Source organism: Sturnira hondurensis, unplaced genomic scaffold (genome assembly GCF_014824575.4).
Source record: "Sturnira hondurensis isolate 20B ecotype Veracruz unplaced genomic scaffold, ASM1482457v3 Scaffold0018493, whole genome shotgun sequence".
NCBI classification, from domain to species: Eukaryota; Metazoa; Chordata; class Mammalia; order Chiroptera; family Phyllostomidae; genus Sturnira; species Sturnira hondurensis.
The window spans coordinates 3,329,053-3,469,578 of record NW_028091124.1 but is presented as its reverse complement, the minus strand read 5'-3'; the positions used below and the strand labels follow the sequence as shown (position 1 = coordinate 3,469,578).

General features: G+C 56.2%; 1 protein-coding gene across 4 annotated transcripts; it reads left to right on the top strand.

Moving 5' to 3' along the window:
- The first annotated feature begins 64,901 nt into the window (after positions 1-64,901).
- Positions 64,902-133,242, top strand: SH3BP4 (SH3 domain binding protein 4). Of its 4 annotated transcripts, none has more exons than XM_037069309.1 (6): positions 64,902-65,126; positions 98,776-98,853; positions 120,009-120,262; positions 124,775-127,134; positions 130,452-130,640; positions 131,321-133,242. In XM_037069309.1, the coding sequence occupies exons 3-6, from the start codon at positions 120,145-120,147 to the stop codon at positions 131,543-131,545; spliced, it is 2,892 nt and encodes a 963-aa protein (XP_036925204.1). In that variant the 5' UTR covers positions 64,902-65,126; positions 98,776-98,853; positions 120,009-120,144; the 3' UTR covers positions 131,546-133,242. The 4 variants fall into 4 exon arrangements, with proteins under 4 accessions (XP_036925204.1, XP_036925207.1, XP_036925205.1 ...); XM_037069310.1 differs by lacking the exon at positions 64,902-65,126 and adding an exon at positions 91,954-92,121; XM_037069312.1 differs by lacking the exon at positions 98,776-98,853.
- Positions 133,243-140,526: the final 7,284 nt, after the last annotated feature.

Genomic DNA, 140,526 nt, shown 5'->3' with positions numbered 1-140,526 from the left:
AAAGGAGGCGGACACAAAAGCCTACCTACTGCACAACCCCGTTCACATGAAACTTCCGGAAGAAGCCAGCCCGCGGAGGCGGACGCGGTGAGTGGTCGCCAGGCCTGGAGGGGCGGGGAAACACACAGTGACTGCTGGTGGGGACAGAGGGACACAGACATTCTAGAATGAAATAGAGGTGACGATCGCGCAACACTGTGATTGTTCTAAATGCCACTGACCTGTGCCCTTGCGAGTGGCTCAGATGATGAATTTTGGGTTATGTGCGTTGTATTGTAGGGGGGAGAGAGGGAGAGAGAAGGAGAGAGCGAGAGGGAGCCGGAAAGGAGCAGGTGTCTTCTCCGACTCTGCACGGCAGGGAGGGACAGTCATGCTGCAGCTGTCCTGTGACCCGGGGGACAGGCTGGGCTTTCACCCAGCAGCCCAGGAGGGCCAGGAGCAGAGGCGCAGCGAGATGGGGACTGGGCACTTGCTGCGCCCTCCACATCACTTCCAGCACACCCCGACCTCCGGGTTCCTTATTGGGGAAGATCTTTTGGGGGCGCCATGTGGCAGCAGGACTCTTTGGAACAATCCTAGTCACCTTCCATTTCCTTCTCTGCTCACTGCTGACCTTGGAAAATGCAGAGTGCCAAAAAACGTTCCCTTGAATTCCCAGAGGGCAAGACACTGCTTTCCTGTCCTCTTGAGAAAGTCCCAACAGCAGAACTGAAGAGCCAGTCTGGTCGCAGCCCCATCCCAGGGCTGGTTGAACTCATTTTGATGGGGGCGGGGCAGGGACACAGGAGCCCCACGCCCCTGGCTGAATTGGGGTGGCTTTTGTTTGTTTCCTGTGGCGTTGGAACTTTTTGGAGGCACAGCGTATAAACACACCCAGCAAGAATCATGGAGTAAACGGCATCCTTTTGGGCCGGAAAGAGTTCGGTGTGGCCGCTCTGCCACCGGGGTGAGGGGTAAATACGGGGGGACCCCTTCTCCCCCAGGCCCAATGCCTGCTGCTCAGAATTGAGCTATTTGCCCACATCTTACATCTGTCTCTTCAACCAGCCCCCGAGTCACCAACCCCAAACTCATACAGTTAGGTGCATGACATTTACATTCAGAAATCAAAACTAAGTTTGCGACTTAGGGTGAGAAACCCCTACAGGGGTGCAGAAAAGATCCGGTGCCATGGGAATTCGCAGGAAATGGTTTGGGGACTATGATCTGGAGGACCAGCAGCGAGGGGGAAACGAAAGGGTGCAGGGTCTGCAGGGGATGGGAAGAGCCCAGCGGGGTCCTGCTTTGCCGATGAATCTGCCCATGGGCAGGTCCCCCGGAAGGGCCTAGAAATCAGCCACACAAGGAAACATAAATTCTCATGGGGCTCTGAGATTTCTCCTGACTTCTTCTTCTTTCTTACAACTTTATTCTGATCTGCGGCTCCTTCCTTCAATAGACACGGATTACCGTATTCTGCCAAGTATAATGCGCCCTCACATTTTCGTGTGCATAATATTACGCCCACAGTATGTAATCATTGTACCCATGTATAATGCACACCCTTATTTTTGCCGCAGAAATTTGGCCTAAAATGTATACATTATACACTGCAAAAGACGTTCTGTTCAAAATGTTTAAAAAATCTTGCTTTCAAACACAGTTTTCATTTACACAATGCACGAGGCAAAGCAGACATGTTCCAACGAGCCTCTGTAAGAGAGGGCCATTTCTTTTATGTCTTCAAGCATTTTCAGCACCTTTTCAGCACGTTTTAAGGCCTGTCAGTCATGGGAACGTTTTTCTGGCTCCAGGCAAGGTCCTGACATCACTCTCCACGTCATTCTCTTCTCTCGGGACAGTGACCTGTCCACCCAGGTAGCTCTGTCCTTAGCACAGTCCCTAGAGCTTTACTGAAGTGGCTATAAAACATTCGCTTCATCCACAGTCACCGTTCCCAGTCCATTCAACCAAATTCAGGGACACACCTGTCTTGGAAATTGGAGTTTAAATACGACCTTAAAGGCATGGGGCGGAGAAGGGGGATGTTGCCCTTTGTTTTCCACTCAGAAGTACCCCTAAACTCTGGGGTACTTCCTGCGACGAATAACGTCACAGCCCTTTTGGGTGGGCAGGTAACCCCCAGGGCCGTTAGAATCCCTTCGTCCATCACGAGGCTGAGGGGAGAGCCGCAGAACAACTCACCTCTCCCACGCAGATGGTTATTTGCGGAGTCTTTCTCTGCCAGAGGAGGCGGGCCCCTCTCCAGTTTACTGTAAACAAAACGCCAGCCACGCCCGCAGCCAGACCCCCCCAGCCTGCCTGCTTCCGCGCTCTGCATTGAGAAAAGAGGCCCCTCTCTCTGCCAAGTCCGTAAGGTTTGCTCTGATCCTTGGAAACACGCAGATTTTCACAGATGTCCACAGCGTCGTGTGAACAAAGCACTTTGCACCTGGGAAGGCGAACCGCATCGATAACGGCGATGACGGTCATCCTAAAGCTTAAATGTGAGACGAAGGGCGAGACGAGCCTTGCTCAGCTTCTCTGCTCCCAGGATGGCCTCACGGGGTCCTGGCAGGACCCGGCTGCCCCCTAGTCAACCTCAGCAACCTTGATTAGCAGAGTAGGATGCGCGCGTGTGTGTGTGTGTGTGTGTGTAAAATCTTAAAGTGGTCGATTTTAATTTAAGGGTCTTGCACTCCCCCCGCCACCGTTAACTCCCACCATGTGCTGCATCTGCCCGGTTTCTGAAGCAGGGGAAGGAGGCATGTGGTCCCTGCCAGGCACCTCGGAGGGGGGTCTTCCTGCCAGGAGTGTGCTCGCCTGTCGGCCACACCGGGTGGAGGGAAGTGTGAAGTCCATCACCCTGTCTAGCGGACCGAACTATGTCCCTGAAAAGCTATGTCCAAGCCCTTACTCCCAATGCCCGTGAATGTGACCTCACTGGGAAATAGCGTCTCTGTCGATGGGATCGAGTTAAGGACGTGAAAATGGGCCCTAGCCCCCGCGGCTGGGGTCCTCCTGAGACAAAGGACAGGACTGGCGCTGCAGACACAGGGGAGAAGCACAGGGAGCGACAGTGGAGACAGAGGCAGAGATGGGAGCGACGGTCTGCAAGCCGAGGAAGGCCAAGGACGGCTGGCAACACCAGAAGGGAGGACGGGAGACGGAGCGGATTCTCCCCAGCCTCGCCCAGACCCCAGACCCCAGACCCCGGTCCACACCACCCGTCAGGCCTCTTGGGCGCGGCTCCTCCCACCCACAGTTCTGAGCCCCGGCTGCATCAGCACCACGGGGAGAGTTTCCAACCTGGGCAGAGACCAGCACCCCCACCGAAGTTCAAAGACCAACTGAGTAAGACTGCGCTGTGTGGGGGTGGGGAGTAGGCCTGAAAACACAAATTTTTTTAACACCCTGCAGAGAAGGTAACCTGTGGCCCAAGTGCAGGGACCATGGGGCCTCCAGCTGGCAGGTCCTCGGTGCCCATCCCACACACCGCCACCCAGGTCTCCCCCACGGCCACACAGATGCGACCCCCCCTACCCGTCATCGGCCTCAGCTCTGAGGCTGCCTGAGAATCTCTCGGGCAGTCTGTCGAAGGGCAAGTTTCCGGGACCCGCAACTCAACTCAACCCAACTCAACCCGCAGGGATGAGTCTGCAAACCTGGGGTAGGTCCAGGAATACGAGTATTTAACAATCTTGAACTTTGTGGTGCATTAGAATCTCCCAGGGAACTTTAGAAAAACCCAAAGTCCAGACCACGCCCAACCAATTGAATCAGAAACGCTGGGGGAAGCACACAGGCGTTAGAATTTTTTAAAAAGTTTCCAGCTGATTCCAACATTCAACCACGCTTGAGATTCACGGTTTAAAGAGCAGCTACAATGGCTGGTAACATGGAGGGTCCCTGCCCCCCTGATGCCCAGCCTGGCAGAAGCGCCGGAAGGTACCAATTCTCTAAGTGCACAAGCAGATACAGAAATCTAAGCTGCGGCGGGCGCTGCGATGCAAAGGCACGAAGCACCGGAACAGAGAGCGATGGGAGCAAAGACTGCCTCTCCCAGCAGGAGCTGGAGGGAAGGGAAGTGTGAGGACCAGAGCCTCCCAGGGAGAGGGAACGGCACATGCAAAGGCCCTGGGGTTGGGGGAGGGGCCCGCTTGAGCAACCAGAAATAAGCCTGTGGTTGATGGGCATTAACAAAGGAAAGGAACAGGTGCCTCCTACTGGGAAGGGAGAAAACTAGAGCAGGAAGAGGTCTGGGGTGTGGGAGGGCTGTGCTGGGTTTCGGATGTGAGCTGCCCACAGTGAGGCGTGTGTTACCCACACTGAGAGGATAAGCCCGCAGTTAAGTCCACGCCCCTGCCCCAGGGTGGAGACCCGGGTCTAGCCATCCCTGCCCTCTAGCAGGCCCTGCAGGCTTGGGCTACATCTGCCCGCTTAAAAATCTTAGACACCCCCTTCTTCCTCCCTGTGTTCCCTTTACCTCCCAGCGCCACCCGCTTCCCCCTCAATCAGCAGGGAGCCCTCCACCCTGCTGTCGGACATGTGACCCAGTCCCTGCCCTTTCTGGTCCATCCTTCACACCTGTCCACAGCCAGGGGACCCGATCACGTCCCTCCCTCGCTCACCACTTTCCCACCATTCAGAGTCACCAGTAGAACAAAAATGGTGTCCCTGGCGTAACGGCTGAAGGCCTTTGTTGTCTGGCCTCTGCGTGCCCGCCCAGCCCCGTCCACACTGCCCCAGGCCCTCACCACCCTGCTCCCCAACCTCACGGACTTAGCGGTTGTCACTGGCTGCCCTGCTGAGTCCCCAGGACAGCGGCCCTTTGCAGAGGCAGCCCCTTGTCTGTAAAGACGCCAACACACCTGGAGCTCCACCGGCCAGCGCCTGTCCTCCCCTCCTGGGTGACGCTCTTCCAAGAACCTCCAATAGGTGACACAGGTAGGAGCCATCATCCTCTCACAGGCCTGGCCCCTCCAGCCACAGGGTGGCCCCAAGGCCCCACTGTGAGGACGGCACTTCCACAGGACTTTGGGACTTGCCGTCAGAGGAGACGGTGGCCAGTGGCTTCCTGGTGCCGAGATGAGCAGGGTGTGACCGCTGCCTCTGTCAGTGGCCTCAGGCCCCACCAGGGGAAGGCCTGAGGCCGACGTGCCCCCTGAGAAGCGGAGTGTCCGGGCAGCGGCGCTCCCCGAGGCCAGGCCAGGTGTGTGTGGCCCTCTGACCTTCTCCATTTAGACCGAAGCTGGTTGGCATGATCTGTCCCCCGCAGCTTCCACGTGAGGATCGAACAGTGCTGGTGACAGAAAAGTTGTGGCCAGGAGGGTTGGGGACAGCTGAGAATCAGTCCAGCCCCTACCAATGACAGAACCCAAGCCAAGGCAGCCACAGAGCCTGGAGAAATTCTGGGGTGGCCCCTGAACCTCTGGGGTGCTGGGACTTCTGAAGCCTTCATCCCCTGAAGCCAAGCTGGTGGGTCTGTCTGCTGCACAAGGTCAGTGTCGCTGCGGCCCGGGCAGTCTGGTGACAGAGGTGGTCCAGGGACAAGGCCTGTCCTTTCGACCCGTTCCCTGCCACCTGGGGGAACATCCGTTCCGGTTTCCCTGACACTAAGGAGGTTTCCAGGATGCGGGACCTTCAGTGCCTAAAAACAGCGAAGGCCAAGGCAGGGACTGGCTGCTTTCCTCTCCAGAAATGCTGGTGCGCCTGTGGCTCTGTTGCGGGCTGCATGCCTGCACCCCCAAACCCTAACCCTGTTGCCGCGGGATTGGGAGGTGAGGCCTTTGGGAGGGGGTTAGGTTTGGGTGAAGACAGGAGCGGGGGGGCTCCCGGGGTGGAATGGGTGCCCGAGCCAGAGAAGGGAGGCAGAGCTCTCTCTGTCTCTTATTTCCTCCCTCCCTCCTTCTCTCTGTCCTTCTCCGTGAGCACGCACCAAGGCACCGTGAGCGCATGCGGGGAAGGTGGCTTCCTGCAAGCCAGGAAGTGGACTCTCACCAGGATCTACTATGGGGCTGAACTGGGATGGTGTGGGGGTGGGGGTGGGGCCGGGGTGGGGACAGTGGGGAGGGTGCTGGTGACGATGATGCTGCTGGTGGTGTGATGGTGAGGATGCTGGGTGGTGAGTGCACGGAGAGAGATGTCGGGCGGCCACGGCGGGGCTCCGAGCCCTGCCTGTAAGGACAGTGTCCAGTACGTGTTTCCCCGACTGAGTCGACGGAACAAATGGCTGGGGAGCTCCTTCGTTCAACCACGTTTTGTCACCGCATTAAACTCCGCAGGCTCAGTGATGCGCAGTCATAGCAGAGTCCACGTTAAAACAAACATGAAGCAAAGACTCACTTTCCGGGGCCTGATTTTCCTGCCAGACAACCATGCCTTCGACTAAAACCTGATTTCCGGTGGGGTGTTGGAGACGTGGGATATCCCGCCCTTTGCCTGAGCGTGGCCTCGCCTGGTGGCACCATTCAGAGCACTTTCTGCGGGGACGCAGTGAAGGTGACCCCACCTGCTCCGCGATGTGACCGGAGAGCTGATCACGAAGAACCTTTCTTGTCCCTGGAGCAGGGCCCGGAAGACAGATACAAGCGCAGTTCCAAAATTAGAATTCACTGTGTTTAATTACGTCTAGGTTGTGGCGAAGGAGTCATCTGCACTCATAGTTAAACTCTGAGACTGAACCGGAGGCACGTGACGCTCCTCGGCCAGACCGGAGGGGTTGCCACCCGCGGCTGTGAATCAGAGGTAGTCCCATTGCCCCGCCAGCTGGGTCTTCCCAACTAACACCCACAGCCCGGCTCGTCATCGGCCATCATCCGTCTCGTCCTCCCCTCGGGCCAGCCCTCTTCAGCGCTGTCCACACTCATTCCACAGATGCCTCTGTGACAGCAAAGCCACATTAGCTCCAGATGAGGAAACGCACCCTGGAAGAGAAGGAAATGAGTCGGCGCAACTTGAAGACTGGAACACATACGTGCCCCCAAATCCAACTATACCCACAACACTCACATGGGGATTGTGCCAAGCAGGTCACGCGGCTGGAGCGTGGGACCGTGGGACAGTGTCACAGCATGGACTCTGCCCCCAGTGCACAGTAAATGGGCCTGTAGGGCATTTATACATCAGGGTTTATTAATAATGGGGTCTCGATACATACCTACGGGGGTTACATGTTAACGGACTTGCACAAACGTGCGTGGTGTGGGCGTTGTTTAAATCAAGACCGTAGAACTGGGCGGCGGGAAGAGCCTGCGCTCTGAGGAAGACGGCCGTCTCCAGGGAGAACCAAGATGTCACAGCCACGGTCACTGAATTAAAAGTGCCTCCTTGGTTTGAGAAGCGACTCGATTTTTGGTTACGTCTGTCGTTCACTCATTCACTCACTATTTCCTGAGCACCAGTCCATCCCCCGAGGGGGCTGAGAGCTTCACGCCTGGGGCTGTGAATTCACAACACTGTGGTGCAGACCTCAGCCTGTTCATCTTCTCCGGCCGAGCGAACTCTCGACTCCCTGACCCCTTCAGCACCGCAAGGGCGCACCTCCGCGGCCCCCCTGGAACCCAGCTTTTCCTCGGCTCCTCGGCCAGCGTGCCCCTCCCTTCATTGGCTGGGACGTGTCCGCGGAAAACGGGCTGGGCAGAGCTAATTCAGGGTAAGTGGGAGCAGAGCTTGTGCGGCACCTCAAGATTCTGTTCCCCTGAGAGTTTGGTAGGTTAAGACAGGCAGTTGCTTGTTCCAATGGGTGCAGTGTGGAGACGAGTTGGGGGCCGGATTAGCCAATTCTCTTGTCGAGTGTCAACCAAGGCGGACACCCTCCTAGGTCAAGTGAAAACACTGTTTCAGGTGGACAATGGACTTTCATAAAGACCACGAAAGTTATTCATACAACACCAAGGCCATGACCGTCCTGGAATTGGGGCCTTCATCCTCGAATCAGTCATGGGGACAATAAAAGGCTAAAAGTACCCAAGACAAGGGCGTGGCCACTGTCCAGGCCGTGCTGTGCACAGTGCCCCGCCCCAGAGCTCCGGAGAAGCCGCCGAGAAGGGGACCCGCTGGGCGCAAAGACGAGGTGAGGCTGTTCCGTGGAGCCAACTCAAGAACATCAGCGAAAGGCCTTCGTCTGGGTAAATGCTGGAGGCGGAGGGTCCGTCGAAGGACATGAGATGCAGAGACAAAGGTGGGGAGGGGACAGACCTCGAGTGACCTTGGACTCGAAGCTAAGGGTTTGGACTTACTTGGGGTGAGGTTCGCTGGAGACCTTGGGGCTGGGTCTAACCTGTGAGCCCGCCTCTCCCAGCTCCCTCTGCGCTTCCTCTCACAGGCGTGTCCCTTCACAAATCCACGTACATGTCACTTGGTCTTGGTATCTGACACATTAAAAACTATTTCACTTCTATTTGGACATTACAAATGCCCAGGCAATATTAACACATTATCAAAAATGTCAACACTAAGCAAGTACCGACCACGTAGTTGTGATCGGAGCCAGGCGTCCCTGAGTACACAGCTGGGACCACCTCCAAGTGATTTCCTACGCAAACCTGTTCAGAACTCCCAGGCTGCTCAGAGGTGGGTGCTCCTGGAAGCCCCCGTTTACCAAGGGGGAAACTGAGGCAGGCAGCGGCTGGGAGATTCACCCAGAGTCCCACAGCAGGTTATGGGGAAGTCAGGACTTGAACCCGAGGAGGCTTCCCCAGCCCCCACACAGGACCTGGCTCTGCACCCCCATTCACCCGTTTCCTTCCGGCCTTCCGGTGATCTGCATGTTTGGGGCTCAGCCACCCGATTTGCACGTTGCTGAGGCCTTCTGTGCGTTGTCATGACCTATGTATCTTTTGGGCCAATTATTTAGGATTTCCCATCATTTCTCTTTGTGCTCCAGGAGACCCCCATTCTCAAAGAGAACAAGGACCTCTGTGCTGGGAGCCAGGCCCATCCTCCGCTGTGTGGCCCATGCCCAGTAAAACGTGGCTCTGTGCTGTTCATCACCATCCGACCTCGTGAGCCCCCAAGCCCTGCCTTCCATTCGGAGGAGACTCGGGCCCCGTCCCCGTGGCTCTGTACCCTTCACCTCTGTCGGCTTTATGACTGCGGAACAGGCCATGACTCCCGAGCGCTGACGGGTGACTCGGCATTCCAGCGCCGCTGGACATCCAGAGCACCCAACGTTTTGCCACCATGAGTGGTGACATGGGGAGGGGGGCGTGCCCCTGCGCGCAGCCTCTGCCATGGGGATCAGATTCGAAATGACCTGTGAGCACAGAGTCAAGGGAAGCCCCTGAGTGCGCTTCCCCCACATCAGCCAGCCCACGCCCCCACCTGCCCCTGCTGCTCCCAAACAGGACCCGGCCTGCCGTCCTGCCCAGTCTGCTTCCGTCTACGGTGCAGCTCCTCTCCCTCGTCCCCCAAAGCACCAAACGCAAGGCCATCATCGGCCCCCCGAGGCGGCAAACAGCCTCATGTTCCGTGCCAGGCCCCCAGCCTAGAAACCGCGTCCCCAGACCCTTGCTTAGGGCCCAGCTTGCGGCCACTGTTTTCCGTTAAGTCCCTGCCTCTGCCAAGTGCCCCTGTGCCTCAGTCTCTCTCTCCCTGTCCCCTCCCTCTGCCCCCACCCCGGGTCGGCCCCCCACCCTTTAGATTTCTGTTGGCACAGTTTAACCACACGAGCACTTGAGTGTGCACACACACAAACACACCCCTCAAATCACTTTACACACCTACCTTTGCATCTTCCAAAGCACCTTAGGATGTGGTGGAGTGCCTACCAGCCTCAGAGCCGTGAGCTCGGAAACCAGAGTTGTCCGCACCGGGAGCTCGCTGAGGGATGTGCCTCCCTGACCCTCGCCAGTCCCCGGCCTGGCACCTCGTTTGGGTATGTCCGAGGTGGTACTCGAGCAGCGCAGGCCAGGGAGCGCGTTTGGGGAAGGGAGGGCAGCTGGGCGCTCGGCGGCACTTGGTGGCACTGGGGCCCAGCGTCACACGTGGTCCCAACACCAGGCTCCTGTAGAGCTTTTATAGGCAGGTAGTTGCCAGCTCTTTGTTTAGGTAACGATTCCCTGGGGAGCCTTTCCCTGGGAAAGTCTTCACAGCGGAGTCACGGGGGCCTGGGAAAGCCCCGGGGGGGGGGGGGATGTTGGTTCACCTCTCCCCTTTTTTCATAATCTGAGAGATCAAAACCCAGGATTTGTTAAATGTTCTCGAGGTCCCCAGTGCTGTGCCTGGCACTTCCCCACACTAGTTCCCTGAGCCGTGGACAGTGCCCGGTGTGGAATCGTTTGCTGAGTGAGCAGGTGAAAGAATTCTCAGAGCGGGAGGTAAGGCCCCGGGACTGTCGGCTCCATACAGAGGCCAAGGTCACAGAGCTGGTGACCCGGGGGGCAGGGACTCAGGAGGAGGACCCAGGCCCTGGCCTCCCACCATCCCGCCGTGATCCTTGCTACCCCAGTAGAAGCAGGTAGGGTACCTTCTGCCCCCAATACTGTACCTCATATTGATTTTAGGCAAACTTTTATAAGGAGATTCACCTGTCAACTGCAGTAGAAAATCATGTATCCAGCAGAGGGATTTATATTTAAGTTAATTCCAAGCCAAATAATTAAAGGTGAGTCGTTATGATATATCCCCCAGACATGCTCTTCTTTGATTAATACACACACACACACGCACACACACACTCACTCTGAACACTGCTGACGGAAGGAAGGAGGGCCTGCGAGTTCTGCCCATCAACACCACGTCTCTGGAGTCTGACATCTGGAATGTTAAACAGTGATTTAAATAATGCATTCTAGGGTTTGACTTTATGCTTATTTCCGAGAATCCACTAGGATTACAAATGCACGTGGGTTCTGACTCTACAGGCTCCTTGGTGAGCTGTGTTTAAATTTGCTTTGGGATTACATTCATCAAAACCACCTTGGGAAGATGACTTCCCAGGACTGTGGAAGGAGAGACAGCTATACAGCCTTCCTGCAACGTGACTCACAGTGGCTGACCCTCACCCGGACGGCTGCTGTGGAACACACAGGGCAGGGCTCGTCTCCTGCCATGCCCAGCCCCCTCCGAGAAGAAAACCCCACGAGAGGGTCAGAGCCGGGCAGGGCCGGGACCTTAGATAGCAGGTGGCTGTTTGTGGTAAAGAACCAAAGCCAGCTTCCCATGCACTGAGGAGGTCGTCTGACCCCTGACGTCGGTAAACATTTCCCTGAAACACACACTGAAACTGCCTGTGCCACATGGTCCCTGTTTCTGTAACGAGGCCAATATTCCGCCACTAACTCCGTCTGGCAGAGTCCAGGCTGACACAGCACCGGGCTGTGCAGTGGAGTGTCTCCGTCTTGAAGGGTCGAAGTGGTAGATGGTGTTGTGATCGAACGAGACACTGTGCCCTGAGGGATGCTGGGTCCCTGCCCATTCTGACCTGCTCCTCGGGCAGGGCAAGCAGGGGCCCAGGTGGGACAGCACAGCTCGGGGTAAACAACCCTCTCTCGGGGTTCCCCAGCCCCCCAGTGGGTGGCGGGTGGCGGGTGCTGAGAGGCCTCGAGCAGATAGATATGTGCCTTATTCACCAGCTGCATGATCTGCATAGAAACCAACAAGCATGCTTTGCAGAAGGACATTTTCTGTTTCTGCGGAGCACAGTTGGTAGGTGAGCTTCCCCCGATTCTCTCCGTTCCTCAGAACAAGCTCACAGGGCTACTACTCGGTCACAGGCGGCCCCTCCCGCAGAGCAAACTCTCCCAGGCAAAGACCTGCAGGGAGGAAACCCACTCCACAGCTTCCTCCATTCAGTCCTGGGACTTCGGGGGCTGTTGAACTCGGGCGGCCAGGCCACCCAAGATGGAAGACTCAGGTGGGGAAACCCAGGAGCCCCGGGCCTTCATTCCTGCTCCACCGCAATCGGCAGTGGCTGTGACATCATAGGGTTTTCTGGCCTTACAAGCTGTCGGCGGATTGGCGGCCAACACTCAAGAGCCCGTGTGATTCCATGAGAGAAATCGCTTGGCAAAGCGAAGGAGCCTTTGGTAGTGTACGTATCCGCTTCTTAAGTGACAGATTTGCTCTAAAACCAAATGGCAGGGTTGCTGCCTGGTGGCCACAACGCACAGTCACTGGCTCACAACTCAGGAAGACGGTGATGGGCCCTCGAAATGCGCACTTTGTACCGACGGGGAGTTTTTGCCAGAATGTTCTCATTTCCCCTTTGGAGGTCGTGTTTCTGGAACCTCTGGCCTAACCTGCGGGGAGAAGGGCAGGGGTCACCCCAACTGTGTCCCTGCATCCAGCGCCCTGTGATGGACACGACCCCCGGGACCCCTGAGGAAAGCCCAGGAGCAGATGCCCCCCTCCTCCCCCAGGCCTCCTGCCGGCCCTGGGCCCTGCATGGCTGCTTCTGCACGTGGTGCCCTGTCTGTCAGCCTGACTTTGGAGACACTCACTCCTGTGGAAGGATGGGCAGGGGCTGGGGAAGAGGGGCGGTGAGCCAGGGGTCTGGCCTTTCTCACCCTTTTTGTCTTCTCCTGGGGGTCCTGGCCCTGGACTGCCCGGGAGTCAAGACAGCTGACTTGTGCTCCAGGAATTCTTCCCTTGACCCAGAGGACCACCACTGAAGAAGGGAGCCCCACGTCCACCCAGCATCCTCCTGGGGAGGCGGGGGGCTGCGGCGCCGTTCGCTGGGCTGGGAAGGGGAGGAGCGCCTCTCTTTCTCACAGCGCAGATATGGCTGCTTCCCAAGGTGGCTGTTTCTTCTTCTGGAGGCTGAAAACCTGGGGTGAGGATCAAGTTTCATTTCACCCAGAAACACGGCCAATGTGGATTCTCGGAACAATAGTTAGCAGGAAATGGTCCTCAGTGTTCAGTTCCAAACACCAAGCTTTTTTCAAAGAAATAAACAAAATTTCAATTGGTCGATGGCGGGACACAGAGAGAAGCCTCCAAAAGAAGAATGTGTGAGGCCCACAAGTACCAACGAATGCCAAGAGCCGCGATTCCCTCTTGTCCATCCAGGAAATCAATAGGTAAAAACACCATGGTCCTAGAGAGCCGGCCCTGGTGTCCTCTTGCTGCCCCAGACCAGAGCTCTCAGGCCCAGTGCAGGGAGGGCCCTTACCGGTGTGGGAGAAGAACAGTAGCCTGCTAGATGGCAGCGACACCGAGGAGAGAAATCCTCACGCAAAACTGCACACGTCCTTCTGAAACCCAGGCCAAGGGGGTCGCCGCAGAAACTCTGCATTGTCACGTGAGCTCATTTCTGGCTGTTTTCTTGCTTACCCAGATCATGCCCAGAACCGAAGTGGCTTTGAGACACACCGCATGGGCCTGTGCCCGGTGGTGTGTCTATAAGAGCAGATGATCAAATGCACGCAAATCTTACAAACTTGTTGACTTGTCGGTGCCCTGAAATAGACCACGGTGGGAGTGTTTACACCGCAGCAATTGGCAAAGGCCACAAACTACTTCCCACGGAGTGTAACATAGTTTAATCCCCCCCAGTGGTATTTGAATTGGGCTCCAGACTGTTCATATTCTAGGTTAAATAGATGCTTGTGGGCTGGAAAGAGCAAAGCTTAGTCCCAATGGTACAAACCTGGCAACTCACTTCTCCACCAGGAACCTTGGTTCCCATAGCCAGAGAAAGACAATACCTCCACCCAGGCAGACTGTGCAGCGCCAGGCCTCACCCACCCCGGAACGTTCAGCACTGGGAACCAACCGGAAGGCCCCTGGGTGCGCCTGCTCGGGGCCTGCAGGAGGTCTGTCCTCTTCCCCACATGAGGCTCTGCTCTGAGAGGTGATGGAGACCTGAGCACCCCGAGAAGCAGAGAAGGGGCACGAGTAGGATCTGAAAGGCTCCGTGGACATCCCACGAGAATACAGGCCGGAAAGGGTCCAGCCCCGGCCCAGCAGACCGGCGTGTCCTCCCTGAAACCCAGACATGCCCAGGAAAACTAGAAGACACACTTTGTGGAAACACCGGAACGAACAAGAATCCCAAGTACTTGTTCCTGCGCTGTGGGTGGGCAGGAACCCGAGCGGCCCCACCCCAGGAGGCCTCGCCCCCCCAGGGGTTCATATCCGGCTCCCACCGTCCCCACCATCACCCCCCTCGCAGCGACTCTGTTCTCTCCTGCCAGCTCTCCCAGGTGCCGTCAGGCCCACCACCGTAAACACCCCTTGGTCTCACACTCACCTTCTCTGGGGCGTCCCCATTGCAGAGCTGGGTGAACTGAGGCCAAGCTAGCTGAGGGACCCCACTGTCCAGGCCGAATTCGGCCCTGTGCCCCCAAATTTCCAGTTTGGTGTCGACCTTCCCCTCTCCCAGTCACAGCAGGCCCCCAGGGGCCCCCTCTTCACCACGCAACTTGGAACCGTGCCCTTTAATTCCGTCCTGGCTCTCTGGTGGCGACAGGAGAGGGGTTCCTTTCTCTGAACAACACAGAATGCTGGCCAGGGCGGCCGGGTCTGGGTCCAAGAGGGCCACCCCCAGCCATGCCTGTCCTGAGGAAGGACGCCATCTGGAGCGGTCTCCCTGACTCGACCAGACAGCGGGAGTGACAGGGTGAGACAGCCACTGGTGACCTCTATTTGCCCTCTCCTTCCTCTCATAGTTACAAAGAAGCTGAGTCCCGTCCCTCCTCCGCATAGCTGGGTCACCATTCTCACCCGGGCCCACACATGTGTGGCCTGCAGGAAATGAGCGCGTGCTCTATAAATAACTCGGCCACACCCACGCGGCAGCCAGACCGGCAGAGCCTGGGAGCCCTGGGGCCCGACGGGAAGACCGAAGTGAGCCAGGCGGGCTGTGTGAACTGCAGGGGACAAGCCCGTCCCAAGGAAGCGGCCGGCTGGCCGACGGCTCCCTGGGGGCCCACCGTGACCCAACGGTCCAGCTTCCCAGGACCAGCAGACACAGCAGGAACTCGGTCCTTATGTGAAAGGCACCGTTTTAAACATAGTTAAAATCTTTAATGAGAAGCCACAGGGGTGTCGCCCCCCTTGCGGCCCTGAGGAGGATGCCAAGGAGCACGGGAGGGCCAAGGAGTGCGCCCATGGCCAGGACACACCAGCTCTGCCGTCGTGGCCGCTGACACCTGTCCTTCTCAGGCTGTCATAGCAGGAGAGGCAGAGGGAAGCACCCTCAGCACGGTGTGGGAGGAAGGAACGCTGAGCGAGGGGCGGCAGGGGTTGGGGTCCTTCCACCCTAAAGAATAAAGAGGACAGTGCACCTGGCACAGCGGGTGAGCAGGTGAGCGCTTCTAGCTGCCGTCTTCCCTCACCTTCTGGTCCAGAGCAGGCCCCCCCCCCCCACCCGCCGCAGGCAGGCCTGGGCCACGATGGGGGTGGGCGGGGCTGGGTGGGGCCACTGCTGCGTCCTGGAGGTGAGGAAACCCAGGGCTTTCTTGGAGGTTGAACGGCATCTTCACTGTTCTTCAGCAAGCTCCGGGACTCTGGAAGGACTTTTGCTGTGTGTTTGAACAGAATATGACCTCGTCAGGCCTGGCTGGCGGGTGGGGCTGGGCCTTAGTCCACTTCCCACAGAGAAATGCTTTCTGCTCCAGGGATGGGGGCGAGGCGTGCCCACCATGGTCTGCAGGTTTGGGGGCACGTTTTACAGCATTTAAGCCTCTGGGACTTGCCCAATGGTTCCTTCTGGTGACTGTCTTATAAATGGCAGTGTCATTCGGGATCACGGAGGCCATGTGGGGGTCAGGTTTGAGTGAAGGAGCCTGGTGTAGGAGAGGGGAGGGGCCAGGCATGGGGGTGGTCAGGGCTGTCTGCAGAACTGGTGGGAGCCCCGGCAGAAGCCCATTCTGTGAAGAGGTGGACAGAGGAGCTTCTTGGGAGAATTTTTCCAGCAGAGAGCCAGGAGGCGACATCAGACGAGCGACGGCTTGGTCATCCTCACCCTGGTCCAGCCCATAGATGGTATAGAAATCGAGGGAGGCAAGCTTGAAGCCAGAACAGAAGGGGAGGTCCTCACCGCTGGCCAGCCAGGCCTAGGGGCACCAGCGGAGGAGAGCGCCTCATCCACTCTTGTACCCAGATCAGCCCCAGCTGGGCACCCAGAGGGGCAGGCCACTGGGACGGAGCTGTGCCGGGTCAGCTGAAGGGACTGGCAGAATGGTTGCGGCTGAGGAAGCAGCTGGGTCCCCGAGGAGGAGCCAGAGCCGCATGTTCTTGGCACAAACGGGACAGGCGGATGTTCCCAAAGTCGCCGGTGGGAGGGGTCGCCGTGCCATTAGAGAATGTCCAGGGCCGAGAAAGTTCAGGTCTGAGCGTGAACTTCGTACACATCTCCACTGCAGTCCTGGGACCAAGCCAGTACCAGATGCAGGGGCACAGATGCCCCCGGCGACGGTTTGGGACCGAACACTGGGCTTCGCCAAGGCTGCCAGTCTTTGAGGGCAGGCACACGTGTCTCCTGTTTTAGCCCCCCGTCCAGTGACTAGAGAAGCATCTGGCCATCGCCACGTCAGTCCTTCCTGAGCAAGTCCCCTGCCAAGCCTCCACACCGTGGACCCTGACCTCCACCGACCCCCAGTCTCTGCGGCAGCAGACCAGTGCCCTGGACTGGAACCTCACGTGGAAGCAAGAACACCCTGCAGACCGGCGTGGAGTGGCTCTGATTGGAGGGGAGATGGCATGAGGGGTCCGTGCCCAGCCCGACCCAGACAACACAGTTTGAAACACAGGTAGGTTGTGGTGTAAACAGGGAGGCAGATGAGGATGCCAAGGTGACCTGTCCCTCCCGTAGCACCGACAGCCTCGGGGTGTGGGTGAAGCCCCGGGCCCCTCCCAGGACGAGAGGATGGAAAAGCTGCGGTGTATACAAGGGACGGCCTGTCGCCGGCCCGTAGAAGGAATGAGCTCTAACCCCTGGGAACAGCGGGGACAGACAGACTCGGACGGCGTGAAGCTCAGTGAGGTGGGGCAGCCAGAGGAAGACAAGTACCGCAGGATGTCAGCTCTGCGTGGAATCTAAAGAGCAAAATGTGCTAACATGCAACACAGAAACCGGACTGGGAGTTGCCAGAGGGGAGGGGGGTGGGGGGCTGGGTGAAAAGGGGGAGGGGATTGGGCAGCACTGATCAGAGGTTACAGGGTGGTCCCGGGATGTAGAGTTCAGCATGGGAAACATGGTCCATAATACGGCAACAACTGTGCGCAGTGCCAGGCGGGTACCTGGATCATCGGAGGGGTCACTTGAACTTATACGAACGTCTATCTGCTGGGCTGTGCACCCGAAAGTAGTACAAACTAGCAATCAAAGAATAAAAATATTTTAAAATAAAAGAATGAGCAAAGTCTGAAGAAAAGAAAAGCTAAGCCTCAGGAGAGGAGCGGAGACGCCCTGGGAAGGTGTGAACGGCAGCTCGGCAGATGGCTGATGGAGGCGGCCAAGTCGGGGCGACCGACCTTCAGTTGGCGCCGTGACCTTCAGGAGCCAGAGCCGCCCAGACCTGAGCATCACACAACCTCCCGCCAACCAGGGTGCACGCCTCTGACACCTCATGAATATTAATGGCCATTGGGTTCTGCAGTTTTTGAATATTCCTCACTCCCAATTCTGCCTCCCGGCTTCCTGGGACGAGGCGTCAGGTTGAATCAAGATGCAGCCCTTGCAGTTTCAGGAAACGCTGAGTTTAATTCTATTATTATTCTCCGCTTCCCACCAAACCCTCACATTTTGCATTTGTATTGAGTTACTCCTGACGAGGTCTAGTGGCGATGTCACGGTGTCCCTGTCAGGACATGGCCCACGCAGCTGCAGCGACCCTCTCTCTCCCTCACCTCGATGTCTCTAACACTCACCAAACCAACGCCAGAGAGTCCTTACTCTCTCACCTGCGGCCCTGCGGGAGAGCCAGCTCCCCACGGCCGGGCAGCGCCGACTCTGCCGTCCACGGACCTGGGACCGAATTTCAGCGGTCATCTTTGCCTGCGAATGTTGCTGATTTGGAAGAGTCCCTGGTTTCCCTGAGTCTCAGTTCAGCATCTCTAATGTGCGGGGCATAACACCTGACTCCGTCTCCTGTCCCCACTGTAACAAATGACCACAGATGTGGGCACTCAAACAAAGTTAGTATCTGCCACCTCCAGAGGCCAGAAGTCTGACATGAGTCTCGCGGAGTCAAAATCAGTGTATCAGCAGGGCTGGTGTTTTGGGGAGGCGCGAGAGAAGAAGGGGTTCCTAGCCTTTTCCAGCTTCTAGAAGCTGCTCAGTCTTAGACTTCTGGCTCCTTCCCCCATCCGCGAAGCCGGCAGTGGCTGGGTAAGTCCTTCTCACGCTGCCTCACTGGCTTCTGCTTGTCACACCCATTTATAAGGACCCTGGTGGCGACACTGAGCCCGTCTGGATTGTGTAGGTACCGGGTGTCCAACCTGCAGCCCAAGGACCTCCTGTGGTCCAGGATGGCTATGAATGTAGGCCAACCCAATCGTAAAATTACTTAAAACATTACGAGATTTTTTTTTGTTTTCGTTAGCGTTTGTGTATTTAATGTGTGGCCCAGGACAACGCCTCTTCTTCCAGTGTGGCCCAGAGACGCCAGAAGGTTGGACACCCCTGGTAGGATAAACTCCCAATTTTAGGGTTGGCTCCTTTCATTCCCTTTGCCATGGAAGGCAGTCACAAACTCACAAGTTCTGGGGCGCAAGACGTGGACACCCTGGGGGCCGTGACTCTGGGTTGCAGAGTGGCACTGAGGTTCCCCTGAGGGCAGGCAGCACGGTGCTTGGCATGGAGCTGGGAGTCTTTCCCAGGGGCTGAATGCCCTGGGCACATCGACGCCTGGAATCTGGAAGACATGCGCCATCTTGCCTTGTCCCCGAGGACCTGCCCATCCTGAAAAGGTGGCCACCCAACTTTGCCCGCCGAGCCTGCCAACCTTAGGACAAAGCAATGACCCGTCACAGTTCAGCCAGCCGCCCTGGTGCCTGGGTTTGCCTGGAGCAGAATGGCAAATGCACTCTCATGTTCCATGCTGCCACCAGCGGCCATGGCCCTGAGCAGGGTCCCCCACTGGGACTCCAGGACACACTGAATGACATAGCCAGGAACCTCCCCTTTCCACACTGGGAGCCAAACCCCAAGATCCGTCCTAGAACTGACACCCACCCCATCCACCCCCACCCTTATAGCTCTCAAAGTAACTCACCCTCCCTCTCAGGAGACAAGTGCTTGGCCATTCCCTCCCTCCACGCGGTGGGGATGCTGGAAGCCCTCCCGTGGACCGGAGTCAGCCGGGAGGAACCAGGATTCCCAGCGCAGCCTCTCTGGGTCCTTCCTCAGGACGGCTGCTCCCCACGGTCCTCGGGCTTCCCCCCAAGCAATCCCTGCCCAGCTCGCAGGGCCCTCTTTTCCAGGTGACCAGCCTGCTCCGCGTTGGCATTGCTCACCACACTCAGACCTGGTGCCACCCGCACGTCACTGGAGGTTCCGATGAGACTCTCTCTCCTTTGAAAGGTCCGTGGGAAAGGGCTGGCTCTGCGGAATTCCTAATGCCCGTGGTTCCATGGCGTGGAAGACACAAAAGGTCAGAAGAGGCCTACGCAGCACCGCACAACTGACCGAGTCAGAAGTGGCTGGCTGTGTGGGGGCAGAGGGGAGGCGTGACGAGGTCAGTGCTGGTTGGAGTCACTGTGCCACCATTTTGGGACTGTGTGACCTGGAATGGGTTATGCCTGAATCGTCGTTTCCTCACCTGTAAATCGCTGCCCATGGCCCACTCTGCGGTGTCACGGTCAGAAAGGAAAGAGAGACAACCTGCCAAAGCCCGCACACCCGGTGCCTAACTCTGTTGTGAGGACCTGCACTGTGTCTCCAAGTCCCACAGCAGCTGTCTGACCGCATCTCACAGATCTGTGTGCCGGGAATCGGGCGGGGCGTGGCCAGGGGACCCCTCCGCTCCTCTGGCGGGATGAGGATGTGCCTGCTGGGCCACTTGGATTTTCCTGCCACTCCGCCCACACCCACGGGTGACCGCAAAGACAGTACAAACCTTGACTTTGGAGTGGCGGATAAATGTCTGTGCGCAGGAGAACGCGCACAGTCAGTGTGTGTGAGGAGAGAGGGTCGACCCCAGCTGGCATTTTTGCAGGAGGGCTGGAGGGCTGGACTGCTGGACTTGGCCCCGACCATGCACAGGGGCGTGCACGTGTGACCTCTTCAGCACAGTGGCCTTGAGGCAGCTGGACCTCCTAACTGCTTCCCCCAGAGTAGAGCCCCTAAGAGAACAAGCAGGAGGCTGCCTGACCTTTCCTGACCCAGCTTTGGAAGTGACACAGCCACTTCTGCCACCTTCTGCGGGTGACAAGTGGGACTGAGGGTTAGTCTTCTCAGTTTGGCAGGGGAGATTAGGGGCATCTTTGGAAAACACAGCTGGCCAGAGCGCTGGAAGAAATGGGCGCTTTCGTTTGCTCGATACGACAAAAGCTGCTTCCACCAAACGCCCACAAGTGCAGAAGTGGTTACTAACTGAGATCGCCTCTGCACTGTGACTCCTGGACCCTGACGGCGGGCGCTGGTCTCCCCAACAGCCCCAGAATCCAGGATTTCAGTCCAGTTGGGACATAGTCTGGTCCCCACCGATTGTCAGGAATTCGCATCTGGACCATGGTAATCAAGCACCTGGAGAGCCTATTTAAGACAGATACTAACACAAGATTCATCAGACCCGGCCTTAAACGTGTACCTGGAGGTCCACAGTGTTTCTGACAAATGCTCCAAGTCACCCTGGTGCAGCCATTAGAACGGGTGTCCTTCTGCAACCCAGGAATGGCAGACACCACGGCCCAACATCGCCTCCATCTCAACGCCTTCGGGAGTCCCGAGAGATCGGGTCGAGGTGCTTCTAGACCCATCTGCACTCCCAGGACCTATTGAAGAGGCTTTGAGCGATGGGCAATGCCTGCCACCCGGCCATGGTGGAGGTCCCGGGTCTCCTGGACTCAGGGACAGAAGGCCAGGAGGAAAGGGACACGGCCCCCATGGGGCTTTGTAAACCCACCTTTAAAAGCACCATGGGATCAGCAGGCGTCGTGGTCAGGAGAGCGATGCTGCTTCCAGAAGACGTCCACACCCTACTCCCTGGACCTGGTGGACAGGTCACCTGACGCAGCAAGGGGGCACTGAGGTCACAGATGAAATTAAAATCAGCCCTGTATTTTATTATCATTAATTGCTCTTGCCGAAAAAAAGACAATGCAATGCCCGGCACATCGTTGGGGGTCAGTAAAGGGCATAGTAAACGGCTGGAGTGCTTCTCCACTTGCTTTGCTCTCATCTTCCAGGACCTTTAAATGCACGCTCCGTTTTACTTTTCTCAAGGAGTCGTTAACACAAGAGGACTTCGGGGGGAGCCCAGAGTGAGGAAATTAAGAGAGGCTTTGAGGATCCGCGTGGCGCCGTGGAGTAAACAGTGGACCAACCACCTGCATGGAGTTCCTCCAGTTCTGTAATTGCCTCCAATTTTTACAATCAAAGGAATGGAAATTTATTCAAATGCACAACAGATATTTACAAGTCAAATCATGGGCAAAGGCCCAACCTCCCTAGTCTGTAGAGAGCTCCTGGGAAGTGTTAAAATAAGACTTAAACCCCCCCAGAAACAAGGACACCTGACACAAAGGATATGAACAGACACTGGGCGGAAGAGAAAACGCAAAGGGCTGTGGGTGTGATGGAGACACACCGAGCTCCACCTGTAACGAGGGAAAAGCCGACCACAGCTACGCAGGAAGTGAAACGCGTCCTAACAGACTCTTGGCAGGTTTCTCGAGGAACAAATGCTCTTCGTCCACCGCTGGTGGGAGTGGAAGTCTGCACGGCTCTGTCGGAGAGTAAGTTGACAGTATCTATCAAAATAACAAGTCGGCCGCCTTCGCCCACCCATGCCACTTGGGGAATCCACCTGACAGACCCGCCCACAGAGCAATGGAAGGTACATTGCAGCTTCGTTTGTGATAGCAGAATATCGGAAAGAGCCCCAGCATACACCCGCAGGGGCTGGCTGCCTCATCTGTTTGGGGAGCCGTGCACAACTGTAGCAAGAGAACCACAACTCTCCGGGTGTGGCATGCCGACATCTCCAAGACGTGCTGCTGAGGGAGAAAGATCGAGAAGGAGGACGATGTGCAGAGCATGCCACCGTTTGGGCAAAAAAGAGGGGCAAATTCAACTCGAAGCTTGCTTGTGTGTGTGGGTGGAGTCCCCAGAAAGGTGCGCAGGCGTGAAAGTGAGCTGGGAGACGGGCCCCACGCCTGGCAGGAGCTGGAGGCGCTGTTCCCGGACCGCAGTGTCTGGGAGTGCCCTGTGCTTGCTGCACTTTCATTAAATAAAAAGTATCATGTCGTCATGAAAGTGTTTGATGTCCCACACTGCGAACCATGGCTGTGTCCTTGGCAGGACACGGAGCACGGTGGGGAGGAAGCAGAGCAGTGGCCCCCTCCCCGGGCACAGTGTCAGCCCTGGAAACTCACTGCCGGAGGGGGGCTGACTGGGGGCGTGGTTTTAATCTTGTTAGTCTAACCTCTGTTTTGAGTGAAATATACGACAGTCATGGGGTGGAGACATCACCCAGATGTGTTGTTGTTGGTTTCCTGTTTGTTTTGTCTGGTTTTCTTCCGACCAATCAGAGGGAGAGTCAGAATCTCAATGCCCGAGGAAATGCACTCTGTTACTGTGTGTTCATCACTCTGGTGTGTGAAGGACCAAAGTCTGGGGCATGTTGGGTGGAAAAAGCCAGAGGACTAATTTCATGTGAAATATGCCTTTTCCCAAGTGCTTCTAACTGTGCTATGTTTTAAGCATAAGCAATCGGATACAACAAAAACCCTACATAAATGTTATTAAAATTGGGTCAAAAGACATTGGTGATGGCAGTTCTTGGATGCAACTATTCTTGATGGGTCCCTTAAAAATTACCAGATTTGATAAATTTAGAGCATAAATCTATCACCAAATTGTAGTTACAGAAATCTCTTTTAGTTATACTTTCCACTCATTTAGAAACAGTCTTTCCTGCTTCATTAATTAAAAACCCACATCATTTATCATCCCCCTGGGACTCTTTTCAGAACTAACAAGACATTCTCGGTAATTACTCAGGGACAGAGGCCTCGGCCAGGCCGCCCGGCTGCCGCGACCAATGGACACTCTTTCCTGCTGTGGAAGTTAAAACCAAACATAAGCCATGGTGCATCTGCAAGGTTGGTCTGGATGTAATGGAAGGAAAGACTGGAAGGATTCCTTCCAGTCACAACACAAACTGCTTCCAGAGGGCGCAGGTGGGGCTCTTCTCCGTAAAGGCACACGGAATAGAGAGCTGAGTCATTCCCTGAGCCTTCCGCACTGTCGGAGAGATCCGCCCGTCACCGCCTGGCTCTCTCAAAACCGCTGTGTCCACGGTGATTAACGACTCTCTGAGGACACATTCTAAGCACCAGTCTCGCTGCAGTTTTATCTCAATTGTCTGCACCTAACTCTCTGCCCAATCTAAAATGCACAAGTGCGTTTTTTTATTATTGTACTGTGCTTTCTTGGAGGATAGCTTCCAATTCTGATTTTTCTCCATTCACACACCACAGGCCTCCCGAGGTGCGTCACCATGGCCGAGGTTCAGAAGCTGCGCCCCAGAACCATGTCTCCCAAAGCCAGGTCGGCAAAGCCCCGGGAGACTTCGCCCAGCCTGTGGCGCGCACACTGACGCCAGAGTTTTCGTTGTCCTGTGGGTTTTGTCGATTCGCCTCTTCATGCAGACACATCCCAAATCTTTCTGACCTGTTTGCCACGTGGTGACGCTCCTGTCATCATACTGCTGTCAGTCACCTTCGCACAGAGTGTTGGAATCGCTTGAGGGCCCACGGAGATCCCCCGAAGTGGTCGGAGGCCAGTATTGTGTTTTGGGTGCATATTTGTGTCTCATGAGATGTTGTTCCCAGCACCCGTCACATTCTCAGAGGGGTTGCCTGAGGCCTCAGGTGAGGTTCAATCAAACACATCTGAGTCAGGGGGCGGCTTTGCTCCAGGAGTTTATTCTGCAGACAGATGTGCCCCCCTGGTCTCCTCACCACTTTTCACATAATCAGAAGCAGCCTGTGGCCACACGACTTCCACGTGGCCAGGCCCCCAGACGACAGTGTGGGTGGTCCCTCCTGGGTGGTCCCTCCTGGGTGGCCTCTCCTGAGTGGCCACCGTCTTCAGATCTTTTATCAAATACACCGCTCCTTCCCTATCAACCCAGGCCTTTGCATACGGACCAGGTGGCCCCCGTGCTCCTGATTGGACTGGTGAGAGTAAAAGGTCAAACTTTTCTGGCGACCTTCTGCCATTTTCACATCCGGTGCCAGAAACAAGTTCCCCCTGCCCACACCCCACCCACGCATGGCCCATGGATAAAATCAACGTATTCTGTATTGTAGCAAATGTAAGTGTTGCCTTTGTCCACCTGTTTTGACAGAGACAGGCATTTGGTAAGGAGAGAAAAAACTGGCCATTTTTCACAAGTGAGATGAAAACAAAATTTTCTAGAAATGACTCGGATTCTATGGAATTTGAATCTCCCTATGAACTGAAGTAGAACAAATCTGTATGAGAGCACCTGAGGCAGCCCGATAGGCCCGGTACCGAGGACAGTCTGGGGTAGTGGCTGCTCTCAGCAGAACACCCCCGGGACCCTGCGGAGCGTCCCCTGCTTGTGGAGCGGCTCGGGGACCGTCCGCTGCCATCGCGGTCCTGGCCCTTCTCCGTGGAGTGTCTGTGTCTGCGGGTCCCTGTCTCCGTTCACTGTGAAGGTCAGACTGTATCCCCTGCCCGGGGAGAGGCTGCGTGGGCCCCAGGTCCCGTGCACGGAGATGGTGTGGACTTGGGCCTTCGAGAGCAGCCTGAGCTCCCCATGTCATGGCCCTGTCCAGCATGGGCCCAGGAAAACAGGATGGCCGCCTGTCCCAATGACGTGTCGCCGCACAGAACACTGTTTTCTCTGCCCATAAACAAAGTGTCTGTGCATGAAACGGTGTGACCTTCACTTCTGCCTTGGAGTTGGGTGGGCTAGAGAATCGAAGACCAGCAATGGACGGCCCTTGTGGGCGCTGCCTTAAACACACAAGAATTCGCTTCATTTTAGGTCAGCAGCTTTGCTTTCGCTGGCGTTACCTAGCCTTCTTTTTTAAAAAAAAGGAAGGAAGGAAGGAGGCCGACTAGAACCACAACAGGGCTGCCTTGCCCCAGGGCAGAGGAGGCTGGTTGGAACCTAACCTGAACCCTCCCCCAAGCCTCGGTCAAGCACCAGCACCGTCTCTGAAGGAGCCGAGCCGATGCCCAAGGGCCTGGCTTCGCTCTGAGAACCATCAGCAGGGTTGGAGAGTTGGTGCCTGATTAGTAGTCTATGCAGACCTGTCTCCTGGAGTCCCGATGAAGCCGTTCCCTTCATTTCCAGTCCACGTGGGGCGTCCTCGGGCTGCTGGGGGCCCAGAGGCCAGCGTCCAGTCGCATTTGCCTGCCTGCTTCTCATGTACGCGGTCACGTGTCTCCTCTTTGGGAAATTTCACACACACTCTGGTTCCCCGCCTCACAACAGCCCTCCGTGTGTCGTCCCACTAAATATATCCGATTTCTGTATCTTCCTTAACTACAGAACGCTTCTGAGCCGGTAAACCTCACAACATCCTATGTTAAGTGGTAGAACAGGCCACAGCAGCGTTTGCTGGCTTTCTGAATCCAGTTACATAAAATTCCTGATGAGGCAATTTTCAGTTTGGGATTACCCTCGATGGCACCTGTGGTATGTTTCAGGAAACGCAGAAGTAATAATATTGGCCAAACACACGACTATTCCTACCTGACACATAACCATATCTGACAAACAGAAAGCAGCTTCACACCCAAGCTCATCTGCCTGTGTCTCCCAGGCAGGGCCGACATCCCCAGCCACTGTCTGAGGAGCCAGATGCAGGGTCCCGGCCCGCGGCGGGAGGAGAAAGAGCGGCGAGATTTCCTGAGCCCCTCCCGTCTTCGTGCCCATTTTGTTCGCACCAATAGCAGCCCCAGAAGTCAGTATGGCCAGTTTCCTGACACAAACGATGACGCCAAGACTCAGAACACTTCCCAGGTCATTCTAGCTGCCGGAGACTAGATTCGAACCCAGACTGGGCTCCCTGTGAGTCTGTGTCCCCAACAGAGGAAGGAAGAGTCGTCCCCAGGACCCAAAACCTGGAGCAGTGCACCCACTTCCTGCTGAACAGTCATGCATGTGGCCTAGAAATGGAGTATTGAGTGGTCAGAGGGGCAAAGAACCATCCAGAAAGCAGAGGCGAAGAATTATCTTCAGGTATTACTTAACTTGGTCCTCAGAGGACAGCTGAGCGGGCTTTGGTGACGCTATAGGACAGACAGGGGGCACGGGGGCTTGAAGACATGTCCAGGGTGGGAGACAGAGTTGCACTGGATTGGGGAGCTGACTTCTCCATGGGCTGATCTGAACTCAGCTGTGGGGTGTGGTGGGGTCACACTGTGGTCACACTGGACCCAGGGACCAAGCCCAGCAGGAGGCCTCTCTGGGAGGGTACAGAGAAGGGGGGTCAGATGAGGGTCCTAGACTCAGGGGAGAGCCAACGGCAGTGGGAAAATCAGGGGTGGCCTGATTTTGCTGGGCTGAAGTGGGAGGATGGGTGGGGGCGCGTGGCGGCAAGCCTCAGTCCTGGGTCCCCCGGCACAGCCTGCATCAACTGGAACCTTAGCAGGACAACGCCCTCAGGTTCTGAGGACCCAGACTGACAGAGCCCTCCAGGCAGAGGCAGAAAGCCCTGGAAGCCAGCTCAAAATGCCTCCACCGTCCACGGGATGGGAGAGCCGGAAAGAAGCAACTAAGAAGCAACCAGAAGCCCGAGGAGAGAAGCTGAGGCTCTTCCTCCCGAAAAGATGTCCCAGCGCCGGCCGGGTTTCGTGAGCAGCAGTTAGCAGAAGGCTGGGGAGGACGCAGCTTCCAGTGGGGGTCCGTCTAGCACACAACACACAGTAGGTATCTGAAGCGTGGGTAGAATCGTGATACCGCAAACTGAGAGGATGGAGTGGAGCAGTTTCTGGGTGTGGAAAGAAAATGAACAGAAGTGGAAAGGTCAGAAAACACAGTGGGTATTCCAGTAACGTGGAGCCAAGCAGCTTTTCAGATGCAGGCTGCGTGTCCAGAGGGTGGGAGGCGGGTGGGTGCACAGAGAGGGCCCGAGAGCGGGGCTGGACGAGGTGCTTTCATCTGCAGCACCGCAGGGCAGACTCCTCGGCAAGGTGAGCCGACAGGCTCTTTCACTCTCTGTGGCAAGGAGACAGCCGCTTCCCAATTAAGCAACGCGTCTGCTGAGTCTGCGGCTCCGCTTCTCTCCCAGCAAAAGTGCAGCCGCTGCCCCAGCAACACCTAGTGCCCGGGAACTTCGGGAAGGGGGGTGGAGGCAGTGCACTGGGTGCTTCCAGAGACTGTTTCTAGACAGGATGCAAAGCCAGCACGCCAACATCTGTCGTTGCTTCAGTGACTGGGCGAGCATGCTTCTGGGATGTCTCGGAAGAAAGAGGTCTTCCCTGAGTTGCCTTGTAGAAAAATTATTGACTTCTCTCTCTGCTGTCTGAAACACAAACACTATTTCCCCTCATTTCATCTTATTTTTCTCTCTTTTGGTACTTAAGACAAAGACAAGCCTTTTACAGGCCTGGGAAGTGACTCCCCACGTTGACCCGCCTGGTTAGAAATGCGCAATCAGATGGTCCTGTGAGCTTACTCCCCGCAGATTTGTTACAGAGCCCCTTTTCATCCACAGCATCAGCAGACTAAACAAGAAAATCACATGATCATGTCAGCAGATGCAGAATTTAAGGCATTTGACAAATTCCAATACATAGTCATGATTTAAAAAAAAAAAACTCTCAGTGCCCTAGAAACAGGGGAATTTTCTCAACTTGATAAAAACTATCTACAAAAAACCTGCAGCTAACAGCATACTGAATGGTTCGAAAATTTGAACTTTTCCAGCTAAGATTCCAACCAGGCTGGTATGTTCTCCCTCTCCACTTCTCTCCAACGCCATACTGGAAGTCCTTGCTAATGCAATAGGGCAAGAAAAGTAAATAAGAGGTACCCAGATGAGAAGAAATAAACCTGTCTTTGTTTATAGGCAATGTGATTATTTGTGCAGGAAATCTAAAAGATAGACCAAAAAACTCTCAGAACTAATAATCGATCATAGTGAGTTTTCAGGATAGGAGATTAAGTAATAAAATAGTGCACAATACTGTATTATTGCACTGAAAAAGGATAAACTGTTACTGTTATTTTATAACTTGTTTTTTTTTTTTCACTCAATGGCATACCTTAGATGTCTTTTAAATTCAGTACAGGTGGGTGCCCTTCATCCTTCTTCACGCCCACACAGCATTCCATCAGATGATGTCACAGTCACCGTGTAGTCATACTGAGGGGTTTGGTAGCTTCAGGAGTCATTGGTTAGTTTGGCTGGTTGGTGTTTGCTTGCAGTATGATTTCTCGGATCCCCTCTTTGTTTTGGCATTCCCTTAAATCTTTTCAAAATGCAAGTTAGGGCTTTTACAAAAATGTCTCCAATATATTCATTTATGTAAAAAATTTTAGGATAACACTGTTAGCAGTGGCTGCCTCTGAGCCAATCAGAGAAGGTCATGCGGCAGGAATGTACTAACATATGTCACTCCATATCTTCTTCCACTACCAGAGTTTTCACAACTACAGGCAATGCTTTCCTAGTTTTAATGAAAACATTTAAATATGTGACGCTGCAACACTGTCACACACACTGGTTCTCTTCTTTAGGACTATGCCTCAGGGGATGTAGGTGGGAGCAAGAGAACGGGCTAATTAAATGTGTGCTCTCAACATCGACGTCATGGTCTGGAGCGATCATCAGAGAGGTGGCATTCTGTAGATGGCCCCCAGCATTGGGGACAATAAAAAGAACTAGAGGTTCCACTCACAGCTGGTGTGGAGGACTCACGGGGAGGAAGGGCTGGGAGAGGTCCTGCACGATGCATCCGCCCTCTGACCTGGTGGGAGTTCTGGATAGAACCCCCTCGGCGAGCGCCGATGGCTTCCTCTTCCTACGGAAGCGCAGCGAGGGAGTTGGTGCATGGAAGGGTGGCAGAACAGTAAGCCCACTTGGGCTTTATGGAACCGGATTCCTCCTGTTCCCCCTTTTTCTGTCCCTGGCTCTGTCCCCCAGCTGGCTTCTTCTGGCAAGGTCACAAGGTGGCTCCCACGGCCACTAGGGCTTCAACTGCTTTGCCCACATTCAGAAGCTGATTGGGCCACCCTTGAACAAATCCCCAAGACCAGGCGACTGGCACATGCTGCTTGGCTTTAAGTCACCATCTTCAGAGCCAATCACACTGAAAGGAGGAGGAATGGGTAACTGTGATTGGCTGAGGTCAGTCAAGCCACGCCCCCAGAGCCCTAGAAGAGTGGATCTCAACCAAGCCTGGCTGCTGCCCGTGGGAGAGATGGCCAGGCCTGGCCTCGGGAACCGTTCCCGTGTGCCACAGCAGAATTCTCCGAGGTGCGGAAGGAGGAAAAGGCCACCGAGTCTGGAGCCAGATTGTGTCCTGGAGTCTTTAATATTTATTTTAATCCTCACAACAGTATTTAAACTGGGCGCTGCCATCCTGAAGGAGACTCCAACCCAGAGAGTCTGAGTCATTTGCATTGCGTGCATCCAAGCTCAGCTCGTCAGCTGTGCACGCTTCTCGGTGCGGCCGGCTAATGACCCTGAAGTTCTCCTAGGTTCAGCACCACAGTTATAGCTTAGGTGCTGGTCCCCTGAGGGTCTGGGAGGGGCTGTTTCTGTTTGGCCTTCTCGTTGGTGTTGTTATTGTGGTTTAAAAGCCATGTGGAGTATTTAGAATATATGTGTGTGTGTGCATGTATGTGTGTGTGTGGTTAAGCAAGCAAACCTTGGGATTCCGGGAAAGTCACCCAGTCTCCCCCTCCCCCTTCTCCACCTCCCCCTCCAAAGCTGCTGGTGGAAATGCTCTGGGAACCTGGTGAAGAAAATCATGAGTCCAGGCTTTCACTTCTCTGCCAAGAGAGATAAGAGGGTGTCAACGGCCATGGAGCCTGTAGGGTAGTGAATCTTCCAGAAACTCTGCACCAGAGGGCTTCATGGAGGAGGAAACCCCACATTCCCAACAAGCACTGGGCCTTCCATCGGCTACAAGCCTTTGAGGCTGGACCAGCTGTCCCTGACTGTTCTCGGTGGGGCGAAGGGCGAGGGGCGTGGAGCGTGGGGGACAGTGAGCACCTGAACAAAGGCACAGCCTTACGTGGCCCAACGTGTTGGCCGCGCTGGCTCAGGCGGGAGCCACACTGTGCGGCAGCCCCTGGAAAACAGTCGGAGAGGGAAGGCGGGAGCCTCCTGGACGCTTTGTGCTCAGAAGGGCCTCACATTAGAACCTGCTGGCCGCCAAAGAGGCGTTACTGCACAGTGAGGCACAACTAAATGATCAGAGATGTGAAAAGGACTCGAAGTCCTAATACTTCGTTACATTTTATTTTCCTTGGAGACTACGTGGAAGTTCTGTTGTTGGAATAATTGAGTAGATTTTTACCCGGAGTGTTTAAATATTGTCAAACTGTTCCATGTTCTGCCTTGACTCAAAATAATCACTTATTTTCTAATTAATGTGAACCCTAGTATGTGACAGGTGCAGTTTAGGCCAATAATAAGGGAGGTGACACCTAATTAACAGTTTCTCAGGATCAATTAAAAAAGGACATTCCCGTGTGTAATTGGCTGAGGACACGGGGTGCCCCAAACTTGTCACAATATTGTTTAAAACAGAGCAGTGCACCCATGGGTGAAGACAGGGGGAGAAAATGCCAAAATCATACTTCTTCCTGAGGAAAACCGCCCCTAAAAGTTGCCCTTGGCTCCTGCGGAGACAGCCATGTTGCTGTCATGTGACTCTTCAGGCCACAGCTGATTGGACCAGAGGTGGCTGCACACCCCCCCATAAACTGATGAGAAATCTGTGATGTGAAAGGGTTATACAATTTTCATTTAAAATAAAAATGTGGATTTCCATAAAAATGGCCATTCAGTGGAACAGAACTGAAAGCTTTTTTTTTTTCCTTCCAGTCTCTGGAGGTGTTTTATTTGCCACTTAATGTCATTTTTAAATAAAATTTAAAATTTTTGCATGCATATTCTTCTTCTTCTTTATATGGTGTAATTCAGGTTTAAATGCAAATGCGAGAGCATTTGACTCAGGTTGAATAGCCGAAATCACGCGATTTATACTGTGCAGCTCACGCACGCGGGTGTTCTACTTCCTTCTCGCCCACAACGTCCCCAGTGCCGCGTATCCCTCGCTCAGCTGCTTCCAGGGCACCTCGTGATGCGCACGTTTTCTGAGAACACTCTCTCCTCGAGGCTTGCTGATGAGTAAGGAGGGACTGAATAAAAGAAAAGCCTTCCATCTTGTGTTCTTTCCCTCTGTGCCATCCTCAGAGCACACGTGGTTGGCTAATACGGGAAAGGAACGTGGCCATTGGTAAAAACCAGGCTCTTCCATGGGATTGCAAGGAAAGCCCTCCAAGGACCCACACACGGGAGACTGTGGTGTGGTGAGATGGTTTATTCAGTGGAAACCTGCCCCTGGGTCTCCAGGGTCCCCTCTCCCTCCATCCCGCCACGGCAAAAGTCCAGCGGTGTCCTCAGCAAGGCCGAGACAAAATCCAGAGTCTGGAGTTTCCGGTTCATATCACAGCCCAGCCCTTCGGAGCCTGCACCATCTGCTGTTGCCCTGGTAGCTGTGAGACGGACGTGCTCACGTGTTCCTGGGTGAGAAAGAGGGTGTGAGCGCACGGGGTGAGTGTGTTACCAGGTGCAGGAGGCGGGGGCCAAGGGAGAGAGAGAGCCAGAGCTTCCCTGTTCTCCTGGGGTTATATTAGCTTGAGCTCGGGAAGGACCAGGTGCTTGTTCTAAATAGCCAATCAACTTCCTCACCTTTTCCAGGCTTTTTGATAGGCACCCCCCCCCCTTATTAGACTGACAGGCCTCTATGGTCAAGCACCTTCCCCCATACCCCCAACAACCCAGCACCAGAGGTGGGGGGAGGAGCGTTAATCCCCTGGAGAAGCGGTGCTGTGGTCCCTGGGGTGCAAAGCTGATCTTCCTGGTGAGGCCGACGGGCTCCCGCTCCCCAGTTCATTAAACTCACTGTCTCATTCCCTTTGCTCTCTTTCCTATTACTAACTAGTTAACTACCTACAGTAACATTCCCTCCCACCCCACAAAGACCTTTCTTTAATCTTGTAATCTTACAAGGGTACATGGACGAAGGTCCCAGCCTCTGCAGCTGCTTCCTGCTGTCACAGAGGCGCAGTCCTGCCTGTCCCCAGGCCCAGCGGCTCTTCCCATCTGCCGAGGAAGAAAGGGGCCTAAAGGAAGGGAGGCATCAGGCAGAAGAGGGCCCTGCAAAGTCCAGTCGGTTGGCTGTGCCTGGGGGACAGTGTATGGGACGTCCAGAAGATGTCATTGCTGGACAAGATGGCATCCTCAGTGTGTTCTAGAGGTGGCAAGGTGACAAGAAGGTTAAGAGGCATCAGCCAAAACTGAGGCGAATTACAGCAACTGAAGGTTTTGTGAGAGGTAAAGCCCAGGAGACAGAGGACCAACTCTACAGTGTCTGGGGTTACGTTGGAGGAGCGGCCTCTGGGAGGAAGGTGTGTCACACTGCCTGACGCCCCCTTGTCCACCATCCCTAACTCCAACTGTGCCGAGGAGAACAGTCTAGACTCCAACCCCTCCCCAAAGAACTGCGGGCCTTTTCTGCCTGAACCCTGAAGGGTGAAGAGGGCAAGCCGTTCCCAGTGCAGCCCACAGACCGCCCGTACTGCACCAGCGCCGCCATCCAGTCCTGACAGCAAATCGGCCCAGCCAGACCGCCGAGCCTCATTGTAGGAGGCGGCGATGCAGACGGGCTCCTAAGGTGAGGCAAATGCCTTGTGAACAAGCAGCCAGGTGGATGAGGCCACAGGCCTGCACCTGTGCAAACAGAGGGACGAGCACGCCGGTCAGCACACACGGCAACTCACAACCAGTCTCTGAGCCTGTGAGACCATCAGGAGGCGAGGTCCAAGGGCGAGGCTTTTGCTGGGATGACATCGGACAGTGCCAGTGGGACAGAGCCTCCTCGTCTGCGGAGCGAACACCTCTGGAGATGGCACCAGGTGCCGAGGGAAACTCTGTTTGGCATGCGCTACATGAGCAAGGGAGGGTACGATCAGGTTCCCTGGCCATTTGTGTTTGTCACAAAGCCGTGCAAGATCTGGATCGGACGGAAAGTTTGGCTGGTGGGGTCACCTCGGCCTCCCTCCTCTCTAAGGGTCTCCCTGACCAAATGCAGTGGGATGACCACTCCCCTCTACCTCAAAGTTTCGTGGGACTTTCACGTGGTACAAGTCCACAGAATTCTGTGCTCGGTGTCACAGATCTCTTCTCTCCAAATCCCACCTCTTTTTCCAAGTACATAAGCACTGTTGTTGATGCCTTCGCATTTTCCTTGAGGTTTTTAAACACATATCTATAGTGGCCCCCAAGAAACATCCCAGTCCTACGCACCCCACAGTACCTGCAAATGTGACCTTATTGGAAAAGGGGGGTCTTTGAGATGTAGTCAAGCTAAGCATCTCAAGATGAGACTTTCCGGGATTTAGGGAAGCCCCGGTCCGAAGACAGATGACCTTTTAAGAGATGAAAAAGGTGGAGGGAGATTTGGAACAGGGAGACACAAAGAAGACGGTCACGTGACTAACAGGCGGGGACTGTAGCCTCGCAGCTGCCCACCTGCCAGGGACACCTAGAGCCACCAGGAGGGGGCGAGGCAGGAAGGGTCTCCCCAGACCCCTGCCAGCACATGATCATGGTCTTCCGACCCGCCCCCTGCCCAGACTGTGAAGCCACGGATTTCTGCTGTTTACGAGCCACCGACTTGTTGGTCGTTTGTTGCAGCGACCCTGGGAAACTAAGGACGACATACGAGCAAAGGAAGACTAATCGCTGACTTGCGTTCACTATTTTACAGATGTTCTTAGAGTTTTGATGGGTTATCTACACTACTGTCCGAAGTCAAAACCCCGGAGAGGTTTTAAACCGCAGGAAAGTTGGAAGGAAAGTATTTTTGATTCTTTGATAATACCAGGGCTTAATTATAGTTTCCTGAGTCACAGCCTCGGGGAATTCCAGAACACGTAATTTGGCTTTCCTCTGCCACGAAAATGTTCTGTTGGCGCAAACAAAGCCAGTGCCCTTATATTCCCTTCACCTCCCCCTGAAGGTAGAAGCAGTAATTCGTCCTCTCAGAGAGGGGGAGAGAGAATGTGCCTAAGTAGCCAATTTTAATTTCTGCGTTTTCTAATTTTCAATACTAGGGCTACGGTCTAGTTAAGGCTGAAAATAAATGGATATTGCTTGAAGCCAAAGGCAGAAAGAAACCCGGGAGTCTCATGACTGGGGCCAGGCATTGACTCTTTCCTTGCTGGATAGTGGAATTGGGTAAGGAAGGGGACAAGGGAGGTTGGGGCAGTCAGAGCACGGTGGGGGGGGGGACTCGGGAGGGGGTCTCTTCACACTCTGGTGCCCAAGTCCTTCCCCACTTTGACAACCCGCAGGGCCTCTGGGTGCAAGTGAGCGGGGACACAGCCCTGGCGACATCAGCATAAACAAGGCGCCTTGCAGAATATATCCCTATTCACCATCCTGTCCAACTCCACCCCAAAACTGAGGTAACTGCCATCCCATTTCACAGATGCCACCACTGAGGGCTCTGGAGTCGAACGGACTCCACCAGGGTCCTGCAGTGGCCTTGAACCCAGAGTCACTCTTCCCATCATACTGCCGCTACTCTGGAGGCCACGGTGAATCCCCACAGCGCGGGCACATGACCATGCTGGCTCCATTTTGGAGGAAAGAATAAACAAAGTCATCCCAGTGCTGAGAACTGGAAGGACTGGGGGCCTTCGAGGCTGCGTGGAGCTGGTGCAGAGCTGGTGTGAGAGCCAGCTTCTCAAAGGAAGAACCATGCAGGCTGTGTTCTGGCCGAGACTGGAAAATCTGGGCGGGTGCTGATGAGGCCAGCCTGCAGCACTCCCGGGCGACTTTGCCGGACGGAGGAAAGGACACCTGCCTCCTCTACTCAGCACACGCAGGAGGCTACAACCCAAAGTGTCAAAGAATTTCCAAGGGGGAATGTCCTAACGCGGGAGTGACGCCCGTCAGAGCTGTTTTACAGAGAACGGTGTTGAGAGGGCACGTTCTTGCACTGGAAACCGACCTCAAAGAACAGCTTCCTCTTTCGGGGGCACCTCCAGGTTGGGCTGACCCCAGGCGTCTCGGGGGGCAGCTCTGTGACCTGAGGCTAAGTGCTGGGGAGGGAGGGCATCTGCTGGTCACGGCCACCATGAGCCCTCTGGTCTGCGCTCTTGTCAGAGCACCCCCCCACCCAGGCAGAGGCTCCATCTCTCTCTGTTTATTCACAGGAAGAGGAAATGAAGCATCTCCCTCTGAAAGTCCCAGGGGCCTGGCAGTTGTGGGAACTGAAGTCTGACTTGGGCCCTTCTGTGCATATTTCTTTCCTCTTTCTTTTCATGTTTCACTTTTTAATTAAATGTATTAGGGTGACATTGGTTGATACAATTATATAGGGTTCGAGTGTACAATTCTATAACACATCCGCTGTATACTGTGTTGTGTGTGCTCAGCACCCCAGGTCAAGTCCCCTCCCATCACCACTTACCCCCGTACCCTCTTCTACCTGCCCCCCCCTTTCCCTCTGCTCATCACCATACTGCCGTCTGTGTCTCAGAGTCTGGGGTTTTGTTGTTGGCGGGGTTTTTTGGCTCAATCCCTTTGCCTTTTTCACCCAGCCCCTCAACCCCCTCCCGTCTGACAGTTCTCAGTCTGCTCTGTGTCTAGGAGGCTGTTTCTACTGTATGTTGGCTCAGTTTGTTCCTTAGATTCCACGCACGAGTGAAGTCACAAGGTACTAGTGTTTCTCTGACTGGCTCATTCCACGCAGCACGGTGTTGGCCAGGCCCATCCATGCTGTCGCAAAGGGGAAGGTTCCCTTCTGTTCTACGGCCGAGCAGTGGCCCGCCGTGTGGATGTGCTACGGCTTTTCGGTCCACTCATTCACCAATGGGCACTCGGGACACCTCCAAATCTTGGCAATTGTAAATAACACTGCAACGAACATGGGGGCGCTTGTGTCCTTTCGAATCAGCATTTGGGGTTTCTTCCTTTGTGTTTCCAGAAGTGGAATCCCTGGGTCTGACGGCAGTTCCTTTTTTTCATTTTTCGAGGAAACTCCATGCTGCTGTCCACAGTGCTGCTCTGGTCTGCACCCCCACCACCAGTGCCCAAGGGTCCCCTCTTCTCCACATCCTCTCCGACACCCGCTTTTTATTGATTTATTGATGACAGCCGTTCTGACAGGTGTGAGGTGGTTTCTCTTTGTGGCTTGAATTTGCGTCTGCCTGATTACTGATGCCGAGCATCCCTGCACCTGTCTGTCGGCCACCCGTATGCCCACTTGGGAGAAGGGTCTACTCAGGTCCTCTGCCCGTTTTTCAATTGAATTATTCGTTTTACTGGTGTTGAGTTTGACAAGTTTTGTATAACCTCTGGATATTAACCCCTGATCGGAGGTATCATCGGTGAATATGTTCTCCCAGTCAGTGGGCTGTCTTTTCATTTTGTTGATGGTTTGCTTTGCTGGGCAAAACCTTTTTAATTGGATGTGTCCCCGTTTGTTTATTTTTCTTTTGTGTTCCTTGCCTGAGGCGATATATCAGAAAAACTACTGCTGTGAGACATGCCCGAGATTTTGCTGCCTACGTTTTCTTTCAGGGTTTGTATGGTTTTGACTCTAACACATGTATTCCAGGTTTAGGCTGAATAATGGGCCCAGGTCTGAGCAGTGGAAACTCTTCATCGATGGCGGGCCAGGCCGTGTTCCACTTTTACTGTTGCTGATCTTCAAGAATGGACCCGAGACACACACGCCTCTGAGCGCTGAGACCTGGGGTGCTGGGGGCGGGGGGGCAGCCGGGCTAAAGTACAGGATGTTTATCCGGATGGCCAAGGGGCGCGTGGTCTGTGGAACATTAAACAGCGTGGGAGGCTGGCACAGCCCTGCTAAACCCGAGTGTGCGTTGAAGGCTGCCCTGTGCTGGGTCACATGACACAGGGGGGGGGGGTGAGTGACCTGCTCGGGGCACACAGCCAGATCAGAGATGTAATCACGACGTCAGGAACATTTCTGTTTGGTCAACCAGGAATGAATGGCCTACCTTGTGTTCTGTCTCGGGACTGGAGAGATAAAATAAAAAGAATTTCCACCTAAAAAACCAACATGAATTCACTACGTGTTATTAAAACTAATAAGAAAAGTAAATGCGTTGTCAGCCCCAAAATCAATACGAAAAAGCCAGAGGTGAAAATGATATGAAATCGGATTTACTTCAAAATAATTGGGCAGGGAGCGGGGATTAGGTGGGGCAGAGAGAAGAGGACCCTCGCCATGAGTTAGTGACTGATGAACTTTGGGTTTGGGTAGGTGAGGGTCCCTTACGCTCTCAAACTGTATATACTTTTGAAATTTTTCACTATAAAAATGCTTTTCCCCCCTAAGTATCCCACGTAAAATAACAAAAACTGTCAAATGCATTAAATTAATCTTCCCAGAACAGTGCTGTACCTACGTAAAGAAGTTGGCAGCACCCAGCTGAAAAACATGAAGACCCGAACAGACAAACAGAACGTTCCTGGCTGGGAATCTTTATTATCAGAATGCCATCAATTTATGCCCTAATCCATGTCTAAATTCAATGTAATTCCAATAACAATTTCAACAGAAACTTATTGGAACTTGGTTCTCAGCTTCACATGAAAAAGAAAATATTCAAGAATGACAGTGAAAGAGAAGGAATGAGAAGGAAATTTTCTTACCAAGTACCAAAACTTATTACAGTGCTGTAATTAAAACAGTGTGATATCGGTATAAGAAAGGACATGTTCACAGAACAAAACAGAGGATTCGGAAGCAGACACACGCATGCGTGAAAATCTGCTGTAACCCAAAGATGGCCTTTCAACCCTTCCTGTCCTGATGTGGGGTGAATGCCAGTTTCTGTTTATAACAGATGTAGTTGTTTATTTACTTGTGCAATACACCTTCGTATTGGTGCGTGTCTGTACATCCTATTTCTAGGTTTATGTAGACACACAAAAGCATGCATTTGTTTTAAACACCTGTGTTATATTTGTACACATTCTCATTTGAGAACTATTTCATCAACAGCTGTTTCTATATTGCATGTAGGCAAATCTTACGAAGACCCCACCCCTAAGTACCACTGCAGTCGGAGGTACTTTGGGTTGAATTTGCAGGGAACATAATTCGGCTTGTAGCAGTAACAGAGCATCTCTGACGGTGTACAAATTAGCCAGAAGGCAGGTCTGTGCCCTCGAGAGCCCTGCAGGGACAAGCTGTCAGCAGGTCCCATCTGATCAAGAGCTGGTGACATCCTTACCTCGGAACCCCTGCAGGAGGTACTCGGGGACGGTTGACCTCCTTGCTGGCCACCTCCCCCAGACAGAGGTGGATGGGAAGAAACGCTGCAATGACTTGGGCATCATGGGGGGATGAAGATCGCACTCTGAGCCCTGGCCGGTGCAGCTCAGTGGGTTGAGCACCTGACGGTGGGCCAGGTCCCCGGCTGGGGTTGGCAAGAGGCAATTGATCGATGTTTCTCTCTCACATCAGTGTTTCTCTCCTTTTCTCTTTCCCTCCCTTCCCCTCTCTCTAAAAATAAATAAATGAAATCTGGAAAAAAAAGAAGAACTCGCTTTGATTTCCTGCAAGTCTCCTCTTGGTGAGTGTTTCCTGGGTGCCAGGCCAAGGCCCTCAGTGGGATCTCATGCCGTCCTCACGGTGGCCAGGATGCAATGGGTCTGCCCTCATTATCTTTGTTTCTAACATAAAAAACAGGTTTGGTGTGGTTGTCTGACCTGCTGAAGGTCACTGGCCTGAGCCGTGGCCTTGACCTGGGCCTATCTAACTCCACAGCCCGTGCCTCTCACTCCCACACTACACTGCTTTTCCTCGTGGTATTTCTACCACCCTTTGCTTAGAAATTTTCCTTAAAGGACTCCAAGTTCCGCCGCAATCTCCAGTGATGGAAGCCAGGGTCTGCCAGAGGTGTCACAGAGTTGGTTGTGCCTGTGACTCCTCCAGCCCTTGGCTGTGTCATGGATGTGACCGCTGGGGGCAGACCAGCTGGATGTTCTCTGGGGTCCTTCGGACAAGAGCGTTTGCAATCTTCCCGGGCAGACCAACCAAGAGACGAGAAAAGAGGGAACAGCTGGTGGGGCCAGGGGTGGCCTGGAAGAAAAGACAACGCCCCTGTATGGGACATTCTGATTCTGTCTCCCGGCCACACACGGGCGACCTCAGACTATGAGCTGGGCTGAGTCAGCGATGGGGTCCAGGGGCTGCTGTACAGAAGCAGCACCTGCTGGGGCTGGGGCAGGTGCCGGGGGAGCAGAGGCCTCCCCATGGACATCACAATGTGAGCCCCCGGAGGGCAGAGCCGCAAGCGAGTCGACGCCAAGACCCACCTCCATGTCCACCATCAGCTGCCAGCCCCTCTCGGCGACAGATGTCACTGCTTGCTGGAAGAAGAAATGTCAGTGTCATCCTATAAAAGCCCCTCCATATCCTGCAAGGGAAGAGAGGCACACCACCAGTGTACCCCCCAAACTAATTACCTGGGGGTGTTGTTTAGAAAAAATTAGCCCTGGCCAGGTGGCTCAGTTGTTTGGGGCATGGTCCTGTACATCGAAAGATCAGGGGTTGGATCCCTGGCCCACGGGTCTCTTGTAGGAGGCAATAGATTGATCGATGACTCTCTCACATCCATATCTCTCTCTTCCCCTTCCTCTTTCTCTAAAAAAATCAATAAAAAATATTCTCAGATGAGGATAAAAATACCATATAGAAATTGGTGTCACCGGCACTGGGCCTGGTAACAAAGCGCTACGTGCCGGGCTTAACCTTCCACTGAGGGTTAGGAACGGCGTTCCTTAACCCCCAGCCCTATCATCCGTAGGGGCGGACGTGCCTCCAGTCTGTTAAGTTATTTGCTGAGAAAATGTTATGTTAAATATGGTTATTTTCTGAACACACTCTTCTCATCTCCAGTGTATACTAAGATGAAAATCGCCACAGTTCTCCACAAATTGTGAGTGGGAAACATCTGGGTATTGCAAAGAGTTGAATGAATTCACTGGGGGGGAATTGCTGTATTTTTTATAGATTGTCCAACCAGCACCAGTACACTCAAATAAAATAAATTCTCTTTCAGTGGCTGCCACAAGAAGCAATAAAAAATGTTGGCACCGTCATAACAGAAATAAATTTGTTTTTAAGGGTAAAAAATATGAGTTGGAAAGAATGATCCTTACTGCTTAACAGATAGGCGCTTAGCACACCCCTGAGGGACACGATTTATGGGTGTTTTCTCAACTTTGTGGGCTGGCCACGGCCAAATTGTAACCCGCTGAGGACTTGCCCTGGCCGCCCTGCATGAGTGCGGTCAAGTGCGAGCTCGGCTTCCAGGGGGCAGATGGGCACGGCTGAGAAGGATGGGAAGGCGGGGACAGCGGGCCCCCCACCTGGGCGGGATGGGGAGAATGGGAGCAGGTGTGGGACGCCAGGTCCATTGTAAATCGCTGTGAGCTTGTCTCTAGTTACATAACACATCTCCCAAATGGAAAGGGTGAGTGAGACATGTAACAGATGCTATAAATGTGTATAAACCTCAGTTATCCTGAATTTTAAGTATTTTAATAGGACAAGAATGGATCTATTTTCCCCATTACCCATTCAGATAGACTCTCTTCCTTTTGTTCATAGTTAGTTACTCACCCTGTGCTGACTCACTCTGCTCCCTGCAGTGTTTCTTCTTTCTGCTTCTGAAAGGCCCCCAAGAGGGCCCGGAGCTGGAGGCAGCCACAGGGGAGAGGGGTGGGGAAGGCGGAAACCACCTTTCCGCGTGCCATGACACCGTGACTCCCGGGCCTCCCGCCATGGGCACAAGCCCTGGTGACCCAGAGGCCGTACATCCTGTATCCTACTCCACGTTTGTCCTGGCACCGTGTTTGGTGCCTCCTCGCTAACGTCTGAACGTTTGAGGTTGGGGGATGAATAATGATGAACCGAGACTAGGCGCTTGGTGTTTTCCAGTTGAATTAGCTCATGTGGAACCCGTAACTGGAGAAGACACCCCAGGGAAGAGAGCGGCGGACGCAGGCGTGACCGTGCGCCTCACACCTGCATTTTAACCAGGTAACAACACCTGACGACTCAGGTGGACCGTCTGCAGTGTGCTGACCAGAAGCCTTCTGGAGAGCTATTATTTAGTAATTATTTTAATGATGGATGTTATAATACCATTATAATATTATCGATTTTCCCCACGTGACCAATGAGGCAGAAGAAGATGAGAAGTTTGGGGAACTTTCTGGAAGTCACTTAGATGAGGAGAGGAAAAGGTAGGACATGGACTCGGCTTTTGTCCATAACATGCCCAGGCTGCTTAGCCTGCTCTCTAGAAACACCTTCCCCGAGAGCGAGCGGTTCTGCCCATGACCTCTACTGACGGGCCCTCCTGACACCCGGTCGGCACCTGGTAAACGACCCTGAGCAACCTGCCGTCTGTGCAAACGCTCACGTGGTCCAGGTCGCGTGAAGTCACAGCCCAGGGGCCGAACTCGGAAAGGAACTCGGCGTCTCAAAAATGCCAAAGGGAAAACAAAGGCCGAGACACAGACTTCCTTTTCCTCTGCGCTGTGCTCCCTGCCTTCGCTCCGCGCCCGGCCCTGCTCCCGAAGGGCCCGCTCCCCTCGAGAGCCCCTGGGCGCTGCGCCTTCCCAGCTCGCTAGACACACGTTCCTCTTTCAGAATCGTGACTACTTCTCTCGGTGCTCCAGGCTGTGGGTACATGCATGCGCACACACAAGTGCACACATAAGAACACATGCAAACACACAAGCACACACACTGGCCAAGTGGGAAAGAAGGAAATGGCAAGCACAGCAATAATTTTCCCATACAGAGTGCTGGGGGGGTCCGATGGTGCACCTGACATGACGACATTATTCTGTCCCTGGTCAACCCCCCCACGCCACCCCCCTGGCTCTTGCTCTCCACCCTGAGCAGCAACATCACGGGGTCTCAGCCTGAAGAAGGTGTTTTAGGGTGTTGGATACACCCGTTGTCTGATTTAGTTATTTGTTTTGTTGTCCAGCAAGGTTTTGTTTTTGTTTGTTGTTTTGTTCTCGAAAAAGATTTCTGAGCGACGTCCTAGCTTTGAAAGTCTTATATTTGCCTGTTGCAGTGCAGCCTACATTTATGAAATGAAGCTCTCAATGTTTATCTTTTAAATTAACTCTTCACAGTCCTGGTATTATCTTTGTTGAAGATAATAGGTTGAATTCCTCCCCCCCCCAAATTCAGGTGTTGGAGTCCTAGCCCCAAGTGTGTCAGAATGGGGCCTTATTTGGAAGCAGGGTCATTGCAGATACAATTGGTCAGAATGATGTCACACAGGAGTAAGGTGGGTCCTAATTCAACATGACAGATGACTTCATGAGAAGGGGGCACACACAGGGGACACACCATGTGACGATGAAGACTGAAGTCTGGGTGATGTTTCTACGAGCCAGGGAACCCCACAGACGAACAGCAGACCGGCAGAAGTTGGGCGGGGCCGGGACCGATGCTCCCTTGCAGCCTCAGAAGGAACCAGCCCCGCCAACACCTTCTCTCCGACTTCCAGCCTCCAGCGCCGAGGATAGCGACATCCTGTTTCTTAACCCCCAGTGTGTGGCTCCTTATTATAACGGGCCTCGCAGACTGATACAAGCCTTGAAAAGTAATTTATGTTGTTTTTCTTTTGATTTTACCATTACATTTAGTCTTGTCATTATTATATCACTTACATATCCTAAGGTAGATTTTTATCTGAAAAAAGGAATCTTTTATTACTTCAGACTATGTCTCTCTTGCTCCCTTAACTCTTGTTTATTTTATTCTTTGGATCGCATGTCATCTTGTGCCTCTGGCCCTTTGACAAAGTTAGGAAAACCCTAATTTTGCCAGTGTCATCCACGTGGTTTCCCCTCCTGCAGTGGTTTGTGGCTGTCGTGGTGTGCACCCACAGCCCCCAGGTGTCGGGGATGTCTGTCCCTTCCCCCGCTCTCCCTCCCCCATCCCCCTTCCCAGATCTCCGTCTCCTCCAATTCTCTAACTGCCCTCGACTTGTTTATCTTGCACCTCTCAAGGCAAAAGCGTTTCCCCTGAGACCAGGACGCTGCCCCTTGCACCAACCAGACACCCAACTGTCAGGCAGTGGCGTTTCTGTACACTGTACCCCATTGAGCCCCTGTCCACCTTACAGGCCTGCGACCCTCACAGCCACAAGAGTCCGGCCTGCGGACGCCAGGCTGGGTTTAACGTTCTGCTCCAGGTCTGCAAGTTCCGGAGCTACTTCTGCCTGGAGAGGAGCATTTTCTAGAACTCATACCTTCATGCCTTTGACCTCTGGGTGTGGAGACAGTTGCACACACTTTGTGCTATGGAACGGCAGATCCACCGAGAAGGGGCCGGCAAGTATCGCTGAGTTTCCCTCCTGGTTCTCATGGAAGGAAGCCCAGGAGAGCCTCTGTCGTCGGTCTCTGTGAGAGCGTTTCTAGGCAGTCTGCCTTAAAAGGGGTGTTTCCTGGAGGCTCGGAATGCATCAATATGCAAAAATATGTTGCTTTAATTTCCGATGCTGGAAAGAGAAGACTGAACAAAAAGCAATTCACCAGGGGGATGCTGGGTGCCATCTGAGCTCTCACTGGGGACCCAGAAAGATTCACTCGGTCTGCAGACTTGGTGAACTCCGGGCCCAGCCCCCACGGCTGCCCCGGTCCCCTGCATAATCCACATGGCAGCACCTGCCCCCCCGCCATTTTTGCCCAGAGACACAGTCCAGAGTCCACCTTGGCTCATCTCCTGCCCTAAGAGTCTCCCAGGATTGGGGCCCATTGTCACCCTCTGGTTAGGTCACCCCCTCCCTCCTTCCACACCCTTCCCTCTGTAGCGGGCCAGACCCTGCCCGAGACACAGCGTCACCCACTTTGGTTGGCGGTTTCTGGGAAGACCTCCCAACCCTCTGTGAGGGCTGTCAAGCTGGTCCTCACCAGCTTCTCGCTTGCCCTTCTCCCAGCTGATGAGGGCCCCTGGGCGCTGCCTGGAGCTTGCCCCCTGACACCCATGGGCACCCTGCCCAGCAGGTTCTTCTAGAAAGTGAAGCAGAGCAGAACTCCTCAGTTTGCAAAATGTGTTTTCATCGTCTCCAGAGCCCGAAAGGAAAAGCGTTTTTAAACCGTGCTATAATAAGCAGATGGCTTGACTTTCTCCTTTAGCCCCCAAATGTTATAAATATTTTGTTTGTTTTAACAGAGGAGAAAACTGTGTTGTACTTGTCAAATATTTTAAGTTCATTTGGAAAATAAATTCTTAAGAATACCAAATAAATTTTTGAAAAATAAAGATAACCAAGTGAGAATGAAAAGTATTACAAAGTCCAACAAACAAAAAGCAAGAAACAAAGACAAAAAAATAAAACAGTGCAGCAATGCCCCAGCACAGGCCACCCTGGCAGCAGTGACTCGCGCCTGTGCTGGAAGCGAGTGGAGCATATTATTAGGGTAAAACGACAGATTAGTGAACGAATGGAAGATTTTTTCCCAGCAACTCATGTCTATACAATTGGCTAAAGATTTGGGAGACAGCATTAAATCCTTACTTCTCATTTTAAACCAAAAGGAATTTCAGACAGATTAAGGATTTTTAATAAAACAAAAGCATGTTTGTATAATAGAAAGATACTGGCAAAAAACTTATATTTTGTCAAGATGAAATCGGGACGTGCAAGCTTGACCCCAAAGACAGACCTGTCACCGCGATGGTTGGCCAGAGACTGCCAGACACCGAGAAGGCCAGAAACGGGGGTTGGGGGCAAATACCCCAACGCTGTGAGTTGAGCCAACACGTTGTTAGAGCGACTCTGTCTTACCCTCCTGACTTGACAAACACACCATCACAGCAAACACCGAAAACAAAAAGATTGCCCGAAGCTGTGGTTTTTACATGATTGGAAGTTGGCAAAATGTCAAAGAGAAATTTAATAATTATGGCGTTGTATCCGGGTGTTCTGTCGCTGAGTCGGCCATGTGTGGTGGTGAGTCATACAGCACGTGTGTGCGTAACTGACAGAATGTGTATGTTTACTCTATGAAAATCACTTTCTTGCCTTCACTTCTACCAAAATCACTGTATTTTTTTAATTTTCCACATAATTTGTATTCCATCAACATTAATGACTTAAAGGGTTGAAAAGCATAATTTAACTGCATTCCAAATGTATAAAATTTGAATTATTTTCCTCAAAAATATAAATTGAATGAAGATGAGAAATCTAAAATTGTTTTCATAAGTTTTTAAATCATACTTTTCCTGTAAAGTATCTAAGATTGGCTACTAAAATGAAAAAAACAAGGTTTTAATTAATGGATCATAATTTTAAATCTAATACTTATGCAGTGCTGAAATTTTCAATTACTTTGATTAAATCTCACAAAAAATTTCATTAAAAATAACTCTATTTGCAAGTGCAACACGCACTGCCCTTGTTGCTGATGTGAAGACCTGGAAGCGTGCTTCACACCCATCATATTTACATGTGTGTGCACGTGCATGTGTGACAGGAATCCTACAGAGCAGCGTGCATGTGTGTGCATATGTGTGGAGATGGAGAGACTATGAATTAAGCAGCGCAGGAACACCTCCCGGGCCACCACGTGTGACCGTGAATGTCACATAGTCTGAGAGACCTCCGGATTCAAGAATGTGTCCACCAAGAAACGAGAAAAAGGACCCTCAACCCAACCAGGAAACCGTACTTCATGACGCTGGCGTGTAGACGGTCACGCTGTCCGAGGGGCGGGTGCGACCGAGCCGCGCTTTTTCCCCAGAGAGCGCTCGTGTCACCCAGTGCCGCCCACTCGGGAGCGGCAGCTCTTCCAACGTCACCGTCAGAGTGACGGGCACACCCTCCTCCTGTGAGAACACTGTCACCTGTGTCAGGAGGACGCACACCAGAGGTGAGGCGTCCTTTCTGGGAGCCTCACCTGAGGCCGCTGCTCTTTAGAGTGGGGACTGTCCCCCACCGCCGTACCAGTGCCACACATCACACCCATGGGGCGTTGCCTGGGACATTCAAACATCACCTTCTCATAGAACAAACAGAACAAACCAAAAATCTGTGAATGCAATCAAAAGCAAACTAGAATATACCTGTGCAACACACACGACCAACCAAGGACCAATGGCAGCCACACTGTGTAAGAACACAAAAACCTTTACAAATATGTTTACAAGTGCCCCCAAAGCAAAACACGTAGAGATAATGACACCAAACGGTTCACAGAAGAAGACTACGGGCAACCAGAAATACACACACAGCTCCAACAGTGATCTCTAAAGCAGAATTTCTGGGTCACATCGGAAACGTGTCTGCTTTCGCCGGGTGAGCGCCACCTGGGAGGGCCAGGAAGACTGCAAATGTGCCCCCTTCTTGATTCAGGGAGAGCAGGGCGTTTATTCGAAGACCCCTTGGAGCAACTAAGTCCGGCCAAGGACATTTTCTTCTGCCTCCGGAAATTGCCGTGATGGAGGGTCAGCGTCCCCTGCTAAGCCATGCAGCTTCCAAGGCACAAAAAGACCGACTCTCACCCTCCCTGGCTCTTATCACACAACCCACCTCGGCGTGTTGTCGCTGATGACGTTTTTGCTGTGTTTCCACAGCTCCTGTTTGCACCCTGTGGTTCTGCCACCGAGACGGCGCCGGGTTTCCGACCTATGCCATCTCCCAGCGCACAGAAACTAATCACTGAAGTTCTGCAGCCTGCCCAAATACATGATTTTTGCCGACCTGACAAAAAAAATAGATATAATTTTGATCTGTGCACACCAGCCAGCTATCGCTGTGTTGGCTGTTGTCATTTTTTTTTTTTTGACAAACTGAGGGAAAAGAGGTCAGTGCCCCTGACTAAACAGTCAGGTATTACATTTTTTTAAAAAATATTCTGTGACACAGTCGCTGAAAATTGCTTAGACAGAAGGATGGAAGAATTTTTATAAAAAGAGCTGACACTGTACAGATAGAGCAAGACTACCAATACTCAGACAAGTGAATAATTTTAACTGCATGAGTTAAATTTCACTAAAATTCAAAGAAACCATCCTGAGAGGCTGTGTCACCGTGGGTCACACCACTGGTGCCTAGGTGCGGCTGGACTTCGGCACTTGGTCGGAATTCGCATCACACCCATCACGCCTGTGTTCTAAGGGTTAAGGATAACAAGCCTAAGAGTACAGGTGCACAGTAGGTGCTTCTTGAACTGCTAGCACCTGACGGCCACTTCTGCACGCAGGAAGCCCTTGGCTTTGGCATTAGACCCTGCTCTGGGGCAGCTGCTGGGCAAATGTGCTGAGATGCTCCGTCCAGGGGAAACCGCCATGTTGAAGGGACACAGAGGTGCCCAGACGTGACTCAGGAAATCTGCGGCAAGATCACAGAGGGAGGCTTGTCGGTGCAGGACCGGAGTGCTCAGTCATCAGGCGGGAAGGTGACACTGGTCTGGTTGGAGGCAATTGAGCACAGGGATGTGTTAGAGTTAAGTCCCTGGGAGGGACACACCTGGCCCCTGCAGGACAGGGTCAGCAGGGAGGTGAGACACACACCAGATTCCTTCCAGAAATGAAAATAAGGACCAAAATGCCAAGGCCTGGGCAGAATCATTCAGACCTGCAGTGGGCACAGCGCCTTGGGGCTCAGAATGGAGGAGGACCCACAGACTGAGTTGGGATAGTTGCAAAGGTGGAGCCTTGCTCAGCCCCTCAGGGCTGGTCTGGCTGAATTCAAACGTTTGTCCAAGAAGCCAAGGGGAGGAAGGAATGTCCCTGAGACCGCAGCTGCGGGAAGAAGAGCATCCACGAGACTGGGTGACAGAAGAGGCAGGAGGAAATACGGCTGAGCTGAAGTCGTTCCCCCAAAGCTACAGAGTCATTTGATTTGACCCAACGTGACTGTAAAAGACTCCTGTTGTGAAAACACAGGGAGAATAGGGGTATTGATCGGGATTTGTTCCCACACTTCACTGCTTCTAGAGTCAGATCTCTGGTAGGGAGTGAACAGTGCGTGTACCAGTCAGGGCTGATCTCAAAAAGCTTCTGTTTAAAACTGTCACTGTGGACTCTCAACTCTTAAATCACGCCCACAGTTCCTGCCACTTAGAAGAAAAGTCATGGAGGACTTTGGTGGGAAAAATAAACAAAATGAAAACACGACTGCATTTTGTCTAACACCCCTTCCCGGGTTCCCTGACCAGGGTCGTTGAACTGTTTTACAATTCTGTGAATTGCACAAAACCAACGCTACTGCAAGTTATTCTTGTGCATAAAAAGGCCGGGATGAGCGACAGGACTTTGGTCACTTGAAAGGGGCACACAGGAAGGAGCAGCGTGGCTGATGGGCCCTGAAGAGAGGTTTCGGTGGGACTGTGCTGGAGCAGAACCGTGCGAGGCAGCCATCCCGCCCCACCAATCACTATTGATCAGTGATTGCCAAGGAGCAACCGCTCTGCCAACCCTGGCACAGTTCGATTTGCAATGAAGGAGAAGGTGTGACTGAATCGACAGACCAAAGTCCACTCATTCTGATTGTATACTTATGTGTACATGCATATGTATTCAGAATGTATTTGTTCGGTTTGTGTATAAGTAGTCAGAACTGCTAATGGTGAAGTGTTCCAAATACCTATAAAAGTTTTAGAAGTTAGTCACTTGTAAATCCCATTGAGCATTTTACAGGCCCAGATTTAACTCAGCGGGGAGGGAAGGCTGTAAGTACAAGGAGTGTGCTCCCAGCTGGCCACCATTTGGGAACAGACTGACTTGTCTCGCAGGAGAGCTTTAGAGAGACCCTCAGAAGTGACTGCAGATCCCAGCCCTCCACCCAGAGGGTCGAGCGGGGAAGAATGGACCCTCTGGCTTCCACTCCTCTTGGCCAAGGTGGGCAGGGGATCAGGGTCCTGAGCCTCTGGCGAGGATGTGCAGGGACCTGGCAGGTCCGACCTGGTCAGTGCTTGGTGATGACAGGGATGCTCTGAGACAAGACACAAGAGACGTGTGGTATGTGTGTGAGGAGGGCTCCGTGCAGTTCCGCCCTTGAGCCATTCAGAGAACTACCACAGACACCCTGGCATGTCCCCAAGGGGACCGTGGCTTGGATCCCCATCACGGCCGGGGCCATCCTGGTCAGAAACTGAGGCGAACACACAGCTGTGGGGAGGAGCACAAAAACGTCCCCCAAACCACGCTAACGTCCCCATGGTCCTGACCCACAATTCTACCTTGGCTCCTTTCACTGCCTTTTCCATGAGAAACAATGTCCCGTGGCTCCTGCGCAGGCGTGTGTGGTGCCGATGAGAAGCCTGCATGTTCCTTTCTCTCACTTGGCTTTGTGACTCAACACGACGTACGTTTTAAACGGCTCTTTGAGGCGAAGCCACATTCTCAGCATCTTCACTAACCTCAGGAAAATCGCCTCTTCCAGGGGGACCATCCCTGTCATAAGTTTAAATGGTCCCCAGAGCCAAAAAAATCCCAGTCCCAGGGCCTGTGACTATTTTACAGCCCAATTCCTGTTAACAGGCCCTAAATCTTCTGTAAGGGAGGCGTCACTAAGTAGAGGCGCGAGCAGCTGCGTCTCCTTGTCTAGTGTCTGCGGCATGCGTATTTCTGCTGGGCTGCACGGCGGTCCCTCCAACTCGGGAGCGCTCTTCCAAGTCCCGTTTGAAGTAGACTGACAGCCACATCCAGGCCTGGCCTGGACTCACAAGTGGTTCCCCTCCAGCACCACCTCTGGACGTCCTTGGACGTCGGTTCTGCTCTCTGACTTGCGGTACTCACCGTGCTCTTCGCTGATGCGAAGCCATGGGTTCGCATGGGGAGCCAACCCCAGCTTTCTGCCGCACACGGACTCTGACATGCTGATGACTCCGCGTGATCAATGAAAGTACCTTTTCAATGGCAACAGCGGCACACACATGGCAAGTGGTCCGGTGGCACCACCCTGCCGAGACGTTCACGGCCACACGAATGATCACTCGCAGAATTTTTTAGTTTTGTTTCGGCAGCCCTTGGCCATGTCAGCTACCAGCCCTTCCTCCCACCGACGTCAGCCCCAGGCGGGCCTGGGAACCCCTGGGAAATCTCACGGAGGCCACAGGCAGAAGCTGGTTTCTCTGGCAATCCAGAGCTGAGTGGCCAGTGATGTGGGCCAATGAAACTCAGGTTCAAACTGAGGATCAACATGTTTCCTGCCCCCAAGCCAAACTTTCTCATCTTTGCAAATGTTCATCGCCTTGCCCCGGACCCTTTGCTGCCCGGAGGGGTGGTAGGTCGGCCGCCGTCATGGTGCTTCTTGGGAGCCCCTGGGCCTGTCTGTGGCTCCCAGGTTGCTAACTCTTGAGCAAGGTTTGTCAGCGAGGTATCGCCAGAGCCAGAAGCCCTCTGGCATAAGCCATGGCACATCCACACAGTTGGCTCCTTATCACGGAGCTCAACTCCGTCCAGCAGTAAAGAACCTCAAGTGTGGTGGGTCCCGGGTCACGCCTGGGTGGTCCACAGGCCAAGGGTGGCTGAGAGGGACTGAGCCTGTGGCCAGTGCTCCAGCCCGGCCCTGGGAAGTCCTGCCCCTGCTTCCACACCTCGGCGTCCGGCAGGTCGCACTACGGCCTCCACTTCCTCTGTCCTCACTCGCGCCGACTTTCCCGCATCATTTCTTCAAAACGGAGCAGATTAACTCTCTTTTTGTTTCTTTGAGCCCTTGGGGTTTAGATTTTTATTGAGTAGCTCACCACAGCATTTTCTTAAATAGCTCCCTTTCTAAGAATAATTCTAGTTCTAGCCATTAAGCGAATAAAGTTTTGACAGATAGATATTCCTTAAGAGTACAGCACTGTCAGGTTTGCAGGCTAACACAATTCTGATCATTCTACTCCGTTAGCTGGAAGCTTCCAGTTTCTACGGCAGTGCCCTGGCTCCACCACACCTGCCTTTGCTGAGATCCCTTGTACTTGGACCATGACATCTGATATCCGACCCTGAACACACAGCTGAGCGAATAGCACGTCACTTTGACAATGCATTTTAGTGACGTACAGATGGCCGTGCTCTCAGGCCGTGCGTCAAACACCTTTGTAGGATGTTAAATATTCAGAAGTAGGAACTCGGTGTGATTGCCCCTCAGAGCTCACTCAGAGCCACCCGCAGGGGAGTGGGGTGGGGACACCCAGCCCACCATGTCCACGTCCCTTTCAGAGGCAGATTCCTGGAAGCATATTTAAAACCTGGTCCGCAGCACTATTTCAAAGTTGCTTCTGAACATAACCCCAATCACAACGTCTGTTGCCACAACAGCACAATGCCAGCGTGGACAGCTTCAGGCTCGGCCTATTCGAGGACGCGGAGTAAAAGGAACCGCGGGTCCTTTGTCATTTGTGCCTGCTTTGCATTTCTTCCAGGAGACGTGCTCATCTGTACGACCTTCGTCGTTGGGGAATTGAAAAGAAGACGAGAGAAAGTGGGCTGTGATGATCTCAGGCGTCTGCTGGTGGCCCCCGAGCTCTCCCACCCCAGGACTGAGCTGGACACTGAGGAATGGGTTTGAGAGTCTCATGCCAGATTTGCAAGACCATTCTGGGGGAAAAAAGAGCTCAACATTATTTGCCCTTCTCTTCAGAAACCGCTATAAAGCTCAGGAAAGCGTAAGGCCACAGAAGGGCCTGCTCTGGAAAACCCAGCCCCTTCACCAGCGGATTGGCCAGAAGCTGCCCCATCTTGCTGGGCCTGTTTGTAGCAAACCTAGAGCCACAGCTGAGCAAGAAGATCAGCGCGGCACCTGTGCATTTTACAGGGAGCCCGCGAAGCTAACCCTTGTTCAGAGACAAACCAGCAAGGACGGTGGTGCTCAGCCTCCCACTGGTCCATGAGGCCCTGGACACACTCAGGTTCCCTGCAGCGCTGATCAAGTGGCTGTAGCCGAAAACAACAACGGTGACCTTACACCTCCTCCGCCCAGCACCACCCATGGCTCTGCCGGCCTGTCAGGAACAGGTGTTTGCAGAGGCCAAGGCCGAGGCCCAGGGGGACCCCTGCCTCTGTGACGACGGCGATGGCGTAAACATCGACTGGGCTCTCAGCGTGCCGGGCAACATTCCAGACTGTTCCCGGTCAAATTGTATCTGCTTGAAATTCACGTGCTGAGGTCCCAGTGCCCGACTGCAGAATGAGAGGATGACCCCCTCGAGGTCTGTGAACTTGAATCTGCTAGGTCGTTCTGACAGGAGAGAAGCAAATCGCATCCCCATTTCCTAGTTGCCACCGCACGGGACTGTCCCAGCCAGTAAGAGACAGAGTCCCTGCGATTAAAAAGATGACAAATAAGCCTGCAAACACGTGGATGATTGAAATTCTAAATAACAGCTAAAGATAACAGTTGGGGGACACCAGATGGCAGTTCAAGAATAGTGGCTAGGTAAACTTTAAAGATGACATTGCTGTGTGGAGAATATTGAGTTGTAGCCAAATCCCACAGACATCCTGCAAACACTCTTTCCAGCAGGATGAGTTGCAAGAAGGCCACTTTGTAAAGTGGTCCGTCTCACCGAACCTTCGTGACCTCACGATGATTGATCGGTTATTACATTTCTGTTTGCTTGTGTACCGTGCTGGTTCCTGCCTGTTTCTAATCAACACCCAGCTAGGGGAACACACTGTAGAGGATCCAGTTTGTGCATTTTCAGAATAAATAGTCCACTGCAGGTTTTCTTCTTCAGTTGTCTTGGAAGCATTTCCTGTGAGGACCTGAGGCTTGCCCACCGCAAAGGGCAACGTGCACTCAGGGGAGGGGGAGGGCGCCAGCCTCAGAAGCAATAGCCAGGACAATTGATGGCGGGAATAGGGGGCATTAGCTTTATGTCCATTTTGCATTATCTTCTCATTATGGCTTCCATTAGCACAAATAATTTCGTTTCATAAAGTACACCAAAGCTGCATGCAAGCGTGGATCTCATATTAAACCCCTTCCTTAACCCTGCTTCCAGGTTCTCATTTCCAACCAGATGTCAAGTGCCTTTCCCAGAACTGCCTCCTTCACCTTCCAGAGAAATAAAAGAGCCCGGGGCATTTCTGGAAAACAAGTGATGCAATGCAGACATTCTCGGGCTTGACTCCCCTGAGCTGCACTGGACTGGCTGGTGCCAACAGGCGTGACACCTTCCCAGGCCTCGGGGCCTGGTGCCTGTTCCCTTCTGTCATTCTGCCCCTCTCCAGTAAAGCAAGACGGACGCCCGTGAGTGGGGAGGCCCTTCAGATCCACTTTAAACTAAGCCGGTTGCCGACGTCGGTCTTTACCTGTGGCTGGTCCCGAGTTCCTCCGAGTGCACCAGGGGCGTAGGAGACCCAGAGTGTCCCAGCACCCGAAAAAAGTGCTGAAATAGAGAAGAAAACGAAACCAGCGTTATCATTTTGAATGACACACTCCAGGGGGGAGAAAAGTGGCATTTGTTTTGTCAGCAACTACATACAACAAACACAAACCCTAAGTCTCCTTGGAGAGTTAGGTGTGGACCGACTTCAGAAAACACACCCTCTCCCACCAGGTCAAGTGCAGAAAGGCCCTGGGTTTGGAGGACTACACTATCCCAGCCCCAGACTGGCACATACCTGCTATGTGCAGCCAGGAGGCAGACTGAACTTGAAATTCAAGATGGCCCTGTACGATCTAAGAGATGACATGGAGTCCAACGAGGGAAGACTGTCCTGCTCGGCCCAAAAGGGGACAAAGATGGACCACAGGAATGGGAGACGTTCTGGAAAGGCAGAGGGAGCCTGAGCAGCTGCCCTACCCTGGCGAGTGTGAGCTGGGTGCGTGGTGTGTGTCCTGGTGCCAAGCCAGGCGGCTTTGGGCTGCGTCCTTCAGCTTGCGGTGCTGGGGACCAGAACCAGGATCGCCGCTCCTGACCCTCCGCTTTCGCTCTTCTCCTGGGAACTCAGGGAGGAGCTCCCCCTGCAGAGAGTTCGCATGCGTCTATTTTGGGGTAAGCACTTCTAAACATAACAGAACCAAATCTATTCATAAAGTAGCGGCAAAGCCCACAGCCAAGCACCCTTCTCGGTCGTTGCCGAAATCACTCCAGTCCTTCTAGTCCTGTGAAGTATAGCTGCTCTCACTTTCCCCAGGCAGTTTCACAAACAGAACTTTGCCAGAGGATTCCTTAGAAATAAATATTTAGCAGGCCTGCTTGCCGATAAAAATATTGCATTAATAAATATTTAGGGAAGCCAAAGTGCTTCTGTAAATGGTATCAAGATGAGCCATTCTTACACCATGAGGAGAAACATCTTCAGTGAGTAATAAATGGTGAATCTATTTTAATTCTTTATTTGTGGAATCCAAACTTATTCAACAAAGCTGAAAAAGAATCAAAATCTTCGGAAACTGAACTGCATGCAGAAGTTCCGTCTTTGGGAAGCCAACACAGGGATGCAGACAACGGGGAGGTGGTCAAAGGGTGCGAGGCTTTGGAGGCATCCTCGGGGGATTTCTGTCAGAGAGGATGGCTGAATGGAACATGCACACACAGAGATATGTTTCGTTTTATACTTTTTAAAAATGCATTTATTTTTTAATTTTTTATTGATTTATTTTTAGAGAGAGGGAAAGGGAGGGAGAGAAACATCAGTGTGTGGCTGCCTCTCATGTGTCCCCTGCTCGGGACCTGGCCAGAAAACCAGGCATGTGCCCTGACTGGGAATCGAACCGGTGACCCTTTGTTTTGCAAGCGGTGCTCAATCCACTGAGCCATGCCAGCCAGGGCTAAAATAATGCATTTGGATGAGTCAATTATTCGTCAGCTGCTTGCGTATCCCAGTGTTGTCCCACAGCACGAAAGGGTGCTGACTAACGCCATCGTTCACTCACGTGTTTATTCAACCAGTACTGACTGAGTGTCCGACACTGTGGGACCGAGAGGGTGCCACACTGCGCCTATGTTCTCCCCTCTGCGCCCAGGGCCACGGCCCTCACCCCAGACCCCCGCACTTCTCGTGCCACGCACAGGCTTTGCCCTCCTGTCCTTGGTGGCCAAAATAAATAAGTAAATAAATAAACCAAAAATAAACCTATAACTACAATCTGAGATGAACATCTGGGGGAAAGCAACCGGGCCTCTCTGTGACAGGGAACTCACACTGGCCAACCACCTCGTATGAGTGGACCGTCCCACCCTAGTTCCAAAGTCCCTGGACGCCGACCATGCTGGGCACACCGGAGTGGCTGATACTGGGCAGGGAGGTCAGCAGACGCCTGCAGTGGGGTGTGGAGAGATCACAGCAGAAGGACGGATGGACGGATGGATGAGGCAGGAGGCGGGGACTGGGATCATTAGTGGGTCCATCATATGGAATGATAACCAAGGGTGGGAGCAGAGAGGCGGACCCCTAGGCAGTGTGCCCGCTGCCTCTGTTCTTCCAGCGAGCTGGGCTCCGGGCTCCCGGGGCTGCTTTGGCTGGGACCCTGGAGTCCCACACGACACAGCCCCCTCACTGCCTCTTGGTTCTCCTTCCTTCCCTGACGGGTCGGCCCCTGAGCTCCCCCTTGTCCTCGGGTCTCAGGTCTGACTTCTACAAGCAGCGCGTCATCGGCTTTTGTTTCTTTAATTCAATTCTTGTTCCATTTGCTTAGAGAATTGACCTGCTCATACTCATCATCATCATCTATATTCAGTCTTGCTTTCGGCCTCTTCTTTATTGTTCTTTTGTTTGCTTTCTGTTTCTATTTGTTTAGATGACCCCACGCACCTTTTGCTTTTGCTGTGCAGGGTACTGTAGTGATTTGCAGAACAAAACAACTTTTATTATTTTTTTCCTTTTTAAAATTCTCTTTTCTTTTTTATTGTATTTTTCTCATTAACACTTAGTCCCCTTATACCCGCTCCCCCCTGTAATCACCACATTGCTGTCCATGCAAAACGTCTTTGAATTCTGTTATTACATCAAAGGTTTTTTAAATGCACTTTAAAGTGCACTTTTGAACTTGTGGCCAAGCAGCCACAGAAGCCATCAGGGAAGTGGGCGGGAATCTGCCCTGAGGGAGATGGAGGGTTTGCCTGGGGACGTCCATTCCCACCTTTTCCTCCCCACCCCCCCACCATGTCCCCCCTCCATGGCCCAGGTCAAGTCAACCTGGAACTTTAAACACCATCATTTCTATTTTCTGCTGTAAACTAGTTCTTTTAATACCAAAAAAATATTTTAAAAGCAGTTCCTTAAAAATAGCACAGCGTTACCTCAGTATATTTTATCTGCTCTTTCCAGCAGATAAATTTTCCTCAATTTTGCGTCCCAGTTTTGGGACGATTTGCACTCTCTCACACCATTTCTGCAGCCTCCAGTTCCACTCCGTCTCCATTCTAAGCCCGCTTTCTGAGGTGCTGCTGTGCCCCGTGCTGAGAGGACGGGGTTCTGCCGATCGTCCTTCCTCCGCCAGTCCCGGTGGGCTCCGACTGCGGGACAAACTCCACGGACGGGTCCACCACGCCCGCTGGCCGGGGCCAAGGTGTCGTTGTAGGCTAGTGCCCACCTGTTCCCTCCTCACTGCCCCGGAATTCCGCCGCTGCCTCCCGAACTTCACTCTCTCTGCCTGTGGCCCCCTTCCTTCCCACCATCACAGCCCTGGTCCCAGCCCTCCGCACTCCTTGTTCCAACAAGTGGTTAACTGTCCTTCTTGGCCTGAGTCCCCACCCTCCACACACCTGACGGGGGCACTTTTAAAGAACAGACCTCATTATGTTCCCACTCTGCTTGAAATCCTCAGTCTTCAGACCAGACCCCGTGGCAAAGGGATCTGCCCATCATTTGACTGTAAAATGCTTTCCTCCCCATTGCACACACATGCACGTGCATGCACACACACATTCACACATGTGCACATACACCCTTCCATCCGCCCTGGGCCACGCAGGTAGCCCTCCATGTCTCCTGCTGTTCCAGGTGCCCATACCTTTCTGCTTGCCTGTCCATCTTCTTGTGATGCCCACAACCTCCATCAAGGTATGCCTGCATCCTTCAGAACACAACCCCCACTGGTTAGGCCGGTTCTGGCACCCCCACACGGCCAGGGAGACACTCTGTCCACGGAGAGTGGGAGGGGCTCTTCAAAGTGCTGTAGAGCTGTGGCCAGGGCGGCCCAGAGATGCAAAAACCGAGCGGGGGGCTGCAGAGTTGTGTGTGGGATGGGGTGGGGGGGGACCAGGATGCTACCATTTGTGCCAATATACATCGAATACAATGGCAGAAATTAAAAACTCAGTAGAAAATCCTGATACTTCATAAGACAGAGGAAAAGGACAAAGAGCAAATGGGCGAGGAAAACGAGGCATCAGTCCCAGAGGTCAGATATGCAAATAACAGAAGTTTCAGAAAGAGAGAAGGGAGGGACAAGGTACTTCTCAATTTATTTTTTAAAATGTCAGGAAAACTTCCCACAATTTTGAAATAGGCACTTCCAGATTGCAAGGGTGGTTAAATTGTCCATCACGAATTGTAATAGGTGAAAACAGAACCATATGGAGAGCTGTCTCCAGAAACTTCAGGACCCTGGGAACCAGGAGGAGTTTTCTGTCCACAGAGAGGGACAGGTTGCACCCATCCCGTGGGGGCAGACTGGTCCTCTGGGTGAAGTGATAAAGTCCCTGCTGGTAGATGACGCCCTTACTCATAACTTGTTTTGTTTTCCCTTCTCAGAGCTCAGGTCTGTGGCACTCCGATGGGTCCAGTTTGGCCAGGACAAAAAAAAAACCTCCTTCCCTCCTTAATTCATACTATGAGACCCTTAAACATTTGTTTTTCTTATAATGGCTTCATGGCTAGTAACTGTATAGATCCTTCTAGAACCACATGGGCATGAAAAATAAGCCTGGACGGAGGTCTCCCTTCTTTCGGGCACACCTTTCCAGGTGTGGCCCGCCTTTCGCTGGAGTGAGCCTGCAGCCCAGGACATCTCTGTTTGTGGCCCCGGCCCCCCTCCTGCATGGCTCCGCCTCCCTTGGAGCCTGGAACGAGCACCTTTCGAGGAGGCCGTCAAGTCTGCGGAAAGTCAAAAGGAAAATGACCAATCTGGACTTTTTTACAGGCTCAGTTGAGGTCTGTGTCCCTGCCCGGTTTTAAATCCCGCAGAAGCCTCTATTTCTTGGGGCTGAGGCACTTCCAGGCACGTAGACATGTTCCAGGGCTGCCAAAAACCGGGGGGCTGAAGCAACACACATGGGTTTTCTCACAGTTCCAGAGGTGGCAAGTCCAACACCAAGGCACCAGGACGCGCGGTTTCTGGAGCGAGCTCTCTTCCTGGCTTGCAGACCGCAGACAGCATCCTCTCACCACGCCCCCACAGGGCCCGCCCTCTGTGGGTGCAGAGAGAACTCTCTGGCGTTATAAGGGTGCCAGTCCCACTGGATGAGGGCCCCCTCCTTATGACCTCATTTAACCTTACGCACCTCTCCAAAGGCCTGCCTCCAGACGCAGTCCCACTGGGGGTTAGGGCTTCAACACAGGAATTTCGGGGACACGGCGCAGCCCCCACCAGCTCTTACACAGGCTGTGTTACATGAATCAGTAGAAATCAGTAGATCTGGAATCCTGGGGCTCGGGACGGCTTCACAGACCTTTCCGCCCATCTGCTTATTCGGCCCAAACTTGGCTCCCCCTTCGCTCTGAGCTGTGTCTTGTGCCTTCTTCTCCTCGCCCCCTGACGTGTGAATTTGGGCCATTACTGATGTCGCCTGACCAAAGGAACCTTTTCCTTTCTACTGGTTTGCTGAGAATGCCCTCGCATGTCGAGAGATCCCTTTCTGAGCAGCCCACGTGAGGTCTCTGAGTAGTTACTCCCTGACGTGAAATGGATCTTGTAGGGTCCAAAATGCTGTAACACATCAGCAGCTTCGGATAGTATACGGTCCAGGGAGACCTATTCCTGTTTGAGCTGCTATTTCTGGGAGTGCTGTGTCTATTTTGAGAAACCTCTAGAATGAATCATGAGTGGTGTGGATTAAACTTCAACACTGCTGATTTTTATAACAGAGGTAACAAGTTGGCAATCCAAACCCGCCCCCCCTTCCTCCGACTTCCCCGTCGTTTTACTTTACTTCCTGAGCACAGGGGACTTCTGAAAGTGTCACTCTTTTCTCTGCGTGGAGTAGGGCCACTGAAGAGGAGCCCACGCTGATGGCGAGATGGGGCAAGTGAAACCCGTGACGTCTGCAGTCCACGCTCTTCGACGGCCTCACCGACCTTTTTCCCTCCGGCCAAGTGCTTAGCCTCTTGCCCGTGGCAGGGGCTTGCGCAAGGCATGTTGGTGTGTAGCTCGTATAAAATCAGGACCGTTCTCTTGTGTTTTATGTGAAGCAAAGAGGAGCTTATCGGTGTGCGTGTATATAAACGATAATGACAACGGTTCTTATTTATAAACACTGTACGTGCCGAGGGCTCAGCCCTACGCTGATTGATCTGCGTGGGTTATCTCATTCATCCCTGCCAATACCGTGCCCATCTCCCGGTGAGAAAACACCCAGCCTTTCATGGTGGAGCTGGGCTCGCACCCGGGCAGCCTCGTTTCAGCCAGCCCCCACGCTCTGTCTTTCTCTATTGATCTGTGCATGTGTATGTATGCAGGTGTATATATACACACACATGTCACACACATGTATCCTGTATACCCGCCCACATACACTAGACATAAATGCTAAGAAAAAAGTTTCAGATAGACAGATAACATATTGTTAGGCACAGAATCTTGTGAGAGGGTATGACATGGGGGGTTGATGCTTCCTTATCCCTCTGCACATTTCTCTCTCGGTTTGAATCACTTGCAATGAACCTGCATTATTTTCGTACCTAAGACACCAAGGGACCGGGTTTGCTGCACGTGTTGCCAGCAGGCCTGCTTCCTGAGTAACTGCTTGTTCTGAGCAGCACAAAGTGTTTTCTCTTCTGTCTTTGGAAAGGGAAGTGGTAGAAGCTGGTGGGACTAGGAGAAAGGTAGATGCAGCAGGGGCAACGCTGAGGCCTCCTTGCCTTCCAGGGCGTGGGAGGCAGAACAGTCCGCGGACAACCGTGGACGACTGGCACCTCAGTTGGCCGGGCGTCTCCCAGTCCCACCAGCCCCTGCTGTCACGGAGATGTCCTAGCAAGAGAATGAGGTAGAGGTCTGTGCCCTTTTTGCTGCTCTCTTTAAACACTCTGACCTCCGTGACTTCCCGTGCTGGGAGGAGGGCTCAGGGCACCACTGTACCTGGCATTGTTTGTAAGACTGTGGAAGTCACGAGGCGCGCTCTCTGCCCACCTCCCACCCCACCCTGCCCCTTCAAACTCTAGCAGCTCCATCCTGCACTCCCACACCCTTGGCTCTTGGTGATTCTCACGTTTCTTCCTCCGTCTCCCTGTGGACGCAGCTTTCCCTGCACGGTGCCCTGTCTTTATTGGACTGGTTTTGTGCTTTGCCCTTGCTCTCTGCAGCAGGCGCTGCTTGTGCGACGGGCCCTGCGTGGTGCCCCCAGGGGTTGCTTTTTCAGCCCTTTGCCCACTTTCTACCAGCTTATCTTCTGCAATGCTTTATTGGCATTTCTTAAAGATTACACAGGGAGGATGTTGGTCATTTGAAGCAGCAGCAATGTGAGCAGCTGAAACTTATTTTTTTAAATATATTTTATTGATTATACCATTACAGTTGTTCTATTCCCCCCCTTCATTCCCCTCCACCCACATGCTCCCTCCCCCACCATTCTCTCCCCCTTAGTTTATAACCACGTGTCTCAAGTTCTTTAGATTCTATATTTCCCCCACTATTCTCACCCTCCCCCCTATCTATTTTCTACCTACCATCTATGCTATTTTCTGTGCCTTCTCCCCCCTTCTCCTCCTCCCACCCCCCTGTTTCTAACCCTCCATGTGTTCTTCATTTCTATAGTTCCACTCCTGATCTAGCTGTCCTCTTGGTTTGCTTTTGTTTTAGGTGTGGTTGTTAATAACTGTGTGTTTGCTGTCCTTTCACTGTTAATATTTTTCATCATCTCTTTCTTAGATAAGTCCCTTTAGCATTTCATATAATAAGGGCTTGGTGATGATGAACTCCTTGAACTTGACCTTATCTGAGAAGCACTTTATCTGTCCTTCCATTCTAAATGAAAGCTTTGCTGGATAAAGCAATCTTGGCTGTAGGTCTTTGGATTTCATGACTTGGAATACTTCTTTCCAGCCCCTTCTTGCCTGTAAGGTCTCTTTTGAGAAATCCGCTGACAGTCTGATGGGTACTCCTTTGTAGGTGACTGTCCCCTTATCCCTTGCTGCTTCTAGGATTCTCTCCTTCATTTTAGTCTTGGCTAATGTAATTATGATGTGCCTTGGTGTGTTCCTTCTTGGGTCCAACTTCTTTGGGACTCTCTGAGCTTCCTGGATTTCCTGGAAGTCTATTTCCTTTGCCAGACTGGGGAAGTTCTCCTTTATTATTTGTTCAAATAAGTTTTCCACTCGTGGCTGTTTCTTTCCCCCTTCTGGTACCCCTATAATCCGGATGTTGGAACGTTTAAAGATGTCCTGGAGGTTCCTAAGCCTCTCCTCATTTTTTTGAATTCTCATTTCTTCATTCCTTTCTGGTGGGATGTTTTGTTCTTCCTTCTGGTCCATTCCATTGATTTGAGTCCCAGTTTCCTTTCCATCGATATTGGTTTCCTGGACATCTCCCTTCATTTCAATTAGTTTAGCCTTCATATGTTCCTCTAATTTGTGACTGTACTCTACCAATTCTGTGAGCATCCTGATAAATAGTGTCTTAAATTGGGCCTCTGAGAGGCTGGCAATCTGTTGGTTGCTTAGAGTTATTGGCTCTGGGACTTTGAGTTCTTCTTGCACCATCTTTTGGGCTGTTCGTGTCTGTTAAGTAGCAGGATTGGAGCCCTAGGTTTTCACCAGAGCAGGGCAACTCAGTCGCTGGGTTGTGACGTTGTATGTGGGGGCGGGGTCAAAGAGGGACAATGGCTTCCCTCCGCTGCCTGCTGCCGGGACCCCCACCAGCACCGCAGGCACCACCGTCACCAGGCCCACGCGCCTCGCTCCACTGCACGCGAGTGTGCCACTGCTGTAAGCCCTCCACCACTGGGTTCACCCCCTGGGGCCTGCGTGGTCCGTCTCACTGAGTGCGAATGTGCGACCTTGGTCAGTCTGCCCCGCACCCTGACTAGTTCCGGGCTGCCTGCTCGCCTAGGTCTGTCCTGCCCGATCCAGCTCCGCTGCTGGCTCCACCTCTCCTACCGTCCTCGTCGAATGGTTCGTAGCTGTCGGACTTCCGTATGATTCCGTTTTCTGGTCTCTGGGTGTGTCTTAGTTCTCCAAAACTTTTGTTGTATTCAAACTTGGTTGTGGGAGAAGGCGCAGTGTTTCCACCTATGCCTCCATTTTGGCGGAAGTCCCAGCAGCTGAAACTTATTGAATGCCAGTCTGCCCCCGGCCCTCTACTGAGCGCCTGGCACGCTGCATTCATCTTCCACCCTCCCGTGGAAACTGAGTCACAGAGGGGTGAGAGCATGCCAGAGAGGCGGGCCCAGCAAACTGGCCCCCGCCTCAGTGTTCCTCATGTGTCCCTGTGCCCCCAAGGACCCCCGGCCTCCGCATGTCCCTGGACACCCTCCTGTTCCCTGATGCTTCTCTGCCTGTCCTTCCTTTAAAAATCTGCAGCATTCAATTGAGCGCTGTCCAAATAATGGAACCAGAGCCACTGCAAAACGGAACGGAGCCGCCGGGACAGGGGAACTGCCCTGCCTGTCTCGTGTCTCAAATCTGTGGATGTGGCAACAGGGCCAAATAACCTCCGCATGGGGCTGGAAGCGACGCCACGTCCCCATGAATTGTGGGCAAAGACACAAAGGGAGCAGTTGTCACCACTCCGTGACTGACAGCTGCTGGACTGACAAGTTTTTAAAAAATTGTTGAGAATTGACACTGCCACGTTGTGTTCCGTGCACCCCTGGAAATGCCTCCCCCGGACAGATGGAACTGTTCCCCCTCCTTTTTCATGAACACCCCTCCTCCTCTTCCGTGGGAATCAGCTTGGCCCCGAACAGCTATTCTTATTGATCCCAAAGACGTGCTCGTTGCCTCTCACTTTGAAAGGCCCGTTTATTTTTAGGGCAGCAGCGCTAATTTCATCCATTTTCAGGAACTCAAAGGTCCACATGTCGACTGCACCAACATCAGAACACGGATGCCCACCCTCCGAGTCCCTGTGTCCCCTGCAAATCACACGGACATCAGTTCCAGAGGCGAGAGCCAGGTTCCCTGGGCAAAGGGAGGTCCGTCTCCCAGGAAAAGGGAACCTGAAATACGGGTTTGAATTTAGATTCCCACGTCCCCTGTGGTCCTGATACAGTACCTAAGGTCTAAAGTCCCGAGTCAAATGTGAATAATAGTGCCTGCCGTGAGAGGTAAAGTGAGAAAAGGCTCAAAGGGCAACTAGCTCTGGACAGGAAATAACTTATCTTTTCTTTCCCCTGAAGACCCGCACTTCCTCCTGGCTTCTGCCTAACAGTGGGGTCGAAGCCCTTCGCGGGTGGGGGCTGGGAGGACAGGCTGTGGTTAGAGCCCAGCCTGGGGGTGGCCTGGGGTCCAATTCTGCCCACCACTCTGCTAGGTCAAACCCAGCCCTCCAAGCTTGAGTCCAGTCACCTGGGAAAAGGACTCATGGGACTATCCAATGTGGGATTTTGTGAGGACAAAATGGGCCAGTGCATGGAAACTGCTTACCACACAGTAAGTGAATTCATTTACGGAGCGTTTATTGAGCACCTACTACATGCTAGGCAAGCTCTTGGCTGGGACCCAGTGGGTCTATGGCACAGGCCATGGCCGTGAGGCTAGGCATGCTATCTGCATCTTGCTCAGCAGGAAGTTCTCCTTTGTGATTTTCCGTGTCTGCCTTTTTTCTTGTTCTGACTTCTTAACTTTGCGTTTGCCTTTCAGGGCTCTGCACAAGAGTGTTGTAAGTGTTCTTTTAATTAGATTCTACCCTCCAGGGCCTGGCTGAAGCCCGCTCAGGGATCGAACCTCACCCAGGGGACCCCGGAGAAGAGGTGAGGGGATGGGGATGCCATAGGCATAGGAGCTCGGCCAAAAGGTCTCCACGAAACGGCCGCATCTAGACGGCCGCATCTAGACGTGCCTGGTACCAGGGACCAAGATCCCGGGGACGCCCTGCGTCCGGCAGCCCGCTCCCTGGCCGGCGCCGGGAAGGGAAAAGAATGTGGCGCCTAGGCGGGATCCTGCGGGACTCTAGAGACCCAGCGCCAACCGCCTTTCCCCCCCCACCCCCACCCCTCCGAGGCTAAGTGCCACGGCCTCGCTCCTGGTAACACGGCCCGCCTCCGGCCTCCGGGAGACCGCAGCTCGACCCCGCCCCCGGCCTCCGGGCAGCCTCCGCTCCGCCCGCCCCTCTGCGATCGCCCCGCCCCCCGCTCCGCTCCGTCCACACCCTGCTCCGGCAAGGCCACCGCTCGGTCCCGCCCCTTAGACGCCGCCCAGGCGCGGAGACCACCCCCGCCGCTGGCTCCAGCGATTCCCGCTCGGATCACTGCCTAGCGAGCTGTGCCCCCGCCCCGGAGCCCCGCCCCAACGAGGGGACCTCCTTCCACCCGCCGAGGCGGGGCCCAGCGCTCCGGGCACTCTCGGAGTCCCGGCCCCTCGCCGCCGCCGCGCGGTGATTCCCGCGGAGCCGCGCGCGCCCCCGGCCGGGAGAGTTCCCAGACCGAGAGGAGAGTCTCGGGAGCGGGTGGGACGCGATGCGAGCCAGGTAGGTAGTCGGCGCGCCGGCCGGCCCCCCGCGAGCGCTCCAGCCCCGAGCCCGGCCTCGCTCCCGCGGTGCCTGCCCTGGCTCGGCGGGTTTGGCACCTCTCAAACGCCGATCGTTCCCCCGCCGCCTGAGTTCGGGGTCCGGGATGCCTCGGCGCGGCTGGCGTCCGGCGGCTTCTGGAAGCCTCGCGCGTCCCTTGCGACTTCCCCAGTCTCCCCGGTCACCGGCGCAGGCGGGCGGGTAGGGGTTCCGGTGCCGAGCCGTCCTCGGAGCCCTTGCCTGAGCCCGGCAGATACCCGCTCTCCTGGCCCTGGCGCTTCCCGGGGCGGCCGTGTGGGGGTGGCCCACATCGACAACGGGGCACGAATATGGGGGAAGATCACTCGCCTCCCGCGGCCGTGGGGCGCCAGGAGGGCTGGAGGGTCCGGGGCGCCCCCTCGCGCGGCCCTCGGGTGGAGGGAAGGGCGCGTGGTCCCGGGTTAAACTTGTTGGTGACAATGCATATTTCAGTTTAGGAGATCCCTCTTTTTTGGAAGGAAATGAAAACCCAGGTTTCTGGCTTCGTCGTGCGGTGACCGAGCAGCCGCGAGGTGACAGCGCCGGTGGCCGGCGGGTGGGGACAGCGGTGAGAGGCACGTTGGTCTTTAAGGGATGTTTCCCCGGAAGCCCGCTCCGCGGCGCCGTCAGTGGTCAGTAGGGTCCCAGCCTTGGGGTCCTGTGGCTCCCACCGGGGGCTGGCCCTGCAACCTGGGGTCCCGGCTGCCCTGGCCCTTCCCCAGGGTGTCGGTTGGGCAAGGAGCAGCCGGCTCTCTACACGCACACTGGGCAGACTTTTATTGGGGCGATTCTTTCCAAGTTAGGGCAGCAGCCTAGTGTTATCTGCTTATCAGTAGTAATAAGTTAGTGTAACTTTTGTTCTGACCACCAAAACAATAATCTATGCTTCGTGTGGAAAACGTGGAGGTAGAGACATATAAAACAGAAACCAGCCATCACTGATCCTGCAATCCTTAGGCCTTTAATATTTATTCATCTTTCTTGGGGTTCCACGCTTGCAAATTTCGTTGAGTGGTGACTAGAGCCTCTAGCCTAAAGCAAAAGTCATCTCTTTATGCCACTCTCCCCTCCCCACTCATCAAAATGGGATCATCTCCGAGCACCAGGGTTTGGGTTTCTGAGGCCTGTTTTCCCTCTCAGCAGGTGCCAGCCCCCCTTTCCAGCGGGCGGTGTTGTCCCTGCCTTCTGTAGGCCCCAGGTGGAGAGAGGGAGGGGAGCCGGCAGCTTGGACACTGGCTCAGGCAGGACTGGCCCAGTGCCTCTCCACCCTCCCCTGTGGTTTTGGGCCCGTGCCTTGTAAAAATGAAGGTAATGATTCTCGATCTGCTTTTCAGGCCACCATAAAAATTAATGGGTGGTTTGCAAGGCGTGTGGCTGTCCTTGGGTGGACAGCGGCTGTACTTTAAGGGACTAGGGAGCACTGTGCTTGCTGCTCCGTGTTTCTGTCATCACCGAACGAAACAGGCTGCCTCCCACCTGGCCACCCTGCCCGGGAGACCTACTCTAGGAATGTCGGTGGAGCCTGGGGGCCAGTCCTGGTCCCCTGCTCAGGATAGCCTATCCAGGCCAAGTCCCCCCGAAACTGGAGGCCGTGGACATAGACAGCGTGCTCCAATCCTCCTCCGCTCTGCCTCCCGCATCTGGGCGAAGGGAGAGGGGGTCAGAGGGCATCGATATTAACACAGGCCCCAAGCTGCACAGGCCTGGACTGCCCAGGCCATACTGACCCCAGGGGAACAGTGAGTTCTGTGAGAGGGACGCAGCGCACCAACCTGGCTTCCCGGGGTCTGCTTTCTGGCTCACTTGTTTACTAAATGAACAATGACCGGCTCGGATAGGCCTCGCAGAAGCTTCTGTGAGCGCTAGTGTTTTTCCTGTTGTCCCGAGTCTGAGGCAGCACACCTCCCGGACCTTCGAAAACAATTAAAAGATACTCAGCCCATTAGTTAATTTCAGCTCTGAAAGGCCAGGCGTTGGGGGCCAGCAGCACAGGTTGCCTTTTGTTCCCCCAGAACCGAAACCGAGGGGGAAGATCCGCTTTCTGCGAACCTCACTGCTCCCTCTCACTGCTCCGGTTTGTCATCTGATAGTTTCATTTTTTTCATTGTTGCTCCCACCGACACTTTGATCTTCTGCCCGAGGTCCAGTAGCCGACCCCAGCCCAGACGTAGGGGGTTTCCGGAAGCGCCCAGAAAGGGGGCTGGACGAGTTGCTGATAAGGGCCTTGGCGGGCTCATTGTGTGGTAACGCGCTCTTCCTAAGCTGGGTGTAGGGAGGAGGGGGCCTCTGGCTGCATTTTCTCCTTTGCTGTTGTTTGTGAACTTGCTTGCTGGTTCCCGGCCGCCAGAAACTGTTTTCCAGAAACTGTTTTCCTGCGGGCTGCTGGAGCAGACTTCTTTCTTATTCTAATGTGGGTTCCTAGCCTGATAATAAGATATGCTAATGGGGAGTGGGGTTTTAAGCCTTGGATCCCGGCCAGGTAGGTGTGGGAGCCTGCTGGGGAGGAAGCCCCGCCTCCCACCAGCTTGTTCGGGAGCCCTGGACTCTAACAAGCGGAAGAGCCTGCCGTTCACCCCTGGTGACCTCACCCCGGCTGGGGCAGACCTCCCTGTCTCCCTGTTTGAGGTGCTGGCCTTGTTTTGACGGAGTAGAAGAGGCTGTTGAGCAAGTGGACCTGGGGCCAGCCATGTGGGTTTCCCTTAGCTTTGTTATTTTCAAATTTGACACCCGAATTGGGCCACGTTGCCATTTTTCTTCTGAGAACTGGAGTCAGGCCCCGGGATATTTTATTTCCTACGGCCCTGACGATGGGCACTAGTGCGTCTTTGTTCGCAGGGCGCTGCCAGACAACCAGGGATTGGGAGAGGTGGCCCAGCTGGGAATCGACTTTGCGGACAGGGCGCAGGCTGGCCTGGCTCCGGCCCGTCAGGGTTTACACTCGGCTGCTGGAGCCAGGCCTCCTGGTTCCTTGGCTGTTGGCACAGCAGAGGCCCCAGGTTCTGCCACTGCCCTCTGGAGGAGTGACAGAACAGTAATTCAAGCCCCGCACACCCGAGGAACAATCCAGCTACTTACCGAGGATCTTCCCTGGGCCCGAGGGCGTCCCCGAGCCTCCACAACAGCACCTGATGCGGCAGGACCAGCAGCCCACGGGAAGGATGTTGATCTTCAGCCTTTAGGAGAAGATAAGAGGGTGCAGGCGCTGTTTGAGAAACTGAGCGTGTGCGTGGTGTGTTTCAGGGAGGGAATGGTGGGGTCCCAGGCAGTGGACGCAGCCTTGGGGCCATCTCGGGAGCAAAGACCTTCCGGAACCAGCAGTAGTAGGCGCCTGCAGATTCATGAGAGAGAATGGTGGACTGAGCCTAATGTAAATGAAGATTTAGGGTGTTTCCAGGGGGAAGAAATAGGTAACACTTGCTGAAGGCTTACCATGTACCAGGCCCTGAGTGTGCACTTTAAAATCCTCACCAAAACTATGAGAATTTAAGTTGCTTCTCCAACGTGGCAGCTCAGGCACTAAGTGCTGGGCCTGGGACTCGAACCTGGAGCTGCCGGTGCCCACCTTGGTCTCCGCCCTGACGTCTCCCAGGGAGCAGAAATTAAACAAATTGCTGGCCCGCTCAAATTTTGGTAGCACCCAGGCAGGAAGCTGGAAGCCTGCCTGCCTCCCTATGTACACCATGATAAAAAAGCATCAGAAATCTTTAAAATCCATGAAATCTTTTTAGCCTGAAGGGAAGCCAGCTGGTATGCACCTTCCTTCCCAGGGGCTGGTACCCTCATCCTGTCTGCGGGGTGAAAGTGGATTACTGGGGAGACTTTGGTTTGGAAGTGGAGATAACCCAGCACCAGGTACTAAGGAAGGTATTCTGGGCAGATGAGGTCACTGGAATAAGATTCAAACTATGGGGAGGCGGTTCAGTGAATGTAAGATAAGGTTTCCACCTTCCCCTCCACAATCTCAGAAATGACGTACTGGGAGATTGTTCTCAGCGACTCGATAAAAACCGGTGTCCTGGAGCCTCTGCTGGAGCTGGTTGGCCGAGCTTTTAAGAACGGATCGAAGAGGGTACTTCCCGCAAAACCGATTTTGTGGTTCCAAATTCTTACACATCATCCTTTCCTCTCTCTCCCTGTTCCCCCTTGCCCTAGTCTGTGCCGTTTAGGAAAAGCCTGTCCCCTCACTTCGGAACTTGGAAGCCTCCTCAAGTCAGCGGGCCAGAATGGAAGACAAAGATTTCCATTTCTAGCTTCTCCAAGGTAGCAGGTCCCAAGCCACTGAGGGCAGAGAAACCTGCTTTCTGGGGGGAAAGGCCAAGAGCCTTCATTGTAGCATCTGCCAGTTACCAGGTGTAAATATCTTCCACGTGGCCCACCAAGCTACCAGTGTCAGAGCTGCGTATTACTGTGTAACAACCTGTGGGAGCCAGTAAGAGCCTTTCCGGCGTACCTTTCCTGGACAGAGCCCCTGCCCAGCCTCCTCCTGAGTGGACGAAATGGTTGGCTGCCTTCTGCTGGGACCCCGTCTGCCTGGCTGTGGGAGAGGAGAGAGGATTTGGGTGTCATTTCTTTGCCTGCATTGTCCAGAAAGCGTGCAGTGCTTCAAAACTCAGACCGACCACACATTAAAATTACCTTGGAGCGTAAACAATTTTTTGTAAAAATCTTTGCCGCCCTCTTCTCCTGTTGAGTCGGAATTCTGAGGGATGGGCTCAGCTGTGGCCGTTAAAAGCTCCCGGGTGGAGTCACCATGTCTCCCCAGGATTGAAGGTCACCGTGTGGGGAAATGTGTGGAAGAGGAAATTTGGAAAGTGCCAAGGTTAAGAAACGTCCAAACCGTGGAGTGTTTTTATGAGTTTATTGCAGCCGACGCAATGACGTTGCCAGGGACCGAGATCTCAGGGCTCTGCAGAAGCAGTTTGCGGTTTCTTTTACACACTTGGAATTCGGGAGGGAATGTGAGGAAGTGCCCCCGGGGACTGTGGGCGGCGGCAGGGCGGGGACTGGACTGCAGGCCCTTCATGGGGGTCTGTGCTCTCTGGAGGGGGCTTGTTCTTCCAGGGGCCTGAAGGAGCGGCATTTCAGAGGTGTCGTGAACCCTGAAAGCGGGGCAGGTGGGGGGCTTCTGGTGCTCACTGGGCTCACGTTGGAAAAGGCAGCCGTTTCTGCACAGGGGCGCTCACACGAACAGCCCTCTGAGCCTCCCTTAGGGGTTTCCTGGAGCCCTGTGCCCACCAACGGGACCAAGGGCTTTATAGGTTTCCTTCTTCACCGCACCCCGAACTGGAGATTCCCGTTGGCGGTGAATTGGTGCCAATGACCGTCGGGTGACAGTGGGTGAACCTAGATGCCCAGAAACCAGGGCCAGGGCTTGCGTAAAACAAGGGGATGTTGGGGGGGGGGGTGTCACCTTTCTGTTGGCTTGGCGTGTAACTCCCTACTGTGAGCGGGCCGGTTAGAGACTAACTCCCCCGGCCCATGACCTGCCCAGTTAGGAATTTACGTAAGATCAGAGCACCCCGTTAGGTGACACTCTGGCTGGATTTGTGACAGAGTGCCTCTGTTGTCCACAGGAGGTAGTTGGGGCCCCGCACGGCACGCCCTGTCCGAGGGTCCCAGAAGGGTTTCCGGCAGAAGGCTCTGAGTGAGGACTAGGCCGGCGGAGCCCCCGTCCTCTCAGGTGCCAGCTGTCGGTCTCGCTCCAGCAGCCCTTTCCCTCCACAATGCTGGGCACATACCTGTTCCGTCTCGGTTGCGTCTGCTGGTCTGGCACAGAGAAGGCCTGGACGAAGCAAGGGGGCGGCCTTGGGTGGGCTGGGCTGATCTCAGGGGCTAAAGCAGAGAGCCGGTGTCTAGAGGAGCTTCCCGAGACCCCCCAGCGAGGAAGGGAGAAACTTAACAGCCAAGGACGTCGTGTAAGAGGCCTTGAGCTTGGAGGCACACGTAAGCTGATTACCTTTTTTCTGTAGCGTAATTAGCAGTAATGTTACTTTAAAACGGGACAGCATTTGGCCAGTGTCATTGAACTTCTGAGCCAGTCTTGTTAGCAGATCCGGGACTGGGAAGAGGCAAACCAGGCCCTCGGGGTGCAGGCTGTACGGAAGGTGTCGTGCACACGCAGGGCTGTCCAGCTGGCTGGGCAGGCGAGGGCCGATGCCCGGGCAGCCGGGGCTCACCCCTTAGAGTTGACCCCACGAAGGTGGAAGAGCCGAGTGGAGATTTGAATATGGACAGCGGGGACCGGGGGCCCAGTCTGGGTGGCAAGGAGGCTCAGGGGTGGGGGAAGGAAGCTGCTAGAGGTGTGTCCCTGAGGCCCAAGAGGAGAAGTTGGGGGTGGAAGTCTCCCACAGACAGATCTGGGTAGCAGGTGGTTAGAGACTGGGACCAGTCTTATGATTGTGGTTGTGGGAAGCTTCTAGAACAAAATAGGGAACACAGAGCCTAGGCTACAGAGAAGAATATTAGTGATGAAATAAGTAATTGTCCTTTGAAGGTGTCAAGACAGGAGGCACCCCTGGTTGGGATGTTGGGGCTGGGCAGGCCTGGTGGGAGTGACAGAGTGGACAGCAGGGATTAAGTGAGGGTCCCTCGAGTGGTGGGTGACCCCAGAGAGGGGTGCGAATGGCTGCCATCAGGAAGGACTGGCGAGAAAGCTTCCCCAAATGCGGCCTTGGTGGGAGGCTGGCTGCAGGGGGCCTCCTGTGTCCCTCAGACCCAGTCCCCTACGGCGACCCTTTCTGGGAGACCTCTCTTGAGCCCCAGGTCAGGAGCTGACCACTGCTTCCTTTGTTACCTGTCTGCAGCCCCCCGGGGGCACCGCTGGGCGCAGGGTTGCATTTTAGCCGTTACGGCTGCCCCTTGCTCAGCACACACAGCCAGCAGGTGTCACAAACGAAGGCGCTGACAGGTGAGGGGGGTGCTGGCCAAGGTGGCCTCGGAGGGTGGCAGTTCCCCCAGGACCACCCAGCGACAAGGCCGATATTCTCTTCCTAGACCTCTTAACAGGTTAAGACTTACAACGTGTGGCCAACGTAATTCCAGCCCAGGGGCTGTGATGGGCTGAATCGGAGCTGCCGTGGGGTTCTGTGCAGTTACGGCTGCATTCAGCCGGGTTCCCCCAGCTCTGCTGCCCGTTTTCCACGGTTGCCATTTCCAAGAGGGTCTGAATTCCTAACAGCTTTAGGACACGAAGAAGTAGATGGAGTATCTAACAGTACACGTGCATTGACACCTTTGAAACGACCGTGGCATCAGACAGTGGCCTGTGTTCTGTGTCCTGTGCAGGAGGAGGGGACTGTGTTCAGATCAAACTGGAGCTAATTCCTGGAGATGATGTGGTCCCTGAAGGTCATTTCTGTCAAGTGTTGGGCCTGGGGCCAGAGCAACTCTGGAGATGGTGCAGGCCTGGTGGCGGCGGCAGACAGTAGTCTGCTGTGGTCTGGTCTCACTCGCCCTCCCTCCCTGTTAGCCCTGCCCCAAACATGCCCTGCAGAGCTGTGTTTTTGCTTCCCTCCGTTTCCCTGGAGATTTCAGAAATCTACGTTTGGAGGATGGACGGGAGGGAGGCCCCGTCTGCCTTCCACCTGGTTGGCTGGTTGGCGGCCACTGGGAGCTCACCTTGACAGTGCTGGCGTTTCCAACTGTGGTCACATTTCTGGACTCCGGGTGACGTGGCAGCGGGTCCATCACTGGCTGGACATAAAAAACGAGTTCCCTGGAGACTGCTAAGTGTTTTTTTTCCCTTATATTTTATTGGCACCACCCATGATTTCAGGACTGTTCGGTTAGTATACGCTCACAGAGAGACCGGGGATCTGGTCAGTGTGGAAGCTTCTGGGCTCTTCTGGAAGCTTCTGCAGCCGCCACGAGCTCATCTCCTCCAGGTGGGACTGGGGACTGCCTCCTCGCTCACACGTTGTGTTGTTCTTAAGTATTTTAAGAGCCTGAGAAATTCACCTTTCAGGTCATTTGACATTTAGATAGATGCTAAGCTCTCCCCTACGGTTGCTATTTGGGGACCCCCCCCCCATGCACTTGGAAACTTGAATCCCGCTTCGAACGGGAGTTTTCTCGGGGCCGCCTGTGTCTCTGTGCCCGAGTTTCCTGTAAGTGGCTGTCTCCTTTCTGTTGGTCAGATAGAAACGACCCAGTCTGCATAACTGCAAGTCATCACATTTGATTCAAGGAAAATCTTTATTAAGAAATGAAGTGACTCATCATTTCTCACGTTGTTCCAACACTGTTTCCAGGCCATTGTCAGGGAGCAGAGACGGCCAGGCCAAGTTGTCGCGGCTGGACTCGGGAAGTTCCTTTTCTTGGTGGGGTCTTCAGTGGCCCACCCTTAGGACTTGTCTAATTTCCAGTGACATCAGGGTTTCTCAGCCCCATCCACCTGTCTGCGTTGGAGTCTTTGGCTTCTGTTCCCTTCTGGTTTTGACCTTGGGCAAGCTTTTGGACTGCTCCAGCCTCAGCTTTCTGATCTGTCAGTGGTGATGGTGCCGCTTACCCCCATCCTGTCTGGGAGCCCTGCTTCACGGTGGCGCCTCGGCCCCGTGTCCGTGCTGTAGGTTATCCTGCAGTGCCAAGTGCATAGAGAGTTGCCTTTTTCACGTTGCACCATCTGAATCAATCAAGAGGGCCGCACGTGGACGCTTTTTGGTGTAGCAGGTGATGGGCTACATAGGGATCAGAGCCCCAGATTGAGCCCATTTCTCGAAGCCCTGGGAGCCAGAGAGGTGTGGGAGCGGCAGGGTGCACCCCAGCCCCAGACCTGGCCGGAGTGTGGTTCTGCCTGGTGGCGTGGGGGGCTGGCAGCTCCTTGCGGGAGGCTCTGTTTGCAGGGGCCGGACCTGCCCTGACTCCTTGGGGGACGCAGAGAGGGTGAGAAGTACCCTGCAGTCAATCCAACACTTCCTACATCTAGGAAGTGTTTGGGGACTAGTTTCTTAGGATTATTTTTTCTTTAAACCCTGTCTAGTTAAGGTTTTGTTTTTTTTTAAATTACTCAAGTGGTGCTCATTTCAGAAACATTAGAAAATGCAGAAGGAGAAAAGGTTCCCACCAGAGGAACTCCGCCACCTGGGATAACCCCCACGACGGTGGACAAGTGAATCTTGACTTTCGAAAGACGGCGGTGATGGCAATGAACTCTGACCGGCCCTGGGTGGCAGTGTCTGCCCAGTGAGTCCTGTGCTTTCCATCTCAGACAGTGGCGGACGTGTTTTCGGAGGAACGGGCACAGATTTGGGTCAGGTGTGTGTTGGGGGGCGCACCCTCCTTATTGAACGCGTCCTTGTTCCTGGGTGGGTTCCCATTCCTGGGGAGTTAGAAACGGGACTGCAGTGACCGTCTGGAGATTATCTTAGCCTGTCTGCGGGTTTGTGTCTGCAGGTTTGTCGTTGGAATGTTGTTGGTTTTTTTGTTTTTTTGTTTTTGCTTTCATTGTGCTGCAAATCTACGCAGAACCAATTCTGTGAGTCGCTGGGTGAGTGTGTACTCACTCCTCGGGAAAGCGCCCCCAAAGGGCGACACAGCGTCTTCATCTCTTGAACAAAATTTGGTGAACTTGTCCGTCAGCCTTAGAGTTGCCGGCACCCCTTCTGGGGGACTTACTTCTGATGGTCTAACTCCTAACATGCCTTGCACTATGAGTTTTCGGGTGGGCTTGGAAGTATACCCCTCAATTTTAGGATGCACACAGATGTGCAGGTTTCAGGAACAGGAAAATATGGGGGAGCCCGTGTGTGTTGGAGCAGGAACAGTTCTCCTGGGAGGTCTGCAGGGCCCACGGCCACCTGGGAGGGCAGGAGTGATTTCCACGTGTTCAGCTTCAGAAACGGCCACTGCAGACTTCCCAGGGTCACGTCGTTGCATTTGGCTGTGACAGGATGGACGGTGGGCCCTCCGGCACAGGGCGGCAGCACAGACTGGATTTTCAGAGGCTCTGGGTTCGTGAAGAGGCAAGTGCCCCGTGCCATCCTCTGACGACGAGGGAATGGGCTGTTTCTCTCGGCGGGCTGGTGTGCGGGGCCGCCGCCTCCTGGCAGGAGAGGGAAGCCGAGTTGTGGCAGCGGACTCTGGCCTGTCTCCTGAGCGTGGTTCTGCAGGGGACCTGGCTGCTGCCTCCGGTCTTGGCACCCGACCTGTCCTGAGTCATCGTCCACCGACCGGAACCTCAGGCCGCATGCTGGGGGCTGCCGGGAAGCCCGGGGATCTGATTGCTCACTCTGGTTAAACCCACTCTGATTTATTCGGGGCACAGAGTGTGGGGGCTGGAGCCCCTGCACCAGGCTTGACGCTGGGCCCTCGGGTAACTCATGGGGACACCGTCCTGGCCCTCTTCCCCTCCTTCTGATCAGCTCTTGTGTGACCTGAGCTCCTGCATTTGTCACCCGCCCTGAGCCGCCATGTGCCAGGTGGGGGCATGGAGAAACCACCAGAGACAGCCCAGCCCTGACTGCGGAGGTCAGGGTTCATGAGGCGTGCTTCAGGGGGGTGCAGGACAGTCTCCCCCAAGAAGCCCCACTAAGCAGGGGACGTAGAGGAACTGTGTGGGTGCAGGCAGGGGTCTTGAGGATGGCAAGTGGTTGGGTAGGTGCGGGGAAGCACAGGAGGTGACCGCTCAAGGGAGCACCTGAGGGTGACGGGGGAGCTGATGGCTGGGTGGGGCTGCAGTCAGCTCTGAGCTCTGCCTCCGCACACCGAGGGGCCTCGATGAGATATGCCTGCAGGATTGGAAAGGGGGCAGGGAGGGGACCCGACACACCGTACCTCATGTGGGATCCCCTCCTCACAGGCTCCTGGGACCCCACTCTGTGATCCACAGTGGCACCTCTCCCTCGTGGGCTGTTGTGGGACCATCTGATTAAATGACCCCTCCGTACAGTTTTAAGAGTTACCTTTACTTTAAAAAATGAAACTTGGGAAACGAAGCCTCCTGTCAGTCATTGAGGGAGTCACAGCTTTTTTATATTCCCGAAAGGGAAGGTGTATGAAGAGGTGGAGACTCCCAGTGAAATGGCATCGGAGGGACCTGGCGAGATGGGTCCCTGACTGTCTCCGAGGCTGCCCCCCAGGCCACAGCACCCTGGGCACCAGGCTGCGTGAGTCCTGGCGTCCCTTGTCAGGTGCCGAAACTCCGCAGGCTGGCCGGTGGCTCCCTCTTGACAGCCCCCTCCTGGCCCCACTCGAGCTGCCAGCGGATTGCTGTGTTTAACCCACGTGAGTAGGGACTCCCGGGTCTGCTTCTGGGGACACTCAAGTACAACCTTCCGCTCCACGGGGACTCCCAGCTGTCCTCAACACTCAGAGTAAACCCCCGCTTCAAGGTGAAAAGGACGCGACCGAGAGCTGGAAGGTGATGTCATCAACACTGCTGTTTGGTCATTCGTGACACTGTCCAGAAATTGCTCCCTTGGGGGTCAGATGAGGGTTCTGGGGAGAAGCGGGCCGTTCGAGGGGCAGGAAAATGGAGGAAGAGCAGGGTTCCTTGGGGACGGTGGGCGGAGGCTGCAGGGACAGGTGAGTGAGGCGGTGGGGACAGGCTGCTGGTTTACGGCAGGGGCTTGTCAGTCAGGCTCCACGGGAAGACAAGCCGTGCGTGGGTGACTTTGAATGTGTCGGGCTGTCAGCCGCTGTCCTTCGCCTCGGGTTTTACTGCCCGGAGTTTCGAACAGGGGCCTCAGAAACAACACGTGGCGTGGGAGGGGAAGTTGGCAGGCGAGCTTTGGGGGTGCGGTCTCCTGTCCCCTCAGCCCGACCCCTCTGTTGTCTGTAACAAAACAGACAAAAGTCAAAGTGTTTGGGAGAACGGCAGCCAGTATCTGCAGGCGGGCACTTCCCCCGTCCCTGACTTACGTGACCGCCGCGGAAATCGGGGGCTCAGTGTCACTGCCCACATCTTGCCGATGACGGCCCTGAAGCCAGAGGACAGTGTGGTGGGTCCCTGGATGCGGCGAGGGAGGGAAGTACCAGGGAGGGGGCTGCATGGTGCTGGTGCCCAGACGCTGGTAGAGGGGCGTCCATCCCTCACCTCGGTGCCCTGGTGCTGCTGTGGGTACACAGACCTCGAGAGTGGACTGTTGAGGTCATGGAAGGGGACACCACACCAGATGTTTCACGGGCAGCGTCACTCACGAGCCTTTCTCCGTCAGCCCCACGGCAGAGAAGCTCCCACTCTGTCCCAGAAGCATGTGTTTCGGGCACTGGCATCTCTGGCGCCTTCCAGACAGATTGCATGCCCTGTGCTGGGGTGCCGGGGGGTCTGTGCCTGTGTCCCCCTCAGCTTCCTTTGAATGATAGGGACACTCAGAAACTTCGAGCGGAAGTCAGTTTCACTGATGGCAAAGAGTCCTGGTGTCACACTGATGAGAACATTCTGTTGGGGGAGTGCAACCACTTAATCCAGCCGACATGATACCTGGTAACAGACAAGTCAGAGACGCAGAATCAGCTGTGCTAATAATGGTGGAGTCTCCCCCCACCCTCGCCTCCCACCCTGTCCTTGTGGGCGTCCTTACAGAGCTCGGGCACACCATGCGTTTGGAGATGAGAGCCAGGACATCAGCAGCCTTTGCTCTGGGCTGTGCTCTGCCTTTGCACTTCACGTGTGAACTCTCCATCTGCACAGGTCCTGTGAGGTGAGGGGGTCTGCGATGCTGGTGTCACCAATAGGGAGCCTGTCCAGAGGAGAGGGGTAGGGGCCTTGTCGGAGCCGGGAGCGCAGCGCCGGATTTGCGTCCAGGCTGTCACTGTGACACTGGGTGCCAAGTCTCCCCGGGGGCAGGGACACCCCCAGCCCAGGGTGGACAGGGTGCTTCCCACCAGCCCAGAGAACAGCGCAGGATGGTGCCCAGGAGGTGGAGACAAGCAGGGCAAGGTCCCAGGTGAGCCAGGAGGCTCAGGCAGCAGCCCTGTGGGTGGTCTGAGGGGGCTGATCCCTGTCCACCAGGGAAGCCAGGGCTTGAGGGTGGGGCGAGCTGGGCAGGAGGGGCTCCATCATCTCCCCGCCGCACCCTCCCTCGTGGCGTGCACGTGGGAGCCTGCCGTTGTGGTGGGCGGTGCTGTGGCCAGTGCTGTGGCCATGACCGCCCCTCGTCTCTACGAAACAGCCGGCTGTCACAGTCTGGGCCATGCCAGGCGCCAGGCAGGGCACTCCGTTGGGATCAGCTAGAATCACATCCTCGTCACCAGGGGGTGGTCGCTGTAGAGGGAAGTCTGTATTCCTGGGAAGCCTGCCGTCAGATGGGTCTGCTTGGTGATGCTTCCCTGACTGGCCATTCAGGTTAAACGAAGAATTAGTGCTGCATGGGGAGCTGCACTTGGAGGGGTCAAGGTGCCTCCAATGGCATTTCCGCCACCCACAGAGTTGGCACCAAGGTGCCTCAGTGTGCTGAGGGTGACCCGGCCCTGGGCCACTGGGTCCGCTCTGGCCTGCCCATCGCAGCTGATGGAGTGAATGGTGGGTGGGACCACCTGTGCCCTGCACTCAGGCCAGCTTCATGATAACTGACGCAGGCCAGCTTTGTGGTAACTGATGGAAAGTTCTAGAGTCGACTCTTTGGATGTTTGAGCTCCGAGAGACTGTTTGTAAGTGGCAACGTCACTGGGGCAGTGGGTGAGGGGTGGGGGTTACAGTTGTTGACTGGGTGCTTCAGGAAGCAGCCTGGGGAGTGCGCCCAGCCAGGGCGGCCCCGGTGTCCTAAGGAGAGTTTAGTTTTTTCCTTTTCTGTCTCTCTCTCTTTCTTCCCTCTCATTTTCTACTTAACCTCTGGTTCCATTGCATCGGGACCAGTGGGTGTCCGCCCAGATTCCTACTTCTGACTTCACTGAGGCTTCCAGAACCGTCTCGTGCTGGCTGGTGAGGACCCTTGGACCCCCGCACAGCATTTCCCCCGGGACGTGGGCTTTGGTTTGCTGCGACTAAGCTCACTGGTGAAGTTCAGTTCTTTGCTGTGTGCCATATGGTCCGTCTGGCGGTCATATTTTGGGAGCTGGGCGCGTGGTTCCGGACACGCCGGGTGCTGTCGTTTTCCCTGGAGCAGCACTGACAGTTCTCTTTGTCTGTGTTCCGTCTGTGAGATGGTTGGGTCTTTCTGCCGCCTGACTGCCTTGTCCACCTCGAAGTCCTCCGTTTTGTGTGTGTCCAACGTCCCCAGTCCCGAATGTCACCTTTCCGGTCCTCCTGCACGGTCGCCCTGTCTGGGTCAGTGGGCTGTGGGCTCACCTCACAGGTGTATAAGCGGCCCTTTTCGCAAGATGAGAGCGCCCTGTCGAGATACTTCGTATTTGCGGCAGTAACTCCTGCGGTTGGTTTGACCCTGGCCTCTTCCTAGACGGGTGTGCGTCTCGGGCCTGGCGAGCTCCCTTCGTCTGTGGTTTGGGGGTCGGCCAAGTCGCGGGGCTCCCGTCTGCCCAGCTGTTGCCTGTAGGAAGCATTTCCGCCAGAATGACGTGGTGGGGTCGAGAACAAGTGCAGCCTTAGCGCTCACGGGGGCTTCTCGCTGGAGGAGGTGGCCGTCTCACCGGCCGACGTGCCCCAGGTGTCTCCCCCAGCGCCTGAAGGTGCAGTTCCCTCTGAGAAAGTTGCCTTGCATGCCGTCCAATCTGCTAACCCCGCTGTGCCTTTTAGTTGCTCTTTGCATTGTTGGGCGGTTTGGGTTTTGTGCGTTCAATGCCTTGGTCTGGGGGTGACTCGGGTGAGAGTCTAGGTCCCTCCCAGGCCCCCCCACCCAATGCTCAGGGCCCCTGTTTCTGCGTTTGGGAGGCTGCATGTTATTACATGTATCTCAGGACTCCATAGCCCCATGATGTCCCGTAGGTACCAGTGTCGGTGGTGAGTGGCGTGGCTCTGTGACCCCAGCCTCCTCCCGGGAAGCCGACCCTCCTTTTTACCCGCTCATTCATTCCCTGGTTCCCTTGCAGACACGCACTGGTGCCTTCAGCGCGTTGGGCACGGTTTGGTCACGGCCTTCGCCCTTTTCTGAGAACTGAGAGCACCATCTGATCATGTGTCTTCCAGGCCTGCAGACCCCCACGCCACCTCACCCCCTGGTTTCCCAGAGAGAGTCCCACTTTTCCGGCCTGGAAGCTTGGGCCTGGCAGGTGGGCCAGGAGGATTTTCTCTCTGGCTGGCCCCTCCCTGAGTCCTCCAAGCCTGACCCTAAGAGGCCACAGTGTCCCCCAGTGACATGTGTTCCTGGGCCTGCCTCCTGGGGCCTCCTGCCTGCCTGTTCCAGCCTCAGCTGCGACAACCCAGGCGTAAGCAGTGGCACTGAGCACTGGCTGGACAGCATCCCTCCATAAGGTACCTTACTCCTGAGCTTAAGGGGCGTCTCTGCGTCCTCCTCCCATCCTCCTGCCCTCCCGCATTGGAGTCACAGTGACGGTTACTTGCAGGCCTGGGGCTGGGGCCCCCACATCCCTGATTTTCAAAGTGCTGTAGGCGTCTCTGCCCAGCCAGAGTGAAAACACCAGCCTAGGGGGTCGGCGTGGGCACCGTGTCTTGAATGGTGTCATTGCCGAGAAGCTGCTTTTTCTAAATGTTTGGTGTGCTCACATCTGTGGGCGGTAAGGGTGACGAGTGCTATTGTGGCCATTCCGAACAGACAGACACCTGGAAGGCGAAAGGCGAGTCGCTGTGCCCGGCTGGCGCGGGCGGTGTCTCCAGGCTGGACAGGGCTCTCTGTGGAAGCCCGCCTGGACGGGACTCCTCGGCCTGGCTTCTGGGGCTGAGCCCCTCAGCCGGTGGGGCTCTTCTGGGATGACGCACAGGTCCCCACGTTTCCCTTTCTGTCTCAGCTCTGGGCAGCCATGTGCCACCCGTGCACCACGGGGACGTTTAAAACATGCTCTGCCTATTTCAGGTCACCAACTTCTTTTCCCTTAGATTGTCAAGTAAAAGTGACAATGGCGGACACTACAGCAGCCATCGGGTGTGAGTGCCTCGTCCCGAACCATAAACATACAGGTTACATAATAGAGCCGCCTCTTATGTCATGCTGCGTAGTAAGGTCGCATCGGATTGGTTAATTCCTGGCACCGGAAACCTTCACATACAAAGATACACACCAGATTTTTTAGAAAGTCACTTCAGAACAAAAAGCGTAGGTAATTACTATCATATATATATATTTTATATATCGATCAAAGTTATACCTAATTTTTTTAAAAGATTTTATTTATTTATTGTTAGAGAGGAAGGGAAGGAGAGAAGGCGAGAAACATCAATGTACAGTTGCCTCTCCTGCGTCCCCTGCTGGGAACTGGCCTGCAACCCAGGCATGTGCCCTGACTGGGAATCGAACCGCGATCGTGTGGTTCGCAGGCCCGAGCTCAATCCACTGAGCTACACCAGCCAGGGCTATACCTAATTTTTTGTCAGATAGGCACAGTATATATTTTTTGGTGTGCCGCAGAATTTTAGTAATTAGTGTATGTGCCCTGAGATGAGAACAGTTGGAAATCGCTGGCTTTCAGATCAGGACCCCTTCTTGCCTCTCCAGGCAGCTGTAGAGGGGATTGTTTGGTTTCCTAGACACTTTATAAATTTTGTGAACTTATGTTTGGAGAGAGGGAAAGAGAGGAAGAGGCACAGGCCCAATGCCCTCGCTGACGTGGCCCCGGGGGGACCAGGGGAGCGTGTGCAGCCTGGAGGGGTAGGAAGCCTCGGCGGCTGCAGTGGGGCCGGACACTGAGGACGTTGTGCTCAGTGAAACAAAACAGTCACAAAAAGACAAGTACTGAATGACTCTTCGTTTACAAGCTACCTAGAATAGTCAAATTCACAGAAACAGAAAGCCGAATTTGGTGACCAGGAGTTGGGGAGTCGGGGTGGGGACGGAACCTGCAACCCAGGCACCTGCGCTGACCAGGAATCGAACCTGCCACCTTTCACTTTGCGGAAGGATGCCCAACCCACTGGGCAGTGCGGCTCAGCGCTTCTCGAATTGTCAACTTCTTCCCTGCTGTCTGGTGGGGCTGGAGGCCCGACCTGCAGGGAGTTCGGTGTGTGTCGCTGTGGGGTGTTGCCAGACGCCATCATCTTTGGCAACTACGTGAAGAGCACAGAACAGGTCAATGTTTAGGGCCTCCCTCTTCTTAAGAAGTGTTATTTGTTTATTTTTAATTGTGGTTAAAAGAAACACGTATAAGACGGACCTCTTGGCTGTTGGGAATAGCGCAGCTGTGAACACAGGTGGGTGACTTTATCTTTTCGAGACCCTGTTTTCCGTTCTTTTGGGTGCATACCCGGAAGTGGGATTGTGGCATCGTATGATAATTCTGTTTTCGCTTTTATTTTGGGAACCTCCATACGGTTTTCTATAGTGGCCGTATCATTTGATGCTCACCAGCAGTACGCACCGTTCCGGGTTCTCCAATCTCTCCAACATGCGTTCTTTTCTGTTCTGATTTTTTCTTTTAAAGATTTGATTTATTTATTTTTAGAGCGAGGAGAAGGGAAGGAGAAAGAGAGGGAGAGAAACATCAGTGTGTGTTTGCCTCTCACATGGCTCTCATCGGGGACCCAGCCAGAAACCCAGGCGTGTGCCCTGACTGGGAATCGAACCGGCGACCCTTTGGTTCACAGCCCATGCTCAATCCACTGAGCTACGCCAGCCAGGGCTTTCTTTTCTGGCTTTGACCATCCTCATCTTCGGGGCTGAGAGGGGAGGCTGGGTCGTGGCTTTGACTTGCATTCCCCAGTAGTGAGTGAGGCTGAACACCTTTTCACCCACTTGTTGGCTGGTCAGTCCTTTTTCTGTTGACTTAGATTTTCTGTGAAGTGTGTTTGATGGTCCCTTTTCCTCCCTTCATTGGTACCCAAGCTGCTTGTAGTGAAAATGAAAGCCCATTTGAGTTGTTTTCGATAGCATGGGTTCCTCCCACTTCACATGAGCTTAGGGAGCTGATTTCTGAGCAGACCATTTAGAAGGATTTCCTTCCGTGAAATTGGGAGCAGGCCTCCCTGGCGTTGCTCCCAGAAGGCCGCCTTTCCCCGCACACTGTTCAGAGGGCTCCTGTAGTTACAGTCCGTTGTCATGAAAACCACGGAGAAAATGTGCTGGTCCCCCCTCCCCCCATGGGAAATCTCAGAAGAGCCGCCCACTCAGGGACTGCAGATCGCCCAGTGAATGCGTTTTCCATTGGTTTATGAGCCCCCTGTGCTTATCATAGATTGAGAGAACAGACCCGGTGGAAGACATGAAAAACCCTCTGACAGCCCCTGGGAGACTAGGCACTGGGACGTCGTTTCAGAAGTGGGGTCCTTCACCCCATTCCTGCAGCCTGGGCTTCCCCTGCTGTCCTGGGGGCAGGTCGCACGATGTCACCCATCTGCCTGCCGGGGGCAGCGCGTCTTCCCGGAGTTGTTTGCATCACGCATCACCACCCCTGTGGTGACAGAGGTCGGAGGTCCGTGTCATTCATCACTCCTGTGCGCCCGCCGTCCTGCCTTCTGGGAGGGGGTTTCAACGGCCCCCCCCAAGGGAAACAGCTTCCCTGCAGCCCCAAGTCCGGCCGAAGAGCATGAGGGGGCGGCACCAGGGTGGAAGCCGTCCAGCGTGTGAGGACGGCATGCACGTGCAGACCCTCCGTGCAGACCCTCGGGGGCAGCCAGTGAGTGCCTTCCCCTGCGTCCCTCCCCCACCAGCTGCCTTGAGGCCCCATCCCCTTTTGGAAGCCAGGTTTGGGGGCTGCGGGCAGCACTGCCCACACGGCCATGAGGCCAGGTGTTTCTCTGGGTCTGGTTCAGCGGGTTTGCCTGAACCTTTGAACAGGAGTGTTTTCACCTGTCTCAGCCAGTCAGCTCCTTACCAGCCCTTGGAAAAGGGTCACTGCAGGCTCCATGATGGTCTTGAACTTGACCCCACTTTGCTGCCCCGCAAATGCTGCGTTGGGTGGAGCGGGTTGTCCCATGGACACTCAGCGTGGAGTTCACAGTGGTGTCCTGAGTTACAACTCGGGGTGCGCTGGGCCCTCTTGGAAACCAACAGCTTCTGGAACCTTCAGCTCCACTCAGCCCCTAGGCTTCTGCTTTAGTGATGGGCTGGCCCTGCATGGAGAGAGGGCATCACCACACAGCCCCCCTGCTCCCCTCTCCTCCCCTCCCCAGAGCTCCCGGCCGCTCACAGCTGGTGTCAGGCGCTGTTCAGCCCACAGGAGGGAGGACAGGGAGGAGTTAGGGGGCTCTGTGGGGTCCACCGAGACACGTGGCCATTTGTAATGAGGGCAGTCATAAAACCTACCCTGATAACAGGTGTGACATGCCCCGGCACACCTCTCAGCGCTGTCCCTGGGGGCCTCCAAGCCGGGCCCAGCAAGCAGCTGCCTGGGACTTCATGGGGCTTGGGGGCTCAAGGGGGGTGGATGGTGTGGACGGGGGACTGAGCTCTTTGTCCTGGTGGCAGCGGCAGCTCTGTGCCGGGGACCCCACGCCAGACACGGCCTTCGGTTTGGGCCGAGTAGTGCCTTGTCCCAAGACGGAAGGTCTCCAAGTGATGGGGGTGATGGCAGCAGCCCCCAGGGCAGCAGGCGATCAGCGGGTGATCAGCGGGTGCGATGCGGTGCTGAGTACGCCTGTGCTGCTGCCCTCTTCCTGCGCAGGTGGGCCCGCTTCCCCAGGGGAGCTCGGGCACCTGCCAAGGCCACAGGGCCTGCGTTCCGTGGGGTGACAAGAGCTTTCGTCCAATGCTGCCCTGAGAGATCTTGCCTGGTTCTAGAACCCTGCCAGTGAGGTAGGCACCACGAGCTTCTTCATTTAGCGTATGGGGAAATGGAGGTACCGAGCACTTCACCCAAACTTTGAAGGTCAAAAATCGAACAGAAGTGGTCTGACCTGGAGCCGTCCCCACCCCCCCTCCCCACTTCTCTCCCCAAAAGGAACTTGGAAGAGGATGGGTTTCTTCTCCCCCGCGTCCTCAGGTGCCCACCGCCCAGTGTGGTCAGGCCCCGCACTGACGCCGAGCTCTCCGAAGGACAGCGGCTCCGGAGCTTGGGGCACTCAGCCGAGGGCGGTGCCTGCAACCTGTGGGTCCTCTCTGTGTGTCTCAGGTCAAGGGCCGTCCTCTGATGACACCTGGGAAGGACACCACAAACTTGAGGGACTTCACCAGGCAACCCATCCATCCCTGCAGGGTGGCCTCCTTCATCCAGTGCCAGCCCACCTGGCCAGGTGTGTGCCAAGGGCCTGAGCCCGGCCGCTGGTGTCTGGCCCCACTAGAAGCAGCCTTTGTAGAAACCCAGGCCAGGGTGTCTGTCACCTGTGTCACTTACCCAGCCCCTCTCCCCCCCACCCTCCCCGCCCTGTGCTAACCGGTCAGCTGCGGTCCCATGCCTCTGGCTTTGGTCCGTGTGGGGGAACCGACCGGGAGTGGGAGTCTGTGGCTAAGAGGCAGCCCTCCCGCTCACTCTGAGCTGCTGTAGCTAAGCAGGGCTCTGTTCCCCAGGTGTGTGCAGGGTGCTTTGCTTTGTTTGTGTTGTTAGAAACAGAAGAGCCTGTGTGCACACACAGCCCTGGCTGGCAGTGGACTTGGGGAGTCTTTCTGCAGAGAGGGAGGGTGGGGCCTGCATAAGGGGCTTCACAGATGCTGGGGGCGGGCCAAGGTCAGCACTGGCAGCCGAGCCGTGCTGACTGTGCTTGACCCTGGCAGACATCGAGGAGAAGGGCACGTCCCCTCCGTGACCTTCCTCCCCAGACCCCGTGACCATGTAGTAACGGCAGGTGCACGCCAACAGAGGGGCACCCACAGGAGCCCTGGTTGAGACCGCCGAGGTCGTCCCAGTGTGGGGGTGTCTGAGACACCGTCAGGGCTGCAAGGAGCCTCGGGAGACAGGGCTGCGTGTTGAGTGGCACCCTGGGAGGGGTCCTGGGGCGGGAACAGGACGTTGGGGGAGACAATGACCATACGGGGGAGGAATGGCATTAGTTAGTGACAGTGACAGGTGTACTGTCCTACTGTGTGATGTTGGCAGCAAGGAGAGCAGGGCTGGGGACCCACTGTGTTCTCTTCAAACCTTCCATGCGGGTTTTTCTGTTTCTTCCCTTTGCTTTATGTCTCAGCTCTGGGTTTTTGTCCTGTGATGGCCACTAGGCTTGTGTGAAATGTCTCACACGTGCAACAGGCCTTTTCCACACAGCTTTTCTGTGGACCTGAGTCTGTTCTGAAAGGAAGAGTGTGTTTAAAACACACGGGGACGGCCACGGGGTGGGTGGGTGGCAGGGGGTTCACGCCCCCTGCCCTCTGCACCCATGCCTGCTCACGAAGCGCAGCGACCCAGCTGGCATCTGGGTCTAGGTGCCCCTGTTGGGGAGAAGCCTGGGTCCTCCGCGCCCCTGCCTTCCTCACCCCAGCCTGTAGCCGCCCAGTTCCTCAAAGCCCAGCGCCCGGGGCCCAGCCCCTCCGGGTCAGGCCAGGGCCTGTCTCCTGCCCACAGCGCCTTCTTTGTTCTCCTGGACCCAGCGCTCAGAGGTGAGCTGCTCTCCTGGCCAGCGGGGAGCTGGTTTCCAAATGCAAACACGATCGTCTCTTTGCCAGGTGAACTTGAGAATGGGAACAGAGCAGTGGGGACAATGGGCCCGTTTATAAGCTGCTCTGCAACGCCGAGGCCGCGGAGGCCGCGGAGGCTGGGGAGTTAGGCTCCGGTTGGGGGCAGGGAGAGGTGTTCGTGGTGGTGGCCCCGGGGCCCTGCCTGTCCTGTTATCCACTCGGGGTCGGGGGTTGGTGTGTGGGAAACAGGTGAGACTGTCTGCCCTGAGGATGGCTGAATAGAGCAAGTGCGGAGCGGACATGGCCACGCTGAGCTGTCTGCCCTTTCAGCTGTCTCATGCTTCCGCCACACACTGGCACTGCAGCCAGGCAGCCAGCACCGGCACTCAGTGGCCCCAGGCGAGTCACAGAGTGTGCCCTCGCACACAGCCCGGGGCTCTGCGCCCCAGTCAGTGATCTTGGGGTCGGGGGAGGGTTCTCACAGGACCCTGCTCCAGGGAGCAGACAGACCCGCCTTCGGCCTGCCCAGCTCATCTCAGATCTTTGTGCACGGGCGTCGCCCGGGGTCTGAAGGTTAGAAGGGTTAGAAGGCTGGTTCAGACCCAGTAAGTCTGGAGGAGGGGGCTGCTGGTCTGTGCCTTGGGGCCTGGGTCTGAGGTTTCATCAGGCAGGTAAATCAGAAGATAAACCTGACTGCGAGTATAGGGATGAGAGTCGGCTGGAAAGGGACAAGAGAGCCGGTGAGGGGAGTGGTGGTGTCGGGAGGGGTCCTCGGTGGTCTGTGTCTGCCCATGTTGGGACTGGACCTAAAGCTGCTGCGTGTGCTAAGTGTGAATTATTCACTCCCCCCAACCTGCCCTCTTTGGAGACAAGCAGGTAGGCCAGGGAGGGAGCCAGGCTCCTGACCCCAGGCCGTCCGGAGACCGCCGGTAAGCTTCACACCTGCGGGCGGGTGGGACAGGTGGCATTTCCCAGGTGAGGTGCTCGCCCCTCAGACCAGAGTTCATGGCGCTCCCTGTGCTGGGTGAGCACCCTCGGGTGCTCGCGAGCGTCTAGTGTTGCCCTTCCCCCAAGATGTGGCAAAGGGCCAGACGGCCGCTTTGGTGTCCAAAGTACCCCTGGAATCACTCACGAGCCCTTCCCTGCAGGCTGGGCTCTCCAGAAGGCCCTCGACACCCCGCTTTCCAAGCCCAGGCCTCTGGCCAGGCCCCGAGTGAGACTCAGCACCTTTCGGTTGGCACCCACAGCAGTCCCGTGAAGCCCTCCGGGTGCGTGCGAGGAAACACACTTCCGGTCCCTTCCTCTGCCTTCGGGAGGAGCCAGCTGTGTGGCATGTGCAGGGTTTTTGTAGAAAAGGCAGGTGCTAGACTTCCAGGTGGTCTTCCTTCCTTGTAAGGCCGTGGCACAGAGAGTGGGGTGGCCGCCATGGCCCCCAGCCGCATGGGGGTGTGCACTTGTCCACGTCACCCGTGGGCTGTGGACATCACGCGTTTCCTCACTCCATCTCACAAGGCTTGGCCACTTACTCATTCATTCATCAAAAGTGTTGGAGAGCCCGAGACATTGGGGTGTCGGGGTGGGTGGGCAAAATGCAGGGTCCTGGGCACCGACCTGCCGCCCGCTGTGGGTCACATAGTCCCCGAGGCTGCCTGCGCCTGCGCCCAGGCCCTTCGTGCCCCCGAGAGGCGCAGTGAGCTCTGGTTGGCTCCTTCCCTGTGGCAAGCGTCCTTCCCTTAAGCCCGTGCAGAAAGTTCTTTTGTTCCGCAGTATTGGCGTGACCGAATCGGCGCGGTGGCCAAACAGGACGTGGCCTGGGTGGCTCCCAACTTCCAGCTGCCGATGGTTCTTGTTTTCAGGTGCCTGGAGAGGGACAAATTGTCCAACACGGGGTGTGTCGAGGCCTTGGGGGACAGTGCAGGGCTGATGGGGAGAGGCTGAGGCCTGCCCAGCCCACCGCCCACGCCCTAATTACCGGGAAGGGAACAGGCAAGGGGTGGGGCCGTTTCTGGGAGCCCTGTCCAGCCCGGGAGGACCTGGAGTGTGACTCCGGAGTGAGGGCTGCCAGGTAAAAGCCGGAGGCCTGTGAGTTTGGTTCTGCCGGGAGCGAGAGAAGGGTTTCCAGGTGGGGCCACGCTTCTAGGTTGAGCTGCTCTGTTCTTTGTGGGGTGGGGTGAGTGCATGGCAGGTGGGGGAGCTTTTCCAGGCCCCACGGTGCGCTGGGCACCTGTCCTGATGATTCCAGGGGGTAGCCATGGGGGCCCTGAGTCTTAAAGCTATGCATAATACTTGAAAATATTTAGAATGAGCAGAAAAATCACAAAAACTGTGAACACCCCTCTAGACTTGTGCAGCCACTATCCCAGCCAAGAAGTGGCACTTTACCCTTGACTTTGAAGTTCCTGGTGCCCCCGCGCGGCCTCATGTCCTTCTCACCTGCCTCCCCAAAATGCATTCAGTCTGGCACGCACGAAGCGCCCAGGTAGCCCCTGTCTTGAATTGTGTGGCTATCGTTTTCCTTGCATTTACTTACAGTTTCACCCTGGAGCAATAGACATGTGATGCTATGCAATGTCACTTGTTCCTTATGTTTATCACCTCTGTGTGAGTGGAACTGTGCCCCATTTGTGGCTGGCCAGCTCTCCTGTGGCCCCTAAATCCCCCCTCCCCGTAGTCTCACCCTGTGGGGTTCCTGCCCTGAAGCGGCTGGCCTGGCCTCCTGCTTCTAACAGACAGAAGCCACCAGGCGGGAGGGAGGCCATTCCAGGACCCCATTAAGAGGGTGACCTTCTTGATTTTCTGCCTCGCTGGTTTCAGTGGGGCAGGTGGCCACACAGAGCGCCCCCGGCGGCAGAGCCAAGGCCCCCGGCTGCTGCGTTCTGAGGGGGTGTCTGGTCCGAGGAGTCTGAGCAGGCACCTGACAGGTTTCTAATTTCCGCTTTCTGTGCTGTTGGCCGTAAACCAGTGCTTGCTGGCTCTTCTGGTTTCTTCTGATGCAAAGATCGTTTTCATGGTTTTGGCCCATTTTTCTTATTAAATTGTAATTCTTTGAATTTTCTGGAAAAGAATCCTTCCTTGGCCACGGGTGTCGAGAACGCTGCCTCCCAGTTTGTGTCCTGGCCACGTGGGCTTTAAAAGTCCAGTGAGGCTCGTTCCGAACCCTGTCCCCTGGGGAAACTCTGCAGGCTTGTTTTCGAGGTGTTCCTGGTCCTGGCCCGTGGCCCCTCGTCCTTGGCGTCATGCCTGGGGAATGGGCTCCTGCTTCTCCTGATGTTCTGACGCTGCCTCCTGAGGCAGAGCCCGCGCCCTCTGTCCCCGCTGTTCGCCTGGCACTCTGGTCTGGGAGCGCTTTCCTGTGCAAACGCTGCGGTTTGGTCTCTCCCTCACTTTGGAGAACCTGTGAGTCAGCATCGCACCTCGGGCCCCGCCCTCCCGCCCTCGCTCGGAGTCTGCATTTTGTGGCGGATCCTGGCGGTGCCAGCTCTGCCCTGAAGGAAGGAAGGAACGCAGGGTCTGGGGAGAGTGTGTCCAGCCCCCGAGAGCGAACACATTCCTGGAGAAAGTTAAAATTAGAAAGAACAGCTCCATTTCCTGCCGACCCTCCATCCGGGTTTGTGTTTGTTTTCACGGGGATTCTTCTGGTAATGCCAGCGCCCGGCGCGGGAGGTGAAGTCACAGTTTCGGCATGGAGGTGACCTGTTTCCATGGCGATCTTTGTTGTCCGAGGGCCAGGGCTTTGTCTGTGAATTCCTGCAGAACTATGCTGGAAAGGAAAAGGAATATTATTGAAAACAACCCCTTTTCCCAGCCAGCAGGAAAGATTTTCTTTTTTAAAAAAGCGCTTTAATGAGAAGGGACCCTCATGGCGAGGGTCCCTTTGTTAGTGAACTCGGAGAGGGGTGGACTCTGCTCCAGATACCCCCCGCCCCCGGGCCATCTCCTCCCCTTGAGACTACAGGTCTTGGGAAACCCCTCTGAGGGGCACAGTCTGGCGGGCAACTCGGGCAGCAGGGTTAGCAGATAAAACTGCAAGACACCAGGTACATTTGAGTACATGGGAGGCAAATGCACTCACAAGAAAGTGTTGTGTATCCAAAGTTCAAATTTCCCTGGCCATCCTGGATTTTACCTGGAGACCCTCACCACACCCCCTACCCTGGCAGCGCTGTGTGGTCCTTGGTTTGGGTTTCTTGTGGTGCCTGGGCCCCTCTCAGGTGAACAGGGCCATCGCCTGCTTCTGCAGGCTGGCGGCCCCTGTGGGCAGACCTGTGGCTTCACTGGGTCTGTCGGCTTCTGTGTTTGAACATGTCTTCCAGCTGGCAGCTCTCCCTGCCGGGGCGAAGCCTGCCCTTGAGAACGTGCTGTGCCCGAGGCAGGCCCTGACTTCCTGGTCGGTCTGATGCAAGGCCCAGGGGCTGGGAGGCACTGGGGAAATGTGAGCGCTCATCAGAGACTCAACTCTAAGGAGTCAAGAGCGGGAGTCACCTGTGGGCCTTGAGGTCACCTACACTGGCCTGCCCAGAAGTGCTGTCCTTCGGTGGGCGTGAGAGGTGGCGCTGATACCTGGAGTCCTGGTGCGTGGGGGCTGGGGCTTGAAGGAGAGTCTGAGGAGGCGTTCCCTGCGGGAGGGGGTGGGGTGCGTGTAGGGTGAGGGTGGGCACCTGACTTGTCCAGAGTTGAAGGCATTTGGCAGGGGGTGCTGAGGAGGCTGGAGGTGGGCTGGCCAGAGTGGGGAGAGCCCTGAAAGGGGCCCGCGGCAAGTGGCAGCAGGAAGCAGGTGTGTTGTGTCCTGAGCAGAGAGGGATGCGCCAAAGGGGAGCGAGCGAGGTGGCGTGCTTCGGGGAGAGATGCACCCAGGGGGAGAGATGCACCCAGGGCCACGTGGGGCGCAGACCGATGCGCAGACAGGGGCCAGGCCCTGCTAACGAATGGAGCCCTTACTGGGGGCTGGGATGCAGCAGCGAACCAGACAGGTGGGTTCCTGTGCCCGGACGGCGCGCGTTCACCTGGCAGAGCCGGCACGCTGAGTGCTTGAGGGGGTTCTGTAGCAATTTCCTGAGTGCCTACTATGTTCCAGGTGGTCCAGGTGAGCCACCTGCCTTCGCGGAACACTCATTCTGGTAGAAAAGAAGGAAAATGAACAAACGCTAGACAAGGTAATGTCGAGAGTGACGCAGGAGGCGGAGGGGAGGGGTGGGGCGTGAGGTGTGCTGGTTTTGGCCGGGAGTGCGGCAGGCTGACCGACAGCCACCAGAGACACGCACGACCTGAGCCCTCTGACCTGTGGCTGTTGCTCTGTGTGGCAACAAGGACTCTGGAGGTGTGTTTCCTTTAAGGATCTTGAGATGGAGAGATTACCCCGGATCACCCAGAGGGCCCCTAACTAGTACAGTGAGAAATGTCATTTCAAAAGAAGGTCTTACTACAGAGAAGCCCATGTGGTGACGGAGACCGAGGTTAGAGCGATGGGCTTTGAAGGCGGAGGGAGGGACCACTTGCCAGGGTTCCGGTGCCACCGGAAATGGCAGGCAGTTGGGTTCTCCCTTCAGAGCCCACACCCTGGCATGGGCCCGAGAAACTGGCTTCGGATTTCTGACCTCCTTACTGGCCAGAATAAATTTGTGTTTCAAGTCACGCAGTGGGTGGCAATGTGTTAGAGCAACCCTCGGGAAGGGACACAGAGGTCAGGGGTTGAGGAGGTGACATTCGAGCAGAGCCCCTCTGTGTCAGTGACTCTCGGTGCCCTCAGGAGGCCGGTGGGGCTCCTGCTGTGTGGGTTCCAGGCCCAGCTGAGGGCCTCCAGCCTGGCCTCGAGCCACAGGGAATTTGTGTATTTTTAATGTGAAAATGTCAGTGGTGGTATAAATAAATACCCTTTGCTTTTCTCCAGATTTAGTTGAGTATAAGTGCATCTTATTGATGAAACAAAGTACTTCCTTGGCTTTCTAAATTGGGAGTTTCTTACATGGCCAAAGAGCCCACTGGCTTTCAGTGAAGCTGACCAGGAGTACATGCTCACACCGCACGGCCGCGTCTGTGTCGTGGCCAAAAGCCCAGCGTCCAGGGCTGGTTTCACATGGCCGTCTCTTCTGGTCGGGGACTTCCCCAGATGCCGGGCTGGAGGCGAGGACTCGGGCTGCTATTCTGGGGAGAGGTGGCCTCCTGAACTGGGAGTGGGGGGCTGGGAGAGTGAGGTGGGGGAGGGGGGAAGCAAAGGCCAGGCGGGTGACCGAGCCTGTGGTCACCGTGACTGCTGAGGGGACCCTCTCAGAACCATCCCTCTGCAGGACAGGAGGCCGGAGCACAGAGGCCTGGGTGCTGGGGGAGGGGGTGCCGCAGACCCCATGCCCCACTTGGTGTCTACACCGTGTGATCTTCTCCAGGTCCAGACTCCATGGGTCCCCGGGTCCAGACTTGACAGGTCCCCGGGTCCAGAGGAAGGCAGCTTTCAGCCCCATCCCGGTCTGCGTGATTGTCGGCCATCAGCAAGGCAGAAGGTGCTCAGAAGGTCAAGAGGAAGCTCGCGTGTGTTGGGGGACAAGGGGGGCACAGAGACAGACAAAAGGAGGGTTTAGCTTCTGTGCATGGTGGCCTCTCCTGACACCTCTAGGGAGTCCCATCCGCTGAGGGGCCCCTCCCCTGGGTCCCAGGAGTCCCTCGCTCTCTTTGTTCTGTCTGAGAGCAGCTTCATATCTCGGTGTCTGCGAGTGCAGCCCTGTCTGCCATCTAGGTGCCCGCTTTTCCTTCCGCCCCAGAGAGCAGGGCACGGGGGCTGGGTTAGCTCGCCGGTCCCCCTGTTGTTCATGGGGAACGGAGCCCCGGGAGGACGCGTGAGAGGGCGAAGGGACTCGCTGCGCCAGCTTCATGTCCCTCAGCGCTAGAGGGGCACCAGCCCAGACAGTTGGCTCTGTGTTTGTAGTCAGGGACGGTGGCTGTGACAAAGGTCAGGATCTGGGGCAGTCCCTGGCAGGGACATGGCCCTGGGGGGAGGAGGAACGGCGGACAGAGCCCGCCCCTCCTGTCCCTTAACAACTACCTGGTCTGCTGTGTTCGGACCAGGACCCACTTCCACTCGCGTTCCAACCTGTGCTAGGAGCTCGGGGACCCAGGGGGAACTGCCTTGCCACGCGGTGGTGCCCTTTGCCCAGCTTTGCTGGTGGTGGGGCTGCTGGTCACCCACCCCTGTGACAACCAGTGGAAGTGCCTCCTAAGCCACACACCACGCCAGGGCACAGCTGGCCTGTGGATGGCCTCGTTCAAGTCTGCGTTCTCTAATTTAATAAAGAGCAACAGGGTTTGTGGTTTTTCTTTTGGTGTTTGCATCTTTTAAAATGTCTTGTTTAGAAAGTAGGGTGTTCCCTGAGGTCGGGGGACTGCCTTGCATTTCTGGCTAACCTGGTGCTTGTCTTGATGAAGAGGGTAGAAACGCAGGATTCATTTGGGGGTGTATTTAAAAATGCAGAATGCTCCGCTTGTAACTGTATTCAGGTCTCGGGACTGAGGAACTGTTGCTTCCGCAGCCCTGTTTCTGACTGGGTGTCCGTGTGTGTGTTTTGAGGGCGTGGGTGGCCTCTGGGAGTGCTGCCCCCGCCCCGGGGACCGACCAGGACTTACTTGATGATCTAATAACACGGTGTTCTGCCCCGCACCGCATTGGCTAGGGTTCCTGAACGGTGCCGGTCTCCTCAGTGCTGACAGCGCCACAGACGGAGGCCGCGTCTCCCCTTTGCGCTGCTCGGCAGAGAGGGGCATCCTGAGGGCCTCTGTCCGGCGTGAGTCGGGCGGGGAAGGGAATTCGGGATTTGAGCCTCGGTGGGGCGCATTTTTCCCTCTCTTGCCCCTTCCACTGTTGCTAGGGTGAGAGGTTGCCAGGGTGAAGAGTTGGCCCCCAGGAAGGAGAATCCAAGGGGTCAGGTGGCTGGTGGCCCTGCTCGGGGACGGGTCTCCCTGCGAGGGCACTCCGAGGAAGGGTTAGCTGGGGATTTGGCAAGAGAGGCTCCAACCCTCGAAGGCCACGCGTGTGTGTGTGTTGGGGGGGACCCTGGTGACAGCATGGACGTACTGCCACCCACCCCGCCCATGGATGAGGAGGCAGGCGGTCATGGCAGTCAGCGACGGGGCCGGCGTTGGAGTCCGTGTTCAGGCAGGATTGTTGGGGGGCTGTTGGCTCTGGGCCTTCTCCCAAAACCACCCAGAAACTCCTTGCGTCTGGTCCAGGCAGGATCTTGACCTTCTTCCTACTCCAACAGACGGGAGGTTTTGTAACTTCAGTCATGGAAGGAAGAAAGAAGGAAGAAAGTGTGACATTGGGACCCTCCCCAGCACCTTCCTCCCTCCCTCCCTCGGAGACTTCCTGTCTCACCGCAACCTGCTGAGCCGTCCTTTGTTCGCCTTGCACCCGACCGTGATTCTGTGTATCAGAGTCAGTGTCTCAGGCTGTGCCTACCACGAGGAGAGGGCGATCCCTGCCCCCCACTTCTTGATATCGGCCCATCGCTGAAACCACTGAGCTGTGGTTCTCCTATTTGCTAACCTGCCCGGACCAGTGGTTGCCAGCATGTGGTCCAGGGACCAACAGCATCGCCCTCACCTGGGAGGGAGGGAGAAATGGTGTTCTCAGGCCCCCGCCCCCGCCCCTGGGGGTAGAGACCGGCGCTTTGTTTCAGTGAGAGTCTGGTAGGTGCGGTGTCTGCTCGTGGGACGTTGAGACCCACTGCCACACTCGAGTGTAGGGGGTGTTGTGGGGCTTCTGCTGTGTGTGGGCACTCTGTCTGGTCTTGCACCTGTCGAGGAAGGAAAAGGCAGAGTGCCTGCCCTCGTGGTGACCCTCAGGCACTGGTGGGAAAGAGGAAAGGAAAAAGCCATGTTGAGTGGGGATACTCTCACATGCTGGGGGGCCCTGTTTTCCACTTGAGGAAACTGAGGCCCAAAGCGCAGGTAAGGGAGTTAGCACAGGTCACGAAACTGGTAAGGGCAGAGCTGATGTGAAACCGATGGGGTGACTCAGAGCCATCTCAGACACCCTGCCTTCCCAGGCCGCCTCCCCTACCTGGACCCCCTCACACAGCTCCCGATGACCGCTGTCCCTCGTTTAGTCATGGGAGAAGGTTCTGAGTCAGAATCAGAAGTCGGAGGACTTCCCTGGGAAGGGCTCCTTCATCAGTTCTTTAGTGGCGATTGGCCAGGACCCTGGCCTTGAAGTTCCCGCCCGCTGCCGGAGCCCAGAACTGGAGCCGGGTCCGACTGGGGAAGTCCCGGAGCAGCTGGTCAGTGCGCTGGGCCAGCTGGTCAGAGGCTGGATGGACAGTGTTTTATTTTGTTTTTAAAAGGGAAACAGCCCCGTGGATGTGTACCTCCTGGTCTCCCTAACGTTGGGTAGAGGCCATTCCTGGGTGTCACGCAAGGCCACAGTGGCGTCTCGCGTGACCGAACAAGCACACTGCGTCCTCTGACCTCCAGTTCACCTCGAGCAGCGGCACGAGGACCCTGTGCGAACACCGAGCTCAGAGTCCCCCAGTTCCACCCCTCCCTCCTCTGGGGTTCAGCGTGGCCCAGTGCTCCCGGCCGTGCTCGGGGTTCATCGCTGTCCGTCTTTCTGAAATGTCCCACTCGGGTAGTCGTGGAAGCTGCCGTGGTCTCACTTGTGGCTTGTGGCCATTCATTCATGTAAAGTAAATACATAACAATTTCTATGACAAGGCACAGCCCCCAGGAGGAGGAGAAGGAAGCAGTCTTTGGGCCACAGTTGTGGGTGTCCACATACCTGAGAGCGCACAGCTCACACCTGGTGCCTCCCACCCAGACAGACAGAGCCGCGCCCAGGGAGAAAGCGTGGTTAGAAACGCAGGCCGCACAGGGACCAGACCGCTGACCTGATACGTGGCGGGTCCCAGGTAGGAGCCCACAGTACAGGCAGGGAAGGGGCACACACCTGGCGAAGCCGCTGTGGGCGTCTGGTTGGTGGTCTCGTAAGCCCCTCCCCTCTGCACTCCCTGCTCAGTGCGGGAGAGAGGAGAGGCTCTGCCCGATCGAGTCCGCAGTCAGATTTGAGGTGTTGTGCCACTGGAAGAGAGATAAGTGAACCGGTTCTGTGTTCTGCCCGAGAAAATTTCACCACCTGAACCAGGGGAGATGCCAGACACTCTCACGTGGCCGTATCATCCACCGTGTCCCTAAATGCTGTTTCCATGAACCGTTTCCACAGTAGCATTGGCAGCCTTAAACACAAAGGCCGTTGCCCGTTTACCCAAAAACGTTCCTGATTTTGTAAATGGGTTGTCTTCCAGTTTCTACCATGAGCCATGAAAAACTCGGGGTCGGAGGCAAAGCCGTGAAGTCCAGGTTCATCCTGAACATCACCTTTATAGGAACCTGTCCTTATCAAGTGTGGGAGCTGGGGCTCCCCTGTGTGCCGAGGCCATACGGAGACACGGCAACGAGCTGGATTGGACACGGGCTGAAGTTCGCCTCTAGAAGAGAGCAAGGATTTGTGGGGTCACACTTTCCCCTCTTGTTCTGCTGTGGCGCTTTTGGACATGGGCAGGGGGTGGGGAGAGACCCCAGTCCTGAAGCGAGCAGATGCACGATGTGGGGACCCTTCAGGGGGGAAACCATGTGGGTCCTGCCTTGAGAGGCACGGCCCTGCAGTGAGGACCAGCTCTGGGGCGGGGGTTGGGGGTGCCGACCCAGGGCCACTGACAAGTGAAGGGTGTACAGAGAGCATGTGCTGAAGTTGGCAGCATCTTCTGAGTCTTCTGCGGACCTGTGAGCAACCCAGCAGCCACGTCCAAAGTAAACACTCGATGCGTGGACAACGGCCCCTGTGTCCTGTGTCTTGAGCATCCTGTCCCCAGTCCCCATTTTCGCACCTCCTTCAGACCCAGTCTTTTGTCGTGCTGGGATGTGTTTCTTCAAGTTGCTGCCTTTTCCGTGGAGTTCCCTGACTGGGATACCGCCCTTCCCTCTGCTCGAGGGTTGTCTAGCGTCACTGTACCTTTGGGAGGTCTGTGTGGACCATGGGCCAAACTGTATCCACGCGAGATGGTCCTGCCTGCTGGACATTTCCTTTCCCCCCGCCTCTCCCCTTTCTGTGCATCTGGGATTCATTTTACTGTTGAAACCCCTGGGGAAACGGTGGCCTGGAAACCAGCCAGCCATCCCAGCATCGCGGGGGAGCATCTTGGCCTTCTCCCGATGTTCCTTTTAATTGCATGTGAAACATTTACAGGGAAGATAGGCTGTCATGGGCTGTGCTGGCGGAGGGGACACCCTGTCCCCTGTTGCAGGCCCGGTGGCCTTGATGTAGGGAAGGTGCCCAGAGCAGAATTTCTACTTCCTTTTACCCAGCCTGACCAGGTCTGAGAAAACCAGAGCCCGGAGCCCCTCTGTGACCCTGTGCAGAACATCAGCCCCGAGTCAGGGAGCTTGCGGGGGGTGCGTGGGGTGGGTGACCTTCAGTGCCGCTCCTCTCCTGTCATTGTCAAACTTGTTTAGGGAATCTGTCACAGACGTGGACTCTGTACTTACCACGTCAGTGCCCTGTGACTTTAACCGCCTCCTCGAGACCCCACCCCATGGGGAGGAAGCCCCCCTGCCTGCAGGTGACAGGCTTGTGTGTTTAGGGCTCAGCCGACAGGGCTTTCCCCTGAGCGAATACCACCAGTGTTGGCAGCGGAAGGAGCAGCAGGTGGGGGCGGCGCCCCGCGGGGCAAGAAGTGACAGAAAAAGCCCTCGTCTCTGTCCGAGCTCCCTGGAGAGCAGACAGTCACGGTGCCCGAGGTCTGCGGGGACTCGAGGGGACACAGGGCAAGGGAGGGGCTGCCCTGCGGTCTCAGCGGAGCCCTTGGAGACCCAGGAGCTCCCACCCTGGGGCCTTCCCTTGAGCGTGCTCAGGGGCTGGGAGCAGATGAGGGTCTCTCTGCCTTTTCACCCTGCGTGGGGCCCCCGGGGGGCAGTTCCAGGACAGGGCCCTGCAGGCCCACCCCATCGCCCCCTGCCCACGTGAGTGCAGCTGCCCCAGATGTGGACGAGCCTTGGACGGAAAGCAGAGACGCGGGGTTTGGGGCTGAGCAAACCTAAATCTCAGTCACGGTTCCCTTGTTGTCTTGCAGTGCGCCCCTTCTTTTCGGGATGGAAGGCCGGGCCCCGGGACTTTGCCTCTGACACCGGGAGCTGGTGGCCTGTGGCAGGTGAGCGATGCACACGGGGTGTTGGGGTGAGTCGTCGCACCTGGGCCTGCTGCGTGGTGGCGGCCTCTGTGTCCTGACTGGGGTGTGCAGCTGCGTGTGGGAGGCGAGCCCCGTGCACATGGAGAGAAGTAGCTTGCGGAAGCTTCTGGGGGCCGCTGACCCTCTCCCCAACGGCCGGTCTTCACGGGAAGGTCAGAGGTCACGGTGCTCCTGGCACCCAGCGTTCCCCAGACAGTCCCTCGTTCCTGTTTCCTTTCTGCCACCCCGCCCTGTGGCTGCCCCTGCAATGTTCTCGCTCTGCCCAGAACCAGATGGAGCCCAGGTCGGCTGCCCTGTTGTGTTTGCACAAAGGACTGTTCTCACAACGTAGGATGTCACGAGCTCCCGAACAGTGGCCAGCAGTGACGACAGAGATGGGGCCTGAGGGAGCTCCAGGGGCCCTGCCGTGCCGGGTTGCCCCCACTGGGCCCTGGGACAGCACCTGCCCTTGGAGTACGATAGCACAAAGTGTCCAACGGAAGCACCGTGGTGCTCCTGAGGAACACCTGAGGCGGTTGGCTCCGGCGGCAGAGAGGGAGGGTAAATGATATCCTGGTAGAAAGTTCTGGGCTGTTTTCTTGGCTGCCTTTGCTGTTCTCTGGCAATGGAAGGAAACTGCCTGTTGTGAAATCAGTTACAATGGATCGGCTCCATCATTGGTTCCAGCCTTCCGGTGCTTAAAACAACGACAAAGAGCCCTCCCCACCCCCCACCCCCCCACCCCCGGGCGAAAGGATGGTGGGCAGAACTAAAATGGAAACGTGCGTAAAGCTGGGTAGTGGGGAGACGTGAGAGCGAGCAGCTCCGGTAGCGGAGGCTCACGTTTGAGCGATAAAAGCCGCTCCAAATCGAGTGGGAGCCGCTGCAGTTACTTCAGGTTCTTCCATCGAACGACCCTCTGCTCAGGGGTGGGAGCGGGGGCAGGGAGAGATTGGATGTCGTCCCAACTTTCTCCACATCTTTGTTCAGCAGGATCTGCCTGTGCTTTAGGATGGAAAGAATGTTTGGGATGTCTTCGGGTGGGACCTGGGGGCTTTGAGGAGGGAAGAATTTGGGGGGCGGGGGCCGTGTTCTGGTGCGCTGAGGTCCTGAAGCCCAGTGCGCTGAGGTCCTGAAGGCTCAAAATACTTCTGCCCTGGACGCGGCCTGCGGCAGGTCTTGCCTTATAAGTGCAGCCCCCTGGCCAGAGGCTGCGGTCTGTTTGGGTGGCGGTGAAACCCGGAGAAAGGCATCCACATTCCTGGCATTCTTCGGGCCTGGCGTCGGCCGGAATGCTGGGGGTTTTGAAATCAAACACAAGAATGCAGCTTGGTGCTTCTCTGTAGATAAACCTGAGAGATACCGGTGGGCTGTGCTACAGGACTCCTGTCTGACCCCAGGGCTCACCCAGAGCAGGCCCCTCCTGGGCTGGACAGAGGGAGATTCGTGGGGGGCCCTGCCTGGGGCCCCTCGCTGGCTCCAGCAGTTCCCTGGGTGTCATTTACGTGGTTTGCTTTTCCTGGCACTGAGCCAGACTCAGGAGGGCGGCACGACTTCTGGGAAGGAAAAACGGGAGGAGGGGGTGGGCCTGGCTGACTGGAGGTGAGCCAAAGCCGCCTCCGTCTCCATCCTGGCATGAAGGACTCCTGGGAATCTGGAGAGGGAGGGAGGTACACCTTTACCTCCCTGGGGGTGGCGGAGTGGACCGTGTCCCAGCATCTGAAGTGACCATCACTGGCCGTGGCAAAACCAGCGTCTTAACATATTCAACCACCTTTGTGGCTTTCCCCTCAGAAAACATAACTGCATGTTTTCTTTCTGTTTCTTGATATTCAGGGCCTGACTTGTCTCAGGTTCATTGGGAGACGGGGCTTCCCAGGGTTTCAGTTTCTACATCGAGTTTTGCCTGTGCCTAGTTTTGCGATTTGCATGTAATTCATACAGCTTAGGGTCAGGATTTAAGCTGTTAGAGGTCTGCTATTAATCGTGGCCAGAAGGAGTTTATCAGGTGCCCTCGCACGCTGCTGCTGAAAGTGATGGGCCGAGTGAGGGGCGAGAAGGAGCAGACCCCAGCGCCCTCCACGTGAGGAGCAGTGTGAATGGCTGACATAACTGGAAGTGACAGAACTTGGCCCGACAGCGTGCTCCCCCACGATGCCAGCCAAGGCCGGAGCTTGGGGGTGCCCAGGCCGTCCCCACAGCCGTCCAGCTCAGGATGCTTCCTCTGAGCACCCTCTGCAGGCCGAGCCTGCTGCAGCCCAGGGCACTGTGCGTCCTGCGCCCCGTGCATCTGAGGAAGGAGGCTCGTAGAGTTCAGGACCGGAGGACTGTGACCAACGAGAGGCCCAGACCAGGCCCGCAGCTCGCCTTTGTGAGCCCCAAGCCACTCCTCCCTTGCCTGCCCCCCTTTCCCAGCACCCTGGAGGGCTCAGGAGCTCCGTGGGCAGCGACCCCAAGGCGGGCAGCGACCCCAAGGCCAGCACCAGCCAGCACCGATGGGCCCCAAACATGCGCCATTCAGCTGATTTCTAGGGTGAAAATAAGCAGGTGAAATTAAGTTCTCTTCTCTTAGAACCGTACATTGATGTGAACATCAAGGGTGTAGTTAAGTAATGAGTTGGGTGATCTCAAGGGATGGGCCCGTCAGCTTCCTGGACTCGTGCAGGGGCGGCCGGGCAGACACCCTCTGTCTGGACCACGTGGGGAATCACCAACGAGTTTTCATTCTCCTGGGCTGTTTCTCAGACAGGGGGGTCTCCAAACGCTCCTGACTGTGAACTGTAATGTCCAACGAATCGTTCTGTAGTGCTCATCGCTGGCGTTTAGCCCATTCACAGCGCCGTGAGGCCCTAGCCATCTCGGGGTTCCCCGTTCTCATCGCCCCAGGGGAACCCCACATCCATTCACAAACAACCCTTGCAGTGCCCTCTTCCCTCCTTTGGTGTCACTTTTGAGGTCTGGCTAGGGCTCCGGTCTGTATGTTGGGGCGATCCCAGCTTTTAGATGTGCTGGGTCAGAGCACCTTCAGCCAGAGTCCTTGACATCAAGGCTCCAGACCCGCGTGGACCGTCCCTGGCCATGTGACCTAGACGCACTGGTTCCACACCTGCCGAGGCCTGTGTGGGCCCCTTGGGACGTCCACACCTGTCCCAAACTTGGATAAAAACTTACTGAACTTCAATAAAAACTTACTGGAGCCAAACAAAGGACACGCCTGGACGCAAGATCTCGACAAACTGAGCAAAGTGCTTCCTTAAGAGGGCAGTTTGCTGCTTCGTTTCTACCTTTGGGGTTAAAGGAGGACCCTGAGGGAGGGCACAGGGAGGTGGGAGGAAGCAGGGCGAGACGGAACTGCAGGGGCCCGAGGATCCTGAAGGATTCTGAGCTCCCTCTCGAGGGCGGTTGCGGCTTATTTCGAAGGCTGTTCACCTAGATGCACAGGCACAGCGGACAGCGCTGGCTTCTGGCAAGGGTAAACCCTTCAGAAGTCACGGGCCGGGGTGTGACTGCCCACCAGGCCCCGTCGGGTTGGGATTTATGGGGGATCACACTGTGGACCCCTTTGCAGCCCGCAGGTCTGACCTCCCCGAGACCGGGGCAGGGGAGCCCTGTAGCCCTGCGTGGACCCGACACATTACTCAGCCCCTTTCAAAACTGTTGCATTAAAACACCTCACGTGTTGCTGCTTCAATAATAAAGGGCCCTCACCAAATGCGGAGGTCACCAGCCTCTGAAGCGAGGCCTGGGGCAGGTGGGCAGACTAGAAGCCTGAGCTGGGGCCCCCAGCCCCCCAGCCACACGCCACACTGGAAGTGGCATTGGCGTCCCTCAGAGCCTTGCGTTTGGGCTGGGAGCTGCTAGCCTTGCCTCTTCACGCTTCTTAAAGCAGGCTGCCAGCAGGCTGCGCCGTGAAGACAGGGGAAATGTTTAACATACTTGTGGCTTTGGAGATAAAAGGTGCGAATTGGAGAAAGAGTCTGCCGTTGTTTGTTTTAGGAGCCTTCCGGTCTCGGACTGAAACCTGCTCAGACCCACAAAGAAATCTCCAGCCTAATCAGAAAGCCCGGGTTTCCTGTCCCTGGGGCTGGCGTTTCCCCCCTTTGTTTGCTCATTTTGCGAAGTCCGCTGGGCAGGCCGCTCTGCAGGGAGGGCCGAGGGAAGGCCTCTCGGTCCTGGGTCCAACCAGTGGCTCTGCGTGCAGCTCACAGCTTCGGTCCTGGTTTTAAACGGATTTCAGTGGTGAGCACCTGAGCCCATGTGGCATAAACTCATTTCCTTGGCCCTCAGTTTCCTCATCTGTGGAAACGGAGCCTCCGAAGGCTCTCAGAGGTAAAAAGAAGTTGGCAGGCACTCAGACTTGCTCCAGAAGAAGTGCAGGAGGGCGACTGGAGATGTGCAGGGTGGGGCACAGCAGGTCGAGGGTGGTCTGGGCACCGGAGTTTGAGAAGTGAGGCTGCTCTTCTCCTGGTCACCTGGCCCCCGGGGCTCGCCCAGCACGCGCCTGGCCTGAGAGCGGCCTGCAGCCAAGCATGGCAGTCCTGGACCGCATTTCCGTTTCAGCGGCAGGCTGTGCATCTGTGTCCATTGCTGGCCCACGGGGGGAGAGGGCAGGGCCATGGGCGTGTCCGGGCCAGGCGTCTCTGGACCAGGGAGTCCTGGCCGTCGGTTCTCTCAGGAAAGGGAAGAGGTGGTGTGCGTGTCCTCACCTGGGCTTATGTGAGAGCTTCCCACCCCTCCTTCCCCCCTCTCTCCTTCCCTCCTTAGCTCTGGTTTGGCCACAGTCCCACCCCTTTGGGCCAGCCACGTAGCCTCTCGGGGACCCCCCTTCTCCAGGGTCCTTGAGGGTCCCCAACATTAATCCAGTGGCTTTTTTGTGAACTTGTAGTTGGGGTGGCCCTGCCCTGCCATTTCTCAAGCACATTGCCCTCCTGACCCGAGGTTTCCCCAGGGGTCCCAAAGGTTCAAAGAGGGATTAACCTGACTCACTGGCCAGATGAATGGTTGGGGCCCCTCCTTCCAGGCGGTGATCAGCTGGCCCCGGGCCAGCTGAGCTGGACCGACACCAGTCTTCCGGTGCATGTGCTGTGACGTCTGTAGGGTGGACAGCCAGCCGTTGGGTGTCCCCTGTTGGGGGGACACAGTGCCTGGAGTCGCACGTGAGCTGCACCCAGTGCCTCCCTCCACTCTCCTCGGGGTGGGGAGGGACTCAAAAGGCCACTGAGCCAGGCTTTGCACTTGGCCAGGGGAGCAGACTTAGCTGGCTGGTGGCTGTGCGAGGTCACAGGGTGTCTTCCTATCGCAACCGCTGTCCGCTGTGCACCAGACCCGGGCCGGTCCCCTCTGCCATCAACACCCGGAAGGGCTGCCTGGCTGTGCCTGTGCAGTGGGGCGTCCCCCCGGCTCCTTGCGCACCCGGCACCTTTCCCTCTCCTGCCTCCCCATCTGGCTCCAGCAGCCCCGGACTTTGAGCTCAGTTCTTCTTCCTTCCTTGTCGTGGCCCGCGAATCCCGTCTACACTTCCTGGGTCTGCAGGTGGGCTGGGGTGTACGGGTACCTTCCCCTCGGCTTGGGCGAGTTCTGCTGAAATTTAAACAGGGTTCATCGAGGCTCTGGGTTGGCCTGGGGTGTCCTGTGGTGAGAACAGTGGTCTGGAGCCTGGTTGGTTGAACATAATAAATTTATTTTTTAGAGAGAGAAAGAAAGGGGGGTGGGAAGAGAGAGAGAAGCATCAGTTTGTTACTTATCTATGCATTCATTGGTTGATTTTTTTAATATGTGCCCTGAGCAGGGATTGAACCCGTGTCCTATAGGTATCGGGATGATGCTCTAACCAGCTGAGCTACCCGGCCAGGGCAGACATGTACCAACAGCACAAGAAGTATGTTTACCTTCATGGGCCCTTAGTGGGGTCCTTTTAAAGGGTCTGCAGCAAGATTCACAGGTACAGGCGGTTTTCTAAAGACAGAGCCCTCGCCCTGACCAGATTCCTCCGCGGGTCTGTGCCTTGAACAACGTCCACAGCCCCTGACTTGGAGGAAGGCCTCCGGCCTGCTGGGGGCGGGGTGACGTGGGGGCGAGCTGATCCGGGCAGCGGCTGAGCATCTCCCTGTGGCCGAAGTGCTCAGCCTGCACCGCGATGAAACTCGACGGCCACCAGTTAAAACTCTGTATCTCCTGCATCTGCTTAATACTTTGGTGTTCTCGTTCTGTCCAGACACTGTCCATTCCTAGAGTGGGGAAAACCTTAGGGTTTTGGTTGCATTTGGACCTCCTCTGAGCGAAACCTGAAAATCCAAGGGGCCTACCAGGCGGTTTGTGGAAACCCAGGGCCCAGGTGACTCACGGGCCACCAGTGGGCGGGGACTGGAAACGGGGGCCCTTCGGAACAGTGCAGGCTGCCTAGCGTTCGGGTCTCTTGGTGGCACTTGAGATTCCAAAACACTTTGCCACCAAAGGGAGACCTGTGCACAGCCCCCGGCAAACGCCGACTGGCTCCTGTCTGTGCGGGTTTGCCTGTTCCAGGTGCTTCTCATAAGTGGCACCATCCAGTCATGTCGCCAGGGCACACCCCTGCTGTGGCGCGTCCCCGAATCACCTTCCTTTTTGTGGGGACGCCCCTCTGGGAGGCGGTCCCCGCTGTGTCGGCCCCTTACCACCTCTGGCCCCCTCGAGCAGTGTGGCTGGGGTCCGTTATGTTTTGGTGTCCTGTTTCATTCTAAGAGCTCTTGGAGAGACCTCTAGCTTGTGACTCCTGCTCCACACCCCCCATGCCCGTCCCCAGTATTTTCCAACTCTCCAAGAGCCAGTGTTGGCCTGCTGCTGAAATCCCCCGCAGCGTGGGCCAGCGTGGGTCGCCATCACGCAGAGGCCGGTTTACTGCTGTCCCCGTGGGGTCACTCAGCTGTGTGTTGACACAACAATGCCAGGAACAGCGAGTGACCTCCGAAGGTGCTGCCCGCTGAGAGGGTGTTGACGGCAGACCTGCCAGGTGTTTCTGCAGGTGGGGTCCCCGTCACCTGTGTCAGGGCTGCACACGTGGGAGGCTTGTTTTGAGAAAACAGCCTTCTGGGCCTCCTCTGTGCTGGCTGCCACTGGTCTGTCCCTCTGTCCCTCCCAGCCTGCCCCTCCATGCTGTGCTGGGTGCGAGGCCCTCCTGTTAGGACCGGCCAGCCGAGAGGTCGAGGCAGCGAGAGAGCAGAGTGGCCTCGCCCTGCTTCCCCTGACTGAGGGACCCTGTCTCCCCAGGGTCCAGTAACTGCTGCTCCTCCCCTCCCCTCTGTTGTCCTGCAACACCCCCCACCTCTGTAGATTGTCCCTTTATTACACTTTTGTAAAGGGATGCAATGAGTGCATGGGCCTTTTCTTGTCATGCCTCTTAAGTGACAGCGCAGCCTGTCCCTACCCTTTGACAATGCCACTGCGGGGCCAGGAGCCTTTACCCCGCAGACCTGGAGCTCCTCCGAGCCCGAGGCCTCCAGCCCAGTCCGTCCCTGGTGGTCCCTGCTCCCTTGTGTCCGCAGCCTGGACTGGCCTCTCCTGTCCTGCTGCTGCCTTTGGGAGTGTCCCTCAGCAGCAGCAAAGTCTCCTGAGCCTCCCTAACTCCAGAGTTTGCAGACGAAATGCACGTCTTCCCAAAGCAGGAAGGGAGAGGACAGACGGGGCCTGTCGGCTTTGGGAGGGTGACCCACCCTGGGGCCCCCTTGCACCCAGCCTCTTAGCTTCCTCCCAGGGAGTGGAGTCCCATGGCTGTGTCCTCCCCAGCCCTTGGTCTGTGTCCCGGGGGGTGGGATGAGGTGCCCAGTTCCGGCTGCGTCCCTGCAGCTGTTCACACGCAGCCCTGTGGCTCCAGCCTCTAATCCTGTCCTGGGCTGCGGGCGGGTGAGGGGGAAACGTGAGGAAGCTGCCCCTCCAGACTCAGCATGCCCTGGGAAGGGGTCGGCAGGTGGCAGGTGGGAGCCCAGCCTAGTGTCCCGTGTCTCTTCCTACCTTGTTCCAGTAGGGTCTCCCCTCCTTCCCCCTCCCCTCCTTCCCCCCNGGATGAGGTGCCCAGTTCCGGCTGCGTCCCTGCAGCTGTTCACACGCAGCCCTGTGGCTCCAGCCTCTAATCCTGTCCTGGGCTGCGGGCGGGTGAGGGGGAAACGTGAGGAAGCTGCCCCTCCAGACTCAGCGCGCCCTGGGAAGGGGTCGGCAGGTGGCAGGTGGGAGCCCAGCCTAGTGTCCCGTGTCTCTTCCTGCCTTGTTCCAGTAGGGTCTCCCCTCCTTCCCCCTCCCCTCCTTCCCCCCTTCCCCCCTTCCTGCCTGCCTCCTTCCGAGGGAATGGACATGTTCTCGTTCAGAAAATCTCAGAAGGACCGCTTGCTTCTTTCTTTCCTTCAGGGTACTGTACCCAAATTCATGGGTTTGGGTAAAAATGGATAGGTCAGAAATCTGTGGATCCGCATGTTTCTGGGAAACATATCCCCATTCAGTTGTAACAGATTTTAACTGTTACGAAGACATCCCAGCGGAGGCAGCAGGGCAGGCAGCCAGGACAGCAGGGGCGCGAAGCCACGGTCTCTGGACTCTGGGTCCACCTCGCTCCACTTTGCTGCCTGGCTGTCGCCTGGGGGCCTGCGGGCCAGCATCCAGGCCGGCCTGAGCTCCCCATTCCTGGCCGAGGGTGGTGGGGCTGGTCTGCACCGCCTGTGTGTAGGCAAGGTTTAAGTGGAGCCCAGCCAGGCCCTGCGCTGGCTATGGCTGCGTCTGCCTTTCCAAGGCAGAGCAGACTCGTTCCAGAAGAGGCCAAATGGCCCACAAAGCCTAAAATAGTTACTGGTTGGCCCCGTATTGTCAGCAGGGGACATGGGGCAATGTCTGGAGAGCATCTTTGCTCATTAAGACAAGTCGGGGGTGCTGCTGGCACCTGGTGGGCTGAAGCTGGGGTCCTATCCTTTGATGGGACCGAACACACGGACTGTGCAGTTGCAGGGGGTGGGAGACTGTGGGGTGATGGAGCAGATGGTAGATCGGCTGCTAAGTGGGTTTTTTTGTTTTTTTGTTTTTTTAGCAAGGAACAAACACATGTGAATAATGGGGGTTTAGAGGGCCTTGGGGAGGGCCAAGTCCTCAGGGGTAGGGAGAGTTTGGCTGGGCCCATTGGAGGCCAGGCGGGGGAATGTCTCGGGCCATTGTCTGCACTGAGGCCAGGAAATGGGGCACGGGTTCGCAATGGAGGGACCACTATAGATTCTCCGGGGGGCAGGGGTGAGTGGGTCCCACCTGCACACTGATTTTCTGTCCCATCTGCAAATGAGAACGTCCTGGGGGCTTTTTGGAAGGCAAGGGGCTGTTGAGAAGCTTCCCCAGGTGGTTCCAGCAGAACCTGGGTGGAGGAGCTGTTCCTTGGGAGCCTTTAGGGGCATGGACGTGCCAGTACGGCTGGGAAGTGGAAATAGACCTGACCTTGACCCGGAAACTGGAGGGAGAGGAACTGGAGAGACCTCCACGCGCACACCAGGGGCTCGGAGTTAGAGGGTAAATAACAGCAGAACCGGGCTGCCCCTCAGCGGACACTTGGTCAAGGCCAGAGACATCTCAGGTTGTTTGGGGACAAACCGCCGCTGGCTGGCTTCTAACTGGCAGAGGCAGGGACACTCTGCAGGGGTCGGGGCGGCCACGATCCATCCAGGGTGTCGGAGGTGCCGGGACCGGGCCCTGGCGGTGGGGCTGGAGGCAGGAGGCTGAGCGGGTGGGGCTGCGGTGTCTTCACCTTGGTGAGCGGACCCCCAATGGTCCCCCCAGCTGCAGAGATGGGTGCTCCTCCCACTGGGGAGAAACGGCCTTTTCTTTCCTGGTCCGTCCCCAGAATTACTGGCTCTTGATGAATCCTTAAACATGATGTTCCATTTCTGTGAGACAACACATTAAAATGCTACATGCCGGGAACAGGCAGTCTGGCCTCTACCGTGTGGCCTCCGGCCTGGGCTGCCCCTCATGGCCACCCCGAGCCCAGCCCTCCCTCCTCCCCGGGAGAAGGTCCTGTCGCGTCCGCGCTGCTGTCCAGTGGGAACCTCGTGTCTGGGGCTCTGAGTCTGCAGAGCTGGAGTGCCTCCCCAGCTTGTGTCTCGCCCTCAGCTACCTCCAGCTGCTGGGATTTCTGTCTGGGGTTTCGCCTCTGCATTTTTTTTTTGGTTTGAATTACAAAGTATTTCTCTACTGGGTGCCGATGCTGCTGCAGGCTGGCTCCCCCCCCCCCAGAAGGAACTTGACATGGGTGCCCCCTGAGCTGCAGCCCGAGGGGGCCTGGAGCCTGCCCAGGTCTGCCTACCTCGGAGGGGGCCCCTGCCCGCGCCATGTGCCCTGTCCCTCCCTCTAGTCTTCTGACAGATCAGGCATGTCCTCAGTTCACGCTGCGTTCAGACAGCGCCAGCAGCTTCTTGAAAGTGGCTGTTTCGAAGCCCCAATTACGTGGTTACCACCAAGGAGCCGCCTCTGCAGGGCGAGCTGGCGGGGGCTCCACGGTGCTGATGCTCTGGATGTACGCGGCGTGGGGGCGGGGGTCACCCATTGCCTGCCGACACCTGACTCACCCTGCGGGAACGTGGCAAACAGCGCTGGGCGGTTTCCTGCTTGTTGGGGATCTGAGGAACGAATGTTCCGGAAGCACAGAGACAAGACCGCATTTTACATCAGAGGCCGAGACTCTGTGTGGGGAGCCTCACTTTCATTTGCTTCTTGGAGTCCTGCATGTATTAGATTCGGCGGACGAGAGAGCTGGGGACAGGCGTGATGGGAAGCAGCAATAAGGGGGGGGTTTAGTAAGACGATTTTGCATCCACACCTTTCTGTTCTGGTCTCTGGGGAGGCCAAGTCCCACAGACTGGGTGGCTTAAAATAACAGAAAGTCATGCTCACAGTCTATAGGCCAGAAGTCCAAGGTCAAGGTGTGGACATGCCGTGAGGTGGAATTGATGTGCCTTCCGCAACTGCCTGACGGGACGGCAGAGGTGAGGCCTTTTGGCAGAAAGCGTGGGCTCCCAAAGCCTGACTCCCTCTCTGTCCCTTCACAGAAAGGGTTGGCCTGCCCCACGCCCCTCCACCCCGGGGAACCCACTCTTAGACGGAGAACCGCAGTTTTTCTGGGGGAAAAAAAGGGAGTTTGAAGAAGTCGGTTCTTACCCATGCCGTGTCACTGAAGTTCTAGCGAGGCTATTTTTTAAAGTGAGGTTGAGGTGGAAAGACATGTAAGTAAATTACCCTGAAGTTCATTTGGAAGAAAAAAATAGGTGAGAAATAACTGGAAGGAGATTTAGAAAGAGGTTGGTTCGTGGAAACTGGTCCCTCCACAGAGCTGGGCGTGGAAAGAGCACCGTGGTTAAATGAGGGCTGTTGTCGGACTAAAAATGGTCAACGGGTGGCTCAGAGGAGGCCAGAGTCCCACGCGGTGGCCGTACAGAGGCGTTTAGACGGTGTCACCTCAGTCAGGAGGGGACAGACTGTTCTGGAACGAGGCAGGAGGGATCGCTGTGCTCTGCGCGGAGGGGGGTGGCCTGTTGTGTGCTTCCAGATGAGGTCACGATGGAAGGGTTGATGTCGGCCTAGCACGTGGATTAGGGCTGTTAGGGGCAGCGGGGCCAGGAGGTAGATGTTGGCAGCTGACAAGGTTGGATTTAAGATGGTGGCTGAGCAAAGGCCCAAAGCAACAGCGGAGAGCAGGGAACGAGGGGTGGGGGGCATGCAGAGCAGGTGCTGGCCTGGATCAGAGGATCGAGAATTTGGGCTTCGGTGTTCCGCTTCCCACACACCAGGGCGGCAGAGCTTTGGGCAAACCACTGAGGGAGGGTGGGGAGCAGATGCCCACTCCTGGGGAGGGCAGAGTTTCCTACCACTTCCCAGGAGGCCGTCTGGCCCCGCCTCCTGCCTGCGAGAGGGTCGCCCTGGGACAGCGACCCCGACCTCTGCGGGTGATCCAGGCCAAGAGGGCCACGGCCCCGCCTCGCACAGAGGGCAGTGGGCGCTGGGAGCTGCTGCCCACTCTCGGTTCCTCAGTCAGTATCGGTGAAGTATGTGGGTTCTCAATCGGTTTATTGATCTAGGGACCCTGGTGAGCAATTTGTGGACGTGGTGGAGAGTGAAGAAATGTCTTCCTTCGCTCCGAGAATCCATTGGTTGCTCACTCTGCTCGGGCCCCCAGGTGCTCAGAAAGGGGGTGCGTGCAGCTGGCCCGGTGGAGAGGCAGCAAGGGGGGACGCCCCCAGGCAGTGCCCGAGGCCTGTGGACAACGTGGGTCAGTACGTCTGGGGTCCACTGGGGCTCCTTGGCTGTTTTCTGCTGTGTCCCGTTTGTTGGCTCGGGTCAGCTGGGGGCCTTGCAAGGACTGTTGCTCGGCCTCACTTCCCGTTTTGTTTCGGCAACTCCTGCCGAGCCTTCACGCTATTAAATCCCTGTCTCAAACTTGAACCTCAGACCCAGTCCGTGTGTATCATCATCTAGAATTGTCGGTCGGATTGGGGGGCCCTGGACCCTAGAAGCTGCCCGGCCCTCTCAGGCTTGTGTTTTAATCTGAATCTCACGAGCGAACCTCAGGGAAAACCCCTTTTCATAAGAACCGAACAAGCCTTGGTTTCTTCATCTGTACAGTGGGTGGCACTGGCCAGACCCGTGTCTCGGAGTGGCATCCAAGCTGAACTCTGAAAAGAAGTTTTAGTCGAAGTACATGTTTGTCTATTTGGCCAATCGACTGGCTTCCTCTTTAAAGTGATAGAAAGTTGCCTTCCAACCACCCAGCTGCCTTGAATAAACTGAACTGGTCTTAAAAGGAAATAGCAAATCATATGTGATTTATTTTTTTCTTAGGAACCACAGGAAATCAGTGACTAGTGTTTGGTGATCACGGATCCTTCGAAGGCTGATGTTTTGCAGTCTCGAGGACCGTGTCAGTGGGTCAGCCCTCGGGGGCTGTCCCTGTGCGGCCCCGGGTGAGTGAATGACCTTCTCTTCCCGTCGCTGTCAGAACTCCTCCGGACACAGTCATGCTTCTTCCTTCTGGTCACTGGCCGGGGGCCAGGAGTAGTCGTGGTCGGGGTGGATCACGAGGCTTGCTTCCCAGCCTGTCTGCGGCCGGCTCTCTCTCACGGGTGGGCTGCCCCTCCCATGTGACTCCGGGGGAGCAGACCACAAGCTGCCACGGTGACTAGTGTCCCCGCCAAACCCATGGTCGCTGAGCAGGTGACGTGCCATCCATTGTGTGGGTTAGCCTTTGAACGTCTCGACGTGTTCAGCAGCGGGGTGCTGGACAGGGCACCTCCACCCCGAGCACACGTGGTGGGACAAGCCAACCCAGGTGCAGTGGCCCCGGTCTCCTGCAAGCCCAGCAGAAGTGGTGGGAACCCTGCCCCTTTCTCCGCTTTCTCTGTCCTTGGTGTCGGCTTCGTGTATGTTGTTGTCCCGGTCAAGTGACAAGCAGTGGAGGGAAGGGACCGGGACCTGCATTCCTCTGTGTCTTTGGTGGTACCCAGTGCACTGTTTGAACAAAACATCAGCACACTCACCAGGTGACACCACATGCCAGCTCGGGCCAGGCCCTGAGTGTGTTGCTGGGGAAAGGTCAAGATGGGGACGCCCAAGTGTCCCGATTCCAAGGAGACAAGTGTAGTGAGGGGACCGAGGTGGCGGCTGCAGAGCCACAGCAGTGATGCTCGGGATTAAAGCAGTGACCGTCCAGGACAGCTGACCGGGGCCTTCCGGGAGAGCCAGGCAGGAGATGCTGGCCCGGGTGCGAAGGCACCACTTGGCGGGGTCTGTCTCGAACGAGTGGGTTTTAGTGCAGCAGAGATGGGGAAGCCTGCTGGGTTTTTATGAAGGGAGGGTGGGGAGGAAGACAGAAGTTCGGGAGGTGCCCTGCAGCCAAGTCCAGGCCACCGGAGCCGTGTTTGGCTAGCACGCAGGGCACGCAGGAGAAAGCGTGAGGCAGACCTGCAGCGGGGGTGGTGTGTGAGGGTCTGGGAAGACAAGCCAGGAGGCCCTGGTTGTCTTCTGCAGCTGGGGGGCGGGGTGCGTCTCCTGAGGTTGTTGACTTCACCAAGGTGACGATGTCATGGACCTGGCACGGGGGATACCCTACAACTGGATGTGCGGTCCCCTCAGGGAGAAGGCCTGGGAGCAGGAAACCGGGCCCCAGCAACTCTCCCCACGCCCCCCGCCCCCACCCACACCCCATTCTCCAGACCCAGGGGTCTGACTTCAGCGCCGGTTGATGAAAACCTCCCACGTCACCGTGCCAACTGCCAGACACCACACTCTGCACGTTAGACCAGCGAGTAAGGAGTGCCACGCGTGTGAGCACGCCTCGGCTCCAGGGCCCCTCCCGCTGACCTCACGGCCTGCAGGTGGCTTTGAGCCGCCAGCTGGGGCGAGCAGATGGGGACTCGGCGGTGTGCCTGGGGCCCACAGAACCTTTGCCCCCTGGGTGTTTGGGTCTCCCTCTCGGACGCCATTCTTTGAACACAGGTGCTCTCACCTGCGTGCTGCCCACCGTCTGGACAGAGCCTCGTTCCTGGAAACCGATGCTCAGCGGCTGTTGGCTGAGCTGCTGTGACGCCCGCCTGGGAGATGGCCACCTTCCTCAGACTCGGGGACCGGGCGCATGGCTCTGCACTCGGACCTCAGGGCTGTACCCAGATGGCCTGCTGGGGGGCCCCGCACAGCCTCTGCTGCCCCCGCCGAGGGAACTCAGTTGTTGCATCGGAGTGAAGTGCGCTCCAGACGCATTGGTGTCCGAAGCCAGCGGGCCTGGAGCCCCTCCGTGGGCCACGGGGGGGGGCACGTTCATCTCGTCCTCCAGGTGGGCTCAGGAAGGTTCTAGAGGAGAGAGGCTTCTGTGACTGGGAGGGCTGAGTTTCTCTGCCTGTGCTCATCCTCTCGTAACCGGAGCCTGTGCCTTCCCTGCCAAGGGAGGGGCAGCCTGGAAAGGGGACACCGGTCACGTGCTGGCTTTTCCACTTGGGTTATTGCCCAGGCCGATCAGGTCAAGGGTCAAGAGGCAGAGGGAGCTGGAGCGCTGTGGAGGCTGCGGGATCCGTATCCCTGCAGGGGTGTACAGATGGGGGTGGAGGAAGGGGCGTTAGCATTTAGAGACCCCAGCCCTCCTTCCTCCTGGTCTCGGTGGGACCCCATGAAGGCCAGGCAGGCCCCACAGCCGCTGCTCAGGCGGCTGCCTGCTGGAGGACAGGTCAGCGGGGAGAGGTGTCGTCAGGTCCCCTGGGACACAGGTTTGGGGAGCGATCGAGGGGCGGACTGGGTGGAGTTTCTGCCGACAGGGCCCAGTGACTCACGTCACCGAGAATGGGCCGAAGCTTGGAGTTTCTTTTCTAACCCCGGGGAACATGTGATGAATCAACATGACCCTCCTGCTCCANGGCGTTAGCATTTAGAGACCCCAGCCCTCCTTCCTCCTGGTCTCGGTGGGACCCCATGAAGGCCAGGCAGGCCCCACAGCCGCTGCTCAGGCGGCTGCCTGCTGGAGGACAGGTCAGCGGGGAGAGGTGTCGTCAGGTCCCCTGGGACACAGGTTTGGGGAGCGATCGAGGGGCGGACTCGGTGGAGTTTCTGCCGACAGGGCCCAGTGACTCACGTCACCGAGAATGGGCTGAAGCTTGGAGTTTCTTTTCTAACCCCGGGGGACATGTGATGAATCAACATGACCCTCCTGCTCCAGAGACTGGAGTCACATGCAGAGACAGAGTCACACTAGCAAGGCAGGGACAGAGTCTGCCAGCCGGCTGTGCGCCCAACTGCATCCGCTCCCGCTTGGGGCTGGGCTGCCACAGATGCCGCAGGTCGCTCGGCACCCCCTGGGGCGCTGGGTGGGCCTTCTCCCCACTGGAGACGCCCATGATCTGTTGTGTTCTTACTGCGCCTGGGACAAAACGTTGGCAGACAGGCCCCCGCAAGACTGTTCGGGGGGCAGAGTGGGGCGCTAGATGGAATTGGAGGAGGGGCGAGTAGAACTGAGGGGCTGTGTGTTGTCCCCACACTTGCCCCTGGAGTCTGTACACAGCCCTCTGTGTGCCCAACGATGGCATCTGTTCAGGGGCCAGTCTCCAGTTTCAGGGGCGGAGCTGCAGGCAGGCTTTCTCTCTCAACGAAGTGGCTTTTCTACTGGGAGAGGAAAACTCATTAGTGATGAGTCAGACACAGGTCAGCCTTACTGCCCCTGACATCTTCTAGATCTGACGTCCACCTGGGACGCAGAGGCAGCTTCCACGAGTCCAGGGCTGCGGGGACAGGGACAGGGACAGGGATGGAGTGGCTGCTACAACCTGTCCTGAGGGCCCGTGCTGGCCGCTGCCCTGACCAAGGGGGCGTGCGCCGCAGGCTGTCCCAGACAGGTGGCCGACCCCCGGGGCTGGCAGGGAAGTCCGTTTTCTCCTGGACAGTGCCCAGACTCGGAGGCTGGGCCCCACAGGTGAACCCTCCCATGTTCAGCACGTCTGTAACTCAGCTCCAGCACAGGGTGGGTGGGACTCCTGGATGTGGCCTGCTGCGTGTGATCACGTCACATCAGCCTTCGGTGGGGGGGGGGGGGGCACTTGACCCCACTGCCCTGGGCGCAGCCTTCTCCTGGTGGAAGCAGAAACGTGCTCCTTTGTCACACTTGGTCGGGGTGGTTGGGGCATTGCTTGAAGGCTGACCTGTGTGTTTCTGGAGCTGGACTTCCAGATCCACCTGCTTTTTGGAAGTTAGTCTCAGCAGGAGCGTTCTGAAAAGGCCTGTAGGTGTCTGAGAGCCTGGCGATGTACTTGGCCTTGCAGGAGAGGGGCTGCTAGGATCCGTGTCTAGTGGCGTAGGGACCCCCACCTCCCTCTCCCGAGGACACAGGCGTCTGGAACTTTAGGTCGACTTTTTCTTTCTGGCTGACTTGACTCTTTCGTGGTTAAAGGTGAAAAATAACTGTCATAATAATTATGAAGTTTGAAGAGATCTTGCCTGATCCTAAATGGCTCAATAAAACAGATTTTCTCTACAGTAAGATTGCCCAGAATCTTACAAAAGCCCAAAGCTAATTTCCTCCACAGCCAGCAGGGTCTTTGGAGCCAGACTGTGGACATGGACCTGTTTCATAGCCAGCCCGGCGTCTGTCACCTCGGCCTCTGCAGGTGCACCGTGAGCCCAGGGCCTAGAGGGGTCAGCTCCTCGGGCATCTCCCCGGGGACCGCCTGGTGACCTCAGTTGCCTGCATCCTGCCCCCTGACCCAAGGGGCTTGCCCTTCCCCACGCACCAGCCCTCTCCTCCGCCACCAACTCAGGTGTCAGGCGTGTTGCCTGCAAAGGGCACATGTCACCTCCCAAGGCGGCTCCGTGTCCTGAGCAGGGCAGGCGTAGAAACCGTGCCAGAGATGTGCCCTCTGGCACACGCCACCAGATCTCTCCACAACAGAGTGTGCAAAGAGATTTCCAGTGTCGAGCCGCCTGGGGTGCTCAGAGTCTCATGTGTGACCCGAAAGGAGAGACAAGAAGACTGAAAATCGAGCACGCGGCCAGTTTATTTCCTCAACACCCACAGGACTTTCTCCCACACTCCTCCACACAGGTGGCGACCCTGACTCCTCCAGACCCAGAATTGTTTCTAAGCAGAGCTACAGCTCGTTGGACCGTCACACGGTTCTTTCTTCCATGCCCGTGTGCACAGGCGCTCGCACACACTCTGGTGGATGGCTGCAGGAAATCAGGACGGACCGTAGACAGGGAAGGGCTCGGTCGTAGTGCAGATAAGTGAGCAGAGTTCGTTCATTCGTTTGCGTTTGAGAGCCTGCTCTGCAGGGCTCCGTCACAGCACAGGGCGTGGGCAGGCTGGGTGCTGTGGTCTCGCACAGCTCCGTCTCCCGGAGACCTCGGGAGAGAAACAGCTGATGCGTGACGTGTCTGGGGGGAGAGGAGAGGTGGTGGGGGAGAGGCGCCTGTCCCCTGCTAATGTGGTGACATTCCAGCAGAGACATGGATGCAGGAGGGATCTGTCCCGGGACTCGGTGGTGGCCTCCGGGCTGCGGGACAGTCCGTGCGAGGGCCCTGGGGCGTCAGGGGAGGCCCGAGGGGAAGGCGCAGCACTGGGCTGGCCCGGAGCGGCTGTTGAGGCCGTGAGCACGCTGAGCAGTCAGAAGGCTTTGGAGGGTCTGGAGCAGAGTCCTGACTTGTTGGAACATCCTGTCACTGCGGGGTCGCCTACAGTGGGGGGTGAGGGGTGGGTGGAGGCAGTGGTGTGGAGGTACCTGGGCTGGATGGGGGCAGGCCCCACAGGGAGGGGAATCTCGGGCATTTTGGCAGTGGAATGAGCCAATCAGCATTGACTAAGGTGGCAAAGGCAGGGTGGGGCAAACCCCAGGGTCCGGTTTGGACCCGGGAGGTTCAACGCCCATCGGTCCCGAAGGGGAGCCTTCGGCAGTCTGAGTTCTGGGTTCAGGGGTCACTTGCCAACTGGGCAGGAACCCAGCCATGCCCACGTGTGCTGGGAGGGGTCAGAGTGCCTGGGGGGCCGGGTTTAAGGCTCTATATAGGCTTTCCATTAAAGGGGAGACACACCCTCACACTCCGGGCAGGCATCTAGGAAGGCAGGTGGCAAGCGTGCCCTTACAGTACTTAATCCTTTTAATGTTTTACTGCAGACAAGTAAACCATGTGCAGAAATAGGGAAGTAATAAAAATACGGTAATAAGTTAAATAGGAAAACCACAAATAAAGTAATAACATATAGTAAGTATACTGATGTAGTTATATATTTTATCAGTGCACATAAATGTGTTTGTGGCAAATGTGTTTATGAAATAGTGTCCAGTCACTTCCCCTGACATTACGTTCGTGATAAAGCGAGGACTGATTCGAAGGGTGTGGTACTTGAACTCAGGAGGCTTGAATTTGAGGCTCGGGGGTGTTGGCTGCGTGTGGTGTGAGGCGAGCAGGCGAATCACTCCGGTGTGCGGGGTGTGCAGGGCCCTTCGGAGCAGAAGGTGGTGGAGAGAGATTTTCCTGGGACACGGTGAAGGGTGAAGGGACTGTGTTCTGGCAGCAGAAGCTGGAGTGGGGCCCGGGGGCGGGGCCTGAGAGAGATCCTGGACTCTCTGTGGGTGCAGCTCAGTGACAAACCTCAAAGGTTGCCCGTGGGCCGGTCCGGGAGCAGCACGGGCTAAGGGGGCCTGAGGGCTGGGGAGAGCTTCCCACAAAGGCCTGCTGACCCCTGTGCGTTTGGAAAGATCCTGGGAGGACAGGGCAGGGGACTCCGGGCACCCCCCACACCTGGCTCCGGCATTGGTGGGGGTACGGGGCTCCCCGCAAATGCTCACCTGACAGCATCTGCTCTAGGGGGGCCAGGTGGAAGGCCCCGCCAGGCTTGGTCCAGCTGCCCTGCTCCTTGCTGTAAAATAGCATCTCCAAATGGCGGCGGCACCCTGCACTCACCACGAAGGGGCGGGTGGGCACCGGCACTTTAAGGCCCGTAGCCCGCGGCCACCGGAGACAGAGTCGCCATTCCAGACCTCCCACAGGGCGTTGAGCACAGGGGACAAAACAGCCCCCACTGGGAAGATGGGTGAACGGCTGCGTGGTCGCTCAGCCCCGTGCGGTGGTGCCGCTCCTGGTCGCCAGCATTGGACTCGCTGCCCTGGCCCCGCTCCGGCGGATAAGTGGCGAGGGCCCTGCAGTTGGTGGCTTATCTGGCAGCCTTGGTGAGGGTGCCTTTTGTTTTCACAAGGGCCGCAGATCTCCCATGACCGCTGACCCTTCCTGCCTCCCCACTGGCTCTGGGACATAATCATGTTCCCCATTGACAATAAACAGAAACGGTGATCAGCCTCCAAAAACTCCAGGGTCTGTGACTCGTTCTGCCGGCACCTGGGGGAGGCGGAGGCCGAGGCTCTCACCTCTCACCGCTCTGACGCGTTTCCCGCCCTTCATCTTGCCGACGCCCGGCCCCTCCAGGTGCTCCCTGGAGAGCTGTCTCAGTGTCCTGTCTCAGTGTCCCGTCGGTGCCCGGGCCAGCTGCTGGCCAGCACTCTCGCCACCCCAGATGGCCCGGCTCCACCCGGACTCCGCCTGCGTCATCTGCTGAGGACTGTGGGACTCTTCCGATGTCTCTCCTCTCCTTGCCGCCCACCCACGTTCCCCACCCTCAGCTGCCTCGGTAACTTTCGAAGATGAGGCCATCGCTGCTTGTTTTTCTCCTTCACAGCCAGCGCACTCTTTCTCAGTCATCAGGGGCCACAGCCATGAGCCCACCCCTTGTTCCAGCATGCCTCGTGGGTCATAAATTCTTCACACAAGTCCAGTTGGGACATGGCACTCATCACCCCTGTTACAGATGGGAACACTGAGGCCTAGAGGAGCAAATTGTTCGCACAAGGTTGTCCTCAGCGTGATTGCCTGCCTGGGCCCTCAGCCCGCGCTGTGCACAGCCTGGGGGAAGGGGTGGTGGACAGGCCTCCGAGTCCCCCGATTGGTGACGGTGACACACGGGTCAGAGCTGGGTTCCTTTCGAGGTGCCTTTGGGTGGAGAAACAAGGAGCTTCCGGCTGGGTTGCAAGAACCCAGTCCCATTGGGATGAAACCCACCTGTGCGCAGTTGCCCTCTGCTCTGCGTGCTGCGGGCCAGCCTTGGGGCATCCACCTGTGCCTGTCTGGGAACATTGCCTTCATCTCCAGAACCCCCAAACGCCCGTGCATCCCTTCCCAGAGACAAGCTGAGGCCTCGGGAGGGAGTCTTGTGTTCCTTCCCACAGAAACGTCCCCTGCTCGCTTAGCGACGGCACAGTAAAGGGAGGGGTTCACAGAAGCACCTCATGTGTGCAAATGGCCCCGTGTGCCTTCCGTCTATGAGTGTTTGTGTGCTCGGGGTCCAGGGAGGATTTAAGGAGAGTGCGGGCAGGGAGCGAGCACGGCCCGGGGGCCGGGGACACCAGCAGACCCTGGGCTGTCCTCCTCTCTGACGGGAGTGAAGGGCGAGCCGGGTGTGGGGCCGCCCTGCTGGGCTGTGTGTGGTGGGGGCCTGCTCCCCACCCTGGGGGCCGCCTTTACTGGAATGGCCTCCGGGAGGAGGGGGCCCCTCCCACAAAGCTGCCACTTCGCCCACATTTCATGTGCTCAGGGACATTGCTCTTCTCCTCTGCTTTCAGGGAGAAGCGCGTCGCACAGCTGGCACCCCGTCCGTCCGAGCAGCATGGCCGCCTGAGGCGGAGGCCCCGGCCACTGCTGGCGTAACCGTCGGACAAGGATGGCGCCGTAGCGGGTCTCCCGGAGGAGAGCTTCGGGATGGCAGCTCAGCGGATCCGCGCCGCCAACGCCAGCGGCCTCCCTCGGTGCAAGTCCGAGGGCACGTTGATCGACCTGAGCGAAGGGTTTTCGGAAGCGAGCTTTAACGATGTCAAAGGTGAGCTCCTGGGGACAGGCCTGGGTCCAAGGGCTGGAAGGCCACCAGGTCACTTTCCGGTCAGCACGTGGTTGCCCTCTGAATGTCACCGTGTTCTCAGTGCAGCCCGGGGACAGTGCTCACGTGTCCTCTTTGGTTTCTATGGCATGTGGGGAGGTTGGTTTGAATTCTCCCGTTAGCAGTAAGAATTCGTACAGAATATTTTTGTTCTATCTCCATGCGTTTTGGTGGCGTTAGGGCAAGAAAGTCGGTGTCGCGGTACACCTGGGGGGTGCTGGGTTACTGCAGACTCTAGAAAAGGGAAGCAGGGTGGGGGGGAGCAGTCCTCTCCCACGACAGCGGCATCCGGGGAATGTGTTAAGTCTTGACCGACATATGACATCGGTCACAGCTGTTCGACTCTGCCGTCGTAGCTGGGAGCAGCCATAAAAGAGAACAAACAAGTGGAAACGGCTATGTTTGAATAAAACTTTACTGACAGAAACAGCCGGCACACGTGATCCAGGGGCCATAGTTTGCCGACCCCTGGTTTAGAGGTGGCCCGGGGTCCAGGCGCCCTGCGCCTGTGGGTCTCTCTAACGTCCACCAAGAAATCAGGCTGATGAGAACACCTGTCTTTTGGACACCAAGGGCGATACTAGCAGGTGGCCTTCTCCCTGGAAGCCGGCCCGACCCACCGGGTCACGGTCAGGGTCGCTGGGAGCTCTCCAGTGCCACGCGCCCCTCCATCCCCAGCATCCCCGCCGTGAGCCCTCTTGCTCACAGCGTTTGCCACATTCTGTGGAGATCACTCGGCGTGCAGGAAGCTGTCTTTGCCCTTGTGTCTGGGCCCCATGGCGCAGACTCAGCCACGTAAATCTTCCCCACCCAACTGCCCTCCCAGACAAAGTCCTGTTCCTCCCCGAGTTGTGCTGAGAACCACAGGGACACACTTCTCCTTCCACTGTCTTCTCTTGTCCCCCCGTGTTCTCCGCTGCTGCTGCTGCTGCTGCTTCCTGTCTGTGCTCCCTGCCGTGGCCCTGGGCTCGGCTTTAAAATGTTCTCTGAACAGAGACTGGCCGAGGAATCTCGGGGCTTGTTAACGAGCGTGGCGGCCGACCGGTGCTGTGACTCGCTGCACACTCGTTTTTCATGGGCTGGGAGGGGGCGTATCTTCTCACTGTAGGCCCAGCTCATCTTGGGGAAAGCTGGGGAGTGCGAGGTGTCGGTCAGGGTCAAGGGGCAGGGAGCTGACTTGTAACCAGTAATGAGAATCTGAGAGGAGCTGTTATTCGTAAAAGAACGGCAGCATGTTGGGGGAGGAGGACAGACAAGGCAGCTGGGATGTGAGCAGGGGCTGGGGAGTGCGTGTGTGTGTGTTGGCCAGTGGGGGGACAGAGACCCCCCCAGACTCAACCCTCCAGGGCACCCCAGGCTGTGCCCCAGCCCAGCAGCTTCACACACATCCACGTGGTGAACAGGCTCCAGGTGGGAGTGGATTCCAGCCAAAACCTGTGCTGTGAAGCCCAAGGCTCCTGACGGACGGATGCCTTGCTGGCCGAAGACCTGAGGCAGGAGGATGGGAAATTCGGTACAGGTGCTCCAAGCCCCCCGACGCCCAGAGGGCTTTTCGGTATTAAAGCCAAGGTAGCTGAGAATCTGGGGGGCACGTCCCCAAATTCACTGAGCTGGAATTCAGTGGGGACATCCTGCATTCCATGGGGTGGGGACCCAGCCTGGGGTCCCGGGGCCCTCTGGCAGGTGACGGATGGAGGGCCCCTTCCAAAAGGGGGCTCACAACACTGTCCACTCCCACCAGACACCCCGGGAAGGAGCCCGCTCCTTGGGTGGAACCTATTACCATAACTTTCCGAGGAGAGAGCTTGGAATTTTAAGTAAAGCCATTTTCATTCTTTAGTCTGGTGAGACTGAGGGGTAATTTGCACTGATGCGATTTTTTAGGCTATGTATGAAGCCAACCTAATAGCTTTGGTTTTTAATTTAAAAAACATGACTGTGAGGGGATTATTCTGGGGGACATTACAGAGATGTAACCTTTGAGGGATTCTAACAAGATTTTAATAGCTTGCAGGCTTTCTTTAATTTTCATTTGGTTTTAATTTTCATGTGACATTTTCATTAGATGTGTCAAGAAAACAAAAACGGTTTATGCTGCAGGAGCCCGTGGCCAGACGACAAAGTGGGAGGAAAGGTCTTACAGTATCTCTGGCCCCAGACTGTGGCCTTCTCCCTCCCCCACCCCCTTCAGTCTCCTCCCTTCGGAGCTAAGTGTGATCTCACAGCAGAGGGCACTCCCAGACAGAGTTCCAACTCTGCCTTTGGTCCTGGCCTTGACCCAGTAGCCTAGATAAGGCCTCTGTTGTAAGCAGACAGGAAAAAGAAGATCTGTAATTCCACACATATTTATTGGTTGAACACCTGCTCTGTGTTGGGACTTGTACCCAGATGGGGCGTGGAGCCCTCCCCACGGCCAGAAGCAAACAACAGAAATATCTAAGGTGTCTGGTGTGTTGGTTAAAGTACAGCTAGGAGGGACTGCCCATGTCGCTGTAGCGAAATGTTCGGTGAGCCTGGGACCCAGCCTCGTTCCTCTAAGTCCTTTGTGGGCACGATTTCCTTCCATCCCCACCAGGGCCCGTTGGAGAAACACACTTGTCTCCATCATGAAGAATCTCAGAGTCTGGAGCTCAGAGAGTTTCTGAAGGCCTGGACGCAAAGCCCAGGCCGAGCGGTCCAAGAGCCAGAAGCCCCCCAGGCGTCAGGCGGAGGGCAATGGGTGGCCGTCTCGGAGGCCAGCTGTGCTTTCTGGCAAACACACCTCCCTCCGTCGCCTGGTTCCTGCAGATACACCGACCCTTCCTGCTGTGGACTCTGCCCAGGAAAGGCCATTAGAGGCTCCTCGTTTCCCTGCAGAGGAGAAGGCGGGGAACGGTGGGGGATGGGCTCTTCAGAGGCCTGGCTTGGTGGAAGAGAATGCCTGTTGGCTTAGTCACACGTAGTTTGCAGAGGTCTTTTGCTTGTTTTTGAAGGCAGCGTGACAAAAAGGTTTCCTTTCTCTCCGTTGCTGGCTTCGGGGAGGCAGAATATGAACAAACGCTACCTGTGCGGGTGGGGGAGGCTTATTTCCATCGGAAGGAACCTCGTGCCGTGTGGAAGAGGCGGACAAAGCACACAGACGTGGGATCACCTGCTATTTTTCAAAGCCACTTGTTCAGGCGGCTTCGTTTGCCCTGCCCATTGCTGTCCTCTGTGGTAACGCTCACAGTCGAACGCCTGGAGCCGTGAATTAGCTGAGTCCCCACTTCCAGTGTTGGGATTTTTCAGGCCGCGTAAACCATTGTGCAGAAATGGTGTGAACCCAGCCAGATGCGAACCTTGGCCCCTTTTTACGGTGTGTGGGAGAGACTATGTCGTGTTGTCATTCTGAACAGTTGGTTGAAGGAGGCTGAAAGAAAGAGGGGACTGAAAAATCTCATGTCACACAAAGAGTTAGATGGAGGACGGGTTCAACTTGGGGAGAAACGGGCCGGGTGCCGAGGGCATGCCTTCCGTGCGGCGGGCAGAGCGTGGACTCCGCTCCTGCCCACGAGGGGCACTTCTGAGGCTTTCCCACAGGCCGGCCACTGGCCGTGGGGTCGCTGAACGCAGAACGTCTCTGCGGCTTCTAAGGAAACGACGCTTGGGGTCTCTTCCTACTCGGCAGAGGACCGTTTTCCCTCTGCCCTTCTAGGTTCTCTGGCTGGACTCAATTAGGTAGACGTCAGTCATTAACGGAAGGGAAAATTAATTGCATGCGTGTGTATGAGGCCCAGGCAGTGAGGCCAGGCAGTCAGGCAAACAAAGGCCGTGCCCTGGTGAGGTAAGAAGGGGGTGGGGGTGGGGGTGGGGCTTCAGGGGCAGGGAGACCATTCACGAGGAGGTGGGACCAGCACGGCGGATAAACAAGTGTTTCCCCACTGTGCAGAGATGAGGGGACAGGAATCCGGGTCTCCAGGCCCTTTGGGGGTCCCCATACTCGGTGCAATTGTCTCTGGCGATAGCTCTCTTCCCGGAACAAGCCTTCTGTCTGAATTCTTGTGAGCAAGTGAGAAAGGCATAAAAGGCTCCTCCGAGTCCTTGGGGCCTCAGTGGTCTTCTGATCGACCTAATCCACGCGCCCAGTGGCGCATTGTGGGGCAGCCTGCCCTTCACTACCTCGCCACGTTTCTGGTCACTTGGTGGGATCAGGAACAGTTTGATCCCAGCGAGATGCCTGACACACGGGGACAGGTGGCTCTTCTGGGTGGCGGTATGTTGACCCTGGACGTGACCAGGCGTGGTGAAAACAGCCATGCTCTCGTCCGTGTGTTGACCACATGCCACGTTCTGTTCTGGTCTGTTGCTGCGAGTTCCACGCCCCCACTTGCTGTCCACGCCTGGTGGTGGGTGTTTCTCAGGCCCCATCTCCCTAGTTTGGGCAGTGCCTGGCGGCCCCTGGCCCCACCCTCACCTTCTGTCCTTTGTCTCTTACAGTGCCTTCCCCCAGTGCCTTGCTGGGAGACAATCCCACGCCCTTCGGGAACGCGAAGGAAGTGGTCGCAGTCAAGGACTACCGCCCCAGCAACTTCACCACCCTGAAGTTCTCCAAGGGCGATCACCTCTACGTGCTGGACACGTGTGGCGGGGAGTGGTGGTATGCCCACAACAACACGGAGATGGGCTACATCCCCTCCTCCCACGTGCGGCCCCTGAACTGCCGGAACTCCACCCTGAGCGACAGTGGGATGATCGACCTCCTTCCCGACAGCCCCGACGAAGTGGCCAAGGAGTTCGACATGCTCGGCGGGTGGACGGATGACCAGAAGGGGTCAGGCAGAACCTATAGCAACAACCCTTTCTGGAACGGGGTCCAGACCAACCCGTTTCTGAACGGGCACGTGCCGGTGGGGCCCAGCGTGGAGGAGCTGGCTCCCAAAAGCACTGTGGACTTGCTGCTCTTCGACACAGGCCCGTCTGCCTTCACCGACGGCAGCTCGGCCACCGCGAACGGCACGGGCTATGGCTTTGAGGAGCCGCCGGCCACCGATCAGCTCCCCACCGAGGGCCTGGTCAGGCGGGACAACCCGTTCTTCAGAAGCAAACGCTCCTACAGCCTGTCGGAGCTCTCTGTCCTCCAAGCCAAGGCCGAGGCGCCCGCCTCGTCGGGGTTTTTCTCGGGCTTGAAGTCCCCAGTCCCCGAGCAGTTCCAGAGCCGGGAGGACTTCCGCGTGGCCTGGCTGAGCCACCGGAAGCTGGCTCGGTCTTGCCACGACTTGGACTTGCTGGGCCAAAGCCCCGGGTGGGGCCAGACCCAGGCGGTGGAGACGAATATCGTGTGCAAGCTGGATAGTTCTGGGGGCTCTGTGCAGCTCCCCGACACTGGCATCAGCATCCACGTGCCCGAAGGCCACGTGGCCCTGGGGGAAACCCAGCAGATCTCCATGAAAGCGCTGCTGGACCCCCCCTTGGAACTCAACAGCGACAGGTGCTGCAGCGTCAGCCCGGTGCTAGAGGTGAAGCTGAGCACCTTGGAGGTGAGAACCATCCTGGTCCTGGAGATGACAGCATCCGCCGAGGTGAAGAACGACATCTTCAGCAAAAGCACAGTGGGCCTCCAGTGCCTGAGGAGCGACCTGAAGGAGGGGCCCTATGTCCCCATCCCCCTCACCTACAGCTATGGGGACACGGTCCAGGTGCACCTGGACAACCTGGAGCCCTGCATGTACCTGGCCATCGTCGCCCATGGACCAAACATTCTCTACCCTTCCACCGTGTGGGACTTCATCAACAAGAAAGTCACAGTGGGGCTCTACGGCCCCAAACACGTTCACCCATCCTTCAAGACGGTGGTGACCATTTTCGGGCATGACTGTGCCCCCAAGACCCTTCTGGTCAACGAGGTCACCCGCCAGGCCCCCAGCCCCGCCCCAGTGGCCCTGCAGCTCTGGGGCAGACACCAGTTCGTCTTGTCCCGGCCCCAAGACCTCCAGGTCTGCCTGTTCTCCAACATGACGAACTATGAGGTCAAAGCCAGCGAGCAGGCCAAGGTTGTGAGGGGCTTCCAGATGAAGCTGGGCAAGGTGAGCCGCCTCATCTTCCCCATCACTTGCCAGAGCCCCGGCGAGCTCTCGGACTTCACCTTGAGGGTGCAGGTGAAGGACGACCAGCAGGCCATCCTGACCCAGTTCTGCGTCCAGACTCCCCAGCCACCCCCCAAAAGTGCCATCAAGCCGTCCGGGCAAAGACGGTTTCTCAAGAAGAACGAGGTCGGCAAAATCATTTTGTCCCCGTTTGCGGCCACCACCAAGTACCCCACTTTCCAGGACCGCCCCGTGTCCAGCCTCAAGTTCGGCAAGCTGCTCAAGACCGTGGTCCGGCAGAGCAAGAACCACTACCTGCTGGAGTACAAGAAGGGGGACGCCATCGCGCTGCTCAGCGAGGAGAAGATCCGGCTGAAGGGGCAGCTGTGGACCAAGGAATGGTACATCGGCTACCACCAGGGCAAGGTCGGCCTGGTGCACACCAAGAACGTGCTTGTGGTGGGCAGGGCCCGGCCCAGCCTCCTCGCCGGGCCCGAGCTGCGCACCTCGCTGCTGCTGGAGCAGATCCTTCGGCCTTGCAAGTTCCTCACCTACATCTACGCCTCCGTCAGGACCCTGCTCATGGAGAACATCAGCAGCTGGCGCGCCTTCGCTGACGCCTTGGGCTACGAGAACCTGCCACTCACCTTCTTCTGCCGCGCGGAGCTGGACAGCGAGCCCGAGCGGGTGGCGTCCGTCCTGGAGAAGCTGAAGGAGGACTGCAACAACGCCGAGAACAAAGACCGGAAATCCTTCCAGAAGGAGCTCATGATGGTGAGTCTGACGGGGCTGGCGCTGGGCGAGGGCAGGGTGACGCCAGCCGGCTCCTGACTCCGTCAGAGTGGTGTCGGGGCTCCTCCCTGCTCCCCAAAAGGCGGGGATGGGGCTTTAGTCGTGGAAAGAGGTGTTCACTTGGGACCGGGCGGGGGGCCCCAAACAGCTTGGAAGCCACTGCAGTGAAGATCATTCAGGGCCCTTTTCCCACAGAATTTGGGGCCCCCCCCAAGGTCCTGGAGTGCGCCGCTGGGGGCCCCAGGGGCCCGTGCTCCAACTGCCTCCCTTCAGACCTCTTGAGAGAAGGCCGGTGTGTCTTCTGCTTCCCAGCCACCTCTGTGACTCCCAAACGTGAGGAACCACGGGCCCTAGTCGGCTCCATTGTAATGGGTTTTTCTCTCCATGCGTCACTGGAAGGTTCCACCGGGCCTCTGCTGCTTCCTCTTCCTCCTTTCCACGTGCGGTCGAGTCAGGGCGAGGACGCCCTGTTTTGCCAGCACAGCTGGGAACTGGAATACGAAGAAGTAACAAGGGGGAAGTGGGTGGCACACTGTAGTACACACCGGGCCTGCCGGGAAGCCTTTACGGGACCGCTCACGGCTCCAGCAGGCCTGGGCTCTGCCCCCGCGCCAAGCCCACGGGCAGCTCCACTCTGAGTTGCCGCCTGAGCCCTGGGGGTGGCTTTCCTTCGGCCTTTGCTCCGCAGCAGAGGCCGCTCAACTCCCTTCCCCGTCCTCCCCAGGACGGTTCCTGGGGGAAGCTTGGTCGCCTGCTGCTCTTCCTCGTTCTGCCGACTCCAGACAGCCCCTCTCACTCGGGCGGCTCTCGGCACCCTTGGCATTCCTGCCACTTGCACCCTCTCCTCGCCCCATGACCAGCACCTGCCGCTCTGCGTCTGCCCCTCTCAAAACAGGTGTGTCCGAGTGTGTCCAAGGGGCCTGTGTGGGCACAGGTGTGCACCCAAGGCTCATTCATATCACATCCATCTCCACCGCCCCCTCGAGTCAGGGACGGAAGGGACAGAGTCTGCCGTGGCGTGGCTTCTGCTGCAGGGGGTGGGGCCTGGAGCAAGGCCCTGACAGTGGCCCACAAAGGTATGGGCACTGGACACGTGGGGCACAGCAGAAAACTGGCCTCACCCACAGGAGGGAACCAGGAAGTGGGTGCAGCAGGTCGAGGGGTGACCTTGGCCACCAGGGGGTCACCAGGGTGTGGGCAGGTTTAGTGGAGAGCACAGGGGATTGTCCTGGCTGGGGCTGAGTGGAGGTGAGTGGGGCTCCCTGGGGCACCGGGTATAGTCCCCTCGGCGATGCTTCCTGTCCCTTCAGGGCACAGCTCACCAGCCCACCTGTAAAATCAGGTCGTGCCCGCACTGCCCGTTTCCTTGGGCAGACCTCACACCTCTAGGGGCTGGGCCTCCCTCTCGCAAGCCCCGGGCTGGAATGCTCCGCCGGTGATGGGATTCCGTGCGAGCAGGAACGGGACTGATTCTGCCTCCACACCGGGGCAGAGTGGCTCCCCGTGAGTGGGCAGAGGTGAACAGTGAGCGGCCGGCAGCCCCTTCCCCGCTGCAGAAAATCCGGGGAGGTGGCTTTTATGGTGTTTCCTCATTTCTTTTTGGAAGACTGAAGTGATCGCTCCTTTTTTTCTCAACTTGGGGAGCCCAGGATAGCTTTTCTGGCAGGCCTCCTTAGGTCCCTCCGTGTGAGGAGGGGGCTCCGTGCGTGGGGGACCCTCGCCCCTCCCCCAGCCCCGCACCCCAGGGCTCCAGAGTCCCAGGTTGGCGGAAGTGAGACTCAGGCCTTGGCAGGAAGGTGCCTGGGGGAGGTTGGGCCGGTGCTGAAGTGAGACCGGCGCCGCCACGTCTCCTCTGGACTCCCTCCCTATCTCCTCGTCGTCTCCGAGCTGCAGGGCTGAGTGGTTGGCCAGGCTTCCAGAAACCACTGCCGGGCCTATCCGGGCGTGTTGGAGGCGCTGCCGGGGGTGGGTGCTTCGTTCACAGGATGTAGAAACCCCGAGCACCCAGGTTCCTGCCGCACCCCTGAGGATCTGGCTGCCTTCTCCCTGCCAGGTCACGCCCTCCCCGCCCTCTCCCTGCCCAGGGTTTGCTGTGCACTAACGCGCCCTCGGTTGGGAGATCCTGCTGAAATGGAGCAGACACGGTGAGGGTTTCGGACAGCAGGCTTGCAGGGGGGAGGGGAGGAAGCAGGTCTGTGTGTCCACTGTGTTCGGAGTGGGTGCAGCCTCGTGTGTCCCACCGGGTGCAGGCCAGTGAGCCTGCTGCTTCAGTTTTGATTCTTGAGGCCAGAAATGCTGGGGCCACACAGGCTGCGGAGCCCTGGGTCAGGAGACTGCCCGGCCCAGGCCCTCTAGAAGGGACTCCAGCCCCAAGGCGGCCTCGTGTTTGCCAGAGCCCTGCAGGGACTTGGGCTGGGTTCTCTCCCATCGCCTACCTCTGGGGTGGTGGGTGTGCCTTTCCCTCTCAAGTCCACTCCTAGTTGGTCATCTCTGTCCTAAAGACACACAACACAGAAAGTCCCTTCAGCTTGGACAAGGACCAGCCCTGCCGAGTCTGGAAAATTCGAGTCCACAGCCCTGCACCTCTGCTGCCCACGGAGCACTCCCCTGACCGGTGCCGCCAGCAGGTCCCACTCGGCTGAGGGCACTGCCACTCTCGGTTGCTCCGGCCGGAGTGGGAGGGAGCAGCTGTCGTCTGGTGCTGCCACAGCAATGCCCCACACACCAGAGGCTCCAATCTGCTGGTGTGAACCTGGCTGGGTGGCCGGTGGGCTGGAGCATCGCCCTAAAGCCGAAAGACTGTGGGTTCAATTCTCCGTCGGGCCCATACGGGAAGCAGCCAATCGATGCTTCTCTCTCCCATCGTGTTTCTCTCCCTGAAAGCAGTGAGAAAACATGCTCAGGTGGGGATAGAAAAGAAACTGCCAGTGTACTCCCTTGCGTTCCCGGAGTTGTCGGCAGGGCCGGCTCCGTCCTCGCCTCCATCCTGGCTCCGGTGCTCCAGTGACGCGGCTGCACCCCCCTGTCTCTGCCGCCGTCTCTGCACTTCTTCCCTCCGTGCCCTGTGCCTCTGTTTCTCGCCTTGTAAGGCCCCAGTCATTGGATGGGGAGCCCACCCCAATCCAGGGTGACCTCGCTGAGCCCCATTACACCTGCAGAGACCTCACTTCCAACCACAGGCAGAGGCGGAGGTGCTGGGGGGTGTCCGCCCCACATGCCAGCGATTCTGTTGTCCACTGTGCACAACGGCGGCACGGGCCTTCAGAGCTGCCCCCTCACGCTCTGCTCCTTTTCCCCAGGCCTTGCTGAAGATGGACTGCCAGGGCCTGGTGGTCAGGCTCATCCAGGACTTTGTGCTCCTGACCACGGCCGTCGAGGTGGCGCAGCGCTGGAGGGAGCTGGCGGAGAAGCTCGCTAAGGTGTCCAAGCAGCAGATGGACGCGTACGAGTCCCCCCACCGGGACCGGAACGGGGTCGTGGACAGCGAGGTGAGCCGGGCAGCGTGCCCCTTCGACCTGCAAAATGCAGGTATCGCCGTGTCTGTTTCATAGCGCTTTTCTGAGGACAAAATGAGTGAGAGCATGCAAGCACCTGCCTAGCAGCACACAGTAGGTCCTCCCTGAGTGGGGCGGGTCTCGTCACCCTGCGGGTGTTGAGTGGACTCCCGCTGTGACACGGACAAGGCTCCTGCCATGGAGTGGAGCATCTGCAGAGCTGCCCGTCACTTGCTAATCCCCTCCTTGACCCACCTTCCACCAGAGGGATAGCACAGGCTCCGGGGCGGTTTCGGTCCCATCTGGGTCTCTCCCCAGGTCTCCCTGCTGCAGGGAGACCTGGCAGGTTGTGGCGGGTGGGCTGGAGCTGGCTGGGTCCCCGCTCGGTCACTGTTTTCTCACTTGTGTGCAGAGGCCAAGCTATGCTTCTGTTGGCCTAGGAGGTGGGAAGTGCCCAGCATCAGGGTGTCATTTGTTAACAGGTCGAATTTCTAAATCAGTGGCCCCACTAGGAAGTGCTGTGTCCCCACTCTGGCGCAAAAGGCACCGTTCCCTCCGAAGTATGGTGGCCCAGGACAGAGACACAGAGAGGAGCTGCGACAGGGGGCAGGGTCGAATGTCTTCCTCACCTTTGTCTCTTCTCCCTCCTTTTGTTCGGACGGTGCCCCCCGCAGGCCATGTGGAAGCCTGCATATGACTTTTTACTCACCTGGAGCCACCAGATCGGGGACAGCTACCGTGACGTCATCCAGGAGCTGCACACGGGCCTGGACCGGATGAGGAACCCCGTCACCAAGCGCTGGAAGCACCTCACGGGGACGCTCATCTTGGTGAACTCCCTGGACGTACTGCGCGCGGCCGCCTTCAGTCCGGCCGACCAGGACGACTTCGTGATCTGAGCGGGGTCCCCCCCACCAGCCTGCCGCTGCCGAGGGGACCCATGCAGTCACGTTGCTGGGAGCCGGGGGACTGCCTTCCCCACCAGAGGAGGGTGGCTTCGGGCTGGCCCCGCACCCAGGACCAAGCACATGGACGCTCCACCCGCCGCCTCCATCACAGGGGAGGCCTGAAGGGACCTCCGACGGCAGGTGGTTGCCAATCAAATAGCTTTCTATTTGTCAAGCATAAATTTAAATTTAAAATTCCCTTTTTTTAAAGTTTGGGGAGGAGGGGATGTATGAGAAAGGTGGTATTAATTTTTGAATGGACCACAAAGGTTAAAAAAAAAACCACGAAGGCGCAGATGCTATTGAGGTTTTTACGTTCTCTGAAGACCGTTTTAAATTATGTTTCAGGTGTACATAGGTATTTAAAAGTCATCAGGGGCATTTTCTATTCCCAGACAGACTCGCGTTCCAACACCTGGCACGGGAAGTCGCTTGTGTTCGCGTGTTGGGCCTCTTTTCACTCCGTGCTTGTACGGAAACAGTACATCAGCTAGGAACCGTGGTGTGTCAGTCCGTGAGTGTAGCTCAAGCCCATCCTTTCCGAGAACGTTCTGGGCCTTCTTTTATTTTTTAATCTTCCATGCCTCCACCTCGTGGTGCAGTGAATGAGGGGCCACGGTGCACGCGGGCCATTTTGTGGGCAGTTAGGTTCGACGTGAGGGATCGGCGCCCTTGAGCTGAGGGAGCCGTGGGGCGAGGGCGTTCCCAGGGCCTTGCTCATCCCAGCGAGCAGGCCCAGACGTGAGTGAGGTGGACCCCACAAAACTGCCGCTTCCCCCCGGGGTCCTGAGGAACCTTGGCCACCCAGGACGCCCTGTGCAAGGTGCCTGCTGCCGTTTGCCAAACTCTCTGCTTCATTCCGTCGGATGTAACCCCTCTCCCTTCCTGGCGTTCCCACGTCTCCTTGGAAATGGATAGTATGGGGAAGCCGTCTTATTAACAACATGAAGATCTGAGCGGGATGGACCCTGGGAATACTCCCCACGTCAAATCGGGGACCTGGCAGCGGGTCGCACCGACCACCCTCACGGCTGCGGGTCGAGTGGCTGTGCTGAGTTTCACACTGTAGTTGTGGTACCTCAGAGTGGGATGGGAGAAACACCGCCAGTACCCGGCGAACCCACAGTCGGTGCCCAGGATGTGCCTGGACACACCCGGATCCGGAACCTCATTCTCTGAATCGGCGGCTTTGAATCCCGTGAACTACTGGGTGTAATCAATGAAGAATGCCTTATTGGGCTGAAGCACCCTTAAGCATCTATTGATCTGGATCCTGAAGATCAACTGGCTAGGAAAAAAGTGATACAAAAAAAAAACCACTATGTATTTTATGCTGCAAGAACCAAGACACACAATCCCCAGTCATCCCAAGAGGTGACGACAGATCCGCTTTCCAGTGATCCGCCTGCCTTCTTCCCAGAGGCCCTCCTCACCTTTTCCCCAAAGAAGACGCAGAACCAGTTGCACCTTAAACCATGGATATTTCTCCTCAGGGGCTCACACAGTTTCCTATGCAACGTGTCTTGTAGCACAAACTAAATTCTACAAAAGTCGCAGTGAACTTTATTTGGATATTTTGACCTGTTAAGTGTGCGTGTATGTTTTTTTCCTCATACACACCAAACTTTGAATAAAACAGTGAAACCTCATCTTAGCATCTGTGCATGGAACAATGCCCCCCACCCCCCACCACCACAGTCAGTGTGACGAGTGGGTCACCGGTGTCCATTTTGTTGGCACTAATTTCATTGCTCCTGAAACACCAGGGTCTCTACCATCACTGGCCCCTGGGAGTCAGTGGTGCCCAGAGGGCCTGAAGGGTCGCGTGGGCGGCTCCCGTCCTTGGCCCCTGCCCCAGTCCCGAGATGCAGTTTGGGGCTGAGCGCTTTCTGAGTTTCCGGTGCCGTCCCTTAGGGGCCGGCTGCCGCAGCACCTATGGCTCCCGTGGCCCCCGTGGCCCGTCATGTGCCCCAGGGGCATGTGCTGTCAGGGAGGAAGCGGGTGAGGATGCTGCTGATGGGGACCCTACCTGCCTGGAAGCAGTGGGGGAGTGGGGTTCGGGGAAGTTCCCTTGGGAAGTGACTTTGGGAAGTCTGAAGGCTGAGTAGGAGCCAGCTGGCCCAAGGCCAGGCCGGTCCTGGGGACCAGGGTGTGTGTGGCATTACAAGGGTACAGAGGCTGGCCCCGCCCCAGCACTGGGCGACCTCTCCCACCTCCTGGCCCGCTCATTCCAGCCTGCCCGCATGCATTTTGCACTTAAGGAGGAGAGGGTTCCTGCGATCCTACATCACAGCTAATAGCAGAGCTTTGGTCTGGAGCCCTGGGCTGTCCTGACACAGAAATGAGTTTTGTCATGGTCACAGAGGCGTCCTGTGGCCGTCGTCCCTCTGTGTCTGCCCCCACATCTCCCTCTGTGAGGACAGCAGTGCTGGACGAGGCCCCCGCAGTGAGATGGCCTCGTGGGCAGTGCATCGCGTCTCCAGAGGCCGTTTCCACCCCAGGCTGCACTGCCAGGTCTCGGGGCTGGGACTTAGGCCCGCCCGCCCCAGGCTGCCCGCACCAGGGCCTGCGGGGGAGGCCCGCTGGGGAGAAGCGGAGGGGCATCCAGTGTGATCCGTCTCGGAGTCTTATGCCAACTCGTCGGGGAAGCCAGAGGGGTCAGAGAGGCTGTTGTTAAAAGGGAAGCCTCTCTGAGGAGACTTGGCCGTCCCGCCCAGGAGGGGAGCGTCCCCCCGCCCTGGTGTCCAGGCTGTGGGGCAGCCGCCCGTTGGCCGCCCCGCAGCCCTCGCTAGGGGGAGAGCCAGCACGGGCAGCCGGTGTTCTACTTCGTAAGGCCGCATTCACAGAGCTTCCTACGGTACGTCGTTCAAATTGTTCTGTTTGGTTCTGAGTCATCGCTGCTGTCTTCTGTACCTAATATGTAAGTTCAACATTATCACAGGTGTGGACGGAGGCCAACACACAGCACACAGAGGGCTTGGTTTTGGGCACCACCGGGCGTCTGGGAACGCATCCCCTACCCTTAAGGGCTGGGGGTGGGGCGACTACAGACTCTTTGCCAACCTCCGGGTAGGCGTGGCTGTGCGACTCCGTGTAGCCAATGGGATGCGAGCAGAAGTGATGCAGGGCGCCCTCCAGCGGGCCCAGAGAAGCGGCCAGGCACTGCTCCACTCCCAGTCACACACAAATGCCTCCAGGGACCTGAGGACCCGGGAGAGCCAGCAGACCCTGGTCCCGGAAGGTTCTGTCCAGGGACAACTCTGTCGATTGGGACGAGACGTCACCCTCAAGGCACTGAGGGCGTGAGGGCTGTGAATTACAGGCTCACTCCAACCTCATGCACAGCGTAGTGGGGTCCTGGCAGCGATGGAAAAGCCGGAGGGGAGAGGGGTTTGCTTGTAAGAGCGAGGCGTCCCGACCCCACCTGAAGGGCATCAGGTAAAGGCCAGAAGAACCCAGTCTGGCCCTTTTCTGGGCCTGACGAGTCCGGACCCGGTCGGGACCAGTATGAATAGGAACAGCTTTTCTGTTTTTACTGAGTATGCTCCAGGCTGGGCCAAGGAGCTCAGTTTAAATGTCTGGTCCTTTATGGAAGTTGATTTTGACATTGATGAAAATTTGCACATAAAGTTCTGGCGTTGGTAGGTGTTTTTGAGAATCAAATATGAGGGAAAAGATGTAGTTGGGAGAAAACCTGATTTCCCGAGGAAAGGGCAGTTTGGTCCCTGATGAATCGTGCTGTCGCGGGAAATCGTTTCCTTGGAGATCGCCCAGCCCCCACGCGCTCCGAGCAGCGTCTGCCCCCAGGTCACGGCGGCCATTCCCGCTGCCGAGAACAGACCCAGAGCCTCCTCCCTCGGCTCTCCTTTCATTTTGTCTGAACCACTCACTCCAACACCACCCTCCTGCCGCCTTCCCACCGTCCCCTGCTCCGCATCCTTGGGGAGCAGGAGTGAGACCCAGAGAGCCGCTTGCTTGCCGCCTCCTCTGGGCTGAGCCTCCCGTCCTGCCCTGCGGAACCCCCTTCAGCCCCTCGTGTTGTCAGCCTCCCTGCCTTTTTCTGAGCTGGGCTCGAGCGCAGGCAGCTTTCCTTCCTTCTGCACCAGCCGGCACACGGACACTCACCGCTGACTCCCCGAAGCCTGGTGCAGTAGTGCTTCTTGTGTGAAGGCATGGGCCCTGTCTCCGTGCTAGAAATGCATCTCAGCCCTGGCTGGTGTGGCTCGGTGGACTGAGCACAGGCCTGCAAGCCAAAGGGTCACTGGTTCGATTCCCAGTGAGGGCGCATGCCTAGGTTGCAGGCCAGGTCCCCAGTGCGGGGCATGTGAGAAGTAACCACACGTGGATGTTTCTCTCCCTTTCTTCCCCTCTCTCCAAAAATAAATAAAATCTATATGTATAAAGAAATGCATCTCAGAGCGAGGACAGCTGTAGCTGGTGGAGGGGACAGAATGGGCTTCGTGCTGTGTTTACAGCCAATGTATAATAAAAATAAATGAAAATCTGTCCAGCAGTGAATACATCAAAACCAGCTTCAATTTTAAGAAGGGTTCTAAGAGGGACCCGCGGCGGGGGTGGAACGCAGTGATGTGCACACCAGAAGCAATTACATTTCCTAATGATTCATTTCCCGGCACGAGGAAAACATTGTCAGTTTGGTCCATGATTTATGCTATAATAAAATTTTCTTTTACATAAAGTAGATGGAAATGGTCGAATCCTAAACAGTAACAAATGACCTGAATGGGGGGGTGGGGAAGTGAGTAACACCAAGTGCCCAGTGATCCCTCTGTCTACCAAGGGGTTGTCCATTTAACCTTCATAATGACCTTGGTTTCGAACACAAGGAAACAGGCTCAGGGAGAGCAGACAGGCCCAGCTGGCACAGAGGCCAATGCTGAGCCCCATCCACCTGCAGGTGCGCCTCGTGCCACCTCGAACAGAGCACTGGAGACGGAATAGCGTCACAGCGGGGGCAGGGGGAACACGGGCCCAGAGCCAGCTGGGGGCAGCCTGTGGACACCTGCGCGTCTGGTGTAGGAGGGGTGGCCCACCCTCCCAGGCTGCCTCTGGGACCTGCGTGCTGCCGGAGAGGCCCCACTGATGTTCTGTGGCCACATGTCCCTGAAACCCTTAGTGTTTAAAATATCTGCACTTCACCAAAGCACTCCTTTTTAAACCCAACTGGCGGCCTTATCGAGGTGTAATCAACGTGTAAACGAAGTTTCCCTTCTCCAAGCCCCGTCACTCCCAGCGAGGAGTCCCTCGTAGGCTGCTGCCCAGGGTGGGTGTGCGTGATAACACTCCTGAGCCGCCACGAACCACGGGACAACAGTCAGGACGGCACAGTTCGCTAGGTGTGTTTCGTCACAATTTCTCTTAATGCGAACAAATGCCTGGTCCCGGTTCCTGGCCCTCTGCTGCGTGACCGTCCGTGTCCGAGAGGGAGAGGGACATGCAGGACTCCAGGCTCCTCCTCCCTGGACCCATTTGCAGTGTGCTGAAGCCCGCAGGCTCCTCAGGATGACAGAAATGCATAAAATAAACCCGAGGTCGCAAATGAAAGCAACTCTGTTCTGCATGGTCCCCAGAAGAGTGTTTTAATGGCGTGTGCTTTCTGCGCATTAAGTCACAGTCTGGGAGCCAATGGCATGTCCCCTGGGAGCTGAGCGTGGGGCCGAGTGTGGCCACGGTGGCAACCCAGCACGGAAACAAAGGTGCCTGCGGGTTGCGATTGTCGGAGTCACCAGGGTTTCTGTGACTGCAGCGTTCCTTGTCTACATGCGGGCACGAAGACAAGGCTGGTGTTCGGGTAGAGCGCAATGAAAATGCTGTGATTCTCCCCATTTTTAAAAAAAGCTCCTCCTAAGAAAACTGAGTCACCCAGCTTTCTCATCCTCCTTGTTTTGAAAACTTGTATTATTACTTTCTGTTCCAAGTTGGCTAGAATGGTATTTTTATTTCCTTTTTTAAGTGATTGGCTTTTAAAAAACTATTTTATTTACTTATTTTTAGAGAAGGAGGAAGGGAGGGAGAGACCTCAGTATGCAGTTGCCTCCCCACACCCCGTGCTGGGGACACAACACGCAGGCCGGCACCCCGTCCGATGAGCCACACCAGCCAAGGCCAGTACGGTATTCTTAAAGATTGGCTTCTCTAATATTCTACTTAACAGGGGACAAGGGGCACTTGAAAACATTAATTGATTAATTGGCTGGGTCCATGACTTTTTAAATGTACCTTTTAATTGTCTTAGTTTCCCATATCAATGTAATTTTCCCCTTTGGGGGGTAGCAAAAGACCCCCAGAACTGGGGGGTGGGGACGAGCCTTGGTGGGGGGGGGGCAAAGCTGGCAGGAGGGCCTGAGGCTGCAGTGGAGGGAGACCCCTCGGGCAGTTTGTGGGCCACTAAGGAGCAACCAGACCCAGGAGGCACTAGAGTGCTCTCGTCAGCCCACCAGAAAGAGTCTGAGAAATGGGGGCAGCCTGAGGGGTGATGGGCTTCCGGTGCAGGATGGCTGAGTATTCCAAGAAGGGACACCCACGGTTGGGGGTGAGGGGAGGTGGAACCCTAAGATCCCGAGAGGTGGGAAGGTTTGCTGATGGCCAGACACACACCTGAGTGCCTGGTGTGTGCCCGGCTCTGCTCTAGGCCCCGGGGTGTGACCCCTGTCCCCGTAGAGCCCACACACACGTGGGGACACTGGTGATCCATTGGGTCGTTTTCGTTGCACGGCCAGGTGGAGGCGAGGGCTCAGAAGGAGGAGCACGCCAGTCCTGGAAGCTCCAGGTGAGTGAGCGCAGTTCCCGAGATCTCTCTCCACACCCTTGTTTACCTTCCAACAAATCCCTTCTCAGAAGGTTTATGCACTGCGCCTCGACTTGTAACTATGTTACTCCTTCAGGATTCTGCCCTGGTGACCAGGCGCCTCTCGGGCATCTTTTGGCTGTCCCAGCTGGGCAGCCCTCGGCCCTTACCACGCACGTGACCCAAGTCTCTCTGTAGGAGCTGCTCGCTCACCCGGGCCCGACGGTATACTGGGCGAGGAGAGGCCACTGTGCCCAACGGACACGCAATAAATGCACACTGACACCCAGCACATTCCCAGTCACACTCAGGAAGCTCTTGGATGGCTGACTCACTGAATGAACATCTTCCCAGCGACTAGGGTGGATCAGGTCATTTCGGGGAAGGGAGGCTGTGTATCTGGGCAGCTTTGTTTGAAATCACAGTGATTTTTCTTGTATCAAACAAATGTAGGTGTGATGGGGAGGGGGTCCATGCTGGATTTTTTTTCTGGAAAGTTCTATGTCTACTCATGTTTGTTCAGTGGTCTCCCTGTGATAGCATGATACATGTTTAGCTCAGCCGGAGCACACCCTTTGGGATAACAAGGGTTTGGTGTATTTTTCACACAGTCGCATATTTTTTTACACTTCAAGTGCAAAATCGGTTCACACCCCAGGTGTGGATGCTTGCACCTGGGTGGCAATAGCAGACACCTGGTGACTTGGTGCGCATCAGTAGCCTCAGTTGAGCGGTCTTGGTGTCACAGGCCTCCCCGAGAGTCACCTGGGCACCTGAGCAAAGTAGGGAGCAAGAGGGCAGCCAGCCCCCCGGGCGGGCAGGGCGGTTGCCCAGCAGCTCCGGCACTCGGGGCCCTGGTTCTCTTGTCTGCGGGAGAGGGCTCTGCGGGATCCCGCCGCTTTCCGTCTTCACTCGGAGCCTGGTCAGAGTAGACACCTACGGGAGGAAGAAATCATAGCAAAATCCAGGCCGACGAGCCACCGGGCCATCGTAACACCGACAGGAACAAGTGCAGCCCTGCGTGTGCAAGCAGACGTGCCCCGTGAAGGTGCGTCCCTCCTGCATCACCACGGTGTGTTCAAAATCTCTGTGAGCGTTTTTGCAAAAACCCTTTTCTGTATTCCTAATTATCACATTTTGCATGTGATAGATGAGTTGAAAAATTAAAGACGAAAAAGGTGATGAATGCCTGCTGAGGGCCTCAGGGCACTCGACCGAGTTAGAAATAGTGCGCACTCGGAGACTTATGTGTTTTCCCAGGACGTGGGAGAGAGCTGTCATTTTTCAAATATTAGGCTTGTGCAAAATACAGAGAGATGCCCCGGCGGCCAGTGTGGCGACATCATGCACAGGATATTTTGAGCTATCAAAACAAGAAGAAATCGGTTTTGCATTCAGAAATCCACGCCCTACCCAAGTAAAGGCAACTCCATGTAACTCCCTTTTCTGTTTGCAACATGTTAAAAATTCTGTTTAAAATATTATTAGATACTTTGGCTGTCGCCAGGCAACCCTCTCTCCTCACACAGAAGGGCTTTGCACAGTGTTTCACTTCACACAAGGCGGTTTATTAGTCTCATGATTTTCAAGATGCCTTTAAAATATAATACTCTATTTTGCATTATTCGAATGTATATGATATTCACTCTTATTTGGGTATTTTACAAGTCAATCAATCAGATCACAATGGGGCGCTGGCTGGAATAATCATCATTATTTTGATTCCCACATATTTCCTTCTGCCCACGGTTCTTGGAGGACGTTAAATGGGTGCCAGCCTAGTAATGTTAAGAAAATGAAAGAATCCACTGAGCTAAGATCATTTTTTAAATGTAGCCCCCGTGATTCCTGTGAATCGGCACCTCACCAGGCTTCCCACCTGATTCTCAGGTGCCCTGAAGCGTGATGGCCCACTCGAGATTGAATCTCCTGGTAAAACACTGGAGAGGAGAGCCGCATCCGTGCCTTCCATGTCTGGGTAGGAGGGGATGGGCGCGGATTCTGCTTTGTGATTTCTAAATATTCCGGCAGCCACAGCGCCACTCGTTGTCCCACCGGCAGTCACTTCCTGCTGAACTTTAATTAAAACCCAGGCAATTGTGTTGGGGGAGCCTTCTCCCATACA

Bases quoted from the DNA above. Each gene is read 5' to 3' on its own strand.
- SH3BP4 (XM_037069312.1), top strand. From the start codon at position 120,145: ATGGCAGCTCAGCGGATCCGCGCCGCCAACGCCAGCGGCCTCCCTCGG. The intron at 120,263-124,774 runs GTGAGCTCCTGG...TGTCTCTTACAG, and splicing joins GAGCTTTAACGATGTCAAAG to TGCCTTCCCCCAGTGCCTTG. The intron at 127,135-130,451 runs GTGAGTCTGACG...CCTTTTCCCCAG, and splicing joins TCCAGAAGGAGCTCATGATG to GCCTTGCTGAAGATGGACTG.